Below are 109,041 nucleotides of genomic sequence, written 5' to 3' on the forward strand. Positions count from 1 at the left end.
TTAACTTCCCAAAGTGGGGGATTAAAGGGTACTTTTTGAGTGGGTAAAATCAACTTTGAAAGATAAGTACAGTCAGACATTGGTTGTAAGAGTTTTCATCCCTCTGTATTGGCTTTGAGGGTGAATCAGAGAGCTTGTCGTTTAAATAAAACGTCCTGATGCTTCTCCCAGGTTCCTTCAGGTAGGGCCCATCAGAGTGCCTGGTGACATGTGCCTGGTCCTGTGTTACGCACTGAAGTCATAAAGCCGAAAGGCCTCTGGCCTTGCCTGCAGAGTTTTGACCAACTAGTGAGGGGAGCAGCTGTCAACAGCAGTGTGCGTTGTAATCGCCACCAGACCAGGTGGCCCCATAAGGCCTCGCCGTTTGTTTTCTGATGGTGCTGGGCTGTTTGGCTTGCAAGGAATGGAAATCAGTTGAGTTCTTAGGCGACAGGCATTTACTGCAATCATCACAACAGCAGTATTTGTGTCAGTGGGCATTTGTGCTGAAGAGACTCCACGGGCTGTCCATCCTCTCCCCACCCTTCACCACCTGCTCTGGGCCCCGGCAGGTGGATTTCCGCGTCGTGCATCCGCAGAAATGCCTTGCACTTTGGCTTCCAACTGGATTGGTCTTTGAGTGGCATGGGCTGGAGCTCAGAGGGAAGGAGGAGAGGGCTTGGGGGTCTGTGACCCCTCCGCTTCTTCCCCGTAGGGCCAACTGGCCCAGCCGCACCCTTGTCCGGAGCCCACAGTTCCTGTCCCGCCATCCTCTTGAGAGATTGCTGGGTGTCTTGCCCCTCCCCCACCCCATCAAGCCAGGAATGGTAAAGGCCCCCTGCAGGCACTAGCCCCAGGCTGCTCCACCATCCTTTGTTGGTATCCCCCCCAACCTCCCCCCCAACCCCCCCAACCCACCCCCCCGCCCCCCACCCCACCCCCCCCACCCCCGTCTCACCTACGCCCATTTGTAAATGGTCCCTCACACTCTCAATTAGCCAAATGAGGGTCCAGTCCAGACCCAGACTGCTACCTGGTTAGAGAGTGTTCAACATGGGCCTGTCTGCTTTCTGCCTTTTCTATCCATTAACTCATTCAGTCATCATCACAATCCCATGAGGTACATACCAATATTAGCCCGGTTTACAAAAGAGGAAACTGCGGCACAGAGAGAGCAATTAATTGCCCAAGTGCACCCAGGAGTAAGCGGCAGGGCCAGCATCACGCTCAGGCAGTTTAACTCCTGATGCTCTTCTGTGTTAGGATATGTAAGGGAACAGGAACATATGTGTGTTTTTGCTGAGAGCACAGGCCCAGCCATACACATAGGCTTCTGGAGTCTGGAGTGTCGTTCAGAAACAGAAAGACCCTCCAGGCCACTGTGAGGATCCTTCCCTATCTCATAGCTCCCAGTACTGCCACATCACCGTGACTCAGCCACATTGTCTCTGCCCCTCCTGTCACCAGCACCCTGCCCCTCTCTGCTCTCCTCTTGCCCTCAGCGCTTCTGCCCAGAGCCTTCTCTGCATGCCCTTTAATTTCTAACCTCCACCACCTGCTGCTGACACAACCCCCCCCACCCCCGCCACTGCCCGCCGCAAGAGGGGGCCTGCTTGATTGGGCCAGCCACCAATCAGGTGGTCTGTTCCACTCTGAAAGTCACTGGCCTGGCCCTGGGTCAGGAGCTGCATGGTCACCACAAAGGGATGGGGGTCAGTGGAAAGCCACCATCAGCTGCGCTGCGGGATTATTTCGTGGCTGAGAAAACAGAAACTCACACGAGCCCGTCTGCCAGGGCAGAGATATGGGCATTCCCGTGGGAGATGAAGGATAGACCTTCTTATCACTTCTAACAGTTCTGGAGACACTGGTCATGTGCTGGCTCTCCTTGAGAGCGAGAAGCTGATACTAAATAACTCCCGTACTACCACGAGCTAGGTGAGGCAAGACTTAGTTTCTTAGGAGCATGGCGGCAGACTCGGGCCTCAGGCCTGTCCCAAGTCCATCCCTGTAGATGTCCACCTCAGGCAGAAGCTATGGCCAGAGTGGATAGGCCAGCTGTACAGAAGGACGAAACCAGGCTGGTGACAGACAAGAAGCCACTCAGACCTTCTCTTCTCTGTACCTTCTCTGACCTCTCTGGGTGTTGCAAGCCCCCAGATTCTGAGACACTCTTCTGTGAACATTTCTCATGCGCCCTCCACTCCGGTGTCCCTGAACTTTCCACAGGTTCCAAACATAAAGCATTCATAACGTTCCCTCAGCCTAGAAAGTTTTTCTCCACTTTCCTCCAGCAAATTACTTTCCACTCAAGAAAACCTCCCCAGATACTCCAAACTGGATCACTTGTCCCCTCGCCTGTGCCCCGACTTCTTGGTTTTCTGGAACAATACTCACCATGTCCCACTGCCAGTTTTTAGCTGTCTGTCTCCTCTTAAACCCCAAGCTCCTCACGAACAAGGCTAGTGACTGATTCCTTTTTATATTTTAGGGCCCTTCCCCAGACCAGGAACATAGTAGATGGTCCCCAAGTGCTATTAAAGAAATGAACAGATGAAGAGCTAGGAACATAACCAGAAAGTAGCAGATAGATAGGAGGGTGACTGTTGTTTCCCACAGGGAATAGAGGGGAAGGGGGAACAGGCAAGGAGAGAAAGCCAGCACAAGGGTGTGATATCAGCTGGTCACCGTGGGGATATCTGGGGCCTAATCCCACTGGAGGCTTCTGAGGAGTCATGTAGAAGGACCTGAAAATTACCCACCTGACAGACAGAAGAGGGGGGCCTTCGCCCTTCAGTTCCCATCCCCCATTGACCAAAGTTTGCCCCGCAGCATGGTGAGTCCCTCACATACCCAGAGGGCAACCAGGAGGCAAGCGTGTCCACCCTGCAGGGTCAGGCAGCAAGGGTGTGATTCCCAGCGCGGTTCAAGTGAGAGCTGTTGGGCCGCACGTGCACAGAGCTGTTGGCCACAACAGTGGCTAGAGTGGCAACTGCCAAAAAGGATGCCAAGCTTCCATGCGTGTCTACAGAAGGCGTAGATATTAAGGCTAGAAAAGCAGGGTGAAGGTTATCCTGCGGAGGGTCTGGAAAATCAGCCTACGGTGTAACAAGGTAGGTTTCCCAGAGCCGTTACGAGTTTCTATACAACGCAGTAATGTATACGGCAGCACCAAGGGGTGGCCTGAGTTAGCTGTGGTCTGGTCCCTCCATGAACTAATAAGCCCTCTCCCCAGACCTCTCCAAATGAACAGAATTTAGCAAGAACCAGTGCAACTGCTATACTCCTCTTCCCATCGATCCATAGCCACGCCCAGACAGGCCCCTTGAGTCAGAAATACTAAGCGCCAGTTTGTACGGCCATCTCTCTCTCCCTCTCTCCCTCCTCCCATGACAAAATCCCCATAAACATATTTTTTAAATATTTCGTTCTTTGTGTTGTGCATCTTGAAGATCTAAAGAAAGAGGAGCTTGGGAAGCTTTACGAAAAAAGTCAGTCACGAGAGGCTTCCTTGTTGCAACCCAGCAGGGTCTTTAGCTACTGAGGAAGTAATTCTATTCTAATTTCCAAAAAGGTTTAGAAAAACATGCTAGGTCAAAGAAAAACAAGAAAAAAGAAAACACCTTCCAACTGGTAAAGAATCAAGCAGAATACACCTGGCAAATGCCATGATCCTACTCTTTCAATTTCTTAAGCAATTCTATCAGGACAATGAGAGCTGGCTTTGGGGGGCACGTAACGTTTACACTCTGTGTTCGCTGTGTTTCTCTGTTTTACCTCCTGACTCTGGTGGCACATTCATATGAATCTCCTCCAGAGTTGCTTTCTTTGTTCTTTTGAGATAAATTGGATTCTCTTGAATAGTCCAAGATCAAAGGCAAGAGGAAAGATTAAGATTTTTTTTGAACATGAGTTCTAGCCTGGAGTTCACCAAATGTTTTCAGTGGTGATGACACTATGCAGACAAGATTATAGAGTTCTGGTGTGACGTTTAATCAAAACTTTATATCTGATCAAGGGCACGGTCACCGTTGGTGACAATGGAAGTTACCCATCACCCAGAAAGTCTGCTTCTGGGAATTTATCCTGAGGAACTAATCAAGAATCTGGGGTAAGATTTAGCTGTAAGGATATTCACCAGAGTGCTCTTTAAAAGAAAATTTAGAAGCAACATAGATTCCCAAAAGAAGGGGATTAGCTAAAGATAGTATCACCATACAATGGAATACTATGTTCCATGCTGCTATAAATGTAAACACTGTGTGTTTACATGCACACACACACACGCACACACACACACACACACACACACACGCACATGCCCGGACATAAAGTGAAAACTAAACAATCTGTGGTATTCCTCAGATTTGGGGAGATGGGATTATGAGTAGTTTAGATGTTCTCTTTGGTTCCTTTTCCCATTCTGAGCACAAACTGCTTTTGTACTATAGAAAGAATAATTAAAGAATAGTCCTACTGGGGGGGGGAGTCCCATGGCTCATGTACAAGCTGATCAGCATTTCTCTCTTTTTCCAGGCTCCGCTCATGGAATAGTTTAGTCCAGTAGACATCCAGCTTCCCTAGGACATGCCAAATACAAATTTCTGGGCACACGACAGTGATGGTGCGGTATGGTTCCGGGTCTTGAAGAACTCGTGTCAAGTGGGAACACACATACCTTACCAAGAAGTCATCAAAAATCCAAGGGAAGCCTACGATTTCAAGCACAACTGTCCCTATCCCCCAAGATCAGATACTACAGTAAAGTGTTTGAAAGGCAGCTCTAGGGGCGCCTGGGTGGCTCAGTCGGTTGAGCGTCCGACTTCGGCTCAGGTCACGGTCTCGCGGTCTGTGGGTTCGAGCCCCGCGTCAGGCTCTGTGCTGACAGCTCAGAGCCTGGAGCCTGCTTCGGATTCTGTGTCTCCCTCTCTCTCTGCCCCTCCCCTGCTCATGTTCTCTGTCAAAAATGAATAAACATTAAAAAAAAAAAAAAGAAATACAAAAGGCAGCTCTATACTAACATAGGCTCCCAAATGCCTCCCGTCATAGCCTCCCCTCAGAGGGGCCAGCTCACAGGAAAAGCTAAGTCTTCTCACGAAGGCCAGCCAGCATATAGAGTGTGCAGCATGGGAGAAAATGTCTAGAAGCTTCTTTATGGCAGACACATGTAGGTGGAATCTGAGTAATGCTGCGGTCAGCCTTCTAGCAGCAATACCCTTCTGATACAGTAATATTTCCCTCCTGTAGAATAATACTACAAGACACTCTATTAAAGAAAGATGTTTCACTTTCCTTTATACCAGATGGTTTAGATCTGGTCTGCCTTTCAAGTGTGCCATTTTTTTTTTTTTTTTTTAATTGCAATTACATGTTGCCCCCTCGTGTTCATTGATATTATTGCACCCTGTTGTAACAGGGCAAGGACGAGGTGGAGGGAGGTCTGGGCCCTTGACTTCCCCAGAAGGGGAAAAATGAATGTAGTGGATATGTGATAGGACTTGCCAAGGTACACAAATAACAGCCATTTATATTTAAGCAAAATATAAGCCATGGCTCTATTTTTTTTCCTCTAACAATGTTAAATCTTTTAGTTTTTGACCCGGATAATAACAGGTAATATTTAGTGGGCACTTACCATGTGCCAGGCATGATGCTAAGTGTACTGCATATATTAACTCACTTAATGCTCACAACAATCCTAAGAGGGGAAAACTATTAGCTGCTCTGAGCTTGTGCAGTACCTCGCAATTCAAGGGAGGATATAGGCATGAAATGTTACATCAAAACAAAGCAAACAAAGCCGAAGGGCCCAGGACGTGCAGAGAGAGTACAGGAATGAAGAGCCACATACAGATGGCCAGGGCTGTGTTCCATAATCTCATCACATTCGTTGTCGCTGATGCTACCTGGATGATGTGCTTTCCGTTTACCCACAAAAGTAAGCCATCTGTTTCTTCTTAACAGCTTATTGAGATATGATCCACATATCGTACAATTCACCCACTTCAAGGGCTGCCCATTAGCGGGCACTCGCCATCTCCCCAGCCCCCGCTGATCCTAGACAACCACTAATCCACTTTTTGTCTCTGTAAAATTGCCTATTGTGCATTTTCTAACAGTGGAGTCACATACTACATGGTCTTCTGTGACTGGCTTCTTTCACTCAGCACGTTTTCAAGGTTCATCCACGTCGTAGAATTGCGTAGGTACTTCATTCCTTTTTGCCGGCAAATAATATTTCATTGTATGGATATACCGCACATTGATCACGCATTTACCAGTTTATAAACATTTGGGTTACTGGGACGCCTGGCTGGCTTCGTTGGTTAAGCGTCCGTCCAGCTCTCGATCTCAGCTCAGGTCATGATCTCACAGTTTCTGGGTTCCAGCCCCGTGCCAGGCTCTGCGCTGACAGCAGGGAGCTTGCTTGGGATCCTCTCTCGCCTGCTCTCCCTGCCCCTACCCCACTGGTGTCCTCTCCCTCTTCAAATCAATAAATAAAAACTTTAAATAAAAGCAAACATTTGGATTATTTTCACTTTTCGCCTATTATGAATAATGCTGATACAGACATTCATGCACAAGCTTTCATATGGACATGGTTTCATTTCTCTTAGGCCTATTTCTAGAAGTGGAATTGCTAGGATGCATGGTGACTCTGTGTTTAACATATCGAGGAACTGCCGGACTGTTTTCCAAAGTGACAGCACCATTTTGCTTTCCCACCAGTAGTATAGAAGAGTTCCACCTTCTCCATTCTCCCAACACGTGTTTTTTTGACTGCAGCCATCTCAGCGAGCGTGAAATAGTATCTCATCATGGTTTTGTTTTGCATGTCTCTGATGGCTACTGATGTTGAATGTATAAAACCATCTCTTTTTTTTTTAAGTTTATTTATTATTTTTTGAGAGAGAGAGCACGAGCGTGAGCAAAGGAAGCACAGAGAGAGAGGGAGAGCAAGGATCCCAAGCAGGCTCTGCACTGTCAGCACAGAACCTGATGTGGAGCTCCAAGTGACAAATTGCGAGATCGTAACCTGAGCCGAAATCAAGAGTTGGATGCTTAACCGACTGAGCCACGCAGGTGCCCCTAAAACCATCTGGTTGTGATACTGGTAGCACAGTAGCCACACAGGCCAAATTCACACAATCTAGTCTGATTTTTATGAACAGCCTAAACATACTGATAAAATAGGAGTAAGGAACAATCAGGAGAGATGGAGTCGAAAATTCTAAAGATGACAGGTCATTCATTTACTTATTCATTTATTTGAGCCCGTTGGAGGTAAGAGACCATTTGGGGTGCTGGAAACAAGGTCGGCAGCCACACCCAGAAGAGTTACTGCGCTTTTGGAGCTTAACATTCTATCAGGGGACACTAGCCAAGCAACTATTTACATAATGAAGTAATTATAGTCATGAACGGCTCTGTGAAAGACAAGTAGGGGAGGCTCTGAGACATTACAGAGGGTCCTGACTTCGTCTGAGGGCTCAGGGAAGGCTTCTCAGAGGAAGTGAAGTTTGAGTGGAGATCTGCAGGATGAGTTCATGGTCACAAGAGAGGGTGCTGGCAAAGAAGGTGCTGAAGAGGTGGGGGCCATGTGGGGCAAGGAAGCTGAACAAGTGTGAGGGACTGAGAGCTGGCAGTGTGGCCACAGTATAGACACTGAGGAAGGAGGCCAGAGGCACAAGCCAGATCATACGAGGTATGACAACTTGTGTTCAGGGTTTTGACCTTTCTCCCAGAAAGCAGTAAGAAGCCACTGTTTGAAGGGTGTCAAATTGGGGAGCTGAGTGACAGGATTGGATCTGCACTTTTCAATGATCACTCTGGCTGCCGTTTGAAGAATGCAAAGATAAGAAGGAATGTAAGCAAACCTTTCAGGAAGTGATTTTAACTAATCCAGATCAGAGATAAAGGTAACCCGAGCCCAGAATTGGGGACAGTGGAGATATTTGAGAAGTAACTAGGAGAAATTTTGAAGAAACCTAGTCAATGATTAGATTCGGGGGCCAGGAAGTGGAAGATGTCAAGGATGACTGTGCAGTTGGATAAATAATGGCGCCACAGACTTGATACTGGGATTCTGAGGGAAGGAGCAGGTTGCAGATGGGAGAGCTCATGAGTTTATTCCAGAGAAGCTAAAGTTAGGTGCCCAGGAAGTACCAAGTGGAGAGGTGGAGTGGACAGTCTGGTATACAAGTTTTGAGCTCAGAGGAAAGATCCCAGCTAGATCTCCTCAGGGAGAGACTCACGTGGGACACTCAAGGTACAGATGGAAAAGGTGGAGCCTTGGGTGGAGATGAGCTGATTTAGGGGAAAGGTGTGGAATTAGAAGAGAAGGATCCCACTGATGAGGCAAGAGTCACTGCAATATTCAAAGTCACATGGAAGAGGACTCACCAGCAGAAGAGGCTGAGGAGAGATTAAAGTGGTAGGATGAGAACTGGGAAAGTTGCTTGAGTCATGAAATCAGAGTTTCAAGAGAGAATGATCAACAATATTAGAAACAACACGACGACCTCTGGATTTAGCAACACAGAGGTCACCGGTGACCTTAGCAGGATTTAATATGTTAAGTGGTAGGGGCTGAAGTCAGGCTGGAGTGAGGTGAGGAACCTGAGAGGAGACAAGCAGGCAACTCCTTCAAGAACGAAGGGGGTGAAGGGCAGAAGAGGGGGGACGGCTCAAAGGAGATGTGTGGTCATGGGAGGGTCGCATTTAAGATGGCAAGCTGAGGCATATTGAAATGTGGATGAGAAGGACCCACCCTACCGACAGAGACAGGAGGATGATGGCACAGAGGTGACAAAGCTGAGCGACGAAGAGTTCGGTTTCTGAAGCCAGACCTCTTGAATTCAATTCTGGCTCCTCTATCTGCTGCCTGTGTGGCTTTGAGTGGTATTTTGGCTTCTCTGTGCCTCAGTTTCCTCATTTCTAAAATGTGGGGGGGGGGAACAGAACTACTGTTGGGAGGGTTAAATAAGAGCACTTACGGAGAGGGATGACATTTGGGGAGAGTCACTTTGCCAACGCAGGGTATCGGAACCACACTGACCACCTTCACCAGTCACCTGAGCTTTGCTTAGAGACCCCCATTTGCTCCCTCAGAAATTCCGACAGCAACTACCAGATAATTCCTGATCCAAAGGGGGTGATGGAAACTGTTTCTACAATTAAAAATAAAGCACCAACAGAACGTGAGCGTATGCTCACCAGAAGTCATAAACCAGAACGTTCAGAGAAGCATGATTCATAGTAGCCTCAGATTGGAAACTACTCAAATGCCCATCAACAGAATAACCAATAAATAAGCTGGTATATTCAGACAATGAATACCGTAAGGCAACGAGAATACATAATCTACCACTACACACAGCAGTGAGCATGAAGCCAGATGCAAAAGAATGTACGTTGTATGGTTCTATTTATATAAAGGACAAAAACAGACAAAACTAATCAACACTGTTAGCTACCAGGACAGGGATTTCTGTTGGGGGTGGGTAGTGACCAGAAGTGGGGGAGGTTGAGACAAAAGGGGGTTTCCTGGGGGGATGCTAACATGTACTGTAATCCTAATTTTTAAGAAAACATTAAATAAAGGACCTATTTGGAAAAAATACTGCTGGATATGCTCTATAGGCATCTTTCAAGTTCAAGTTCCTTTATCGGGTTGGTGAAATAAATATGTACATTCTGAAACGCAAAGCAGGAACAGTTTTTGCATTGTTCCCACAACGGCAATGACCCCAGACGCTATGAAAGGTGTTTAAGAGTCGCCACTTTGCAGAGGGAAAATCTCTCATGTTTTCTGAGGATTTGAGGTCTTTCATTTACTCCGGACATTCTGGATGGGTAGCTTTAAAGGAAGCGTCTTCCTGACTCAGCCTCAGGGAGAGTCACAGTGGAAGCCCCGCAGTCTCACCTACTTGTTTGAACCAGCCTCTAACTGCTGACCCTCTCACTATGGCATGCTTGACTGACAGTCACTGCTCGTCTCTCGTGGAAATCCCTGAATGTTTCTGGGACAAAGCTGAGGAGCAGTCATAGCCCCACCTCACCTTCTCCTGCCCGGGTCTCTTGACCTTATTTTTCTCTTCATTCAGAGCTTTTGCCTGGATTTCTGACAGAATGATTGGAGTGACCTAGCTCTGAACCTAATATCAAGATACTTACCAAATTTTCTCTCAAATTGTTCCTTCAGCTTGTTTCCACCATACTGGAACCCCTATGATCTCAGAAAATACGAACTGCACTGCATGGGGGGGGGGGGGGGGCGCGCCTGGGTGGTTCGGTCGGTTAAGTGTCTGATGCTTGATCTGAGCTCAGGTCATGATCTCATGGTTTGTGTGTTTGAGCCCTGCACTGGGCTCTGTGCTGACAGTGCAAAGCCTGTTTGGGATTCTGTATCTTCCTTTCTCTGGCCTTCCACCCCCACCCCCAACCTTCTCTCTCTCTGTCTCTAAATGAATGAATGAATGAACACTAAAAAAAAAAACCAAAAACTGCACTGGCTGAGTCACATGCTGCCTGGGACTTGACTTGAGGGGTGGCCTCCTCCCTGGGTCTTGATTCTGTCTCTCCTGATCCCTCATTTCTTGTACCCTTTATATTTGCTCTCCTTCCCATTTTCCGAGGTGCGTCTTCTCACGTCCTGCTTGGGGCCGACTGTGACACTACAGGGTTAAAAATGTCCCCTCTCTCTTTCCCCTGCGTGCCTGCTAAATGCCACTTGGAACTGGAAAGAAAACAATCCACACTCAGCTAAGCTGCACCTACCTATCAGTCATCAAAAACAAAGCCTGTAAGGGGCGCCTGGGTGGTGCAGTTGGTTAAGCGTCCGACTCTTGATCTCAGCTCAGGTAATGGTCTCACAGTTCGTGAGTTCAAGCCCCACATTGGGCTCTGTGCTGATACTGCAGAGTCTGCTTGGGATTCTGTCTCTACTTCTCTCTGACCCTCCCTTACTTGTGCTTTCTCTCTCTCTTTCTCAAAATAAATAAACTTAAAAATAAAATAAAATAAAAAATAAAGCCTATAAATAGGTTCCTTCCAGTTTTTGGTAATTTCCTCAGGAAACATAATTATTTTCAAATTGATCTGCCTTTGTTTGTTATTTCATTCTATAAATTGGTATGCAGAAATTCAGCTACCTCAAGAAAGGGAGGAAGCAAATAAATCAATCGTGTTCCTTTTTGTCCTGAAGAACCCAGTCCTCTATTCATAAAATTCTCATTAAAATATAGATAAACAGCCATAAAAATAACACACTGCACGTATCTTTGTGAAATAAACAGTGAAATCTGCTTATCAGAGATACTTCAAGTGAAGGGGTTTAAATGGCTTTCCAAGATATTCTATTGGAATTAGCCTGGAGAAAGAAAAAGAGTATTAGGAAACCAAAAGTAAAGTGGTTATGCTCATCTTTGTTAAGGAGTTGAACGAGTCGAAACTACAATTATCTCCAAAGTAATATAACGGTGAAGGATTCCAGAACTTGACAACTGAAAACGTAGGGCTCAATTATATTATTATTGCTATACACACTTGTCTTTGTCAATTCTTACAAACAAAACCAATCCAAGCGTGTTGGCACAGATAGAGCGTTCTCAATGTTTAATTCCTGGACCAGTAACATCAGCATCATCCAGCAAATTGTTAGAAATAAAAATTCTTGGAACCACCTCGGACCCACAGAATCAAAGCTCTAGGGGTAACGTCCAACAATCTAGATTTTGACAAGCTTTCTAGGTAATTCTGATGCATACTCAAGTTTGACTTGAATTCATTTTCCCCTAACACACAGAAACACCAGGTACCCCTACTTTTGTGTGAAGTCATACTGGTATATCTCCTCCTTGTCCCATTAGCCCTACCTGGGTATGAGATGTCATTCTCTGCCTCTCCTAACTAGGGCCATGACAGAAATTGCTAACAGTTCCTCAGGATCCATTCCTTCCTTACCCTCTTACTATTACAATCATCGCCCACCCCATTCCACCACAACTTTTAACCAGCCAAAGGGCTTTCCAACAAGAACTTACATATCTAATCCTCTCTTACCTCTAGATAGGACTAGGCAGATAGTTAGTTTGGATCAAGAACACATGGATGGAAGTGATGCGGTCAACTTCCAGATTCTATTTTTTTAAAAAATCCCCAACTACCTGGTTGCCCTCCTCTTTCTCTTGCCCACCCCCATCCCAATCAGAATGCTAATATGGTTCTTTGGCTCTGAGGGTGAGGACCACATTGCTCTGGTGAAGCAACAAGGTACCCAACACCTGGGTCCTTGAATGCTTCCAGATCAGAGCTGCCTCAAGAACCTTAACTGCCTTCTTTTGGACTATTGTGTGAGAGAGAAAGAAATACACTGTGATTTTATTTGAACTGCTGTATTTCTCTCTGTTACAACCTAGTCTGCACTTCCTCAGTGGGTAGAGCTTCCTTCCCAGAGCTTTAGTCTTATTTCCTTTCCTAAAGCTGAGACTTCATGCACTCAATCCCATAAATCCACCTTCCACATATATATATTCCCACCCAAGACAGCTGACACTTTACACAAAGGACTTCTTCCTCTAGTAATGATGGGCTTGGTAATTTGGACCAACTTGCCCACTGAGGACCTCTACAAAAGCCAGACATGTCCATTTAATTTTTTAAAAGTCTACTTAAAGTCACCAAAGAGGTAACAATAACAAGGCAGTTTAATAACTAAGTTAATGGAGAAGGGGGAAATCCAAAGTAGTACTTTTGGGCTTGCTTTTTCCCTGAGCATTTGCCAATTCTAGGAGAGGTGACTGAGAGGATGAGAAAGATTTCTGACAGCCTTGGGGGCACCTGGGTGGCTCATTCGGTTAAGCATCCGACTTTAGCTCAGAGTTCAGCTCATAGCTCGTGAGTTCGAGCCCCGTGTCGGACTCTGTGCTGACAGCTCAGAGCCTGGAGCCTGCTTCAGATTCTGTCTCCTTCTCTCTCTGCCCCTTCCCTGCTGGCACTCTCTCTTTCTCAGATAATAAATAAACATTAAAAAAAATTTTTTTAAAGATTTCTGATAGCCTTGAATGGACTAAGGAAATTTTAAAAAGTGAGAGAGCCCATCAAGTATGGGAGAGAGGTGCTGGTAACTCCTACACTTGAGACTGGGACGCTGAAGGCTGCATTCCAAGCATAGGATGAAATGGAAGTAGAATAATCCTTGTTGGGGCGCCTGGGTGGCTCAGTCGGTTAAGCGGCCGAATTCGGCTCAGGTCATGATCTCGCGGTCCGTGAGTTCGAGCCCCGCGTCGGGCTCTGTGCTGACAGCTCAGAGCCTGGAGCCTGTTTCAGATTCTGTGTCTCCCTCTCTCTGACCCTCCCCCGTTCATGCTCTGTCTCTCTCTGTCTCAAAAATAAATAAACGTTAAAAAAAAAATTTAAAAAAAAGAATAATCCTTGTTAAAGGGTGCCTCTGTGTCTCAGTCGGTTAAACCTCAACTTCGGCTCAGGGCATGAGTTCATGGTACGTGAGTTCAAGTCCCCCATTGAACTCTCTGCCGTCAGTGCAAGCCTGCTTCAGATCCTCTCTCCCCCTCTCTCTGCCCCTCCTCCTCCTCCTCTCTCTCTCAAAAATAAACATTAAAAAAAAAAAAAAAAGAATCCTCATTAGCGATGCAATCTAGCTTTGAATCACCATAATCACTGAAATTGGATTAAGGTAATCCTGGATTATGAGCATTCCTAGGTTCCCTCTTGGAGCAAATGGAATTCCTCTCCAGAGAAAGATTATATTATATAAAAACCTCACATTACTTCTACAATTTTTTCAAATAACAATGTCTGGCACATGATAAAAAAAATAACCAGGTATTATGGCGACAGATGGTGGCTACATTTGTGGTGAGCATAACATATAGTATATTGAATATATAGTATATTGAATATAGTATATTGAACATATAGTAATATCGTACGCCTAAAACTAATGTAACGTGTATGAACTATGTAAAAAAAGAAAAAAAACCCAGGTACTTAAAGAGACAAGGCTATATGACCGATAACAACAAAATGAGGAGAGAAAGAAACAACAGAAACAAACCTGGAGGGTTCTGAATATTGGAGCTACTGGACATAAGCTTAAAAATAACTATGCTCACAAGGTTAATAGAGACCAGAGGCAGGCTGAATTTCAAGAGGGGATCTGAAAATATAAAAAAAGGACACAGCAGAGTCTGTTTCTTTTTTCCTAGAATTTCTAGAATTCTAGAGTTTCCAAAAAGAATTCGGGATGTCCAAGGATTAGGAAACTGTGGGCTGACTCCTGATCATGGAGAGAGATTTTGAGGTCATCCCCACCGAAATCCCAGGACATGGGTTCTCCTCAAGAAAGACGAGTAGAGACAAGGAATGTCGGGTCACCAATAACAATCATTGCCCACCCGAAAGCTTTATAATGACAGTGACAGAGAGTGGATAGCTAATAAAATTAAATAAGGGGACATGTAAACTTTCAGGAAGTTTCCAAATTACACTCATCCCTAGTAAAGAACTTCAATGACCTATATTTTCCTCTCTGCTTAGCCATGTTTTTTTTCCTACACAGCCCCTGCTTTTTGTTTTCTCAGTTTTTTGGTCTCTGGAAATCCCAGACCCCGTCTGCTCTCAACTGCTGTGCACTCAAAACCTAAGCTCCCACAACTTTCCCACTGAGTCATCCAGTGGAAGGAACTTCTGACTCCGCAAATGGGTTGATGGAACAAGCCCCTGGGCAGTCTCTCCCACCCCAGGCCCAAAGATCTGAGGTTATTTCCTCACCTCTGGAAAGAGCAGAACACATTTCTACTCCTTCCTCCTCCTCTCCTTTCTTCCACTGCTTCTCTCCACCGCCCCACACCCACCAAGGGACACAAGGACTGAAGGGGCGCAGAGAGCTTTCCAAGGCTTCTGTGAGGCCTCTAACATTTAGGCTTATGGAGAGGATCTCCTCCCATCTCCTGAGGGAAGGAAAACCCCATAGGGCTGTGCTTGAGAGGGAAGGGGACTGGGTCCCCCAGGCCACAAGTTGGGGACATAACAGAAGCTCCTCAGCATGATGTGGGTATTTAACTTTAAAAATGACCCAGGTGGTATTGTAAATGTATATTTCTTCCAAAAATATCTATATAGAGGTGAATACAGAGCTAAAGTTTAAAGGGCTTCTTCACTCTCCCCACCCCCAACTCATTCCTACTCCTCAGGGGTATTTGTTTCTAAGATTAAAAAAAAAAAACAAGCCCTCTCCCATATGTATGTGCATACACGTGTTTATCTCCAACCATACCTCGATGTTACCATATCTTATGAGTGTCAAACGTGCGTTTACTTATTTCTTTCCAGAAGTTCCAGCTACTGCACTATTAGGCTACAACAGAAAACCACTTTTAGTTCTATTGCCATACAACAAACCACCGCGAAACTTAGGGACTTCAAAGCAACGACAAACTCACCATTTTAGTTAGTTCCCGGTAGCTCGGCTGTGCGGGGCCAGACGATACACCCCCGTGGGCAGCTGGTGGGTGACCTGAAGTTCTCATTCACATTTGGCCGGTTTGCGGGCTAGCAGGTGCAAGGGCCCTCAGTCGCACCAGCTTGTCCCAGCTCCACGCGGTCTCACGTCCTCCAGCAGGCTAGCCCAGGCTTCATCACAGGGCGATCTCAGAGTTCCCAGCGGCAAAAAGGGCCAAGCTGCCTAACGAGGGCTCTGGGCTTCCTTCCACGCACATCGTGTTTGCTAACGCCCCATTGGCCAAAGCAAGTCACACGACCAAACCCAGATTCTGGAGTGGAGAAATGGGCGCACTGCTTGCTGGGAGGAGCGAAATTACATTGCGAAGGAGTGTATGGACCCGGAGGGAGGGACTTTGCAGCCTATTCAAGCCACCGGACTCCCTGAGGGCACGTGGAGGGTACCTGGGAATTCCTCGAGAGGTCTCTCCTGGAAGCTGGATCATCTGGTCAGAAGCGCAAGCAGCTCCGATGTCGAGGGGAAAAGCACACCCTTCTTGAGATCCTTTGTGCTCTGGAAAATGTCTTTCCTCAAGTGCCAGACTCAGGAGAGAAGGCTGACAGGAGTTCTGGGTCTGAGAGGTGGTGGATCCTGGGACCTGGTCTGGGGCCGTTATGACGGAACGAAGGGGCTAAGAGCTGTATGTTTATGAATTTAAGTAAGGGGCATTTAACAACCAGGGAGTGGATTATCCTCTCTGCAAAGCCCAGGGAGGCAGCCTCTGTCAGGTGAGTTAATTTCAGGGCTTAAGTGATTAACTGGGAAAAGAAAATGTGACCATTTTCACACCAGGTTTGTGCAGTTTATACTAATTATACATATTTTAGTTGACTTTTCATCATTAAAACTTGTCCTAAGGGCACCTGGGTGGCTCAGTCGGTTGAGCATCTGACTTCAGCTCAAGTCGTGATCTCATGGTTTGTGGGTTCCAGCCCCACGTCGGGTTCACTGCTGTCGGCACGGAACATGCCTGGATCCTTTGCCCCCTCTGTCTCTGACTATCCCCATCTCTCAAAACACACACACACACACACACACACACACACACACACACACATTAAAAAAAAAAAAAAAAACTTGTCCTGATGGGTTTACTTTGAGAAATTTGCCAAGGTGTACACTTATCGTTTGTACACATTTCTATGTGTATATTTTAATTACAAGCTTGTATTTTTTAAAAATTGCCCCCAGGTTGAGCATAACAGCGCTAAGGACATTTTTGTGTTTTTGTGAAGATAATATTGCCCTGGGAGCCAGATGACTTGAGTTGTGGCCTTCATGTTGCCACTAACTAGTTCTGGGAGAAGAGAAACCACCAAGCTTCTCGGAGCCAGAGTTGTTCACCTGTAAAGTGAGAGATTATAAATCATACCTGAAACCCATTTAATTTTATGTGATCCACCTCCTTTTATTAAAAACCTATTAGGCCATCAGGACACATCGGAGGATAAGACAGATACGTTTCCTGCCCTAATGGGACTTACAACTTAGTAAGTACAGAGAAGTACACAAGCAGAAACTGCCTGTGATCTGTATCATCTCCTGAAAGGAGTAGCACAGGGGAATGGGGGGGTGGGGGAGCCTTGTGGAAATCATGAAAGATGAGTGAGGTGAGTGAGCTAGGTGAGGCACAGGGGAAGAGCACACGGGTAGTGGGAACAGCATGCTACGGGTCCGAGAAGAGAGAGATGACAGGACGCATCTAAGGAACGCAAAGACGTTGGGTAGAACCTGAATGCGGGAGTGGGTAAAGGTCTTACAAGACACAGCTGGAGAAGCAGGGGCCTGCAGCTCATTAGATCAGCCTGCACCTGAACCCTGGCTGACCCGTTGGCCAGCAAAAGTCCCTCACAGGACAGAGTGAACATGTAAACACCACCCAGAGACCTGAAACACCCTCAAAGGACCTCTTTGATACAAAGAGGCCATATGCCTTACTCGCCCCCCCCATTAAACCCACAGTAGGAAATAAAGCAAGATTTTGAACCCCATGGCAAGCTACTGCTTGCATGTGTAAGGCCTGATGCATTATCAACACTTACTTGAGTCAACGGATGAAATAAAAACGGTAATCCAAAAAATAACGAGAAAACCTGCCCATATCTCCCCTGCTCATAGATGTTGTACCTCCACAATTTTCCTGCATATAACATTCATCTAGGGTCAGCTGACATTTATTAAGTCGCTCATTTGCAAAAAACCACTGGGACAGGAAGGAACTAACGAGTGGATGAGAGTCTGATCCAACAAGCAGTTTATTATCAACCTGCCACTTCCTTCTCAGGCCATAAATATGCTTGAGTATTTATTATCTGTACCTTTAAATCTCTCTTTTCTTGACCTCAATTATTTTTCAGATCACTGACAAGCTTTGAAAGAGGCATCTACATGACTGCCCCCACCCACAAGCTGTTACTGCATTCTAATTGCAAGACTAAAAATGTAAATAGAGGGGCGCAGGGGTGGCTCAGTCAGTTAAACATCTACCTCTTGATTTTGGCTCAGGCCCACATCCCGGCTCTGAGCTGACAGTGCAGAACCTGCTTGAGATTCTCACTCTCTCTCTCTGTCTTTCTCAAAATTAAGTAATAAATTAAAAAAAAAAAACTTTAAAAAATGTAAGGAGATAATGCAATATTTACAATGTGTCAGGAGCTGTTCTAGCTTATTACATAATTAACTCATTGAACCCTCATGACTGGCCTATAAAACAAGTATGAAGCATATTAGTGCCCACTTCATGGGCTTGTCAGGAGGATTAACGATCGCTCCTGTTAATAGTTAATAGTCTCCGTGTGCAGACTGAGGCACGGAGAAGATAGGTGTCTTAGGTCACGCAGCTGGTCAGCTTCAAGGCGATCGTTTAAACCCAAGTAGTCTTGTTCCTCGAATCCATGCCCTTAGCCATTTTACTATTGTGTTTCTCAGTAACACCTCCTGCCAAGTGTTCTGCGGAGCTCCAAAGAGTCCTCTAAGAAGGCCATGCCTAGGTTCCAGGAAAGGAGTCAGGGGGTATTATGAAGGGAAGGCAGACTTAAGCACGGCCATGACAGCCATGAAAATGCCCTGCTCACTCCCTGCTGCTAAGGGAGGGGTGGAGGGTGGCAGACTGATGGCTCCAGCTGCAGCACTGTGAATCCCATACCACATTCACCGTAAGTCGTACCTCCCAGCCAAAGACTGAGTGTAGTAGGGATACCAGGACAGGCCTATTCCTGCAAGATGCAGACTGCCTGACAGTCAACATCGGCTCGGGGACTCCCGTTGGCTTTGCCGAACTTCCAGAGAATTGTACTGCTGGCTAACAGTCTTCCACCTAGCCTGCCTGCCTTCCTTCCCCATCTCCTGCACAGGGTTCACACCTGCAATATAATTGGATGACTCTCCCAGCCTCTTCCGGCTCCTTCTCCCCTTTTCTTCTTAGACCTTTCCCCATCTTGGTGTTTACCTCTTGGAGAATCCAAACGAACACAAAGCTCCTGAAGGATGAGCACACTTCTGCCATGTCCCTGAACCTGCCCTTACAACATCAGTAATCTAGTCACCAAGATCCAGTAGTCTTTTCTCAGGCCTTGGTCACCACCTCTGGCACAACGGCTCATCCGAAATCTTGGCTCCTTTGTTTCCTTCAAGGTAGATGTTGTGGACTGAATATTTGTGCCTTCCCAGATCCCTATGCTGAAGCCCTAATTCCTGATGACATCTGGAGATAAGGCCTCAAAGGAATCAAAGCTAAGTGAGGTAAAAGGGTGGGGCCAGGGTCCAATAGGATTAGTGTCCTTATAAGAGGAGACACCAGGGGCGCCTGGGTGGCTCGGTCGGTTGAGTGTCCGACTTCGGCTCAGGTTGTGATCTCTCGGTCCGTGAGTTCGAGCCCCACGTCGGGCTCTGACAGCTCAGAGCCTAGAGCCCGTTTCGGATTCTGTGTCTCCCTCTCTCTGTGACCCTCCCCCATTCATGCTCTGTCTCTCTCTGTCTCAAAAATAAATAAACGTTAAAAAAAAAATTATAAAAAAAAAAAAAAAATAAGAGGAGACACCAGAGAGCCCAATCCCACTCCACTGTGCTCACGCAGCCAAGAAGAAAAGGCCAAGTGAAGACCGGGGGAGAAGCAGCCATCTGCAAGCCAGGAAGAGGGCTCTCACTTGAAACCAAATTCGCTGACTCCTTGGTCATGACTTCTAGCCTCTACAACTGTGAGAAAATTAATTTCCGTTTTTTCAGCCAACCACTCTGTGGTATTTTATTATAGCAGCTCTAAGTGACTGATATGGTGGGAAAACCTAGTCCTCCAGTAGGTGAGAGGAGAAGGCTTTCCTTTCTCCCAGGGTCAGAAGTCTGAAATGAATCTTCGGGACTAAAGTCTGCCATGTTGGCAGGGCTGGTTCCTTCTAGAGGCTCTAAGGGAGAATTTGGCAAAAATAAAAGAGGATGATGTGATGGAGGCCTGGGGGTGCCACTTGAGGTCAGACACGAACGAGGAGGAACCACACGTGCAGAGAGCTGAGGGCAGGGTGAGAGCAAGAGCCCAGAGGAGGAAACAGCTTCATGTATTGGTTTCCTGTTGCTGCTGTAATAAATTACCACAAACATACTGGCTTAAAAGACTACTGATTTACTGTCGTACAGATGGAATTGCTTATTCATCTGTTTCATTCTTTAACGCCTTCTTGTAACTTCCTTCCAGAATATAAACTTCATGAAGGCAAGGGTCTGGTCGGTCTTACTCCCAGCTGTATCCTCAGAGACTAAAGCACCGAGATCAAGTATTTGTTGGATAATTCTCTAACTGGATGCAAAAAATGAGGGAGTCAACTGAGGTACATCTACTTGATGTAATATAAAAATTAAATGATGAGAATGTTTACGACATCATGTTAAAAGGATGGAAAGCATGATACAAAATTATGTATACTCACAAGATGTAAAACAAATATATGAAAAAAGGTGACCGAAAGAAAATACCTCTAAATGTTAATAGCGTTTGTTTCAGGTTGCTAGAAATATGGATAGGATTTGTTCCCCCTTTTGTTTTTATTTTCTGCATTTCCAGATTTTTCTGTAGCAGCATGTATTATTACTTTTCAAATATCTGGGGCTCTGGGTTAGATATAATCTACCAGGTCATACCGGGTAACGGCTGCCTCTTTCCTGAGTGTCTCCTGATTCCCCTCCCCTTGATCCCTACAGGAGCAATCTGGTCAAGTTCTAGGACATCCTCTGTGCCTGTCTGGCAGTAGACTACTTGTTTCAGCTTCTGGTATAGTTATTTGGGAACTTGTCACATCTCCCCTCTGTCTCTCCTTCCCAAAGGCAGAAGCCTTTCTTACTCGTTTCTGTATTCCCTGCAGTATTTCTTTGGCCCTTGGGCTGTACTTCAAACATACTGCCCATCACCATAACCTTTTATCTCTCCTTTTTTCTCTTCTCCCTGATCTTGCTCTCCCATAATCTGTAGAGTCTAGCAGTCTAGTCTAAATGTAACCACGCCTTGCTCAGAGCCTCCAATGGCTCCCCATCTTCCTCAGAGGAAAAAGACAAAGGCCCTTAACAATTGATCACTTGCTTCCTCCACTCCAGCCACACTGCCCCCCTCCCCTCTCCCCACGCCTGAAACACTCTTCCCCCTCTTTCCAGAGATCCCCCTGATAGCTCCCTCGCTTACCTCAGGCCTCTGCCCTTCTAGAGAGGTCTTCTGTGCCCACCTCCATAAAAAGGCAACTATTCCTGCCCACAACTCTGCACCCCTCCTACACACATTCACTTTATGTTTCTCCATAGCGCTTATGACCTTCAGACATACTATTTATTGTACGGTTCTTCTCAATCTAAGCACCATGAGTGACAGCAGAAACCATCTACACCGCTGCTTCCCCAGGGCCTGAAACAGTGCCTACTCTACAGCATCCCCTCGATACATATTTTTTGAATGAGTGAATTACTGAGTATACTAAATGAGAATGAATGAATGGATGAATGGGGAGTTGCGTAGGAGGCAGGAAGGAAAGGGATGGCCCAGGAGTGGTTAGTTTCACCAAGGAAGGGCGTCTCCTGCCCTGTAACTGCAGGGACAGTCCAGAGACAAGAAACAAGAAATAGAATTAGGCTTACAGATTGAAAGGGATGGAATCAAAAGGGCTATAAAGCCAGGCTTGACCTCAAAAGAACACAGTGAGAAGATATGAAGCCAGAGAGGAGAGGGCAGGAGGATTTAGGGACTTAGGGGTAGAGAAAGTGTTTGCTATGGCACATTTCCCAAAGGCAGTCTCTGCAGCATGCATAGCAATTGGGAAGAGTGTTTGATATAAAATATTAAAGGGAAAGATAAAGTAGACGTCACTGCTAATTAAAAGGCATTAAACATGCTTTCAGAAATCATCTTGTGAAAGGAGCTTGTGGGAAAGGAGGGGGGATCTGACATTTACAAAGATGCCCCTCATAGCTCATTATTATGGTCTGAATGCTGTGTGCTCCCAAAAGATCCTATGTTGACATACTAAATAAAGCCCAATGTGACGGTATTAGGAGGTAGGGCCTTTGGGAGGCGCTTGGGTCCTGAGGGTAGAGCCCTGGTGAATGGGATTTGTGTTCTTATAAAAGAGGCCCCCACAGAGCCCCTTCCCCTTCCAGCACCTGAGGACAGAGAAAAAAAATCAGAGGTCTATAAACCTGGAAGCTGGCTCTCACCAGGCACCAAATCTCTCACTGCCTCAATCATGGACTTGCAAATGTTTAGAACTATGAGAAATAAATTTATGTTGTTTTAAGCCACTCAGTCTGTGGTATTTTGTTATAGCAGCCCAAATAGACAAAGACACTAATCAGCCCTCATCAAGGCTGTGGGTCTTTGCTATTGTTCCTTCACTGTGAATGAGAGCGATGCTTACCAAAAGCATTCTGAAGAGACCCTGTGCTTTCTTTCTGAACTGAGAGCTATCTTTGCATGCAAATATTGTTTGCACTGGGCAAAAATTTTCTCTCTTGCCTTTCTCAATGTGGATGTATTCATGGCAGTCTTCAGAAACACAATGGTAAATAGAAAGAGAAACAATATACCAACTGATGACAACAGAGAACAATTACATAGAACTATATACTTTTGATAGGAGAAAAAAAAGTTTTAAATCAACTTAGCATTGGAAGCACCTAAAACATTTTAGAGATTACATAAAAGTGACAGTATTTTCTAAACAAAACTATGGGGGCCCAAAGGTAAAATACAAGATTCGTCCTTAAAAAGAAAAATATTTTAATGACATGCATGTAATATAATAACAATAGTAATTAAAGTTTATCTCAAAATAGCTCTGTGAATAAGGCAGGTCAGAAATCTCAAATCAGGGGACCAAGGCTGAATAAGCTGAGTCAGCGAGGGGTGGTGCCTAGTTCTCAAATCCTAAGCCCCCAACTCCAGTGAGGAGGGGGGGAAGGGGAAAGGGGGGAGGGGACCAATAACGGCTCAGTGTCATCTTGTCTCTGATTGGCCAAAAGAGGGAATTATGTTTCATTACAGAAAATAAATTGTTCTTTGTAGAGTAAGTGGATCCAAGGGAAGGGATTCCTATGACTTTCAGAATGGCCTTAACAGAGGGTCTACATATGGCTTCCTTAAAAATGAATTCACTGCACAATTGCAAAGATGCTATAGCAGCCACAGAACCAAGCTGGGGTGGGGTGGGGGGGGAGGGGGCGCAGACAACTCATCCTAAGTGCAAGCGTTTTTACCCTTGCTCTCTCCAGCCCCGCAGTCACACCCACATACTGATTTCCATTCTGCTCTCTGAGGACCCTGGGAACAAACAAGCTTGCCTCCTCTAGAACAAATCACTTCCCCATGTACAAGTAGCTGGTGAATTTCATGACCTCTAAGGTCCCTTCCAGCATCAAAATGCTTTTATTGCCCAGAAAGGGTTGGGCTTTTTTTTTCTTTCTTTCTTTCTTTTTTTTTTTTAATACCACTTAACTTATTTGTACCTCGACCTCTCTACCGCACCTCCCTGTGCTGGCCCTCTTTCCCCCCGCCCTGAGCCTGGCTGGAATGCTTTTAAATGCTTTTTCCCTCCTCTCCAAACACCCACACTTTACCCTTCCTTCCAGAGCAGCTCAACTGTCTTCTCCCATCTGTACCAACTGCTCTGCTAGCCTATGAGTTATCTCCTTCTTCCAACAATATTCTGTGCATTTTCTCTCTGACTCTCTAGAGCGCATGGTCGGTTTTGTGTCTTCACGTGACCTGCTCCGCCCCAGCGCCCCACAGCTTGCCAGACTCCTGCTACATGCACAGGTACCCCAAGAGGTAGTGAAGAACCATGCCTCTCCCATTCACTGCCATGGCCTAGCACCAAGCAGAGGGCTAGCTCACAGTGCTCATGAAATATTGGACAGTCATAAAATATTGCTCAGTGATTGCAGACACCTAAATTCTCACTTCCTGCTCCCTTGAGAGCCCTGTGAGTACAAGTCTTCTGGGCCGGAAAGCTCACACATAGAATTCCCTGATGCCATGAACTGACCCAATATTCACAGCTAGATCTCATTATTATTACAAGCTGGTCTGACACAGCCAGGCCATTTGGTTTTCTTGTTGGACAGAAACAGTCTTGAAGAATAACAACCTCAGACAAGATGCTATAGTCTGAATGTGTCCTCTTAAAATTCTTATGCTGAAACCTAATTTCCATTAGGTTTGGTATGGTTTCCATCAGGTGATGGTATTTAGAGGTGGGGCCTTTGGGAGGTGATTAGGTCAGATGGGCAGAGTCCTCATGAATGGGATTTGTGTTCATATAAAAGAGGCCCCAGGGGTTTCCCTTGTTCCTTCTGCCACCTGAAGACAGAGCCCAAAGACAGAGGTGTATGAGGCAGGATGCAGATTCTCACCAGACATCACGTCCGCCCGATCTTGTTCTTCCCAGCCCCTAGAATTTCTGTTGTTTATAAGCCACACTGCCTATGGCTGCTATAGCAGCCCAAACTAAGCAATACACAGGTTACTGGGATACCATGATAAAATGAAACAAAGCCACTTCATAATTTTGTCTAAGCATAAAAATAAGGTCACTGTGCCACGACCGAACACTCCATCGTAGAATTGCCCCCACTTTGACAGCATCCAACTTAGAGCAGAACCCTGCTTGCTTAGACCATCTCCCAAATCATCTAACCAAAGCCTAGACCCTGGAGGTTCTTTCTACCGTTTTCTTACTAAGACACCTTGCTGTAATAGGGGATAACTTATTTAACTACCTGTGTGTTCCTGGTGGTCTTTGGCTGAAATGCACTGACAGTTGTAGGCTGTCATTTCACATTCACGGATACGCACAAGCAAGTTAGGGGCAAAGTTGTACTAGTCCCAATTTACACAGAGGGAAAGCGAAGCTGAAAGACGTCAGGTGATTTAAGAGCTCATACAAGGAGACTTCTAGGCCTCATACTGTTCACTTAACCTAAGAATCAGTCCAGGCCCTTTTTACAACACCCAGATATCTTCAGCCACAGAAAATCTTTGCTTTCTTTACCTTTGCTTTCTTTACCTTAGAAGTCAAACAGCAGCAACACAATCCCTCCCGCCAGGAACATTTCTCAGTCTTGAAAGGCCTTTGAAAGGAAGCTGAACTCTGCACTGAACATGTACATTCCAGCCTGGGTGGTAAGTAAACAGATGTCCATTATACCTTATACTGTATTCCTCTTTGTGTGTGTACAAACATTTCAACAAAAATACAGTGAACTGGAAACAAAGACCCAGAAAGACACAGGTGTTACCTAGGTAGCCAGATGTCTCAGGCCTTGCAACAAGCACGACTGGGTCTAGAGGGAGACACCCATCTCGGGCACAGAATTTAAACGGCATCAAAAATCTCATTAATCAAGATAAATAATGAAGGCAATATCTTAAAAAATCAAATCAGCAAACTCCCACCCGTGCCTGATCTTATTATAAAGTTTTATCGTTAAGTTTGAATAAGCGTGTGTCTACTGAAAAACCAAAGTCCAGCGTCAGCAATACCAACTGGCCTAACAGCGTCCATCTCTGGTAGCCTCTACCCCAAACAAAGAAACAACGCTCCAAAGGAGGGAGGAGGAAAGGGAGATCAGTTCGCCACATGCTGTGAGGGGTCTCCGTGACCCTGGAAAGGAGGTGAGAAAGAAGCTTGCAGAGGTCCTGGCTCCTTAGCGGCTCTCTGCCCCGACGCCCCTGTCCCCACCCCTCCGGTTCTGTGCTGCCGCTTTAAATCCCAGAGGCTTGGCGGCGCGCCGCTGGCCGTTGCCCCGGGAGACGGGAGACGCGCGCACCGTAGGGAGCTGGACACCTGACTGGGACTGGCGGCCGCACCCGCCACTGCGCTAGCGGCGACCCTGCTTCCCCCCAGCCATGGCCAACCCGCACCCGCGTCACGGCTCCAGAAAGCCGGAGAAGGAGGAGGTCCCGGAGGAAGAAGAGGAGGAGGAGGAGGAGGAGGAGGAGGAGGAGGAGGAGGAGGAGGAAGAGGAGTTGTTGGTGGAGGAGAAGGAGGGGGAAGCAGTGGAGGGGAAGACAGGGGACGCGGAGGAGAAGAAGCTGGAGGTCCGAGGGACGTTCAGCGAAGAGTACTTCTGGAAAATGATGGACATCGATGACAGCAGTGACGAAAACTCAAAGGCCTTCCTTCCCCGATTAACCAGCATCACCAGCCCCAGCCTGAGCCCGACCCCCACGCTCAGCGGGACGCTGTGGAGCGAGACACCGATCTCGAGCTCACACTCGAGCGTCTCCTCCCAGAAAAGTACATCCCCTGCCCGCCCCTTACCCTAAGGCTTCCCTGGCCCTCGGACCGCTGGTCCCGCCACTCCAGAGCCTTGGTCTACCTGAGTGTCTGGTTTCTAAACACATGCACCACCCCACACACAACCCAGTCTATCTTGGTCCCTTTATTCAAAGGCACTGAAATCTTGGCTGAGCGTTCTGTTGGCTCACGATTTAGGACATCGGTGTAACGCTTGGTGAGACTGGAAACTTGGGTAGTGCTTCACCGAGTGCATTTGCAATACCTCTATGTGCATTCGGGCCATGATGCTGTTCCCTCCCTCCGTCTCTCTCTCCCCACCCCCTCCCCTCTGTCTAGGCCTCTCTCACACCTCCCTCTCCCTGCGTCTCCCCCTCTGTTCCTGTCTCCCCTTCCCAGTCCCTCTTTCTCTCTTTCTCAGAAACACACACAGGAACATGCCGCTCCCAGAAGAGCAGTCCCTTCAGGGTGTTGTGCTACCAAGACAGTCCCGTAAAAAAAAAAAAAAAAAAAAAAAAAAAAAAAAAAAAAAATTGTGTTTAGGTTCCTATGCTAAAACCACTTCAGTCACTTCCTTAAAAAGAAAGACAGCACTTATTTTGAGTGTTGACATTTCCATCAGGACCATCTTTGTTGAGTAGAAGAAGGTGGGAGGGGGTGTCCCTGGCATTATAGGATGTTTACCAGCATCCCTGGCCTCTAGCCCTGGCTGTGCCGTGAGCCCCCACTCTGATCTGGGACAATCAAAAATGTCTTCAGGGGCGCCTGGGCACCTCAGTGGGTTAAGTGTCTGAATTTGGCTCAGGTCATGACCTTAGGTCATGATCTGAATTCGACTCAGTTCAGTTCAAGCCCCGCATAGGCTCTTTGCTATCAGTGCAGAACCCACTTACAATCTTCTGTCCCCCCCCCCCACCCCTCCCCGCTCACGCTCCCTCTCTCGAAAATAAATAACCATTAAAAAGATAAGAAAAAAAAATATCTTCAGAGTTGCCAAATGTCTTCTGGGGGGCAGAAGTTGTCCTTTTGAGAACCACTGATGTAGAAGGAGTGGCTAAATTCGTCAACGTTTCATTCAACAGGTTTTCCTAAGATATTCCAGACATTTAGGAAAGACATGTCTGAAGCGGATTTAGATAGGTAAGAAAATGTTTTGTTTTCATATAATTTTTTGAAGCTGATGATGTTTACTTTTACCTCGTGGATAAATATGTCTGGAAGTAGAGTAAAAATAATCCAGGGCACTTACAACCAATTTATTAAAAAAGGATTTTTAAAAATCTATTACTGTTAGACACTTTGGGGATAGAGACACAGTCCCTGCCCATCTGCAGCTTATTATCTACCTACAGAGAAGACATGCCCACTTGATATAACATGAAATAATAACACTGTACAATAGCAAGTGCTCTGAACATTTAGGACATTGGTCTCTATTGGCGAAATGAGACCGTGATTAGACACACCTCCTGTGAAGGAAAGTGGAAATTATGGTCTTATTTTTTTCCTCTCTCTTTTTCTTGTTGTTATTGCTATTAGCTGCCAAGCACAGGAAGACACCAGAGAAATACCTTTTGGAACATCTTTATAAATCTTTATAAAGCTGAGTCCACGATCTTGAATTACTGTTCACTTAAGCTTTGCTTTTACAAGCAACTTTTAAAGTCCTAAGCATAAACAGGATTGTTCTGTCCCGCTCTTACGTTTTTATTTATCCTTTTAATTCAACTTCAAAAATAATACATGTACATGGTTAAAATATTAAAGTATACAAAGGTGTAAAATAAAAAAAAAAATTCCATGCCCTTCTTCACCCCCACACTCCCACCCACCAGGGTTAACATATTGTTAACAGCTTATTTTGTTTCTAATTTTATGTTTATTTATTTTAAAGATTTTATTTTTAAGTAATCTCTACACCCAACATGGAGCTCGAACTCACAAGCCCAAGATCAAGAGTTGCATGCTCTACGGATTGAGCCAATGCACTTCTACTTCTATCTTTCCTCTCACCCTTTCTTCTCCCAGTTAACAGCAAATTATATATTTTATAAATATATGAGTATTTATATATTCATATAAAGTCATATAAATTCATATAAAGTCATATTACTTTGCCAAGTTTTATTGTATTTGTATTATATTTTATAATCATAATTAACTCAATACAGGTTAATTCTGAAAATTGAAAAACAATCAACAATACTCACAATTTCATGCTAAGAAGCCAATAATGTGATTGGATTCTGCACAAAACCCCAGATTCCTATGTCCATAAAACTTGACTCCTAAAAGGAGAACTTTTCAACTCTCAGTTTTTAATTGTCTTCAGCTTTCCTGATTGGGGTTAAAGGGCCACACTTTCCTGATTCCCATATTGCTTGCTTTCTTTTATTCCTTTTCTCTTTGCTGGAGAAACTCCACAGGTAATTATTTCATGTAGATCTCATGGGTAGTCAGATTCCTGAGTTCTTGCCTGTCTGGAGATTTCTTCATTTTTACCATCATACTTAATTAATAACATAACCTGGCATTAAAGAATACATTTAAAACCATTTTCCTCAGAGCTCTGAAGACATTGCTTTTTTGCCTTCTAGTATCCGGTATTGGTGATCAGTCTGATTCTGAAACACTTCTGATATTTATTTCCTCCCCTTCATGTGTCTTCTTTAGAACTCCTACTAGATGGCTATCGGCCCTCTTGGATATCAAGATTTTTTTGTATTTATGATAACATGCAGCCCTTGTACAAAAGTTTTTATTTTCGTATTCATATTTGTAATTTCCAAGAACCCAGAATTTCTTTCTGTTCAAATAGTTATTTTTTAATCTCTTTTAAGGGTACTTTTATACTAAGGTTCTTTTTTGTTGTTGTTCTTTGAAGTTCTTTTTTCGGGATTAACTCTATTTATCTTGGTCTTTCTCTTTTATGCTATTGATTGCCCTTAAGTAACTGGCAATCCTTCATTATCAATTTGTATTTACAAATGAATGGCCAGTAGGTAACCAGAATGGAGTCCTTCTGCAGCTGAGTAGCTCTTAACAGGGTGTATCTAGAAGGTTGACTGTGTCCTACGTGGGTGGATGGGGGATGTCAGAGGCGGCAGCTTGTGGAGCGTTGGTAGGAGGCAGGCAAGCTGCATACCCCACTATTACTGGAGTTTGGATAAGGACACTTCACTGTGTGGTTGGAGTTCTTCACGCATTTCACTTCTGGGCGGGATGTCCCCTCCTCCTTTCTCATCCAGGCCTATTGGGCAGCTTCTGTGTAACCTCATACTATGCTCTGCTTCTCTTTCACACCTACAACCTCCTGAGATAGGCTGCCCACTCTTTGTAGGAAGCAGCTTGGGGGGCTTTATCTAGAAATAAAAAGAACAGCTGCCTGGCCAGCTGCTCTGAGATGACTCCCTGAACTCCTCTGATTGCAGTCTCCAGTCCCCTCCTCTCTGCATTTGGTTGAGTCTGAGCTAGGGACTTCCCAGAAGAATTTTACTTACTTCTCTTGCTTTGAGCTGTGGTGTTCTCCACCCTGGTTTTCCATCAAACTAAAGCCATTTATTTTCGTTCTTTTGGGACTTCAATATTACTTGTCTACCAATGACACCTTTCTTATTTTCCAGGGCTATTTGTTTATTTGTTTGTGTTTGTTATTTCAGTAAGATCTGGGAAAGGAAGGGAAGGAGAATTGGGTGCTCAACTGCCATCTTGACCTGGACTTCCTATTAATATGGGAGCCTCTCCTTACTTGATCAATTTCTTAATTTCTCCTCATAAATCTTCCTAAGATGCTTCTTTTATATTTCAAAGCATTCTCTGGTGAATTTGGTGAGATTGTGTTTTGAAGGAAATCTATCCTTAAATGTCATAAAAATCAATCAATATTGGCTCACCTTCTATGTTTTATTGCCCTATTACTATTCTGGTTGAAAATGGGGCCAACTATACATGGCAGATAAATACGGAGAAACACAGGTTTTGAAGCCAAACAGGCCCAGGCCCCATTTGCATCTGGCACAATACCGTTTTTCAGGGGTTCCCTAGAGTCTCAGTTTCCTTGCCTGTAGAGGAGGGAAGATCGATACATGCCTTGATTAGTCTCTGTTAATATCAATGAAATCATGTGAATAAAGCAACTACTACGAATGTACCACTACGCAGTCAGTTCTCAGGAAATGTTCATTTTGTTAGCCTCCGTCATCTCGTCATCTGCCACCCTTCCGCAGAATTTCAGAAACAATCTTTGGTGTCGGTTTAAGGAAGGCAGAGAGACCTAGAGGAGCCACGTAGGTCTGATTTTGTTCACCCCTGAACTGGAAAAAAGACCAAACGTTCAATGTTGTCTAGGGATTGCTCCTTAATATTCTTTTTTACCCTCGGTCCCTGTAGCTTGTTTGGGAAGTTAGACAAACAGGACTCCCCCAGAGACTTGCACAGGTGGCTTTGGCTGAGTCGTTCTTCGCTTATTACAAGACAGAGTCATTTTGGAACTAAAGCACCCCACCGATGCAATGTGCCAAGGAACAAAGCACCGAGAAAGGAAGGTGGAGAAAGAACTAAGAAAGGTGAAAAAGTGACAACCCTAAAATTGATTCAATCATTTGAAAAAATGTGATAATTTTAGAAGATCCAGCAAATCATCACAATTTGCTAATCGTGCAAAATAATTGAAATTCAAAGAGGCAAAGGAACTTGAAGCACTAGTTATTACTTACTTGTTACCAGTAACAGTCATTGTAACTAGTAAAAATCAATACGTTTCTGCCTTCCTATCATGTCAATGACAACTCAAGTAACTGAACTACCTGCAGAAAGAATAAATAATACAAATTGTTTGATTACAGCGCATTTCACTTCAACTCTTAAAAAAAAAAGTTTGGGTTATTTTTAGGCTACTTAATTGGGTCGCCTGGCTGGTTTAGTCGGAGGTACATAGGGCTCTTGAACTCGAGGTTGTGAGCTCAAGCCCCATTTTGGGTGTAGAGATTACTTAAATAAATAAAACTTAAAAATACATAAAAATAAAATGAATAATATGTCTCATTTAAATTCAAGTATATGTTTAAACACACACACCATCACCACCACCATCAACACACATGCACAGACATAGTGGTCGTAATTTATTCTCTGGGGGGAAAAATATGGTATCGGGAGACTCCAGCACTTAGAAAGGAGTACTTTCCCTATAATGCAAACACACTGTGCCTGACTTTACTGAGAGGTAAGAATGGAGGAAAATATTTCAAAGAAAATAGAAAGCCGGATCTTCTACCTACGTGTGTTACTTGATGGCTAAATGTGCTATATTTGGAAGAATGGCTAACAATTATGTAGGCATACTCACAATTAAGATTTTGTCTCAACTTCAGGACTATGTATCACAGTTTGTATCCAGGAATTCCAACGTCAGTACAAACAGAAGAAAGCTGGCTTCAAAAATTTTCTGGCAAAAGGCAGCCAAGTGAGTAGTTTGATTTCTTAGCTTTTGCTCAGAGATGGGATTGCACATCAGAAAGACCCTAGCTGCAGGCACTGGGGGAGAGCCAGGTTTGAATCCCAGCCCAACACAAACTGACACGGAGATGAGGGCCTCATGGAGTCCCAGGTTCTTCCCCTGTCAGTAATAATAGTAATACTTCTGTCACAGAATTTTTATGAAAAGCAAAATGAGATTAAATAGCGAAGCCCTTTGGCATTTCGTCTGTAATAAATGCTAATGTTTATGTTCTCATAAAAAAAAAATCTGCCATTCTATGTTGATGCGTATCTTCGTTTTTTATCAAAGCAGTGACATGCACGCTGTAGTCTAAATGTCAACCATCAAGAGATAGATAATACAAAAATTAAAATTTTAATTTATCCCAGTATAAGGATTTATGAATAGCATTTCCTGGTAACTTTTGTATTTGTTTTATGTCACCTATTCATCAGATGTTTATTGAGCACCTATCATATGCCAAGCACCCATCATAGTCCAAACCCTGTTCTAGGGAAATGGCAATGAAAACAAAAACAAAAACAAAAAAATGAAAATGCCGGTCCTCGTGATCTGGCATGAAAGTGTGGAGGGTGGAGGTGATGGTGAGAGAGATCATAAAAAATAAGGAAAATAAGGAAATATATATAATATATAATTAGGTGATAATATATGTATTATATATACATTATATATATTATATATAATACATTAAGTGCTAAGGAGGAAAAGCAGAGGAAAGGATGGAAAATGTTGGGTGGGAGGGGTAAGTTTACCCAGGGTGCTCAGGGAAATCTTTACTGAGAAGCTAAAATATTTGAGCAAAGACCTCAAGGACATGAGACAGTGAGCCAGGATGATCTTAGGGCAAGATTATTCCAGGCACACGGACTAGCAGGTGCCTCCCCCTAGAACAAGGAGGCAGTTGGTGTGGTTGCGGTAAAGTCATCAGGAGGACAACTGAGGGGGGATAGGGTCAAAAGACTAACTGAGGACCAAATCTTTTTCAATGGGAATGAAGTAGAAAGATCCCTGAGGATTTGTACAGAAGAGTGACAAAATCGAACATAAAAAGGGACCAAATATTAGGCAGATGCTAATAATTCCCAAATTAATCTACACAGTGTAATTCTGATGGGATGTTTCAATGGAATTTGACAAGTCGATTTGTCGCCCTTGCTTCGCAGTGTTAAAAGACAAACTGAGGTATTTTCAGATTTCTAAATTTGAGCAAACATGAATGGAATGGAGCAGTGCCAAACTGGAAATAGGTGGGAGGGCTTCCCAGACAACAGTAAGGAGATTTTTACAGAGAAGACACCAGATCAAAACGAGGACATTTTTTGACTGGCCATGGCTTAAGGGGTTGTATTACTTGGGAAAGCCTGGTTGGCTGTTCGTGGTTGGCTGTTCCTAACCTTGAGGCATTTACAGAAATTGACTCTGGCTCAGGTTTCAGTTTGCTTTCCTAGGCTACACACGAAGGCATTAGGGCCACCTCATCTGATGGCCACTTGATTACTTTAACAGCAGGAACCTAGTGTAGCTCTCCATTTCTTTCAGACCTTCTTTTATAGCCCCCCCCCCCCCATATAGGACTCGTGCAGCTCTTACTAGTTTATAGTCTTGTATTGATGTAACAATTGGAAACTTTTTTCCTGTTATATTTACTAATTGATTATTGTCAACAAGAAGGAAATTATTGATTTCTATGTATTAATCTTGTATCGGACCCCCTTGCTGAAATTTCTTATTCTAATAGTTTCTAAGTTGAAAGTCTAGGAAACAATTATATTTCCTGTAACGGCAACTTTATCTCTTCTCTAATTCTTTTACTTAGCAGTTTATCATGGATATCTTTCCATGTCAGGAAAGATTGATCTAATTCAATGAAACAACTGCATAATATTCCCTTATATACAGTTATTATGGCTTATGTAATAAAACGGATTGCTAGGTATTTCAGAGTTGGTGTGGTTTGGTGTTTTGAGCTCGTCCCTATAACAAATAATGCCTTAATAAACATCTGTGTGCATTAATTTTTTCATACCTATACTGGCATTTCTGTTGGACAACATGCCTAAAACATATTCAAAATTTTTTCAGATACTCCACATAGGAAAGCACATCACTTTCTGAAGCCCACCTCTTTCTCCAGTAGCAGTCCTTGCCGCCCATGGCTCTGGGAGGAAATGGGCCAGCTCCCCCCCCCCCCTTTACCCCTGCCCCACTGTAGGTTGATCTCACTGGTTTTCATCATTCCAATTCTATCAGCTTGAATCTCCTAGACGGTTATTCCAAGTTGCTGATGTCCGCCTTCCCCATTTCTAATACTGGCCTGGAATCTGTGGAGGGAATAATCCTCCTGGTTGAGTTAACAGTCTTGAGTTAGAACCTCTAGCACCCTTCTACCTGAAAAATCTTTTACAAAGTAACAGGTAGAAGGTAGACAACATAGTACTTTTAAAAACCAGAAAAGGGAACACCTCGGTGGCTCAGTCGGTTAAGCATCCGACTCTCGATTTCGGCTCAGGTCATGATCTCACAGTTCGTGATATCCAGCCCCGCATCAGGCTCTGTGCTGCCAGTGTGGAGGCTGCTTGGGATTCTTTCTCTCTTGCCCTCTGCCCCTCCCCAACTTGTACTCGCACACACACACTCTCTCTCAAAATAAATAAGCTGGAAAAAAAAGCAGAAAACATAAGAGTCTGCACCAATGTTTATAGTCAAGTGAAGTATGCATCTCTGTAGTATGTTAGGACTAGAAAGGAACAGGGAAACCTTTTTCGATGTGATAGATCAGTGGTGCCTTCCCTCTGTTCCTTATTGTTGATAAAATGTTATTTGGAAAGAGCAAAAAAGTAAAAGGTCAAACAAACACAAATAAGGGTACTTACTTTTCCAAAAGGCATATTTTCTTTTGTATTAAACTTCTTTTCTACTTTGTCAGAATTGATGACAAGTGTATGCTCGTTTTACAGGGAAGAAAGTACCCTCTATAATTAAGGAACCTGAACATGAAAATCTGGCTTCTAAGTTAAGAGGTAAATAGATAGAGTCCTTCCCTCTGCCGGCAAAGGCAAACCAGCCTTAACTCAGACAGGGCACACCCCCTCTAGATAAGCCCTCCCCTAAGAATATGCTCAAGAAGGTGGTGAAAAGGTTTCAGGGCATTTAAACTCTGTGTGTGTGTGTGTGTGTGTGTGTGTGTGTGTGTGTGTGTGTTTGACACGGGGTAGTGGGTTAGGAGAAAATGGAACACATTGTACTAAGGTTTTAAACTTCCTTTCTAAATTGATGCTTTTCTCTGCAGAAAAATGGGTAATTAATCCAGAAGAGCGAAAACTGAATGTTTTATGTGAGTTGGAGGTAAGAAATGTTTATCGGTCCAATAGTACACAGGGTTCGTTGTAAATACAACTTATTCAAACGTCGATTCTCTCTCTCTTTTTAAAAATGTAGTTTAAAGAAGACTTCATAACACTGTTTGAGCCAGCTCTGAAAACACTGCCCAGCATTGGGCCACCATCCATTCTGAAATTCAAACAAGAGAGTTCCAATATAGGCATTAACTTCAAGGTGATTTTAATTCATATTATTTTTAAATTTGAAAATGTTTTTTATTGATAAATGATGTCATAAGCCACATGATGATTTGCACACAAGACAGTGAACATGCTTTTCAAAAAATACACGAAGAGCTCATTTATTTGGAATAGCACTTAGGGTGGCTGTGTTTGTTTCCTGGGGCTGCTGTATCCAAATACCACAAACTGGGTGGCTTAGAACTGTAGCAACTTGTTGTCTCGTCGTTCTGACAGCTAGAGGTTCAAAATCAGTATGTCAGCGAGGCCAGCCTGTAGGGGAGCATCCCTCCTTGCCTCTTCCTAGTTCCGGTGTGGCCATCAACCCTTGGCTTTCCTTGGCTTGTGGCTTCTCCATTCCGATCTCTGCCTCAGTTGTCCTGGCGTTCTCTGCATCTGTTTCCAAATGTCCCTCTTCTCCAGGCACACCACTTAAATTAGATTATGTAAATTATGTAAATTATGTAAATTAGTTACAACTTCAACCTATCTTTTCAGGGGACAAAATTCAAGGCACCAGAGCAGTGGGGGACCGAATGGTGGTATGATTATTTGCAAACTCGGGTGACCTGGCATGTGGAAAGAACAGCATGCTCCCCAGATTGGCACCCCCTTATTTCTTCTGGGGTCTGCTAATGGTGCAGGCTTATCCACTGGAAATAAGAGCCATCAATTGTGTGAGGCTGCGCCCCACAGATGTGTACGCAGGGTCGATGGGAACGCTGTGTGGACACAATAACGTGCTGCTCATTGCCGCTTTGTGCAGCACATTAAACTATGCAAGTCTCACAAGGAGTTGCACACTAAATGTCATGTAGTATCAGTCAATATTTGCTCTTTATATCTGTCCATGTTTCTAAACTTTATGGCCACCCTATAGACTCTTCAGGCTGAAATTCTTTTATTCAAACCTAGCTCCTTTCTCTTTCTGAACCACAGAAGTTTGTAGTCAAGGAAGTGTCTCGAGTTTTCTTCTGCTGACACCCAGAGATGGTCCTAAACATGAGGAAAGCCTTGTAGCCTTTCTTCCAGGGAGTTGTGCCTGCATTGGCACCAAGGCAGGGCTGGCTTCTCCTGGATCTTGGGCAGATCCTTCAGGTCCGCCTAGATGGGGCTTTGACACTAGTGTAGTTCAGGGGCGGCAGTAGCTGGCTCGCCAGCTCTCCTCTCCAGCTACACTGTCTCCAGGAGCAGATTCCAGCCCCACTCATGGTCTTTGGAAGAATCTCCACCTTGCTTCCCCCACAGGTGAAGGGGTGAAGGGACCATGGGCTGAGGAGCTCATTAGCAAGACCCTCATATGGAAGGGTTATGGATGGCCTGGAATGGCCACACTCTTTTTCTGCCTGCCTCGTCACTTAGGTGACAAACTACATGTGTCACCACCATCTCTCTATGGTGGGGCTTTACTCTCCAAGGGTTCTGCTGTCAGCGATGTGCAGTACTTGCCATTGGGTAGTTTCGGTAACCTCAAGATTCGGGCCATCACTCTGGTGGTGAATGCCTGGCCGCACAGGCCCCCTCGCCACCCTTTGGCCCCACAGTGGCCATTTTGCTAGTCCCAGAGAATGGCAAATTACAGCTGGCTTGGTAGCATTCGTGACCTGCGACTCATACATGATGTGGGTTTTCCTGGAGGCCTGTGCTAAGGCTGCTTGCTTGCCCAAGAGCCCCTGCAGTCACAGTCGTGACCTCAGATCATAAACATGGCCATAGTGCACCAACCCTTGAGCCCCTAACTCCCCTGTGTCCTGTTGCTTCTCCGGGTCTCCCCCACCCCTCCTGAATTACCTTCACAGCACAGTCAGGAGAATCCAGAGCCCCAAGCTAACGCGTTATCCTCTGTCTCGTGCCTCTAGTTACACGCCATAGCGCCCTCCCCCATGAGGAACTCCGCTATCAATAGTAAAGTCATTTGTGCAACTTTCTTCTTGCGATGAGGAGACATCCTAAGGATCCACAAGCTCCTGATGGGCTCAGCTGTGCTCTGGTGAATGGTGCCAAAAAGAGGCCCTCAATACACCACCTCAGCCTCTTCAGTCCTCACCAGCCCTTGAGTAGAAATAATGTCTCATTACTGGAATCTTGCTAGTTTGGTGCCTCTGGTAGAGGATCTTAGCCCCCTGAAAGTTCCCCACCAGCTAGTTCAGGGGGCCCCCAGGGATTCCGGCAGGAGTTCTCAGGCAGGTTGGCACACAGCCCACCAGCCCTGCTCTCCTTCTGGACTTTTGCTGGCCCTGCCCAGAGTCCCAGCAGCATCTACTGCGCCCAGGGGCTCTGGGCCCTCTTGTGGGCACTCATTTATTCTTGTTTTCCTCTCTCTGAAGGAAGAAGAGGAGGAGATATCGCCCACGTGTGAATTTTGTGGAGGCGATCTAAAATCATTTCTTTCCAATATGGATGTTTACTGTGACGATGATAGCTCTAAACCAATGGAAGATGTGAGTTCTAATGCAGGTTCACTGAGGAAATGGTGTTACTTTAAAATTTTTTTTTAATGTTTTATTTATTTTTGAGACAGGGAGAGACAGAGCATGAACAGGGGAGGGTCAGAGAGAGGGAGACACAGAATCTGAAACAGGCTCCAGGCTCTGAGCTGCCAGCACAGAGCCCGACGCGGGGCTCGAACTCACGGACCGCGAGATCATGACCTGAGCCGAAGTCGGCCGCTTAACTGACTGAGCCACCCAGGCGCCCTGGAAATGATGTTATTTTTAAATACACAAAGTGTTTCCTCCCCCGCACTGCAAGTCTTAAAAGAGTTACGTGTTAGCTGTTGGGGAAATGCAAATCATAATCACAATGGGATACCATTCCATACCCACTAGGATGGCTATAATCAAAAAGACAGATAATAACAAGTGTTGGCAAGGATGTAGAGAAACCGGTGCTCTCATATACTGGAAAGGGGGAATGTAATACAGTGTAGCCACTTTGAGAAACTGTCTGGCAATTCCCCCAAAAGTTAGAGACATAGTTACCTATAGCCCAGCAGTTACACTTCTAGATATATACTCAAGAGAACTGACAACATACACCTACACAAAAACTTAACACACAATGTTCATAGCAGCATGAGTCCTAACAGCCAAAAATGAAAACAACCCAAACATCCATCAACTGATGAATGGGTAAGTAAATGTGACGTATCCATACAATGGAGTATTATTTAACCATAAAAAGAAATGAAGGGCTGATACATGCTACAACATAGATGAACCCTGAAAACATTATGCTAAGCAAAAGAAGCCAATCACAAAGTACCACAATTGTATGATTCCACATATATGAGCTGAACAGAACAGGCAAATGTATGCAGACAGAATTTAGCTCAGTGGTTTCCAGAGGCTGAGGGGAGAGATGGGAAGGGTTAACGGATAAGAGTTCGTGTTCTAAAAGTTGGCCGCAGTGATGGTTTTGCACAACTCTGTGAAAACACTAAAAGCCATTGACTAGTACATTTGAAATGGATGAATTGTACGGTATGTGAACTCTATCTCAATCAAGCTGTTACTAGGAAAAAGCTACCATAGATTGTTATCCAAATTTCATTAGCCATTTTTGCCCCCTGTAATTATCTTCCTCTAGGACTAATGAGATGAACATGACCTCTTTGTTTTCCAGGTCTCCTGTTGTAGTTATTTTCAAAATCTGATTGACTACATCTATGAGGAAAAACAAAAAATTCAAAGCTCTAAAGCTGAATTAATCTGTATCGACCCTCATGCAGCCCATGGCAGTGAACTTGATAGACTCAAAGCAAAGGAAAAAGCCCTGCGGAGGTAACATTGAGCCTTTGATATTGAGACTCAGGCCCGCTTAAGCTTTTTGTAAATGAACCTTGTTTTTTCAAAATATTTAATTTTGAAGATGTGTTCTCAGTAATGAAATAAAAATTGGCCAAAGCAAACCTATAAAAATTCCTGGTGGGGGCGCCTGGGTGACTTGGTTGAGCAATCGACTCTTGATTTCAGCTGAAGCCAGGATCCTAGAGTCATGGGATCGAGCCCCACGCTGGGCTCCAAGCTGAGCCTGGAGCCTGTTTGAGATTCTGTCTCTTTCCTTCTGCCCCTTTCCCCAATTTGAGCTTTCTCTCTAAAATTAAGAAAAAAAATTAATTTGTTAAATAAAAATAAAATAAAATTCCTGGTAGATGTTATTGAGATTCAGAAGCTCCCAGAAACTCTGGAAACTCACCAATTCAAAGTAGAAATTTACCAGGGTGCCTGGTTGGCTCAGTCAGCGAAGTGTCTGACTTTTGATTTGGGCTGGGGTCGTGATCTCACGGTTGTGGGATCAAGCCCTGCATCAGGCTCTGTGCTGAGCATGGAGCCTGCTTAGGATTCTCCTCCTCCCTCCCTCTCTCTGCCCCTTCCCTGCTCGTGCTTTCTCTCTCTCTGAAAATAAATAAACATTTTTTAAAAATAAAAATAAAATAAAGTAGAAATTTACCAATTGTGGGGCGCCTGGGTGGCTCAGTCGGTTAAGCGTCTGACTTTGAGTCAGGTCATGATCTCACGGTTCCTGGGTTTGAGCCCCGCGTCGGGCTCTGTGCTGACAGCTCAGAGCCTGGAGCCTGTTTCGGATTCTGTGTCTCCCTCTCTCTCTGACCCTCCCCTGTTCATGTTCTGTCTCTCTCTGTCTCAAACATTAAAAAAATATTAAAAAAAAAAAAAGAAATTTACCAATTGCAAATTCTCAGGGCAATTTGGAATTCCCATATTGGAGAAATTTGTTGAATTTGTTGCCTGAAGAGAGTAGAAACTTATATGTATGGATTAAATGCCTGGATTCACAATAATAGATAAAAATAATAATGGATAGTATGTAAACAGTTAAAATTTGTACTAAAATTCTGTTTTAAGCTTCAAACACATTTTGGATTTATACAGCATATTTTTTAATTTTGTAGAAAACAGGAGCGACAAATGGCCAGACAATTTGCACTAATGACAAATGAACAGACTAATTTAGCTGAAGACGGTGAGTTCCTCAATGCTGGTGTTATGGGTCAGTTGTACATCAGAAAGCTCAGATGTTTGACCAAGAGCTACAATTGGTATTTTAAAAAATATATTTAAAATGTTCATTTCAGTCAATGTAGCAGTTAAAATGGCTCAGAAAGGCTGGTGTTTCAGCTTTCTGGCTTTCGAAGTTTTTAGTCTTCAGCTTACTATTGTTATTGACTGAAATAAATTAGCAACGTCTATAGAACACTTTACAGATAGCTGAAAAGAGCTTACTGAATTCATTGTCTCTTGGTTTATTAAGCACACATTCCCTTCTGTTTTCAAGCTGGGATATGGAAAAATCCGCCAAAAATAAATCACAATTGTTTCTTCATACGTGGACCAGTATGGCTACAGGGTGGGTGAAATGGAAAGAGCACTGATTTTTAGAATCAAGTTCTTGATTTATGTACTTGCTTTTCTCCTTATAGGCTGTCCGATTTGGGGCAAAGTATTTAATCTTTCTGAGCACAGGCTCCTCCTCTACCACTCAGAGCTATTGAAAAGTATTAGAGGGGCGCCTGGGTGGCTCAGTAGGTTAAGTGGCTGACGCTTGATTCCAGCTCAGGCCATGATCTCATGGTTCGTGAGTTTGAGCCCTGCATCGGGCTCCAACTGACAGTGCAGAGCCTGCTTGGGATTCTCTCTCTCTTTCTCTCTCTCTGCCCCGTCCATGCTCTCTCTCAAAATAAATAAACTTAAAAACAAAAAAAAAAAAAATTAAAAAAAAAAAAGATACTTAGGGGGCGCCTGGGTGGCTCAGTCGGTTGGGCGGCCGACTTCGGCTCAGGTCATGATCTCGCGGTCCGTGAGATCGAGCCCCGCGTCGGGCTCTGTGCGGACAGCTCAGAGCCTGGAGCCTGTTTCGGATTCTGTGTCTCCCTCTCTCTGACCCTCACCTGTTCATGCTCTGTCTCTCTGTCTCAAAAATAAATAAACGTTAAAAAAATGTTAACAACAACAACAAAAAAAGATACTTAGGAAAGACGGACATTTGTTTTGGTTTAAACTAAATCCCTGGTACAAAGTTCCTTAATATTCAAGTGTTTCCTACTAAACACAAGGCCAGAAAGTTCCACTTAATGAAAATCATCATTCTTTGCTTAACAAGGGAATGTCTTTTTAACAACGTCTTTGCTTAACAAGGGAATTTTTTAACAAAAGAACACACTCACTTTAATTTAATGAAAAGCCTCATTTTTCTGCCATTAAAAGAAGTCTGATGAATCAATACATTTGTAATGAGGTTTGAAATTTCATTTTAGAAGAGAGGTTTTCGAAAATTTAAAACAAATATGTGATTCTTTTCCCATTAGAGCCAAAGCACTTAAAAACAATTTCTTACCAACTTTCCGTGGATATTCCAGAAAAAGAGCTATTTGATGACAGACTACTTGATTTCCAACTAGAAAACAGAAACATATCCATTGTTTGTTGTGATGCTAGAACAGCATGTGGAAAGGTAATTATCTTGCCTTTTTTTTTTTTTTTTTACTTGCTACTCTTTAAAATCAGTTTTACCTGAAGTTGTAAAAGCTGTCATAATGAATATAACAGGTTGGCTACATGACACATTTAACTCTTTGTCAAGAAGAAATGGTACAGATGTGGCTTTTTAACTTCTACTAGACTTTAAAACAATGCTTTTACATGTTTTATGGTAGTCTATTTTGGCTAAAGCCTTTTTATTTTAAAATGTGATTGTTGTACATTAAAAAATGTCTGGAACGCTTAAAAACTAAAAAGAAGGGGAGAAATATCACCAAAACCTCAAGCACTTTCACAAAATCATTGTTAATATTTCAATATGAACAAACTGGAGAACACCAAAGGAAAAAAAAACCTTAAAAGCAGCACAGAAAAAGAAATTCTGTTTATATTTAAAGGAAAAGAGTTAGAGGGCTGCCTGCGTGGCTCAGTTGGTTAAGCATCCAACTTTGGCTCTAGTCCTGATCTCATGGCTCATGGGTTCGAGCCCTGTGTCAGGCTTTATGCTGACAGCTCAGAGCCTGGAGCCTGCTTCAGAGTCTGTGTCTCCCTCTCTCTCTGCCCCACCGCTCACACTCTGTCTCCCTCTCTGTCTCAAAAATAATAAAACATTAAAAAAAAATAGAGAAACTGTCAGATAACCTCCCAACAGCAACACTGGAAGTCAGAAGACAGTGGAATGTCTTAAAGAAAATAGTGGTCAATCCAGAAGTTGATAACCAGCTAACATATTTTTCAAGAAAATATGGCCCCCCAAAACACTGTCTGGTAAAGTCAAAGATAATTTGTCACTAGTAGCCCTTCATTAAAGGAAATTCTAAAGAATGTACTTTGTGTCACTGGATGGTCTGAGATTCAAGAAAGATGAAAAGAAAGTGGTACATAGTTTTTATGGATAAAACTAAAAGTTGGCTAATAAAACAACAATAATAATAGCTTGTGGCACTTCAAAAAACAGAAAAGAATAAAAATACATTTAAAAATAGTACATGATGGGAAATAGATTAAATGTAATTATGGTACTATAAAGCCCTTGGTTTGGGAGAAGGGCAAATATTAAAGCTTAACTTCAGACTTTGATAAATTAAGTTTGCTTGCTGAAATTTCTAGAGTAGCCAGAAAAAATAACAGAAGCAGAGAGTATAAGTTCCAAATGCATAGAGACAGAACAGAAAATAGGATTATATATTTTAATTACCCCCCCTCCAAAAGACAAAATTGCATAAGGGAAAAAAAATCACATAACAGGGAACATAATATCAAGGAATGTGAGTAATTATATGTAAATAGACTAAATATTCCAGTTAATAGACAAAGAATGTCAGATTAGTTCTTTTTTTAGGGAAAAAATTCCAACTAGATAGTTTATAAGAGACACATCTACAATATAAGGATACAAGAAGATTATAAAAAAAATAGATATATCATGAAAATATTAAAGAGTATTACTAGAGATAAAGAAGATTACTTCATAATGATAAAAGTTTTAATCCACCAGGAAGATACAACATTACAAAATATTTTTCCCAGTTTAAGATAGGCTCAAAATATGTAAAGCAAAATTTCACAAAAGGAAAAACTTTTAAATCCATAATTATAATGGGATATTTTAGCCTACCTGTCTCAAAAATTGCAAGGGCTATTAGATAAAAAAAAGTAGCAATACAATAGAATATTTGTACAATCCATGTAATAAATTTGACCTAATATTTATGGATTGAAAGATTAAATATTTTAAAGATGACATCCTTCCCAAATTGATTTATACATCCAATGCAAGTGCAGTCTGTTGAAGTATAATTTATATACAGTAAGATTCACCTTTTTCGGATGTACAGCTCTATGAATTTTGGCAGTTATGTAACCACTACTACAATCAGTATATTGAATCTTTCCATTGGGCTAGATCTGGTTTGTAATCTCCTGTTTTATTTTTACAGTAAGATGTGAATAAGGTAAAAATTAAAAAAAAAAAATTCAAACAGATATGTAATGTCAGATCCCTGCCTGAAAACTTTTATCAAGTTATCTGCAGGGGTTAGGAATACTCTTTAATGATTCCTAAGGATTATTCCCGGTCACTGTTGCAGGGCCAAACATTTATTTATTTAAAAAATTTTTTTTAATGTTTATTTTATTTTTGAGGGAGAGAGACAGAGTGTGAGTGGGAAAGGGGCATAGAGAGGGAGATACAGACTCTGAAGCAGGCTCCAGGCTCTGAGCTGTCAGCACAGAGACTGACACAGGGCTCAAACCCATGAATCACAAGATCATGACCTGAGCCGAAGTCAGATGCTTACCCAGCTGAGCCACCCAGGTGTCCCCCAAAAATTTAAATTAAGAAATACTTTGTATCACTGTCTAGCAAGCAAAGGATGCTTGTTACTATCATAATTGATGTGTTATATCTGGAACAATTAATGGTTAAGGGTCCTTTCATTTTTCGTGGTCAGATCATGAGGAATGAGCTCTTAGAGAAGCACTACAAACATGGGAGCAAGTTTCTGACTTCATTTCCAGATGGAACAACACAAATATTGTATCCTTTCAACAAGTTATTTTTATTAGTTTTATTTCTTTACAAAAATGATATAGAAAAAATATATAGAAAACTATAAAGAAAAAAATAGTTATACCCCAAATCCCACCACCCAATGAAAAGCTATTAACATCTTATATAACTTTCCTATTTCTTTCTATGAGCATATATATATTTTTTTCTTTTTTATTTATTTATTTTTGAGGGATAGAGTGTGTGCACAAGCAGGGGAGGGACAGAAAGAGAGGGAGACACAGAATATGAAGCAGGCTCCAGGCTCTGAGCTGTCAGCACAGAGCCCAATGTGGGGCTTGAACCCACAAACTGTGAGATTATGACCTGAGCCAAAGCTGGACGCTCAATTGACTGAGCCACCCACGTGCCCCTATATAATTCTTTAAAAGTCAATTCTTCAACTAGCTATTCATATTTTATAACTTTCCCTTTCTGCATAATATGTAATAACGTTATGAGTATATAATATGCAATAAATATAGAGATACATCACCATTTTTATAACCATAAGGTATTTAATAATGGGGATGTATTATAATTCATTTAACCTAACCACAAAGGTTGTTTCACTTTTTTTTTTTTTTTTTTTTGCTACTATATACAACAGCTAAATGAACAGCTTTGTGCAGACTTCTTTGCGTACTTATCACTTATTTCCTTGAATTAAATGCCTAGATGCCTAGGGGTAGAAATTCTGGGTAAGAAATTGCAGATATTTGGGGCACCTGGCTGGCCCAGTCAGTAGAGCATTTGACTCTGTATCTCAGGGATGCGAGTTCAAACCCCACATTGGGTGTAGAGGTTACTTAAACACATACACACACAAACAAAAAACCTAAAGAAATCTGAATAAATTATTAAAAAAAGAAATTACAGGCATTTTAAAACTTTGGTAGACTTTCTCCCCCAGAAAATATGTACCGATTTACACATCTGTGAGCAGCACATTATTTTTTAGTACAAAAATTCAGTATCTGTTTTATGAAACGCTAAGTGATTCATCACTTGAACTTCTGCCTGATGGCCAAGCCATTTGCTATTCTGACATAAAGGCCATTTAATACTTTCAGGAAAGTAAAAAACAAACAAAACTATAAAATGAGGTGGGCTTTTTGGTGACTAAAGGCCCCAATTTTTAGGAGAAAGTCATGTTTAGTCATAGTTTCCTAAAAGTCTAGTCAAATCCCAATAATCAACCAGAAAAATAACTTTCATGTCATAGGAATTATAATGAAGTTTTAGTCTGTAGGCCCTATGAGAAAGAGTGTGTTTTGTTTTAAATAAATACATTTAAATAAATACAGTACCTTTTAAATAAATCCCCCCTTCTTTTATTATTATTATCAGTTAATTCCCTGGCTTTAATTCTTGAAGGCCATGGCTGCTTTTCAAAATGATTCAGAGTCAATCTTGTGTTTACTTCACCTCTGGGCTTCTGATCAGCTTAGATAGGACTGAGTATTAACAGTAAATTATCCTCAGTAGACTTTATTCTTTTTGATGCTATTGTAAATGGAATTATTTTCTTAATTACACTTTCAGAATGTTCACTGCTAGTATATAGAAATACAATTTATTTTTATATGTTGGTCTTGTAGCCTACAACCCTGCTGAACTTGTTTGTTCTAATATATTGTTTTGTGGATTCCTTTGGATTTTCTAAATACAAGAGCATGTCATCTGCAAACAAAGTTTTACATCTTTCATTTGCAATCTGGATGCCATTCATTTCTTTTTCTTGCATAAAATTTCCCTGGTTAGAACATTTAGTGTAATGTTGAATAGAAGTGGGGAGAATGGACATTTTTGTTTAGTTACTGATCTTAGCGGGAAATCAGTCTTTCACCATTAAGTATGATGTTAGTTGTGGGTTTTTGTTAGACACTCTATTAGATTGAGGAGTCTCCCTTTCATTCCTAGTTCACTGAGTTGTTATCATGAAAAGGTGTAAGTTTTTGTCAAATGCTTTTTCTTTTTTTTTTCTTTAAAAAAAATTTTTTTTAATGTTTATTTATTCTTGAGGCAGAGACAGAGCATGAACAGGGGAGGGGCAGGGAGAGAGGGAGACACAGAATCTGAAACACGCTCCAGGCTCTGAGCTGTCAGCATAGAGCCCGACGCAGGGCTCGAACCCACCAACTGTGAGATCATGACATGAGCTGAAGTCGGACGCTTAACTGACTGAGCCACCCAGGTGCCCCTCAAATGCTCTTTCTGTGTATACTGAGATGATTTTGTTTTCCTTTTTATTCTATCAATATAGTATATTTCATTGATGGATTTTTAGATGTTAAGCCAACCTTGCATTCCTGGGATAAATTCCTCTTTATCTAATACTATATAATCCTTTTTATATGTCACTGGATTCCATTTACCAGTATTTTGTTGAGGATTTTTGTGTCTTGTAAATATACTTTGATCCCATAAAAAGCATAAAATCCTTTTTGTAATAACAGTAACTCCCATTCTAGGATGGTTTCAAAGGGCTCTCTCATAAATTTATACCCAGAATAGTCAAGGACCATTAGAACAACTCAAATAACCTTATCTAATCTCAGCTACCCATCTGGAAACCTAGCCATCATCCGAGTGCCCAACAAAATAAATGGCTTCACTTGTATAGTCCAAGAAGACATGCTCACTGACCCTGCAATTTTAGCATTGCTAGATTCTTCTGGCAGAATTTCCTGCTATCATCCCAATGGAAATGTCTGGTAGGCTTCTAAGTTTCTCTTGCTGCCATTTGGCTGGGGGGGGGGGAGGGGGGCGGTGGGGGTGTTGTGAAATTTCATTTTTTCTTTTATTTTTTCCAACTCTATTGAGATATAATTGACATTCAACATTGTGTAAATTAAAGGCATAAAATGTGTTGATTTGATATACTTGATATATTTCAAAATGATTATCCCATTGCATTATCTAACATCTCCATCACATCACATAATTACCATTTCTTTTTTGTGTTGAGAACATTTAAGATACACTCTCTTAGCAACTTTCAAGTATATATACAGTATTACTAGCTATAATCTCTATGTTGTACATTAAATCCCTAGAACTTATTCATTTTATAACTAGAAGCTTTCTTTTTCCTTTTAAATGGCTTTAAGATTTATTTAAGTTAGTCTTTGGCAGTAATATTCAACTCAGAGAAATTTTTTATTTATGTCATTCCATTTGCTTCCCAGTGGAAAAATCCCAGGCAACTATGTAAAACAAAGCTCATCATATTCTTTCTATAAACAGCAAGAAACACGAACTATATGATTTCAATATTAGAAAAAAACTCTCAATAAACTATATGGTCACCCTAAGCATTTGGGATATGAATCTAGTGATCTTCCTAGAGCCTGTGCCCTGATAATGTTATACTGACTCATCTATGGAAATAATTTACAATGGATAGCTGCTACACTGTGTTGTTATAGTTTGTGTTTGTGTGTGTGTGTGTGTTATCATAATTTGAGATATATTTGTAACTGTTCCTATATTCCTATAGCCACAACCAACAATAACATACAAACAAAATCTCTAGAGAAATTAAGATCCTGATCCAATTTTGACCTACTAACTTATATACTCTATGACTTCACATTATTTCATTTAACCTGAAAAAATGAAATTTGGGTCTTAATTTCATTTATTTTTATTTTTTAATATTTATTTATTTGTGAGGGAGGAATAGCGTACGAGCAGGGGAGGGGCACAGACAGGGAGACACAGAATCCCAAGCAGGGTCCAGGCTCTGAGCTGTCAGCACAGAGCCCGATATGGGGCTCAAACCCACAAACTGGGAGAATATGACCTGAGCTGATGTCAGATGCTTAACTGACTGAGCCACCCGGGCTGACCTTCAAATGCAGTTCAAACTCTTTGAGTTTTCAGAAAGAGATATTCTCCCCCCTTTAAATTATTTACAGGAATAGCAATCTCATCTTGAGAAATTCTGTCAGTAATTGACAAAATTTGGACATTCTGCCAGTATTTGAGAAACTTAGGACATTTGTGTTTTTTTTTTTTAATTCTTTTTTTAATGTTTATTTTTGACAGAGACAGAATGTGAGTGGGTTAGGGGCAGAGAGAGAGGGAGACACAGAATCTGAAACAGGCTCCAGGCTCTGAGCTGTCAGCACAGAGCCTGACGCGGGGCTCGAACTCACGAGCTGTGAGATCATGACCTGAGCCGAAGTCGGACGCTCAACCGACTGAGCCACCCAGGTGCCCCTGTGTTTTTTAAGTCCAAAGCAGCACTCAGTCCATTATCCCTATTTGTATTACTGGAGAATTTCTACTCATCCTTCTGGGTTCAATAGCGATGCTTTATTACGTTTGGTGAGGTACTGTATTGTCACCAAATAAATATTCATTGGTTTCTAGGACTTTTCCCTTGTCTGTGAAGTCCCCTGATCCAGCAGCTCAATTCCTGGTGCTCTGATGGAACTTCCACATACTCTCACAGACCCCTTCTAGCTGCCTCTTGTGCAGCAAGCCCATCCCCCTGCTGGACCGATGTTCTTTGCTTTATGTTTTTTAATTTTTTTTTTAACATTTATTCATTTTTGAGAGCCAGAGAAAGAGAGAGAGAGAGCACAAGCAGGGGTGGGGTAGAAAGAGAGGGAGACACAGAATCTGAAGCAGGCTCCAGGCCCTGAGCTGTCAGCACAGAGCCCGACGCGGGGCTCGAACTCATGAACTATGAGATCATGACCTGAGCGGAAGTTGGACGTTTAACTGACTGAGCCGCCCAGGTGCCCTTAGACGGATGTTCTTTGAAGCCACATTCTGAATCCTTACCACTACCAGCATGTGTCTGCACTCACAGAATATTTATCAAATGAACAATCTATGTAAATAATTTTAGCCAAATATTATTTTCATCCACATTTCGAGATGAAACCAAGCCTTCCTCCTCCCAGATACAGTAAGATAATTACCTCAATTTCTCATTTGCGCTTTTGTTATTAGATCACTACCACTAATCAACAGTGGGGAAAGAAGATGTTAGTTATCTTACTCTAGGGGCCGTCATGGCCAACTCGTCTAGTTAAAAAAATAATTTGTTATCAAATTCAGCCAACTCTAAATACCCAGAGCTCAAGAAAGGGGTGGTGATCCAAGTTGGAATTAGGTGAGAGAGCATGAGGTAGAAGGGCAGTCATTAGTGCCACCAGATCCCCACACTTGGTCAGGCTTGATATGTATGTAATGACGTAAAATGTAGTGTCGGCTATGCTGAGAGACTGGAGAGGCCCCATTAGTCTACTTCCACCTTGTGCTCCATCACAGGGCTCTTCAGCAGCGCTCTGAGCCATCTCAGAGATGTTCCCCGAGCCACTCCTGCCCACACCCGGCCCTGCTGAGAGCCCTCCTGGAAGGACTCCGGGCTCCCAGTTGCTGGGTGCTACGAAAACACACCCATCCTGTACTGAGGCCAACTAGGCCTTCCCCCGCTGCTCTGCATTTCGTCCTGGAGAAAATCCAAGCACTGTTCTTCTCCCCTCTTTCAGGGATCGCCTGGTGTCCTGTATGTCTGCTCGTCCAGACTAATCCTTTCCTGCTTCCCCTTCATTCTTCCCAGCGCATAGTTTTCCAGACCCCTTTACCATCCTGGTTGTGCCTTTTGGACCCAGTCTGGACCCACTACTTCAAATTAGCATAAAATTCAGTGGCGGTATCACCATGCCAAAGGTTACCTGCGGTTTTGCACTCTCCATATGCTACTGGCTAGCATGAACTGTAGCTCCCCTTGGCCAGCAAGTGACAGGGCTAATTTCAAGGTTGGATCATAACGTTACCGTTTATAATTTTTAATTTCCTTTCTGCCCAGGGTATACATCAATATCTTGGGAGGTCAATATTCAGATCAAGCTGGCAACAGAGTAAGGGCTTGGAATTGGTCCAGTTCTGCCCCTACTTCACCCTTTGTGTCATTTAAACCTGTCTTTCTGGCTTTGAATCATTACATTGGAGTTCGAATCTTAGAACAAGACAAGATTTCAATCGCCTTTCTGGCAATGGGCCAACAGGCAAGAATCAGTGTCGGGACCAAAGTGAAGGTAGGTACATTTTTGAAAACAGTTCAAAGCACTTAGAATAATAAGACTAAATGGCTTTTGTCGGTGTTATTACTCAGATTATACTTGCGTGTAATCTACGGCCTATTAAGAGTTTTGGAATTCAATGAAAAAAACACATAGTGAAAATTTCAGGTGGAAATGAGGCAGCCTTATTGTTTGTTCTTCAGAAATTCCTTTTAGTTCACACTTAGATCCAACTAACATTGACTGTGTTTACTCTGACACCAAGTAGTGCTGCTTTGGGGGTTTGGTTTTAGGGTTTTGTACTGTGTTTGTTTCTCCACTGTGCTATAGTAGAAAGCCCTGGACTGAGTCAGGAGACCTGGGTTCTCACCATGTGCGAGACCACACATATGTGCCATCTCCTTGGAGACACTTCCCAGACCTCCTAGTCCTTTGCCCAATCACGGCCTTCTCTGGGTCGTGCACGTACTGCCCTTGGTCCCTATGCTCACTGAACCATGTTGCCTTACCTGCCCTTATGTCTGCCTTTCCTACTGGATGGTGAGCTCCGGAAGCACAAAATCTCTGCCTTACTGATTCCTCTATCCCACCCAGGGCACGGCTTAGAGGACATGCTCAGCGACTGGCAATGGTTAATATCCTGGTCTTCGGGTTACGGGGATGTAGTTTCATACCTCAATCTTGCCACTTAGCTTAGTGGGTGAACTTGAACTTCACGGCCCTTCTCTATTAGATGTGGATAATGCTTCCCACCAAATAGATGGCTGTGAGGATTCAAAGGGAATGCAAAGTACTTGGTGTGGTGCTTGGCACCGACAAAGTACTCAGTAAATGATAGCTCTCTCTGTTAGTCAATTATACCTCAATAAAGTTGAAATGTAGATAGATATAAAGAGAGATCTATGGGGGACACTGGGTGGCTCAGTTGGGTAAGTATCCGACTTCAGCTCAGGTCATGATCTTGCAGTTTGTGGGTTTGAGCCCTGCATCAGTGCAGGCCCTGCTTGGGATCTTCCTTCTCCCTCTGTCCCTCTGCCCCTCTCCCACTGGTGCGTGCTCCCAGGCTCTCTCTCCCTCCCAAAAAGAAACATTCAAAAGTATGTATTTAAAAAAAGAGAGATCTATGTAGCATATCTAGTGTGCGGCTCCAAACACGCCCCTTCGCCTCTGAGGCCTTTCATTTCATCAATGATTAAAGGAAGAGATTGCTCCAGACCTCAAAGGTGTTGTCAACCTCTAAAAATTCTACACTTCTCGGTATGTGGAAATAGGACCTCCATATTCAGTACAGGCAGGCCTATCTCATACACACCAAACAGAAGGGAGACTTCAGATCCAGCCAACAGGGACTGAGGATCTACGAAGTGCTCAGCACTATCCCCACCACTTGCCATCAGTCCGGCCACCGCAGTCAGCTGTTCAGGCTCCCAGCTATCCAGCGGCTTCTAATCCTACTCAGAGTAAAAGCCAAGGTCCTAGAAGAGACCTGCAATCCTGTACAGGCTCTGGACTTCCTTAATGTTCCCTCTGTTCTGCTCTCTCCTCCCTCGGCGTGCTCCAGCCACGCTGGCCTTCTCACTGTTCCTCAACGACACCAGGCATATCCCTGCCACAGGGCTTTTGCACCTGCTCTTCCCTCAACCTAAAACACCCCTCCCCCACTTAGCACACAGCTGCTGCGCCACTTCTTTCAGGTTTCTGTTCAGAGTCCTCTCTCCAGGACCCAATCTAAACTAGTAGCGCCTCCTCCCCACCCCCACCCTGCCCTCTCTGTGCCTCTCTGGCCATATGGAGTCCTCTCGTTTTCTTTCCCTTCTAAATAGTTTGTCCTATCTGCTTTGGTTTCTTCAACTCTGTAGTTAATTGCATTTTCAAATAGAGTTTTACAATTTGCCATCCTTCTCTTGTTCATTTCTACATGATCAAGGAATATGGCTTGCACTGTTTTCCCTGCTGTTCGAAATGTACTGATCATTTTTATTGGTGGCCGAGTCCAGAATTTTTGTGACTGTTCCATGTATATTCGACCCCCCAAAAAAGTGCACTGTTGTCACAAGCTTGTGTATGTCTAATGGTCCCATTGACACTTCTCTATCCTTTTCTTTTTATATTATTGGCTTACTTCTGAGCAACCTATGAAAGATGATTGCGAACATGTTCCTTTCTCCCACTATTCCTATCAGGTTTTGCTTTCTGTATCTTTAGAAATATAGGCTAGGAAATTACAGATGCTGACCATCTTCCTGGGGTTTTCCTCGCTTATCCGCTCTTCAGCTGCGCCCATTATGTGAGTCAGTGTATCAGTGAGGGTTTTTCTTTTTGACAACAACAACAAAACTGTAACATTATCAATAGGTGTTATTCCCAATTTCCCTCCTGGTGACCTTTGCCTTAAATGCTATTCTACATGGTGTTAAATTGCCACACCTGCTTTCTTTTTAGTTAGCATTTGCTTGGTACATTTTTTTTTTTCATTCTTTGATTTTCAGTGTTTTATATAGTTTTAGACGCGTCTCTTGCAAACAGTATATAACTGGATTTCGTTGTTTTCCTCAGCCTATTAGACTCAATCTTTTAATACATTGTATTTTAATGGTCACTCTAAAATTGTTAACACATCTTTTTTTTCCTATGTGCATAGAATTAATTTCCAAGTCTTCTAGTTATTTCTTCTCTTTGACAACTGTTCTCTCAAAGTCCTCAGAAAATATTAACCATATATATTCCAAGGCCTTCCTCTGGCTACGAATGCTGTCTCCTTGAGTATTAGTATCCCTCATAAGTAAATCTGTCCTCTCTTTCACGGCCTCCATTTTCCTCAGATATTTGGTGATTCCTGGCCATGTGTTCATTTTGTAATTGAGGATCCTGGCTTTCCCGCATGTTCTGCTTACTGAAGTTAGTTTGTGGGGACTGTGGGAAAGTAGTATGTACTGCAGAGGGGCAGAAGGCTGGCCCCAGTGCCAGACTTCCAGCCCCAGCCTGGGGGTGCCATGGTTCAACGTGGAGGGCGAGGTGAGGGCTGGCTCCCAACTGGTCATCCTAATATTTACCTCAGGGCCCCTCCTGCTTCTCACTTTTATTAACGTTGATCTCAGATTGTGTGTTTCGGGTTAGTGGTTTCATTTGGTCATTTAGCTCTCTGTGGATATGGTCCTGTTTGCTTTATGATTTTCAGGAATTCAATAAGATTATTCCTGCTGATCAAATTCTTTCCTATTTCCTTTTTAAAAATTTTTTTATTTAAAAAAACGTTTTTTAATGTTTGTTTATTTTTGAGAGAGAGAGAGAGAGACAGAACACGAGCAAGGGAGACACAGAATCCGAAGCAGGCTCCAGGCTCTGAGCCGTCAGCACAGAGCCTGATGCGGGGTTCGAACTCATAACCCGCAAGATCACGACCCCAGCTGAAGTCGGACACTTAAACGACTGAGCCACCCAGGCGCCCCAAAAATCTTTCCTATTTCCTATAGCCATTGTCGATTTACTCTCTTAAAAAGTTTTCTGTCATCTTCTGGAATTTGGGATTGAAGGGAAGTTAAAAATGCTGGTCCATTCCTGTTATTCATCCATCTCATATTCCTCTGTCCCTCCCTCCCTCCCTCCTTACCTTCTGATGCAGGGAGGGATGAAAATGCTGTGAGTTCTTGTATCCCTTGCAGGTAAGTGGTCACTCTGCTTGCAGAACGTAGCAGTTCAGCTTGTATTTAGCCCACCCACTGAGGCCGGCCCTGAATCCACGCTCTGGAAACATTCAGACAAGACCGTCCTGCAGAGCCATTTCCCTACCTGCAGCTGCAAGGAGACCATCAGCCTGAATCACCAAAGGCTGTGAGGAGGGGTCATGGAGAGATTAACGTGGAATGGCCTCCTGGTGGGAGGGGCACGTTCTGGAAGGAAAGGAATTTCAGCCATCCCGGTCCTTCTTGAAAACTCCGCTCAGCTGCTACCTTCTCTGAGGAAGGCTGCCCACTCAGTGCCTTTCCTAGCTCCAGTCCAGCACGGACCATGCTCTCCCCACGGGGCATCTCCCGGGGAAGGGACTGTGTTTGCGGCATCTTTGTGCTCCCCTCAGCATATGCTCATAAGTTACTTGCATAAATTGTAAGCCCTTGAAAGTACCCAAATTCTATGTGCTCTGGCCTGCTCTGGTCTCTCATATCTCCACGGCATTTCAGCCCCTTCCTCCTCCGGGTTAGAATAACACGACCACAGCCCCCTTGTGTAGCTAACGAGACTCGAGGGATTCCAACTCCAAATTAGTACCACCCCACACCTCCTCCTGCCTCCCAGTTTCCGCAGATGGACCCTGAGCTTCTCTTCTCTTTCTCTGTGCTGAAAAGCTACCTAACCCTGAGGAGATTCCAGTTCTCCGATACCTGAATGGGGATGACCTTCTTCTGCTGGCCCATTTAATAAAGATTCGACGCCTGTTTCACAAACTTGAAGGATGTGCGAATTTCCCCTCCAGCCAGGTTTGGGAAAAGTTGAAGCTACCTTCCTACCTGTCTTCACTTTCTCTAAAACTAATTGCCCTTTGTCACAATTCCGGTGTAAAGCAAGATACAGTAAGAACAATAGCGGCTATAATAAACGAAAATATTTAATGCCGGCACTCCCATTTGTTTTGTTTTTCGGGGGGAGGGGGTGTGTGCGAGATTTCAAGTAAGTGTAAGGACCAGGAAATACCAAGAAATATGCTCTATTACACATTTAGAATACAGCCCGAGTCATCACTGGCTTACATCTGTAGCTGGAAAACGAAATCCGCTCTTCAGGACGCCAGAGGAGGAGCAAATGAGCATCAGTGTCCATTCTAGGTTAGAGTTCTGTCAGGAAGACAGAGAGCAGGAGGATCCGATGGCTCCCAAACCTGCCGGAAGCCTCAGGAAGTGAAGGTCAAGGAGAACCCCTGCTGGCCTCCGGGCAATCTGGGAGTGAAGGAGTCTCAGGAAGCCATGAAGCCAACAGCACCAAAGTGAGAGGCAGGAGCTCTTCGGGCGGGCTACAGCCTCACCCAGGAGCGCAGGGTCACAAAGTGCCATTTACCCCACGGGCGCCCCGCCTGCCGTCAGCCAGGCTGCTGCTTCTCTCCCACCTAGCAAACCTCAGGTCTCTCCCCAGAAGTCAACAAAGGTGCCTAGACTCATGGCTTGATCAGTGTTAGATGCCTCGCTCTCTCTTTTTTTTTTTTAACTTTTGCCTTTTCCCCTCTCTTTTCACTCGTGAGTGAACTTTCAGTTTCTATCAAGTGAGACAAATATTAAACTAATTGGAATAATATGCATCCATATAGCTCTGGAAAAATAGCACACAACCGTACAACGCCTAACAGTGACAACAAAGCCTTCACTGAATCTGTTTTTGTACGACAGTAAGAACTGTTTTGGGGTGCGGAACCCATAGTGGATACTGAATAAAGCCTTGGTTAATTGGAGACTGGAGAGAGAACGAGATCCCATCTTTTCCCTCGTAGCTTCATGTTTAGTGACAGAATGTTATTTAAAAGTATCTTTACTGTAGGGCCATCTGGGTGGCTCCATCCATTAAGCACCCACCCAAATTTTTTTTTTTTTTTTAATTTTTTTCAACATTTTTTATTTATTTTTGGGACAGAGAGAGAGACAGAGCATGAACGGGGGAGGGGCAGAGAGAGAGGGAGACACAGAATCGGAAACAGGCTCCAGGCTCCGAGCCATCAGCCCAGAGCCTGACGCGCCCACCCAACTTTTGATTTCAGCTCAAGTCACGATCTCAGGGGACCAAGTCCCACGTTGGGCTCCCTGCTGAGTGTGGAGCCTGCTTAAGATTCTCTCTCTTTTGGGGGGCGCCTAGGTGGCTCAGTCGGTCAAGCTTCCAACTTCAGCTCAGGTCATGATCTCACGGTTCGTGAGTTCGAGCCCCGCGTCAGGCTCTCTGCAGACAGCCCGGAGCCTGGAGCTGCTTCAAATTCTGTGTCTCCCTCTCTCTCTCTCTCTCTCTCTGCCCCTCCCCTGCTCATACTCTTTCTCTCTCTCTCAAAAATAAATAATAAACATTAAAAAAAATGAAAAAAGATTCTCTCTCTTTCCTTCTGCCTCTTTTCCCCACTCATGCTCTCTCTCTCTCAAAAAAAAAATTATCGTTACTTTAAAAATGATAATTACATGTAATAAAGAAATTGATGCTGCTTCTTTAAAAATGTATTAAAAATAAAAATGTTTCCAAGTGAAAAATAGTTGTATCTGTATCTACTATTCTATTAGGGTCATATTTCAAGGCAGTTTTATTTAAAGGATTGAGTTGTTAAAAATAATAATAAATCTTATTTTGAGTATCTATATATATTGGGGTATGCCACACATTTTATGTATCGGTGTCAGCTTTTCTATATGTCTATTTTAGGCAATCTCAGTTTTGAATAATCCATTCTGCTAACTCATGGGTGGTTTTTTCTCTTCTCAGTTTTTCACAATAAAAGCCTCTTCAAAAAAATTAAACTCTTGGGGCCACAAGGTTGTCATATACTAGTACTGCATAAATTGAGGGAGAAGAAAACACTTTAAATGTGTAGGTTTCTCCAGATGTAAATGTTAAAGAAACTACTGATGTACTTAGAGCTTAAAGCAGTACTTCAAATCTGTGTCTCTCTTTATTCCTGACCTCAGGATTACTTTTTTATTTTGTTTATGCACAGTTCAGATCTTACACATTTTTTGACAGATAAAATGATCACCTTTTAAGAAGATACATATATGCACTTCAATGAAACTGATAAGTAAAGGGATGAAAACACTCTGCTCCAGGTAAAGTTGGCCGCAAAGTGTGCTCAGCAAAGCCTTGCCGAGATCAAGATGTAAAAAAACATGTCCAGAGTATTAGCCGAAACAAACCTTTTCCACTGTGTGAGCCAAATATTTTAAAGTACATTTTGTTGGTGGCCTTTTATGCTAACACCATAAATGGTTAAAGTAACACCATCTCCTTGTAGAAAATTTGGGAGATTACGGAGAAGTATAAAGATTTTAAAAGTGCTCATAATCCGACCACATGGTGATGGCCATCTCTAATATTGTGCTCTATATATTTCTAGGCCCTTATCTGTATTCATGTATGGGTGTGTTTTTGAAGAAAAAAAAAAATTCAAGCAGAGAAATCAGTCATTGCCAATAAGAATTTTGAAAGATATGGGGCGCCTGGGTGGCTCAGTCGGTTAAGCGGCCGACTTCGGCTCAGGTCGTGATCTCGCGGTCAGTGAGTTCGAGCCCCGCATCGGGCTCTGTGCTGACAGCTCAGAGCCTGGAGCCTGTTTCAGATTCTGTGTCTCCCTCTCTCTGACCCTCCCCCGTTCATGCTCTGTCTCTCTCTGTCTCAAAAATAAATAAACGTTAAAAAAATTGAAAAAAAAAAAAAGAATTTTGAAAGATAGGAAGAAAACTAAATTTCTACTCCCCAAAGAAAGTTATAGAAAATTAAACTCTATTTAACAGAGAGACACCAAATAAGCCAACTAAATTAAATGCACATTATTTGTTAGTAAAGAAACAAGTATCTTCTGGAACTGTTAGTATTTCCATTTTCACTTATAAATTTTCCACCAGCTTATAAAAAAACTAAATGAACAAATAAAGCAAAATCTTTTAGAGTCTAACTTTTCACGGAGGTGCTAAATAAAATTGGTAACATTTGGGATGCCAATCACATATTTACAAGCAAATGTTATACTTAATAATTTTTTAAAAACACAGAACTGCACTGCACTTTTCTCCAACTATGTTAGATAATACACAAAAGAAGATTTAACAATAGATTTTCATTCAAATTAATTTATTATGATTATTCTGTTGCTTCATTTTCCTACAAGACAACAAATATTGTGTGTGTATATTTCATGTTCTACCTTATTCCAGACACAAGGTATGGAATCCTTCAGGAATATATTCAACATAGAAAAATAAAATCATTTTAAAGAACATAAATACGATTGAGGCAATATGGAATGAGTTGAACTGTTTCAAACACACCTTCCCTAATCCCCTTGCTAAAGCTGGCACAAGACAATCTGTAATGAAAAGATAACCCTCTTCAAATTATGCGTTTCCTTAGAGGGAGGGTCTTATCAGACACTACACTTGATCTTAGCCAAAAGGCTGAGAAGCGATGGGGACTGTCTTTTCAGTTTTCCACTACAGCACAGAGTGAAATCCAGAAATTAGGAATACCCGCATTTGAGCCAAACTAGCAAATCAAAAGCGGGTGATAAAGAGACTGTATGTGTGTCCACAGCCAGAAAGAGAACCCCTGAAGTTTCTCTGTCACGCTTCGTGGTGACCCAGCAGTAGACAATGCACACAAGAGTGTGGGCGGAAAACAACACCGCTATTCGCATCCACTCTTGACATACCGCTCTACAGGACTGGCCCTGGGAAACGAAGATGACAGTGCGACGTCTACCCATATTCTTCAGAGATGATGCTCAGTTGAATCACTGTCCAAATAACACAGACGCTTTCTCTGTGTTACACTATGAAGCAAAGTGGCAACACACTGCTTCTTGCTCCCTTGTTCACGTGAAAACATATAAGCACTTAACAAATGTTGACTGAATAAACAAAGTGAAATCTCTGCCGGGGATACGCACGGGGGTGGAGCAGAATTCTGGGCGCCTGGTCACCGCTCTATCCATGCCTGATAGTGCGGGATGAGGACAGACTAACGGTGCCTCATTCAAAGTCTGGTTCTTACCTCAACAGTCTGTGGAAAACCTGGTTTTCTCTGGAGCTGAGCGGCCATGGGTTACAAATTCCTGTCAGACACCCGGCTGGCACCCTGAATGTCTTAATAAACCAGGTTTTCATTCCAGGTCTAGAATTCATTCCATCTACTTATTTGTTCATCTGCTTAATAAACACTTATTAAATGACTACTTTGTGCCAAGCACTAATGATACAAAGCTTAAAAACATATTTCCCTCTCCTCAGGGAAAAAGAGACCATGACAAACAATGAGGTTAAGGGCAGTGACTGGAAGTGGTACAGGGAGAACGCCAAAGAGACCGCCTGTCCCAGCCCAGGAACGAGGTGTCACGAGGGGTGGAGGGCACAAAGGTGAGTGAATCAACTGGTCAGTCTCAGAATAATTATCGTATGTTCTCCCAGAAACAACAAGTAATCCTTTAGTAGGTCAGCTGGATTCAGGAATCACAGCTGATTCAAGTGATGCTCACAAAGTCGCCACTACCCAGATGAGGAGTAAATGCATATATGCTCGGCCCCTTGAGGAGTCTTCCACACCATCAGTTGGCAAGAAAGGGCCAGAGATGACTAAGGCAAACCCCATCCTCTACCAAGCACTTATGGAAGCCACAATGACCTCCAGAAAGACGGAGAAAGAAGGATGATAGTCATCGGTTCCAGGCACTGAGGCTAGAGGGGGATGGTCTGACTTTACTCCAAAGAGAAAGATTCAAGGGCACCTGGGTGGCTCAGTTGGTTGAGAGTCCCAACTCGATTTTGGCTCAGGTCATGATCTCACAGTTCATGCTGAGAGCAGGGAGCCTGCTTGGGATTCTCTCTCTCCTTCTCTCTCTGCCCCTCTCCTGCTAGCGCTATCTCAATCTCTCTCAAAATAAATAAACATTTAAAAAAAAAAAAGAAAAGGAGAAAGATTCAACTGTGGATAGATTCAACGCATGAGATCTTGGGACGTCTCAGAAGGACATAAATAGCACTAGACAGGGTGTCTATATAGGATACTATCAGGGTCCTCTACATTCACCCCAATCTATACACCAGTGGTCAGCAAAATACTGGGACAGTGAATGCGAGAGAAGCGATAGGAAGGGGTAACAAGTTACCAAGTAGAGAAAGCGGCAATTCATTCACTCAGTAAAGATTTGGCACGTGTCAGGCATTGTTTGTGGCTCTCATGCCATTTACATTCTGGTTAGAGAAACAAAGTAAGCAATTTCAAATTGTGATAAATACAATGAAAAAACACACAGAGTAATGTGAATGAGAGCTATGGGGTAATTAGGAAGACAAAGAGGGGGACTCCTTTAAATTGTGTGGTCAGAGGAGGCCTCTCAGAAGGGCTGATTTTTAAAGGCTAAGAAGAAACCAGTCATGCAATGAACTGGGAAGACAGTGTTCCAGGCAGACAAAACGAGTTCTGAGGTGGGAATGAGTTTGCCTGTATGTTCCAGTCATAGAAAAAAGGCCACCCTGAATGAGGGGAGGCCGGGGAGGGTGGCCAGGTAAGAGGAAGCCAGATAAGACAGGGCTGTGTATGCCATGGTAAGGAGTTTGGATTTTATTCCGCAAACACTTGTCCTTTTCTTTAAGGACAGTTTCAAGTCTGCAGAGTTGATCTAACTGCTCATTGCCCTGTACTTTTTCTCTGTCCTACCCAGTAATGATAAGCTGGGGGCAAGGATGAAACACAGTAACACTCAAATACCTTTGGAGAAAATGTAAATTGGTGGCATCATTCTGGACAACAATCTACACTACCTAGTAAAGTTGAGGATATGCGAACCCAACACATGGAAGTTCCAGCCCTACACAGATAAATCCTAGAGAAACACACATTTACACAAGAGGACAAAAAACAAGCTTGTGCTTGCAGCATTGTTTGTAATCACAAAACACAATGTCCACCGACAGAACAGGTAAACTGTGTTGTTATGGACTGAATGTTTGTGTTCCTCCAAAACTCATACGTTGAAATCTAATTCCCAGTGTGGTGGTATTTGGAGGGGGTGGGGGTGGGGGCTTTGGAGATAATTAGGTCATGAAGATAGAGAGCCCTTAAGAATGGGAATAGTTGGGGCGCCTGGGTGGTGCAGTTGGTTAAGCGTCTGACTCTTGATCTTGGCTCAGGTCATGATCTCATGGCTCATGAGATCCAGCCCCACGTTGGGCTCTAAGCTGTCAGCACAGAGCTCGCTTCAGGTCCTCTGTCTCCCTGTCTCTCTGCCCCTCCCCACGCTCTCTGTCAAAAATAAATAAAATAACCATTAAGAACAAAACAATGGGAATAGTACCCTTATCAAAAGAACCCAGAGAGTTAGCTCACGTTCCTTCCTCCATGTAAGGATGAAAGGAGAAATCAGCAGTCTGCAACCCAGAAGACAGCTCTCACCAGAACCCGGCCATACTGACACTGTGATCTCAGACTTCCCAGCTTCCAGAACTGTGAGAAATAAATTCATGTTGGTGATAAGCCATCTAGTCTGTGGTGCTTGTTTTACCAGCTTCAACTAAGACGTGGTGTATTCATATAGTGGAATATCAAACAGCATTGAACGTGAATGAACTAGACTATCTGAATCAACACAAATAACCCTCAAAAATGGTCTCACTTTGAAGGAAAAAATCAAAAGGGCAGAGGAATACTTCAGTATTATTCTATTTATATAAAGTCTCAAAACATGCAAAACAATGCCATATATCCTTTAGGTAGACACACCTATGCAGGAAAGTATAAAGAAAGGCAGGGGAGTGATAGACATCAAGTTTCAGGCTGGTGCTACCACTGAAGCGTATGTGATGGGGACAGGGGGGACAGGAGCTTTGACTAGCTCTCAAGCAAGGTGCTAATAAGTTCATAGGCCTTCGTTAATTATTCTTTATATATATTTTTAATAGCCAAAGTTGATCTTTTTCACTTTTTTACAAGACTAACCAGAAGCAGGTGAGCAAACACAGAAGGCATTTGAAGCAATTTTTTTAGGAGAAGCAACAATTCTTTGAGTCAGCAGAAGCTTTAGCTGGGCTCTTGAAATTAGAGTAGGGAATCAGGCCATGTAAGCTGGAACTTAGAAATTTCTTCTCTCCTCATCAGAATAAGTGATGTCCCTTTAATACAAATGGTATTCTTGTTTTTTCTTTAACTCAACCCTTACACGACTCTCCAGAGACAGAGACCAGATTCAGAGCTTAACGTGAACAATTTAGGCATTCTCTACTCGAGTTCATTCAATTCGTGGACTGTCTGGAATGCACGCAGGTGATATTTTTCTATCTAAAAAGATGTGCTACATTTTCCTGTGCCCATACCACCTGATTCATTTGCCCAATGCCAAGATCAAGCAGGGATGCTACACACACCCATGCGCTTGCAAGCTTTGACAATCCACTCACTGCGCCATTCAACAGAGACGGGGAAAAACAATCTCATTCCCAATTCCACAAAATCAAATGATGTTTTATGAACTCCTCTGTAATCAAAAGATGGTATGATGGTTTTTCACTAATTCTACAACAAAATAAGAACTAGGAAACAGGACAAATGAATCCTCTGTCTTACTCTTGTACTGATTACAGTTTAAATCTCACATGATGCTGCAAATTTTGAACAACACGGCCTGCAAGATGCTAAGTGACTTCCTTAGGTCTCACAGCTAACCAGGCATTGGGACTAGAAAGCGAGCCCTGGTCTTTAGATCCCATCCAATGTTCTTCCTTCTGTTACTCACCTGGATGCTCTTCACCAAGAGCCAGAGCCCAGAGAGGTGTGTGCTGAAGTGGAAATCATCAGTTAGACAATCCAGGGGCAAGTCCCACCTCCCCACAAGTAGCTCTGTGCCCTTGGGCTAGATCCTTAACCTCTCTAAGCCTCACTTCTCTCAGCTATAAACTGAAAAGGATAGAATCAACTTCCCACGGCTGTAGTGACCACTAGAGAGAACGTGGGTACAGCTACCCGGCCTGCTGGTAAGCTGTGCTCAGTGATGGGAAGGAGCCACCGTGATTGTTACAAAGACCCAGAATTAAACGTGCACAGATCCCAGCAGTCCATTCACATGGTCCTTCCCAAACCAGGAAAGGATCTCACCTCTCTTCTGAGGATTAACAGAACTAGAAATAGATCAGTTAGGTGAGATAATTTTATTTTTTTTAAGATTTTTAAAAATGTTTTTATTTATTTTGTGTGTGGGGGGGGGGTGGGAGCAAAGAGAGAGATAGAGAGAGAATCCCGAGCAGGTTCCACGCTGTCAGTGCAGAGCCCAACATGGAGCTTGATCTCACAAACTGTGGGATCATGACCTGAGCCGAAAACAAGAGTCAGATGCTTAACTGACTGAGCCACTCAGGCGCCCCACAAGATAATTTAAAGTACTAACGGGAAGTGAAAGATGCCGTTAGAAGAGAATGATTTGATTATTACTATTAAAATAAGCTATGTTAATACATTTTAACAATAGTAAAAGTAACTTTGTGCCACAAAGACATACGTGTTTCTCCGTTGCCCACAGATTATATATAGAAAGTGCCATGTCCGAAACACCCACACAATTCTGCAAGCACACATTTAAGTTTCTGTAGTGCTTACTGTTCATCAATCATAAAATAGATGAAGTTGTAAAGCACAGGTCCATTTCTGCTTCACTGAACTATAAAGACAAGGTTTGAAATAAATTATATCCTAGTGAATGGCCCTTGGGCCTCCAGAAGGAAGAAAGCAATCCATCCAGATTGGTGATCTTCTAACTCTTCCCTTCTCCTGCCCTTAAAAAAATGTTTTTAATACATGTTCTCCCTTGCACAATTTTCATTTGATATCTATAAGGACTCATAATAAGTTTAAGTGGTTGTGAAGAATGTAATTTATAATGTACTGTAAACCTGGACATTTTGAAGTAAAACATTACTTTCTAAAATGAGACTGATGGACTCTAAATGCTATGGCAATATGATGCCCACCTTTATTCATTTAAAAAAATACATAAACTCACTCTTCTTTTTTTTTTTTTTTTTTTTTTTTTTCAACATTTTTTATTTATTTTTGGGACAGAGAGAGACAGAGCATGAACGGGGGAGGGGCAGAGAGAGAGGGAGACACAGAATCGGAAACAGGCTCCAGGCTCCGAGCCATCAGCCCAGAGCCTGACGCGGGGCTCGAACTCACGGACCGCGAGATCGTGACCTGGCTGAAGTCGGACGCTTAACCGACTGCGCCACCCAGGCGCCCCAAACTCACTCTTCTTTAACATACCACCTGTTTGAAAATCACTATTCTTTCCACTTTGTTATATATTTTAAAAGACGCATGTGATAGAAAAAATAAAATAAATAAACAAACAAACAAACAAAGAGGGCACCTGGGTGGCTCAGTCGGTTAACTGTCCGGCTTCGGCTCAAGTCATGATCTCACAGTTTGTGAGTTCGAGCCCTTCATCGGGCTCTATGCTGACGACTGAGAGCCTGGAGCCTGCTTCAGATTCTGTGTCTCCCTCTCTCTCTCTGCCCCTCCCCTGCCCACACTGTGTCTCTCTCTCTCTCTCTCTCAAAAGTAAATAAAAACACTAAAAAATCCCCACAACATACAAATACCTATACATACATATTTTATATACACATATTTTTTATATTTATACACACACATTCACGCACAAAACCAGAGGGCCTGGTTCCACCACTAGATTCTAAATTTAAATTGGTCTGGTATGTGGATGGGCTTCAGCCTTTTTTTAATGCTTCCCAGCTGATTCTAAAGAACAGCCAAAGTTGATAATGACTGGGTTAGGGCTAAACTAAGCGAGAAAAAAATTTCCTTACAAGCATCATGATCAGCACAGACTTGTGCCTACACTGTGGGTAGTATCAGCAGGACCTATTAGTTCTGTTCTTTCCCTTTGTGCCGGAAAGAAAAATCACCACCTCTACTATGAAGAACTCAGGGACACAGTGGTTGTCTAGGAATTCAGGGACGGAAGAAGCGTTTTTCCTGGTAAAGCATACGGTCTCATGCAGACATCAAACTGACAACCTCAGACTCAAAGAAAATGTGATTTTTTGTTTGTTTAATCAACTTTTAAAAAGAATCAATGCATCCATTTTAAGTGTAGTGCTATTATATTATCTCCTATATTGCAAGGCTACCTCTTCCTTTGTAATCAATGTGTCTTGTTTTCCACTGGCTGTTTTAAAGACTTTTCTCTTTATTACTGGTTTCCACAAGGTAGAAAAGCAGTAGAAAAAAAAAATCAATGAAACCAAAATTTGGTTCTTTGAAAAGACAGACAAAATTGACAAAACTTTAGCTAGACTAGCCAAGGGAAAAGAGAGAAGGCTCAAATTACTTCAAACAGGAAGAGAGGACATTTACCAAACTTACAGAAATAAAAAGGATTATAAGGGAAAACTACGAACAACTGTATACTAACATCAGGTAGTTTAAATGAAATGGAGAAATTGCCAGGAATACACAAAATACTGAAACTGACATAAAAGAGGCGCGCCTGGGTGGTTCAGTCAGTTAAGCGTCTGACTTCGGCTCAGGTCATGATCTTGCAATTCAAGAGTTTGAGTCCCACATCAGGCTCTGTGCTGACAGTATGGAGCCTGGAGCCTGCTTTGGATTCTGTCTCCCTCTCTCTCTGCACCTCCCCCAATTGCACTCTGTCTCTCTCTGTCTCTCAAAAATAAATAAACATTAAACAAAATTCAAAAAAAGGAAATGGAAAATGGGACTTGGTTTATAATAAGTAAAGAGATCAAATCAGTAATTTTTAACTTTCTACAAAGCTCAGGCCCAAAGAAAAGAGAGCAGCACTGGTAAATTTTTACCAAACATGCAGAGAAGAATACGAATTCTTCACAAGTTGTTCCAAAAAACAGAAGAGGAATAGGCACTTCCTAACCCATTTTATGAGGCCAGTATTACCCTGATAGCCAATTGGACAAAAATTGCATAAGAAAAGAAACTAAAGATCTATGTGGCTTGGAAATACAGATGTAAAAATTCTCAACCAATGCTAGCAAACCGAATCCAGCAACATATAAAAAAGATTATACATCGTGACCAAGTGAAATTTATTCGAAGAATATAAGGTTGGCTTAACATCTGAAAATCAATTAATGTAACAGACAATAACATAGAATAAAGAGAAAATATGATCATTTTAATAACCGCAGAAAAAACGGGCACTTCCTCACCTTGATAGAGGACATCTCTAGGTACTTCACAGCTAGTATCAGACTTAAAGGTGAAAGACTAGACGCTTTCCACCAAAATCAGGAATATTCAAGGATGTCTGCTCCAGCCAGTTCTAATTATCATCGTATTGGAGGTTCTCTTGAAGGTGATGAAATTACTCTAAAACCGACTGTGATTGGAGGGGATTTAGGGAGGACAAAAATGATCTAAAATTAGGTTGCAATGATAGTTGCACAAGCCTGTAAATATACTAAATGACATCAACTTGTATAGTTTAAATAAGTGAATTGTGTGGCACGTGAATTGTATTTCAACAAAACACAGACTTTTGGGAACATTTTTCACCATTATTTCTCAAATATTTTCTTCTCTCTGCCCCAAAACTTTGGTTACTCAAAAATTCTCTCTCATAATATTGTCCCACAGGTCACTGATGTTCAGTCTTTTGTCTCTTCCTTCAGTTTAGTTTCTTTTGCTGTGTCAAATTCACTGACCTTTTCATCAGTGTCTAATCTTCTTATAAGCTTCTCAGTGAATTATTCATGTAAGATATTGCATTGTTCCGCTGCTAGAAGTTCTATTTGGTTCCTTTTTTATACATCCAATTTCTCTTGTGATTATATTCATGTTTTTAAATATTTGAACATGTGTGGGAATGGAGGGGAGGCTGCATTGGGGTGTTTGAGTGGCTCAATCGGTTAAGCATTTGACTTCAGCTCAGGTCATGATTTCATGGTTCGTGGGTTCGAGCTCCGCATCTGGCTCTGTGCTGACAGCTCAGGGCCTGGAGCCTGTTTCAGATTCTGTGTCTCCCTCTCTCTCTCTCTGCACCTCCCCTGCTCGTTCTCGGTTTCTGTCTCTCAAAAATAAATAAATGGTAAAAAAAACAAAAACAAAAACAAAAAACTGTATGAAAATCTTTGTCTGCTAATTCCATCATGTTAGTCATTTCTGGGTAGCTTCCATTTATCAGTTTTTTCTCCTGGCTATGACTCACGTTTTCCTGAGTCTTTCCATGCGCAATAATTTTTTTGTTAAATCAGCATCACAAACTCTATATTGGGGATTGTTAAAGTTTATTGTTTCCTTTACAGGGCATTAGGAGCACTCTGTGAGGCAATTAGGTTAATTTTGGATCATGGTGAGCCTTTCAAGGCTTGTTATTAAGCTTATTGGTGTGAGCTGAGGGCAGTCTTTACTCTGGGCTAGTTCAGCCCTACTGCCAAGGGGTAACCTTCTGGAGTCTTGACTGAATGTCCTACATGTATAAATCTCCATTCTAGCAGCTCAACACATGAATGATTCTCAGCCTTTCTGAGCTCTGGGAATCGTGCTCCTACAACCCTCCATTCTTTGTACAGCCTCATGGGGTTTCAGCATTACACTCAAGAGAACTATGGAGACTTCTGGAGGTCTTTCTTCACATAGCTCCCACCTCTGTGGTTTCTTTCCTAAAATTCTAGCCACTTCCTTGAACTCCAATCTGCCTCCTCAGCTTAGTAAAACGACTGCACTCTGCTTGGGATCTCTGCACGTTGGTCTGGAAAGTGCCTCTGTTACCAACTCAATTGTGTTCCCTCCAACATACTGAAGCCCTAATCCTTAATGTGACTACATTTAGAGACAGGGCCTTTGGTAAGGTAATTAAATGAGGTCATAGGAGTGGGGTCCTAATCCTATAGGACTGGTTCCGCACCCCCCCCCCCCCCGGTTAAAGAGAGAGAGAGCGACAGAGGGAGACAGAGAGAGAATCTCAAGCAGGCTCCATGCTCATTACAGTCTGACATGGGGCTTGATACCACAACCCTGAGCTGAAATCAAGAGTTGGATGCTCAACTGACTGAGTCACCCAGGTGCCCAGGCTGGTGTCCTAAGAAGAGACACAGGGTTCTCTTTCTCTCTTTCCATGTGGGCACAGAAGAAAGATCATGTGAGGACACAGTGAGAAGACAGCCATCCACAAGCCAGAAGGGAGGCCTCACCAGGAACCAACCCTGATTGCACTTCGATTTTGGCCTTCTAGTTTCCTAACTGTAAGAACATAAATTTCTGTTTTTTAAGCCACTCAGCCTATGATATTTTGTTATAGCAGACTACGTCAGTACGGCCTCCAAGAGAAAGCCTACGCCATTGTATGTAGTTCCTTGTTATTTCCCTCTTAGGGATCAAGGTCCTGCACTGCCTGCTGTCCAATTTCTGAAAATAGTCATTTCACATATCTCATCTTTCTCTAGTCTATTCAGGAAGGTTCAGTTGCAGTTAATCCCAATTAAATGAATTTCTGAGAAGAGAAAAAGATGGAGAGTCACAACCCCACCATGAGGGACACTTGAGAAATCTTCAGTCACCACCCACTACTCTCCAGGAAAAAAACAAGTACATTATGCCATTTTGATTGGGGTGGGAGTTAGAATCCTAAATGTATCAGGCAGCCCAGCAGAGTCCTAGCAAGATTTCAGACTTCATCAAGATAACACTTCTGGTCCTGTTCATACTTGTATTGACATGGAGTTCTCATTCAGTTCAAGGGAGTAATCAGTTTACTTTCCATCATACAATTTTCGTTGGAATTAATAAGAAAAATTAACCCCCTAAGTGAAGGTCTAGGCTCAGTGTCCTTCCTGAAATCAGTACTCACATGACATGGACTGTAGATGTTAATTAAGATTATACCCTGGGCTGGGCCACAGAGGGCAAGGATGACGTCTCAGAAAAACAAGAAAGAACAATCACACTAAACCACCAGGCACTTTAATTACAGTGAATTTCATGCTCTCAGGGCAAGAAGGGAGGCTCCTTAGGCAATGAGCAGAAAATAGATACCGAGAGGAATGTAAATGATACCCAAGGGTTAAAAGCTGTATTGTAAACATGAAACTTTAGATTTAAAGGAGGAGAATTCTGAGGGAGTCTAGTTTCAGTGTGATACGGAACCCTAAAGTAAAAGAAAACTCGAATACAAAGGGACTGTAACCACAAAAGCTCACACTGGTTTTTTTAATTGAATAAATTACAGTATATATTTCCAAGGTCAAAGAAGTCTAAAGAGATGCTAAGAGAATGCCAGAATAATGATTTTGTTAGAGCCTCTGGATATTTCTTTCCCCTTCCCAGCCTCCCCTCCATTCCCACCCCATATCCTCACTACAGCCAGAATCCCTTTTTTAAAAAAATTTATCTAAATTCAAGTTAGTTAACATACAGTGTAATATTGGTTTTAGGAGTAGAATTTAGTGATTCATCTCTTACATAGAACACCCAGTGCTCATCCCAACTGGTGCCCTCTTGTAATGCCCATCGCCCATTTAACCCATCTCCCCACCTATCTTCCCTCCAGCAACCCTCAGCTTGCTCTCTGTATTTAAGAGTCTCTTATGGTTTGCCTCCCCTCTGTTTTTCTTATTTTTCCTTCCCTTCCCCTATGTTCATCTGTTTTATTTCTTAAATTCCACATGAGTGAAATCATATTGGTCTTTCTCTGACTTATTTCACTTAGCAGACTACACTCTAGTTCCATCCATGTTGTTGTAAATGGCAAGATTTCATTCTTTTTGATCGCTGAGCAATATTCCATTGTGTGTGTGTGTGTGTATATATATATATATATATACACACACACACACACACACATACACACATCAGTATATATCCAGTCCTCTTTATCCAGTCACCATATCCTCTTTATCCAGTCATCAGTCGATAATTTCCATAATTTGGCTATTGTTAATAGTGCTACTACAGATATTGGGGTCCACGTGCCCCTTCAAATCAGAATTTTTGTATCCTTTGGATAAATACCTAGTAGTGAAATTGCTAGGTTGTAGGGTAGTTCTACTTTTTTTTTAATGTTTATTTTTGAGAGAGAGAAAGAGACAGATCATGAGCGGGAGAGGGGCAGAGAGAGAGGGAGACACAGAATCTGAAGCAGGCTCCAGGCTCTGAGCTGTCAGCACAGAACCGATGCGGGCTTTGGTGAGTTCACCAACAGTAAGATCATGATCTGTGCCAAAGTTGGTCATTTAACTGACTGAGCCACCCAGGTGCCCTGGTAGTTCTACTTTTGTTTTCCACAGTGGCTGCGTCAGTTTGTGGAGAAAGAGAAATACTTTTGCACTGTTGGTGGGAATACAGCCACACTCACTTCTTAAAATCCAGATCTGATCTCACTGCTCACCCACACAAAAACCTTCTGTGGCTATCATCCATAGAACACAGCCCAATTCCTCAGCTCTTAATGCCCTCAATCATCTTTCCCCAACCCACCTTTCCAGCCTATTTCCCACTGTATCATCCCTCGTCCCCTGCCCCTCCTCCATATGCTATGCTCTGGACCCCTTCCCCTACAGGAATTAGCCACAAAGACCCTGTGCCTCTGTGCTTTCTGATCTCTAAAACGCTGTTCCTTCTGTGCCACCCCCCCTCATATCCATGTATCGAAAATTCTATCTTCAAGGGCTTAAATCCAATGTCCCATCCTTCTCTGCTCCGGGGGCCCTCTTGTGAGGCTTCTTGTATCAGGATTTGCCATGTTTAACATTTTTGTGTGTCTTCTGTTCTAAGCTCCCTGAATGTAGAAATTGTGTTACACATCTTCGCAACTTTTATCCTTCACGTTACCAAACACACAGAAACCCCTCCAAAAAGAGCTTTTAAGGGACTAAATGGAAGTGTTATTCTGAAGCAGGAAAATTCCAAGAATAGGATTGACTTACAAGTGCGGATTTGCTTGGCTCTCAGTGCAGACTCTAAAGCTACTTCCCCCGCCTCAGTCAGCCTAAGGAAAGGTAGAGGCCCAGATGATTAAAATACATTGTAATTATTGGAAAACATTTCTGGACTCCAGTGGTATGGAATGTTATCACTTCTTACCATCCAACTAATTAATGCAAATACTTCAGGGAGGAGGAGGGGGAAACCTCCCCAAAATCAATCTCCCCGCCCACGGGCACCCCCACCCCCCCACCTCCTTAGGTTATGTATTTCAAAGCTTCGCTTTAGCACACATTCCAAGGAAACAGGAACTTCCATGGGAAACACTGAAGCCTTTCTGTACCCACTTCTGTCCTCCGGGGTGGGCCACTACCAACAGTAAGCAAAGTTCTGTGACATTTTTTCCTATTCAAAAAGAAAAAGGATTTAATAAGGGCAATTTATTCGTTGGCTTGTTACATTTGACAGTCTTTCCCATGAAAATGTTTGTCACCTCCAATTTTAGCCTTTATTTCATTATTGGAATGAAAGGCTTCCTCTGTGAAGGTAATTTTAAATGTAAACACAGAAAACATCTCAAAGAGGCAAAGGGGATGCTCTGAGAGCACACCAGGCCTCGCTGACAGCAATCCCTTTCAGGCTCAGTTAGAAAAGGGCTGTCCTCCCCCACGCCAAGGGGCTGGCTGAGCTAAGGCACTTCCCCTCCCAGGTCCCAGCTGGAGGCTGTGGTTGTGAGGCTCCATTCTGAGTCACTCTGCATGAGCAGATGTCCCCGAGCGTGTCTCCTGACTAGTCTGTTGCTCAGTCTTCTTCTTCGCATTTCCCAGCACCCTTGTCCCACTCTAACTGTAACCCAGAGTTCTCAACACCGGCCCTACTGACATTTTGGACCAGATTCTCTGTTGTGGTGGAAGCTTGCCTTGGACACTGTGGGTTAATCTGCGGCATCTCTGGCTCTGCTCACGGCTGCCGGGCGCAACACACCCTGCCTCCCAGTCGTGTCATCAAAAGTATCTCACCAACGTCCCCTAGAGAATAAAACCCCCACAGTCGAGAGCCACTGCCTTAACAAAACCCATTCATTCATCCACCTACTCATTCACAGGCAGCACTTACTGGGCTACCATTTTTGCCTCCCTCAAGGCTTTCAGAGGCTTTTGTTCCAGCATGTTTGTCATTACGTTACTCTGTACGGTATTTACTTAGCTTTTTGGTATCGTAACACTCTTCAACATTTTATAACTCGGAGTTGTGCTTCTCAGGATCTTTCCACATGCGTCTTCTGGGTACAAATTTCCTGGAACCTACTCCTTCAGTCACTATAGTAATTCTTAAGCATGGCGCTTTACTACAGACTGGACAGAAAGTTTATAGAAGTTTAAAGGAAACGAGCCTCTAACGTAGCTCACTCTGTTTCTTAGGATGATGTGTACACACACGCACGCTCCCCCAAGAGAAATAAGATGCCATGGAGGAGTTACACACAGCCTCAGGAGAAACACAATTTTTTAAGGGGATGAATTTTGCTTGAAGCTTTAGGAAGTTAAAAATAAATATTCTTGTTAACACCAACATCAACAACTTGGAGTGAAACAAAATCTTTCACATGGATTTTAAACTAAAAGAGGTCAACAAAATTGTTTTGCAATGGGTCACATCAAGCCCCGGTCCCAGGCAGACCTGTTCCTCAGCAGAAGCACTGAGAATGGAGAATTCTCGTGGAATGCAGAATCTTTGGTGAATTAAAAATCCAAGAACTTGAAGAGAACATACGATCCAAACTCCAGCTCAGAGGCAGGCGTGGTGTTTTTAAACTCATCTTATGCAGGAGGTAACCTCCTTGCCTAGGACACGTAAATGGAAATCTCTCCATATGCTTTGCAATTATCACATAAGCAGTGAAGAGGGTAAGTGGTCAGAAAAACCGCAATTCATAAATCCACTTTTAGGGAAGGTGGGGAAACAGGCTGAATCAATCTGTGGCTTGCATCTGTTTACGTGAGGGTAAGAATTTGTCATGCAAACTTGCCTTTCCTCCTGGTGTCTCCTGCACTCCCTGGCCTTTTTATTGGTTTGGGTGATTTGGAAAATTCCGGTGCATCCTAGCTGAAGTAAAAGTAAAGAAACAGTTGTGAAGCGAAAGGGAGATTACGTTTTGAAGTTTGCTTTGTTACTGTCTCTTCTCTTCTGACCCGGGGCAATTTGTAACAAAGCCCTCTTTGCTTTTTCTCCTCCTTCCCCAGGCCTCACCAAAGATGGAGCTTGGGGGGCGTTGGGGGGTTGTTCCTTTTCTTTTCGTTGCAGCACTATCTCAAGCTAAAGAACCATGGCCGAGATACTTAACCTCTCTTCATCTTCCTTTGAAGTATTGAGGTAGATCTGAAAATTTTTCACGACACCAAATTTCCATATATCTGTACATTACAGAATTTTACTGGGAGAATCACAATAGGTAGCCTATTGTTTAAACATACATTTTAATACCATTTAGTGTCTCATCTCTAAATTCTGTGAGCTATTAAGAGATGAAATCCTGTAGATTTTCTAACAGTTCGAAAAAGAATGTTTAAGGGAAAATGTCATCAGCACACTCACCTGCAAACAGATGTGCTCTTAGCAACTCAAGAGTAACAATAAACAAAGGAGCAGTAGTTGTTTTTTTCTCTGCTAAGAGTTGCTAGTACACAAAGTAAATGAGCATTGCCAGTGGCCTGAGGGAATAGAGCGAGCAACCTGCTGCTGAGACTCTAATACCTTTATTAACCAAGCCAAGCAACCCAATGCTGGCTCTATCCATTCCAGATTAATTCCCAAACAGCTAAGCACTTAATCTGAGCAGCTTATACCTACAAAGTCATAAACTTGTCTTAAGCAATTATAATCCTGAATAGGAAGGAGGTTGAGTAGAGGGAGAAAAGTCACTGATTAGAGGAAAGAAAGGGTTAATTAACAGAGGACAATATTTTTAGAGTGGCTTCAAAATTCAAAGATAGGAACGTGACCCCAGCTGCACCAGAGCAATCTTCTGAGACTTTATCTGTGCTCTCATTCCTCCCTCGTCCTCCCCAATCCCACAAAATCTTCTCCCCAGTTTTGGTGAAGGCTCATGGAGAAATGAGACCAACTTAGAGAGTTCTGATAATCACATCTGAATCCCTGAGGCCAACTCTACACTGGATTTTTCATTTACATGAACCAGTAAATCCTTTGCTTTGGTGCAGGGGCTTAATTCAGATTGGGTTTCCCTCGTGATTTTAAGAGTTCTATTCTGATTACTACAATAAAACTAAAAGTATGCATTTTCTCTACTCAGAATTGTAAGAATTTAAATAGATTTGTTTTATGTAAAAATCAAGATCAGTAGTCACTATTAAATGTAAGCATAATGCAGGCATATCGCCTCTTTTGCACTAAGAAAATCTGGCAATTAAAATCAATTACAGACCCAAAGATTTAACATTTCCTTTTAAAACATCTATCTAAAAAGTTAAAAAAAAATTCTTAATGTTTATTTATTTTTGAGACAGAACGTGAGCAGAGGAAGGGCAGAGAGAGACACACACAGAATCCGAAGCAGGCACCACACGCTGAGCTGTCACACAGAGCCCAATGAGGGGCTTGAACTCATGAACCGCAAGATCATGATCTGAGCCGAAGTTGGGTGCTTAACCAACTGAGCCACCCAGGCGCCCCTAAAAAGTTTTAAAATACGAACCCAACAAAGGATAACTACACAACTTTGCCACATAGATAAAACAGATTACTTGGGACAACTGAGTCCTCACTGTTTCTTAGAAACATAATCTCCCGCTCCTCGCATTCTGTTTCCTCTTTGAGTTCCCATTTTACTGAATTCTTGAGTCACTCTATAAACATGAAGCAAATGGACATTTTCTTCTGTTCCATGTGGTACACTTTCTTGCAGGTTCAGTCATAAGCCTTCTTTCTGCATTCTGCTCTATGGTGCAGTGCTCCTCAGTGTGGACTACAGACAGACAGCACCAGCATTATCGGGAAGCCTGTCTGAAATGCAAATTATTGGGTCCCATCTCAGATCAACTGAATTCGAATCTCTATGGATGGCATCCAGGACTTTGTCCCAATGATTCTTAGGCACACAAAAAGTTTTGAAACTAATGCTGCAGTATATTTACATAGTTATCATGTTCCTTTTTATTTCGCTCAAGCTCAACACAGGCAACAGAAAACATTCTAAAAAGCTTTGATAGAGAGCAGGCAACTTAACACTCTTCCCACTCTGAGACCAGTTTATATTTTTCTTCAAGATACAGTTCGGAACTAAGTTCATATCTATTCGCTTTTCTGAAGCCTAGGGAAAAAGAGCCCAGGACCATGGAATGGAGAGGCTCACCAGAATTTTTTTAAAATATCTGCACTTTGTTTCCTCTTGTGAGATCATTAAATTGCCTCTATCAGTCAAGAGGGAACGTCCTCATATTATTTTTCTCCAGATTTGGGAATGTCACTTTTACTTTCTCAGAAATTCTGGAGGTTGGGGGTAATGATGGACAATGACGTAAACTGCTGCTCTCTGCTCCAACCCAGCACAGAATCACGCTACAGACCTGTTGTTAGTTCAGCAACACTGAAACACAAAGGGACCATAAGGCTTGAGAAGCAGTTTACAATCCAAGAGCAGGAAGACTTGAGTACCAGACCGAGAGGGAGGAGAAGTGTTAGCACTGGCTGGGTTAAAAAAGCATTAGAAAGAGAACATGCTATTTGATACCAACAATTTTTACAAAAAAAAATTTCCTAAATACAATTGTTATGTGAAGTGTCCTAGCATAGATTTAATTCCACAGAAGAGGGGTTCCTTTCACATCAGCTCAACGTAAGTTTATTTTCACAATGCTATCGTAGTAAGCCACTAAACTTTACAATCCCTCATGTTTCTCTCAAGAGATTTTTTTTTAAAGCCTTAGTATTGAATATCACCAAATCATGCTTTAGAAATCTGCAGGCTAGTTTTAAAATCTGAATTATTTAAAATTATGACAGTGATAAAATACCAACCAATCAAGGTCCCAAACTAATAACATTCAAAATAAGAAAGAATCATCATTGGACTCCTGTTGGATTTTGGTAATGGTAAAGTCTGACCAACTGCTGTCATTAATGTTAATGCCATAAAAAATGTATTTATATTCTGAAGTATATGTTTTGTATATCTTGATACTGAGGTATAAAGCCATATTTTGCCAACAGATTTTTTTTTTTTATTAATCTAACAAGTAATTTCGTCCACAAGAGCAACTGTGGTAAACACACCAATAACATTAGGCAAGCTGCTGTAATGTTCTATGGTCTTCTAATTAACATAGTACATAAACATTTATAAACAACACAGCCATACCAGTTTGTAAGCAACTAATAAATTCTGAAATGTTAGAAATATAATAAACTAATTCTAAATACTTTCTTTTTAACTTTCCCCCTTTCCATATTGTTTTCAATATTCATGCTTCCCACTAATTTTTTCACTAGACTATTAAATCCTAGATTTAAATATGGTCAAAGATAAAACAATATTGAGATGAGTGTCAACAAAATAAGACACTGAGTTTTATCAGCATCTAAGCCACTTAAAGCTATTCTCCAAAAGACAAGTTATTCACCCAAGACAAACATGAAAAAAAGTTAAAATTTAATCACAGGTTCTTCAAGGTTAACCTGTCAGATACATGGGAATACCCAAGGCTTGAGTTTGGAAGGTCTAAATGCCAAAAGGTTAACTTGTCACTAGTGGAATGGCCATCAGCTGAGGAAAGACCCTAAACACACTGAGCACTGTGTTCACTTTACAGGAGACAGGAAGTCTGGGCTAGTACTAATTAAGTTAACAAGGTTTTAAGCCCTAGGCAAAGATAAAATATTACACCTGAATAATAACCTCTTAGTAACTTCCAGCTTAAATTGTATTGACTCTTGCCATTATAGGAACTTAGGTTAACAGTTCTGCAGTCTTAATTAAAAGGACAAGCCATTAAATCAATTTCCTGAAGTGAATTATCAGACTAACTTCCTGTTAGCTAGAGATCACAGTATATTCCACCGTGAGGCTGTAAAATCATGATGATTACCAGACATCAGTTCAACAAATATCCAGTGATAAATGAAGTATAAGGTCGTGCTAAGTGTTCGGTAGACCAAATGTTGAATTAGCTCATAATTTTTCCTCAAATCACTTTATTTCTAGTAACAAATCTAGACCTATCATTCCTATTCCCATATGGAAGCTAAAATATGTTAAGACTGTTGCTATAGGACTATTTTCCTACATTATGATCCTATTTCCACTAAATTACTTACAGTCCATCAGTTTACGTTTTTTATTAAAAAAAAACTATCTTTTTAGAACTCTGGAAAGATATGAAATTCACTGAATAAAAAACTTTTCAGTTTTGTTCCTTAAATATAATAAAATTCTGATATATGATGGTAAACAAGTTAAATTATTAGGCAAGTAGTCTCCATTCACCTAAAATTAATGTTGTAAAGAGATTCAACTGAACTTTGAAATGAGTTTCAGTTATCCTAAAAATGGTAAATGACTTATTACTGTGTGTGAATCTAAAGTGTGTTCCTTATGAAATAACAAAAATTGAGGAAGACAATTTTAAATATAAGGTTAATAGGTACGCTGGGCAATAAATTCAAACTTTTTATTTAACTTACATCCGCTTAGTTTTTTATTGAGTTAGGTATAAAGGCCCAGTTAATCAACTCATTAGATTGGTCAAGGCAAGACACTTGAACTACATAACAGTATTTAAAAAGCAGTTGGTCTTTTAGTAATTCTCTGGTAATCACACACGCACACACGCACATACACACACAAATTGGTAGAGTACTCTAGATATAGGATTTCCCCCCATTATCTCATATAATGCACTGTTCACAATCTGCAGTGTTTTGAAAACTATATAAATTGGACATGACCAAATTAAAGATGCCTGATAAACTCTTATAAAGTTTTTGGGAACTTCAGCTGTATTCCCAAAAAGATCAATTTTAAACTATAAAAAAGGAAAATTCATATAAAATCACAACAGATTTAACAGACATCTTTGAAAAAAAGTCAAATTGTAACTCAATTTTCTACTTTTCCAAGTATGACTAAGGAAAAAAAAGGTACAAGTAGTAATGTCTACATTTTTTAAAAACTATTAACTGAGTGAATTTGGGGAAGAAAAAAAAGCTATACAGTATTATTGCACTCCACGAATGTGCAGAATTCCAAAATGTGCCAGCACTGAAAAACTGTCTTGCATTGAGGTTTTCCAAGAGGTACAACGAGCCTGCCAAGAAAGCATCTGGTCTGTACTAACAGCTTGCTGTCTTCAGTACAGGCCTTCATAATGTCAGTCACGCTGCTCTTGCAAAAAATCCCTTAATGTCTGAAAGACATAGACAAAAAAGAGTATTTTATTTCAAACTTCACTCTTATAAAATCAACTTATTAATAAGAAGAGAACAGAGAACATCTCTGCTAAGCAAAAGTTAACTCATATTCACCTCTCTGTGTTCACACACATTTGCTTATAACTTTTCTATCTTGACCATGTTAAAAGAATCTGCACACTCTTAGCAACTAGTTAGTTGCAGGTAAAGGGAAGATATGTATATAAATATTCTAGCGTAATATACCAATTCTGACCATTAGTAGGAGTTCAGAGTCCAAAAAATGACGTTACAGGCCCAGCTTTTAAGCCTTGAAGATAAAATTATTAGCACAACCTTACCTTGTTTTGGCAGGTCCAAAATGCTCTTGATCACTTAATCAATTTTAATAAAGAAAACATCCATCTATTAAATCTTAAGTTGGGAACTCAAGTGATAATAGACACTAGAATATCTAGTACCTTGCTGATATAAATAGTTATTGTATTTTTAAACTACTTACAAAAGAGTTTTCAGTGCTGATAGGTTGGGCTATGATCGGTGATGTGGGATTGAATCCATATGCACATTGAGCTTCATTTCATTGTCAAGAATTTGAACAAGCTGTTGCATGGATGGGAGGTGACCAGATTCCAGCTTGGACCACACAGGCACATCTATAAAAATAAACAGTACCACCCCCTAAAATTAAAGATGGGTCTATAATAAGTGTTCATTCTACAAATATTTATTGTCTATACATACAGCTGAGGATACAGAAGTGAACCAAAGAATTATACTTCTGTAATTACACCGTTGTATAGTTTACATTCCAGTAGGGGAAATACAGAAAGTACTATACAAAATAGCTACAAATCACAACTGTGTATTAAGAATTAAAAGCAGAAGATGCTGAGGGACACAGGGGAGGCTACAAAGGAGCCTTTGCAATTATTATTAAAAGTGAGAGGTATTATTAAAATTGAAAGGTATTAAAAGTAAGAGCTGAAATACAGGAGAAGAGTGGTACAAGAGAGGCTGGATAGGTGAATGGGGACTAGATCAGAGTCAACAAACTATAAAGAGCCAGGAAGCAAGCATTTTCAGCTTGCAAAGACATATAGTCTATCACAGCTACTCAACTCTAATTGTAGTCTGAAAGAAGCAACAGGCAAAACAAGGGCATGGTTGTGTTCCAATAAAATCTTATTTAAAAAACAGGCAGCAGGACAGAGAGTACACATGGCCATGGTTTGCTAATCCCTAGTCTACATCATGCAGGACCTTTTGGCTATGTTAAATGTTCTGGTCTTTATCTTGAGGACAAAGTAAAGCCACTTAATGAACTTGAGGCAGTAAAGCAATGAGACGAAAATGATGTGCATTAAAAAAAAGAAAAAAATCACCCCACTGTTTGGAGCAGGTATCAGCAGATTTTTTTGTAAGAAGCCAGATAATAAATGTTTTAGGCTTTACAGATCGAGACAAAATCCAAGAAATCACAAAGGTAACCAGAGAACTAAATTTCCACAAATTTTTTGACGGAACTCAAAACTTTAGGTAATAAACACTAAATTTTGAATTTCATTTAATTTCCTTGTGCCCTAAAATATTCTTTTGATGTTTTGGAACCATTAAAAAAGTGTAAAAACTACTGTTAGCTCATAGGTCATATATGACAACCTCTGGTTTAGAGAATGTATTAGAGGGTAACAAAATAATTATGGCATGGACTAGAGTGGTGGTAATAAAGATAAAGAGAAGTAGATTTTTGAGAAATGTAGAAGGCAGAATTAAGAATCAGACTTAGTAATCCATCAGATATGGAGAGTAAGGGAGAAACTGAGGTTATCCTAGGATTCTGACATCGGTAACTGGGTAGAATGATAATGATGCCATTATAAATAAACAAGAAATGCCATGGAAGGAGCAAATTGGAGTGCACAAGAATTGCAGGAAGCAGAGGCAATCAATAGATTGGGAGTAGGAGTTTAAGATTCCCAAGCATAGCACCTAGAAGAAAGATCTAGAACTCTGTTGAGTACATTCAGGAGTCATCATATGGATATAATTCTCAAGCCAGGGGAGATGAGGACAATAGAAAGTGATAATTTTGCATATTATGGAAAACAGAAAAGCCTAAAGGTCATTATAAATCATTTAAAATGTGTTACAAAATTCGGGGCGCCTGAGTGGCTCAGTTGGTTAAGCGTCCGACTTTGGCTCAGGTCATGATCTCACGGTTCGTGAGTTCGAGACCTGCATTGGGCTCTGGGCTGACAGCTCAGAGCCTGGAGCCCACTTCAGATTCTGTGTCTCCCTCTGTCTGCCCCTCTGCTGCTTGCACTCTGTCTCTCGCATTGTCTCAAAAATAAATAAACATTAAAAAAAATAAAAAAAATAAAAAATGTGTTATAAAACGCAAATTATTCAGAACCCACCATTCAAAGTTATCTCAAATGCACCTGTTGACATACACTGGTTCTCAATCATGTTGCTCAAGAAGAAAACCATCATACATGCATAGACCTAAAAGAAAATATAATTAAGTACAACAGGCAAAGTTATTTTAAAGACAAAACAATATTACAACTGAAGACACAGTAATCTTTTAAATATACAGACTCATTTTTATTTGGTAATGATTGTTTTTAAATCTACTTTAAAAGTTTCTATACAGACTATTATTGCTCTTCTATATGTTCAGATAACATATACAGAATAAGAAAAACGCAACATTCATTCACAGCTGTATACACACTGAAGAATATATATTCATAATGCAGAGACAGAATTTCTCGAGATCTTGTAATAGCCTTAATAAGTTACACAAATGAATACTAGCAAAAGAAGGGTTTATTTCACCATTTTTATAATGTAAGGTATGAATTCACAAGAGACTAGTGATGCAATAAAGAGCAACTCCATGTATTCAATACAACCTGTCCACGTTCCAAACAAATCATTTTGAGTCAAATAAAAAAATTGGTAAGAGAAAGCACTTGCATATTGAATTACATTCACTTCCCTTTTGAATGCATACCTATACCCTTTCCAAAGAGAAGTTCCTTGGTGGACAGAAAAGTTTTAATAAAATCACCTGACTAAAAAGCAGGATGTAGTGAAGATATCAATTCACAGCAAGTTGTTTCAAAAAAAGTTAATAAAAATGCTCATAGCAAAAGAGAAAGAGCTCTCCTCCCAGTCCCACTTGAACTAGGTAGGCTTTAATTTCTTAAAGGTTACTCTCACATTTGGAAATATGTCTATTTTCATGCAAACAATACACAAGGAAGTTGCATGAAAACTACAGCTTTCAAGTATATTCCTCTTCCATAGATCAATAATGTTATATGTCTTCAGAAGTAAAATGCACTAAAGATGGAATCAACAGAATTAATAAATGTAACACAAAACGTCATGAGTACTTAACTTCTAATTCTTAATCTTATGCATAGCAATCTTACTAATAACAGGGTAGAGACACAGTTCAGTGAGAGGTAGCACCTGATGATGTTTATTTTAAGAAGCCTTGCCTGTTACTGGAAATAAGTTTTTTCCTAAGAAAAAAAAGAAAAAGCATAGCTATGTAGGAGTCCACTAAAAGTAGTATCAGCCTAGAACTAAAGAACAAGACCAGAAACCAGAATACTTCTCAGAAGGAAACCTAAGAAGCAATCTCATCCAAGAGAGAAATAAAACTATTTCTCATAGCAGAAAGAGCCTCCAGAAAAAGATGATTTTAAGTGAAACAAATGAAAGATACCTAAAAAGAATGTATGCTACAGCAAGACCCTACAAAGGAGAAGGGACAGCACAAGATGTGTATGTCTATTTATACTGATTGAACAGAAGAGTCAAAGGACAAGTAATAAAAACAGAAAATTTTAATAAGAACAAATCAGCAGAAACCCCATTTTTAATGTGAATAAACCCATTAATACCCATATTGTTTGGTATAAAAGCCTTGCATTCTATGTATATTATGTTCTTTGTATATGATTTGACCTAATCTATATAATCAATATCCGGTATTAAATTATTTTGTGCCCAGGTTCTACTAAAGTCACACCTCACTATCCTTCAAATAGTAAAAAGATGTGGCGCCTGGGTAGCTCAGCCTGTTAAGCGTCCGACTCTTGATTTCAGCTGAGGTCATGATCTCACAGTTCTTGAGTTAGAACCCTGTGTGGGGCTCTGTGCTGACAGTGCGGAGCCTGCTTGGGATTTTCTCTGTCCCTCTCTTTGTCCCTGACCCTTCCCCTCTCCCGCCATCAAAATAAATAAACTTTAAAAAAAAAATAGTAAAAAGATAAGAGCTAATCATTCTTAATACATAAACATAAAAACGAAGGCCAAGAAAAGAAAAACAAATACAAACAAAAAACTAAGTCCAAAAACGGTTAAGTGTCTTGCCCAAAGATTAAAAAATGATTGAAGCTGAAATAATACACGTGGACAGGTGAATCAGCAACAAGTACACAACAATCCAGTAAAATATTTCCATTGACAACCTAAAAACCTACAGCTACCAAACTATTAAGTTACATACCTTATTTTCTTGGCCCCACTGCCAGATGCTAGGAGCTTGCATGCCAAAGAAAGCAAAAGGATCCTTGCCAACAATTATTAAGCCTATTAATACTAGTTTGAAGACTGACAGGAAAGATGCTATGTGTCTATCAAAAGAAAAAAATATATATAAATTCATCAGAAGCCACAATTTCTCACCTAATTCAAAAACTTCCTAACTCAAGTATATGTATACAGACATTTTCTAGACACCAAATCTGGAACTTACTAATTACAACTAGTGAAAAAGATAGTAACTAAAGTTCATTGTGGAGTTTTAAAACAAAACTAAATATCCTTTAAATGAATAAAAAATTAACTTGTAAAATTATACAGCATTAGCCTTTAAAAATCCTATTAACAGCACGGAATTTTACACCATTGACTTTGTATAAAAATTTGGGTGTTCTTCATTTATTTCCAAAATAAAAATTATATAAGAAAACACATCTTTAAAAGATTGCCACCTCTGAAAAAATCCTCCTCTTTTCCTTCTTTCAGTAAAATTCTTCTAAATTTGGATCAAATAAACTTGCTACTTGTAAAAGAGTTTCTCTGTACATTATAACCAACTAAGAAGTTATAATAACCAATTAATTGAACCAATTCACAGAAGTTTACTCACCGAAGTGAAAAAAAAATTCATTAAAAAATTTACTTTTAAGTTACTGAAATTTACTTACCTATATATGGGTTGAGGGAGGTAATTTTCTCCTTCAATGCGGATGTCTGGGTACCGCTGGCTTATAACCCGCATGTACTCCTCAAACACCCGCCTATAACCTCAGGAAACACTGTAGAAAAATAAAAGTGCTTCCATTAAGTGCTTCAGAATATGCCTACACTTATTTTGCATTTAGACAAAGTCTAAAAATTGCCAGGATTAAAAGTGTTTCTAATGAACAGTGACAAAGTAATAATGATTGATGTTGGAGGATGGCAACATGGAGGTTTTTTCACAAATTTCACATATTTAAGTTACCTTCCCCCATGTATACCCATCTATTAGAACATTAAACATTACAGACTTGGGTTACTGTTGGGCAGCAGCATGTATCTATTCACATATGTTAGCATATTTTGAGCTCTCAAGATCACCTTGCTTTTTGGGGAGCTATCATTAAGTATAAACACTGAAATGAAAACAACTCTTACACATCTAAAATAGAGACTTGCAAAACTGGGGCACAGAAAGCTTACAAAATACCAAGACATGAGACATGAAACTTTGGCTCTTATTCCTACTCTGCCCCTAACTGGGCAAACATGCCTGCTCAATCACAATAAAAGTAACTTAAAGAACTCTTAAATCCCTTCTTACTCTACAGTTGCTTCTACTTTACAAAGAAAAACAAAGATTGGGAAGATAATTTTCAACAATATGACAGCAATCCATGTCATTACTCTAGCAATTAAGTCAACAGCATCCAATATCGCCATTAAAATTTCTGAACACTAAACTGTGGATATATGACAGGCTTCCCCAGCAAAAAAAGGGAAAAAGGCCACCAGAGTGCATATACAGGCAAAAGGAAAACTTTATGACATTGATGAAAAAAATTAAAGACACAATAAAAGACATCTCATTTTCAGGGTTCAAAATTCATATTGTTGGGGCACCTGGGTAGCTCAGTCGGTTAAGCGGCCGACTTCAGCTCAGGTCATGATCTCGCGGTCCATGAGTTCGAGCCCCGCGTCGGGCTCTGTGCTGACAGCTCAGAGCCTGGAGCTTGTTTCAGATTCTGTGTCTCCCTCTCTCTGACCCTCCCCCGTTCATGCTCTGTCTCTCTCTGTCTCAAAAATAAATAAACGTTAAAAAAAAATTTTTTTAAAAATTCATATTGTTAAAATGTCCATATACCAAAAGCAATCTACAGATCCAATGCAACTGTATAAAAATTCCAGAAACAGAACAATCCTAAAATTTGTATGGAATCACAAAAAAAAAAAAAAGCAAAAAAACAGAATAGCCAAAGCAATCTTGAGAAGAAAGAACAAAGCTGGAGGCACCATGTTTCCTTATTTCAAACTGTATTACAAAGCTATAGTAATCAACTATGTATAGTAGTAGCACAAAAACAGACACATAGACCAATGGGACAAAATCAAGAGCCCGGAAATAAACCCACACAAAAATGGTCAATTAATTTACAATCAAGGAGCCAACACTGAAAAAAGGATAGTCTCTTCAACAAATGGTATTAGGAAAACTGTCAGCAACATGAAAAGAATGAAACCACTATCTTCCATCATACATGAAAATCAACTCAAAATGGATTAAGGACTTGAACATAAGACCTGAAACCACAGACCTCCTAGAAGAAAACATAGTTGGTAAGCACCTTGACATTGGTCTTGGCAAGGATTTTCTGGATTTGACCCTAAAAGCAAAGGTATAAAAAGCAAAAAATAAGTAAGTGGGGGCCTATATCAAACTAAAAAGCTTCTGCACAGCAAAGGAAACTATCAACAAAATGAATAAGCAACCTACAGAACGGGAGAAAATATTTGCAAATCAGGTATCTGAAAAAGGAGGTTAATATCCAAAATATACAAGGAACTCATACAACTCAATAGCCAAAAGTCAATAATCTGATTAAAAATGGGGAACCAAAGACAACATAAAAATGGCCAACAGAGGGGCACCTGAGTAGCTCAGTCAGTTAGGTGTTGGACTCTTGATTTCGGCTCAGGTCATCTCACAGTTTGTGAGATCGAGCCCCATGAAAGGGCTTGGTATTCTCCCTCTCCTCTCTCTGCCCCTCCCGCACTCAAGTGCACCTTCTCTATCTCTCTAAAAATAAAAAAATAAAAACACATTTTTTTTTAATGGCCAACAGATAAATTAAAAAGTGCTCCACATCACTAATCAACAGGGAAATGCAAATGAAAACCATAAGGAGATATAACCCCACACTTGTTAGGATGCCTGTTATTTAGGATGCCTATTATCAAAAAGATAAAAGATAATAAGTGTTGGCAAGGAGGTGGACAAAAGGGAATCCTTGTGCACCGTTGATGGGAATGTAAATGGTGCTGCCACTATGGAAAACAGTATGGAAGTTCTTCAAAAAATTAAACACAGAACTACCATATGGCCTAGCAATTCCACTTCTAGGCATATATCCAAAGGCACTACTATCTTTAAGAGGTATCTGCACCCCCATGTTCATTTTAGCATTACTTACAATAGTCAAGACATGGGGGCGCCTGGGTGGCTCAGTCGGTTAAAACATCCGACTCTTGATTTCAGCCTGGGTCACGATCTCACAGTTCATGAGTGAGATTGAGCCCCACGCCAGACTCTGTGCTGACAGTGCAGAGCCTGCTTGGAATTCTCTCTCTCTCTCTCTCTCTCTCTCTCTCTCTCTCTCTCTCTCTCTCACACACACACACACACACACACACACGCATACACACACACTAAATAAACTTAAAAAAAAATAGTCAAGACATGAAAACAACTTAAGTGTCCATGGACAGATGAATGGATAAGAAAATGTGGTATAAATACACAGGGGAATACTATTCAGAAAAAACAAAAAAACAAAAAAAAAAACTTCTACCATTCGCAACAACATGGATGAAACTTGAGGGCATTATGCTAAGTGAAGTAAGTCAGAAAGAGAAACACAAATTGTATAATCTCATTTTTACACGGAATCTAAAAAAGCCAAGCTCAGAGACATGGAGGCTGGTGGTTGCCAGGGGCTGTGGAATAGGCAAAATGGGGAGATGTTGGTCGGAGGATACAAACTTCCAGTTGCAAAACAAATAAATTCTAAGGATCTAATTTACAGCAATGTGACTATAGTTAACAAGACTGTATTGTATACTTGTAAGCTGCTAAGGGAATAAATATATGTTCTCACCTAATAAAGGTAATTATATGAAGTGATGGATGTGTTAACTAACCTTATTGTGGTAATCATTTCACAATATACATGTATATGAAATTATCACTTTAATTATACATAATTTCTATTTGTCAATCATAGTTCAATAAAGCTGAGAGAAAAACAGGAGGCAGTACCGCCAAATCAACAGAAGAGCTTACAAACTCAGGTAGGATTGTTAAGCATTTAGGTACATTAAATTCTAAGTTAAGGAACACACAAATATAAAGCAATGAAAGTACAGAGGAAGCAGAATCAGTAATTAAGTGACAGTAAAGTAAAATGTAAGGTGCCAGCTTTGTCAATCACACTGTTATCAAGGAAAAACATACCAACCACCACCACAGGCGTCAGGTTGATATGTGACAGGGCATAACAGTCCAAACACTAGATCTCAATTTAAGAAAATTCATTTTTCAGGAAAAACAAACAAACAGAAATTCACCTGTTTGCTTTACAATTAATACTTCCTCTACCTTCAGAATAAAAATTTCACAAGAAATTAAGTCCCTAAAAAGTATGAAATTTTTGCAAAGGGAGACAAATTTCCACAGCTATACTTAAAAGAACTTAGTAAACATACTTTATGTTTACTAAACAATTACCTTATCTAATATTTTATTATTACTGTTGTTAAATTCACCAAATAGTAGTATTTTGTTACAACTGCTTTCTCTACAAGAAATTTTTAATGGTGCTTTTGTTTTGAGAATATTACAAAAATAATCTAGCTCACCTATATGCCTAACTACCTTGAAACCAAGATATGCCCCCTGATGTCAATGGCTCTCAAGTTTGCATCAGTATTTACAATGGAGTTAATTATCTAAAATGATATTCTCTTAACTTTTAATGAAATATTTTGAAAGCTAGAGACGAAGTTAATTGAGTTCAAACTTCTTTTTTAATAGACGAAGGGGAAAATAGGAAGCTCAGAGAGATGAAGTGACTTTTCCACAGTTTTACATCCATATACTTATTAATCCACTCACTCAAATACTTACTGAATGCCTACTACAAGTCACGCACTATATTAGGCACTGGGTATGTAGTGATGAGTGACACAGATACGGTCCCTGCTCTTAGGGCTGAGAGACTAGAACACAGACTTTGTGATTTAAGATCCTAGCCCCTTCCTCTAGACCCCAATAGAACATTTAGGTGATGCAAGAGCTATCTTTCCCTAAGTCCAGGAAATAATTCCCTTTGGTGACAATGCCACTAGCAAATACCCATACAGTCGAACTCCTGGTGACAGAGATCTCTGAGGTTCTTCCATGAGGAAGACCTATAGATTCTCCCTCTGGGAGAGCTAAAAACCTGTGGGCCCCAAGAAGTCCCTCGTGTTTGCTCTGGAGTTCCAATCCTTTGCCAAGGGAAGCCCAAAGAGGCCTAGCTAGAGAGGTGTATTTACATGCAGGCAACACCTCTGGTCAGATTCCTCCTAGTCACCTACTTTTCTGGCTACTGTGCTCAGAAGCCTAATTCTATCCTTGGTTCCTCCAGTCTCAAGTCTTCGGCATAGTCTCAGACCTCCAGATCAAAATCCAGATAGAATCAGCTCATATTCTTGAAACCCAAAACAGACTTTAAAATTGTACCTTTCTTCAAATTTCCAGTTATAAAATGCTGAAGTCATGAGGATGTGATGTACAGCATAGTGACTATAGTTAGTATTAGTGTATGGAATATTTGAAAGTAGCTAGGAGAGAGGATCGTATAAGTTGTCATCACAAGAAAAAAAATTATAACTACATATGGTGACTGCTTTAACTAGACTTACTGCGGTAATCATTCTGCAATACATACAAATAAGGAATCTTTATGTTGAACAACTGAAACTAACACATTATGTCAATTATACCTCAACAACAACAAAAAAACCTGTACCTATTTTATTTCTGAAAAATAAAGCAGTTTACAAAATTGACACAACATATTTTTTAGATGAGTTTCCTTACATCTAAGTAAACTTTCCTCCCTATATTTGTGTCCAGAATTGTGAAGAAAAACTAAAGAAACTTTTCCCTGTATAACTGTTTTCCCCCAAAGAGTTTTTCTGTTTTGAAATAGCTATCTCCACTGCTGACAGATGTTTTCCAAAACAAAATATAACTAGTGTTTATCGAGGTGGGCAAAATGTTAAATTAAAGGCATACATGGTAAGGAGCCAGTTCTCATTCCACTTCTACTACCACACCCAGCTCTTTCAACTTATTCCATTCTTTCTGCATCCATGAGTAAAACTTTGACTTTCAGTAAACCTCTAATACATAAATATGTGAACATGCTAAATATATGCTGCAGCCGACGTCTCTTCCTCCTGCCCCAGGACCAAAAGTCCCTAAGAAGTAGACTTAAACTTTGAAATCTTAACGTTAATTCCTAATCACTTGGCAAATCTCTAGTAATTACTATACAGAGTCGACTTGTGCAATTGCCTAATTTAAAATATGTTTTCACGGTACTTTTCTAAAACAAAAAACTTGCATACAAATGAGATGATCTACATGTAATGGACAGAAAGGATATTTAGGAAATAAAGGAAAATGCCTTGTCTGTGCTACTTCAAATAGATTCTGTGCTTTACTAGGTCTATCATGCTTACAGTGTCCTGACTCATGATGGCAACCACCCCACTTTTCCCCTTTCTATATTATGTCTGCCCCTAACTGTAGTCAAATGCTTGCTTATATCAAACTTGAGTCCATCACTTGATTTCAGCTCAGGTCATGATCCCATGGTTTGTGGGTGTGAGCTCTGTGTCGGGCTCTGCACTGACAGCATGAAGCCTGCTTGGGATTCTTGTTCTCTCCTTCTCTCTCTGCCCCTTTCCCGCTTGCTTGTGCATACACTCTCTCTCAAAATTAAATGAACTTTAAAAATAGTTTAAAAATGAAACAGGGCAAAATCTCAGATATTTATGAAATAAATACTGATGATTTCTTTCTATTTTTAGCATCTCTTGAATAAACCTTCCCCTTTTATTTACAATAATCTCCTCGGGACACCTGGGTGGCTCAGTCGGTTGGGGGTCTGACTTGGGCTCAGGTCATGATCTCATGGCTTGTGAGTTCGAACCCGCATTGGGCTCTGTGCTGACAGCTCAGAGCCTGGAAGCTGCTTTGGATTCTGTGTCTCCCTTGCTCTCTGCTCCTCCCCCACTTATGCTCTGTTTCTCTCTCAAAAAGAAATAAACATTAAATAAAAAAAAAAAAAATAACCTCCTCTCCAACAGTCTTCTCACCCATACATAGGACTGGATCCTGTTTACATAATGAAACCAACGCCTGCCATTGTTGACAGTCCAGAAAAATGCAAACCTGTCAGAGGAAGGCTTGAATTCCCTGACTAAAAACAAAGAAATGGGATTTAAAAAGTGACTATCTCCACAAAGGTGAACATTTAACACATTTAATCTTTCCAAAGGACTGATAAGTCAGTCTTCAGAGAACCAGAGAAAAATAAAGTACCTTTTCTTGAGAAAAAAGGACACGTGAGCCAGGGAAGATTGAATGACATCTCAGACTTTCCAGTTTTCTATTCTAGCCTGTCTTGAGGCCCTGCTGCATCCTTGCCTTTAGGTTCACGGACTATTCTTCTAACAATTTTAAAATGCATTTTCAAACATATTGTTCAAACCAGTTCAAAAAGGTTTCTGCTACTTGCATCCCAAGAATTTCAACTAAATTTCTCCCACAGTGCACCAATAAAATCAGGAAGATATTTTGTAAATACTGTGCTCTCTGATTTGTCTATAGCATTGCTCAGTCCAACAGCTCACTGATCATTGAAAGCTGTGTTTTTAGATGTATGTAATCTTTATTTCTCCTTGTTCTATTTAGTAGATGAAGTGCTATAATATAAACACGTGTCTGGTGCATCACCTGCTCTAAGTGCTTTAAGGAATGAAATCTGCAAGGTGTTCTAGGAACTACACAAGAAACAAGGTATTCAGGGAGTGAAAAACAGACTAAAGTCATAAATGTTTTTAAAAAAATGCAAACAGGTGTGCTTATACACTCTGAAGACCAAAATGTGGCCCAGAACTTGTTCAGTTTTTTAAGATGAGGCAGAAGCAGCACCAAAGAAGTATCAGATTAAGGATCAGTATTGTACGAAATCAAGTGATTTCCCTTCTGGCTACCTTACTCTTAGAACACTACAGTGGTCACCACAGTAAAAACGCACACACAAAATATGACTAACGTGACTTCTAAGATTCCTGACTTCTTTACTGAGTTTATTCCAAAGATTTGACAAACCTAAAATGTGATTAATTATCTTTTTCTGTTCTCTTCCTTCTTTTGTCTTATTCTTGAGGTCATTAGCTTCTAGTTTCTCTATACCATTGACGTAACATTTCAGGAATTCTGCTGCTGCAGACTATTCCACCAAGAATTTATAAACTGCTTAGTTCCTCAGCTCTTCCTGGGGAAGGAATTTTCTGTTTACTCTGGAAAACACTTTTTATAAACAGATTTATACAGTATGTAGTCAATAAAAAGCACTCAATAAATAAATAGAAATTCTTTGTCGCATCTTAAAATACTTTATATATATCAAACTTTTATTCTTTTCAATACATTTTTTAATTAGAGATATGATTCACATGCCACAAAATACACCCTCAGTTTATTTTTTATCAGTTGTCAGAGAGACTGGCAAAAAAATATATCGTGTTCTGTGCTAGTTCAATGGCCAAACTAAAGAAGTCTCTGGGCTGCTTTATTGCTTTCCTATTTGACCTGTGCATTAACCTGGTTGTAGACTGATTTCACATCACAGTAGAATAAACTCAATAAAAAAGCCAGGAATCATAGAAAGAAAACCACCAACAGGACAATAAGTTGTAATAATCAAAAAGGGTGTGTTGGATATCAGAGCAGCAGAAAGAAGATTTGCAGTAGTATAATGAATTCTGGAAGTTTAGCCCCACCAGTAGAGGCATAGAGGCCAGACCAAGAACATTACTGATAAGGGTACGTTCAAAACTGAAGTTTTACATATATTACATTCTATGCCCAACAGCTACCAAGCTGGAACAGAGGCTAACCAGGTAAAAACCTACTAGAAATGAACACTATTAGGTGATATCAATCTACATTCCAGTTAGGAATATAAAGGCAGGGAGAGGGGGAGAGGGGCAGTCAGGTTATCTCAGGGCCAACCACAGTGGACTGACTATAAAAGGTTTTACTCACTTTTTCAATAAATATTAACTGAAGACACACAATAAGAGAGAACCCAAGGCAGACAAAAATTATGCCTTTTTTGGCTGGCAACATTCTAATAAAGAAGAAAAAGTGAACTCGTTAATAGTCTACTGGAGAAGATACACTTCAACAACTGGTAATATCTGAAGCTGTTTCTCTTTTGAGAAACAGGGAGGACAAACAGAAAAAACAAAACAAAACAAAAACACCTAAGGGACTACGAGAATAGTGTCATAAAACAAAAAAGCAGAAATAGCAAATAGAAAAGATTCAAAATAAGAGCCTATATCCAAAAATATTCTTCTGCAAGAAGCAGAAGGATGAGAAGAGGTAAGGAAGCACTATAAGAAATCCCAAAACCAAAAAGCAGAATTAAATATTTTGAGGCCCTAAAAAAAAAAATATATATATATATATATATATATATATATATATATATATATATATATATAATGGGTAGAAAACTGAATAAGTGATAGAAGATAAATAATCAACAAAAATTACAGAAGATCTGAATATTATCATTAACAGATTTCACAGCTACATCAGGTTTCATTTTCAATAGTAAAAAAATCCCTTGATAGCCCAAAGAACATTTGCAACCAATGACCATGTTAGGTCACAAAGAATGCCTAGGAAGTAGAAATAGCAAATGTCATATTCTCTGATTAAAGTGCAATAAACTAGGGGCACCTGAGTAGTTCAGTCGGGTCAACATCCAACTTCGGCTCAGGTCATGATCTCACAGTTCGTGGGTTTGAGCCTCGCATCCAGCTCTGCTGACAGCTCAGAGCCTGGAGCTGTTTAGGATTCTGTGTCTCCCTCTCTCTCTGCCCCTCCCCTGCTCACACTGTGTCTTTCTCTCTCTCTCTCAAAAATAAATAAACATTAAAAAAAATTAAAGTGCAATAAGCTAGAAATTTTAAAAAACCCAATCTACTTGGGGCACCTGGGTGGCTCAGTCGGTTAAGTGTCTGACTTTGGCTCAGGTCATGATCTCACGGTCTGTGAGTTCAAGCCCCGCGTCGGGCTCTGTGCTGACAGCTCAGAGCCTGGAGCCTGTTTCAGATTCTGTGTCTCCCTCTCTCTCTGATCCTCCCCCATTCATGCTCTGTCTCTCTCTGTCTCAAAAGTAAATAAACGTTAAAAAAAAAAATTAAAAAAAAAACAACTCAATCTACTTGCTGGAATGGGGGGATTGCGGGGTGACTTAAATGGGTGACAGGCATTAAGGAGGGCACTTTTCAGGAGGAGCACTGGGTGTCATCTGTAAGAGATGAATCACTGGGTTCTACTCCTGAAGCCAAAACTACACTGTATGTTAACTAAATTGAATAAAAAAAAAAAAAAATCCAACCTACTACTTCAAGCTCTTCTAGCAGGAATATTAGCTAGTTTAACTATGTCAAAATTTAAATGTGATACCCTTTAACATAATCATAATACTTTATTTCTGTGGATTTAGTTTATAGAAATCACTGGACCAGTACACAATACATTCAAGGATATTCATCTTAGCAAAGTAATTTTGTGAAAAACTGGGATCAACCTACGTGTTAACCAATAAGGCACTAGTTAGATAATTTAAAGAACACTCATCTTATGTAATACTGTGCCTGCTGATGCATCTCCCTATTTACTGACAGTAAATGATAAGTGATGAAGGAGAAGGCAAATTAAGAAAAAAAAAAAAAAGCCTATGACTATGAACTCATTTTTTGTAGAATTACATAATATAGTATTGTGTGCAGAGTCGTCTTGAGTCTCTTCAAATATTAATAGAGAGCTACAAGTATTTTTTGCTTTCTTATATGTACTTCTGAGGGGAGAGCAAATTATGTGATCCCAAAATATGCCACTTTGGCATGTGGCTTATTTTGAGCTGAAGGTAATCTAGACCAGGCAGACTCAAAACAAAACAAAACAAAACAAAACACAAACAAAAAAAACCCCCAACTTACTGCTCCCTTAACTACCTGAAAGAATTTAGATAAGGTGCCTGAACCAGATAGAAAGCTGTTATCAGAGGTAACTTATTATCTGTGGCAAGGCAAACATCTAATTACCAAACATCTGCTCTTCTTATTGTCCTGTGTCTCTCCCCGCCTTTGAAGCCCCAGGCTTAGCTGAGGATACTGTATAAGCCTCAATTGCCCCACTTGTTCTTGCATCTCATATTTTTTATGGGGCTCTCATAAGCATGTAATTAAATGTTTTTCTCCTGTTCATCTTTTAAGTCATTTTGATGAAGAGACCAGCCAAAAGAACCTAGAAGGGTAGAGGAAGAATTCTTCCTCCCCTACACTTCTTATTATTTTTACAAGAAACATGTATTATGTTTATAGCCAGAAAGTTAATTTCATTTTGTAAAAGATCAAAGTCTTAAAGTTTTCAAAGATTTACTTACCAAAGTTCTCATCACAATAAAAGACGATGAAAATAATATATTACAATAATAAAACTTGATAAATGGTAGCATTTACACTGTACTAAGACTTTTTAATTGATTATCTGCCTCCTTTATTTCCTGCCCCTCTCCCCGCTTTGTGCTGACTCAGGCTCCATTTACATACGATCTTCCTTACTTCTATAAAGCTCTTTCTCTACATCTCCTGGTGGTTTCCCCATACCCCTCTAGATTTCATATCCTCCTCTCAAAGCCTTCCAGCTCTCCTTGAATAGATAATCTTTCTTTCCACTAGGTTTTTAAAGCCCTCTATTATGACCTCTTTTAGAACACTGAACAGAAAGCTCTACTGTAATACTGTTTAACATGTCTGTCTCTCCCACCAGACTATAGGTTTTCAAACATTATTGTAAAAAACTAATTCTTATCTCCCTAAATACTGGACAAAAGGGGAAAACGATGGCATGAAAAAAAGGGGCATAAAAAACAAGGAGCTGATTATGAGCAGTTCTTGCAAAACCCACATGGCAAGATTTCTTCCTCACCAATCCCAGGCTGCACCCCCATCAAGGTAAGTCATGTGAAAACAGGATTTGATTTCCCTTTTTGGAAAGCAGAAAAGGGGACAATCAGATGAACCAGGAAGTTCCACCTACACTCTTCAGTGACAAAGGCAGAAATGAAACACATACGTATGCTTTCATTTTTTGCCATGAAGCTTCCTAACATACAAAACAGAGTAACAGAATTTTAAACGTTACTTGGAATGCAACCAATAACCTCATGTTAGAGATGAAAAAATTGAGAGCTAAAGAGATTCAGTAATTTCCAGAAAGTCATTCAGAAGATAAGAGGCAGATCAACTTAGAACCTGGGCCTCCAAAGCATTAGTCCAATAAATGCAGTTTCCCAGTAACTATACTATTCAAAATTTATAAGGTTATCTTGGTGTTTCCAAATGACACATTCAATTTGATTTCCACCACTTACCTTAATGGCAAATGGTAAAGAAACAATGTTTCAATTTTCTGTAAGAGGAGATAAAACCTTTAAAACCACTCATATTTTACCTACTTCTAAAAGCTTTGGACTGAAGTACTTTGTTCATTATTATTATTATCTTAAACAGGCTCCACATCCAATGTGGAGTTTGAACTCACCACCCTGAGATCAAGAGTCACATGCTCTACTGACTGAGCCAGCCAAGTGCCCCTTTCTTTGCTCATTATTAAGTAGAGACAACTATTATGTGTACATTATTCATTTAGATACTGCAGTTGTTTGTTGTTTAAATAGTAAAACAAAAACAAAAACAAAAACAAAATGGTGACTAAGTTCTACATAATTATGGAAAACTTTAAAAATCTATTATAGTGGTAGGTGTGGCAGCCAGCATTTCATTTTTCTCTAATCACACTCCATTAGTTCTCTACTATCTGGATCAACTTACTCATTTATTTCATTGATTCCAAGAAGTACACTTCTCCTATTTAGCATCTTTTTAAAAATCAGGATTTATCTTATAATCATTACTGTGTCCCAGTTTAAATGGCAGTATTTTTTTTTTCCTTCTGAGTGGTATATAAAATAATGTGTAACTTATAATCCATCACATCTTAGGTTTGGTGAAATACAGTAACTGGTATTTAAGTTTTTAGTTTCAGTTACTATGGCTATTTTGGGGAGATGAAATTTCTTTGTAGGATATTCCCATTATTGTATTTTAAAAATTCAGGCTTCCTCCCTTTCCTTCTCTCTCTCTCTCTCTCTCACACACACACACACACCCATAAAATTGGTCTCCTTTAACGTTCTAGTGAATGGCACAGTACCACGCCAGAACTCAGGAGCCATCTTTGACACCTCTCACTCCATGCATCCTCTCCTTCCCCCCAAATATGTAACTTATCATGAAAAACTGCATCTCGTAAAGATCTTAACCTGTCCCTTTACATTCTATTTCTACCACCACCATTGTATCCCAAGCTCCATCATCTCTCACCTGGGCAACTCCCAACAGTCCCCTTAAATGGTTTCCCCATACTTATTCTTTGTCCCCTATAATGTCTTTTCCACAATGATCCTGAGCTTTTCTTAACATGGCCTGCCAGACCTTCCTGGGTTTGTGCCACCTTCTTTTTGGTCTTTGAGGTCAGCAGCCTTGGCTTCAAGCAATTATGTTCTCTTTACTACAAAGCCAGTGAACCTGTTATTCCCATTTCTTGAAAGCTCTCTGGCAATAAATCTTACCCTTTAGATCTCAGTTCAAAGTAGGTTTCCTCATGAAAACCTTCCCTGATCCTCTGACTAGTTCTCTCACACAACTATTCCTTTATAGCAGTTAGCACAATTAGAATTTTATGTGTTGTCCATGGATTAATGACTGCCTTCCATTCTTGCCTAAGATGTCTATGAGAAAACCGAATTCCCAGCAACAAAGTGCCTGCACAGAGGAGGTGCTCAAATATTTGTTGAATATGCAAATATTAGGTCCACGGTAACTCACGATCTGTAGGACTCACAATTTCTCCGATTTCTTCAATTCAGCCTTTTACTAATCTTAGTAAGTATCAACATCCAAATCAGTCTTAGGGCTTTATTTTCTTGCCTCCATACCATGAAAGCAAAGGCTGAGTTGGTATAAATTTAAATACAAATCTGTTCTTGTAGTAGTTGTTTCATTTACCTCTAAAAAATACTTTGTGTTGGTTGTCCTAAAATTATAGCAGTGGATTCTTAAATTAACCAAAATTAGAAAATTCTGCTGCACTCTGCTTACATTTTGAAATCTCAGCTTTATTTAATCTACTATTCTTAGCGAATCAGTTGTCAAATACTCAGATAAGTATTAACTGTAAAGAGTTGTAGCCAGTAAGCTCTTTAAATTACAAGTGATTAAATGCTGTAGGTCTGACTACATGTTAAATCTCAAATATGAAAAAAATAAAGCATGCATATAAAAACATCATGCCAAACGGTACCTGTCAGAATACATTCACATACAGAATGCATTTATTCATAAAAGTCACAAGAAAGGAAAATGTTACAAGGGAACTTTATTTTAAGCTCTGATTAGAGAACTTTCTTTTTTTACGTTCAATGTTTAAACATCCAAATAAGCAAGATAAGTTTTCTCCCAAAATAAGAAATCAGTTGTCATCAGACTTATCTAATTCTGTCACTCCGTCAATTAACATAAACTGAAGACTTAGGTATATAAAGTAATACTGCGCATTTCTGGAAGTTTCATGAGGGATCACATCTATATTGTTCACCATGGTATCTTTAGCCCTGGTACAAACAAGTCTTGAATGAATATTTATTGAAAAAATACATGAATGTAGAATAGTAAACTTTGTTTTAAGCTATTCCGCACACTGATCTCTCTCCCTTTGATTTCAACTTATGTGTTGTGCTGTTTTGTTCTTTAGCAATTATAAAAGTGGTACAATTAATGGATGATATACTGAGCTACAGTTAAAGAGGGAGTACTCATAATAAATATAAAGGAGGACAAAAGCAATTGAAAGTAAGGTAAAAATAGTTCTCTCCTTTGCTAATAGTGGTAATTAGTGAAAAATTGCCTTTTACAGCACTTAAATTTCAAGGAGAATTCAAAGAATTTTCACAGATTTAGCCTCAATCGTTTTAGCTTCCTCTCCTCTCCCAAAACTGCAAATGAATGTCCAAGAGATTCTGCCAAAACAAGAAACCCAATATTCAATTTACTATACACAGATTAACCTCTTGGGGAAAAAGTAACAAACAACAAGCTAATTTACCTGTATATGGAGGGCATACTAATAAAATTGTTTCCCATGTATGATTAAAACCAAACAAAACTGATTTCCATACATAACATGCTCTGGGTTACTGAAAAAGAAAACTCTTATTAGACTTTTGGGACAAGTTTGTACTTTAAAAGAAAGAAAAAGAATGAAAAAAATTATGCATCACAAATTCAAATGAAGTACCTAAAATTTTTAAAAAGTTTAGAGGAAGAACTGGATGCCCTTCCTAGAACATTTTGAAAACTTTGCTATGAACATCCTCAGTGGAAGGTGCACTTGTTAAATTATTGTGACAAGTATCCCAACAGAAGCAATTGTAAAAGAAGAGTATTTTGGAAAAGTACAAGTGAAACCAAGAGATGCAAAAGTAGGAAAGAAAAAAATTACATAACTTGGAAACTGCACTCTTTTTTAAACTACTTACATCCAAAGTTTCACACTTAATCCTTAACAATAATTACAGATAGTAAAAATGACTGCCACTCTCTAATTTTTAAAAATTATGGAAAAAGTTGGAATGGTCAAGCCCTAACTTCCATTTACAGTTTTTACAGTACGTTACAGAAAATGATATATGCTGGCCACACAGTAAACAGTTCAAGGAGTTTGTTGTTGTTTTTAATCAAGAAACTGCTAGGTTTTTATAGTTTTCACTCCAAAATAAAGTCTCAACATCTCACTTTCGGACTCTATGGGTCACTTAAACTGAATTTTAAAATTTTAAGTATTTGCGTACTCTTTAAAGATTAAGCAAAAAAAAAGAAAAGAAAAACGGCTGGGTAAGCAGAAAATCTAACCTTTAATACACTTATATTAATAAAGTTTTAAAAAGCCAACTTCAACTGCATTATGGCCAACACCAACACTCCAAAGTACCATGACTCTGAAAATTTACTTACCTAACCATCCTATCCTGAAGAAAATACAATCTTTTGTGATACAGGATTCTAATTTCTACAATTTTACTATTTTAGTTTAGCCTTTCAGTCTCCCCCAACCCAGTTACCTTATTACATGCATTATTGCTCAAGTTCTAACTTAACTAGGTAACAACAAAATCACAGAAAGAACAACGTCGACAAATGCCAGGTTTTTTTTCTGGTTCAGGGTTTTGTTTTTGCTTTTGTTTTTTTGTTTTGTTTTGTTCTTCTATTTATCTGAATGCATAAGATAGAAAGGTAGAAAGACATGCCAGGTCAGGCAACTCCAGGGAGTGGGGTGTAGAGAAATGGGGGAGAAAGATAAGAGTTGTTTGGGAGTGACCGTTGTCAGAAGAGCAACGTGCTCCTTTTCAAAGCACCTTTTGGAAATTGCAAACTGAGAATCAGCCTCCCAGGACCTCTCCTCGCCCTCCAGCTGTCAGAATCCCCACTCCCTCACTCAACAGTCGACCGGGGAAGGTCCAGCAGAAAAGGCGTCTATCCCTCGTGGGTCTCCTCCAACGACCCGAATTAACCTTCGCCCAGCGGCGCAGCGACGGCGCCCGGCAGAACCCCGAGAAAGGGGAGAGGAAAAGGGAACCGGGTGGCAAACGCTGGAGCTCCTCCACCGACGCTGCGCCAACTCGTGCCCACCTCCGCAAGCAGCCAGGGTGGCCATGGCGTGACGCCGCCAACCGGTCCTCCGTGCCGACAACTGTCCCCACCTCTTCGCCTTTCAGTATTTAACCTTCCCTTGCCCTCCTTCCCCACTCCCACCATTCTAGGAGGCAAAAAAGAACTGAGCGAAGTGAGCGGTTATACTTGGAGAAAAGAAGGGCAGCCTGACAGTCCCAGGAAGGCCCTCTGAGAAGGCAAGCTGCGGAAGGCTGCTGGCGCCGTTCTTCCGGGCCAAGAGGGAGGTTCAGCCCGCTAGGCCGCAGAGCCCGGGCCTCGCCTGGCGACAGAGGCCGAGCAGAGGCGCGGCGGCACTGCCGGGGCCCGGCGCACATACTCACCAAATCTGGAACTTGAGCAGCGGCCCCGTGGCGTACTGCATCTTTAATCTTTTGCTAGGCACGCCGCCCAGGTTGGCCGAGGCATCGCTCCGGATCACCGCCGACGCCGCCACCAGGAGAACTAGCAGAAACCTCATCTTAATCGAGCCAGCCACTTCGGCCGCCCTCAAACTGAGACTGCAGCCAGCCCAAGGCCGAGCGGGAGCCGTGAGCAGCTCCCCACCGCGCAGGCGCGATCCGCCAAGGTCGGGGAGGGAAGCAGAAATGCGCCTGCGCAGTGCGGCGCCAACTCACGCTCTGGGAGGCATCGCTGACCTGTTTCACTGTCATGACCCACCATCTTGGATGTGTGCTGAGACTCGGGATGGAGTTCGATGAGTAGGGAGGGAACGAAGTAGCTGATGGGATGATGTCAAAGGCGCCTGTTAATCATAGCTCCCTGCACGTGTGGGTTCTACATACAATTTCACTTAATTCAGACATTAATCTGCCTGAGACTCTTAGGAGCACCTATTTAGCAGCCTCAATTCTGGTGTGGAGGATAAAAGAGAAAGCCCGAGCTTTCTGAACACTTAATGCTTCACCCTTGGGGTGCCATGCCATGGCTTTTTCTTTGATCTTACAATATTGCACACTCCTAAAAAAATTTATTTTTTTTTAAGACTTTTGTAAAATTTCCATCATGTAGAGGAGTAGAATAATTACCTTACTCATTAACAACCTTTAACAATTGGTGACATTTTGACAGTCTCGATTGTCTATAGCTCTAACCTCTTCTTCCCCCAGGGATGCAAATATCGGACATAATATTTATTTCATTTGTAGGTATTTAAGCATGTATCTCTAGGAAAAAAACAACAACTAGTCTTTGGGGGAAAAAAGAAAAACACTGACCACAATAACGTTATTTAACCTTTAAAAAAAAAAAAAGCAATTCCTTAATACCAAATATCCAGTGTTCAAATTTCTTCTGTCTTAATAGATATTAATTTTCCTAAAATCAGGACCAAAATATAATCCATTGCCATTGGTTAATACATCTTTTAGTTTCTGTCAGAACGTTTAAAACCAAGAATATACCAGGAATTGAGAAGTTTCATTTACCATTTATTGCAGCAAAAGGGAACACACACCACGGGGAGCTAAGGGGAGTCTCAGAAAAATGGTCTTAGAAAGACTCTATTATAGTATATGTTCTTTGATTGGATGATTTGGGGAAAATTGTTGGGGTAGCAATGGAAAATTTGGTCATACTTTTTATTTTATTTATTTAGTTTTTAATATGAAATTTATTGTCAAAATGGTTTCCGTACAACACCCAGTGCTCTTCCCAACAGGTGACATCCTCAGTGCCCACCCCCCCCACCTCCTCTGCCTCCCACCTCCCATCAACCCTCAGTTTATTCTCAGTTTTTAAGAGTCTTTTATGGTTTTGCTCTCTCCCTCTCTGTTTTTTTTCCTTCCTGCCCCTCCCCCATGGTCTTCTATTAAGTTTCTCAGGCTCCACATAAGAGTGAAAACATATGGTATCTGTCTTTCTCTGCATGACTTATTTCACTTAGCATAACAGTCTCCTGGTCATACTTTTTAAAGTCTCAGTATTCATAAATATGGGTCATTCTGGATCATTTATCCCAGACATTTCATTAATGAAATACATTAAATATGAGTTTGAGAAACAGTGAAATAGGAAATTCTCAATAAATGTGTGCCCATAGTTTCTTATATCCAATAGCTCAAATGTAGCACATGATCAAAAAATTTTTTTAATCTAAGGATGCAATGAAAGTCTTAAAACATTTCACAGCTGTCAATTTCAGCTTACTCAGGCTTTAAGTGACAATTGTGAATTTTATATATCTTAGGACAAAAGGAACTGCAAAAACAAAATCATAAACTTTTTTCAGTAATCACATTGATGGTGATACTATTTTGTTCATATTATGATTCCAAGACTGTTGCATGTAATGTGGAAAAAGCAAGTGAGTGATTATATTGGTATCAATGAGAATGGAAATTTTGCAATAGGAGAAATAGATTTAAATTCATGTGTTAAGAAATAAATCGTGAGAAAGTGGAGACAATTTCAGAGTTCAAAATTTTTTTTTTAATTAAGAAATCTATTGGAATCCTTTGCAATGATGGATTAGAGAAGATACATCATATAATCATTTCAATAGAATTTGATAAAAATTCAATTCACTTATAAAAATTCTCAGTGACTTAGAAGGAAATTTCCTTGGGGCAACTGAGTGGCTCAGTGGGTTAAGCATCTGACTCTTGGTTTGGGGTCAGGTCATGATCTCATGGTTTGTGAGATCCAGCCCTGCATTGGGTTCTGTGCTGACAGCGCAAAGCCTGCTTGGGATTCTCTCTCTCTCTCAAGCTATAAATTTCAAAAAACCAAATAAATAATAAATAATGGGAGCAATTAAAGATTGCTGGCATTATCAAAAAATTATCTTCAGAAGACTGATGTAATAACTGTATGTGAATAGATTGAGGTAACAAATGTCTAAAAGGGAGGGAGTCATCTACAACAATGAGAAAGTTACCACAGAACAGTTACTGTAAACCACCAGGAATAGTGCAAAACCAGGGCACAAGGAATAATTAGACTTGGTGGGTTCTTGGTCATAATGAAGATCATTATTGGGTAAGAAAATATTTCAAATGGGATCAATAAGATGTTCAAAAGTAGAGGCACCTGGCTGGCTCAGTCAGAAGAGCATGTGACTCTCGATCTCGGGGTCGTGAGTTTGTGCCCCACATTGGGTATAGAGATCTACTTAAATAAAAATAAAACTTAAAAAAATATATGCAAATTAGGTAAGTGGGGACTCTCATTAAGCCTAGAAGGTTTCCAGCTCAGATATGTGGGTGTGGTGGGCAGACAGATGTATACCTGGGTGGAGGTTGGGGGAACATGGAATGAATGCTCCTGGAAAACATGCATTTTAAGATAAGAGGCCAAAGAACAAGAGCCCAGTCCGCAACAGAGCAGTGGTCTCTGGAGGAAAGATGATCCCAACTCGAGCATAGTGACTGGCACTCATGTTGCCTCCTCATCCCAACTCAGCTAGACTCAAAAAATTGACAGGCGGAAGAGTCTTAAAATGAAGCGCACCATTGGAACCCCAGAAGTTCTCCAACAAAAGAATGTAATGCACAGAAGAGAGGCATTCTCCATCTTATCCAGGGACACAGACTAAAGGCACATTAAGGGCTTTAGCACATCAGGGGTGGGCAATGCTGAATGTGCCCAGATATTGACAAACTCGGGTCCAGTGGAGTAGCCTAGGTGTGCCAGCAGGGGGCGTGGTGTCCAGCAGAGCAGAGCAGAGGCCATGTTCATTAGAAGACTTGTGGTGTGAGTGAGGGAAATGGCAACACCTGATAAGAGTGAATTCCTTTACCAAACATAAGTCAGACATCACTTGGGGCCTAGGCTGTACTTGAAGTGGGAGGCAGGCATTATATGGATCTGCATGTAGGACCAATGAGTCCGTAATATATGAGTTGATATTAATAATGTACTCCATTTATTCTCAGAGGCTGGTAGTTCAGGTTATGAATTTTTCTTAATCTTCTATTTCAAACAAGTAGCCTACATCCATAAAAAGTTCAGTATAGCTGGCCTGAGGGAGTTTGCTTGGAGAATACAATTAATACAATTAGCAGTATGAGGAAGGGTCTGAAGATTGATGCCCTTGAAAGCCACACTGAAAACCAGAGAGCAAATTCAGCAGCCGCCGGTAATGTAGATTCTTCAGCAGAGTAGGAAAGTGCTGCAGGTTTCTGAGGAACATCATTTGGGGGATTTAGTACAAGATGGACTGGAAAAAAGAAAGGATGGAGAAAGTAGAGCATAAAGGTGATGGCCGTCGCTGGTTTTGGAGCCTGATCCTCCTTCTCTCTTGCTAACTGTATTGTGTGTTTCCCTACAGTTTTAATAAGGATTAGAGCAAATACAACGATATATGTAAAATCTGTAGCCTGGTTCCTCAGGTAGTGATAGTTATTATTGTTTCTCTAAAGTAGTAAGGGCTTTGAATAGGGGATGATAAATGTCAAGAAAAAGGAAGAGATTTTTTCCAAAGGAAATATTGGCTTATTTGGTGATTGACTGCCAACGTGTGGTCTAGAGTAAATATTATGGACCAAATGTTCAGTGTTCCTCCTAAAATTTGTATATGGAAGTCCTAACCCCCAAAGTAATGGTATTTGAAGGTGGAGCCTTTGCAAGGTAACCAGGTTTAGGTTGGGTCATGACAGTGGGACCCCCCCCCCCCACACACACACACATGCACACACAAAAAGGGGTCATGTGAGCACTTAGTAAGATGGCTGTGGTCTGCTAGCCCAGAAGAGGGTCCTCATCAAGAACCAAGTCTGCTGGCACCTTGATCTTAGACTTCCCAGCCTCCAGAACTCTGAGAAATAAATATCAGCTGTTTACTCCAGTCTACGGCATGTTGTTATAGCAGCCCAAGCTAAGACGGTGAAGATTCAATAATTACATCTCTAGCTCAGGTTCTTTTCTTTCTTTCTTTTTTTAATGTTTATTTATTTATTTTGAGAGAAAGAGAGAGAGAGAGCGCAAGCAGGGGAGGAGCAGACAGAGGCAGAGAGAGACAATCCCAAGCAGGCTCTGCACTGTCAGTACAGTGGCTGGATCTCACAAACTGTGAGATCATGACCTGAGGCCAAATCAAGGATCGGATGTTTAACCAATTGAGCCACCCAGATGCCCCTCAGGTGCTCTTCTGATTTAGTTGGTCTAGGATGGGGCCTGAGCGTCCGTATATTTAAGTTTCTTCAGGGAAGAATCCACCATGAATCCACCATGCAGCCAAGTCTAGTGCATTAGACTTGAGGTCTCTTAAGAGTTCAAAGTGAGGTCTTACATGTCTTCAATTCCTCAGAGAGCCCAGAAAATTGCTCTGAGCATGGAAGTTACTTGAGCTTTTATTGCAATGAATAGTAATGGGGAAATTGGCAAGCAGTAAAAGAATTTGGTTGTCAACATGTTAAATTTCAACTTTTGGCTGGATGTCCAAGTAAAATCATGCTGGAGGTAACTGGTAGCACGGGACTGGAGAGAATGTGCACATATGTATTTGGGAATCATTTAAATGCATGTGGCAGCCAAATGTATGGTTAATATATCAAATTCTTGAGGCCTCAATTAAAAGCATTAGATGCAAGGTAAGTTAATATAACCAGCTAAAATTGAATTTAAAAACATTAGCTGCAGGGGGTGCCTGGGTGGCTCAGTTGTTTAAGCATCCAAACCTTGGTTTCAGCTCAGGTCATTATCTGTTTAGTGAGTTTGTGCCTTGCATTGGACTCTGTGCTGACAGCACGGAGCCTGCTTGGGATTCTCTATCTCCCCCCTCTCCCCCACTCCCAAATCGCACTGTCTCTGTGTCTCTCAAAATAAATGAATAAACTTAAAAAAAAAAAATTAGCTAGAGAACATAGCTTGTATGGAGAAACAGTATTTGGACCAAATGTATCCATTTCAAGGTCAAAGGTAAGTAAGAAATAAAGTACCCTGTACAAAATTTACTTGATCAGCAAGTTATCTTGCGGGGGGGGGGGGGGCTTCTTCATAATATTAATAAAGTGGATATATTGTTGAAATGCTCCCCAACATTGACTCCACTTCTTCTGGTAAAAGTACTTGTTTCTCTTCAGGGGACTAGCTTGACCCCACTGTATACAGTCTTGTCAATTAAGATGCCCCAAAGCTTTCCCAGCCAGAGCTGTGCCAATATCCAAAGCCCAAAACTACTGAAGTTGATTAATTCTGATAACAGAACCCTGAGAACAGTTCTAGACCCCAAACTATTCAGGTTTCTCTCACCTCCAGGGCCTCGTTCTATGTTTTTTTCACTTGAATCTGTGAGTTATTACATACTTTGCTACTATTTACTTCCCCCTAAGTTAGAGTCCATTCCTCTTGTCGCAAGTCAAGAACTCTGAGAGCCATGTATCTTCTTTCTCTCCTTAAGCCTGGCTCAGATTTTCTAATCTCAAGTCTTAAACATAGAAATATAGACAGGGCTGCCTGGGTGGCTGAGTCAGTTAAGCATCCACCTCAGCTTTGGCTCAGGCCATGATCTCATGGTTCGTTAGTTTGAGCCCCGCTTTGGGCTCTGGCACTGGTGGCAGAGAGCCTGCTTGAGATTCTCTCCCCATCTGCCCTTCCCCTACTCGCGTGAACACGCTCAATAAATAAAACATTAAAAAATACAGACATTAAGTAAATGAACATTAAAAAAAAAAGAAGTATTCACAGACATTACATGGAAGTTCAGATAATAGACTATCAGTGTCTGGGAGTCCATTAGATGGTTGGAATAATCCTGGCTAGCAAGCTGTTCAGGCCAGCAAGTTGGGAATCAAGGCCAGTCCTCAGTACCAGGGAGGGGTGATAGCAAGAGGCCTAGGATAAAACTTAGGTCCACACAAAACCTGCATGCTAATGTTTATAGCAAATTTATTCACAGTTGCTAAAACTTGGGAGATAACCAAGATGTTCTCCAGTAGGTGAATGGATAAATAAACTGTGGTACATCCAGAGAGTTGAATATTATTCAGCAGTAACTATCAAGCCATGAAAAACATGGAGGAACCTTCAATGCATATTACTGAGGGAATTAAGCCAATCTAAAAAGGCTGTATACTGTATGATTCCAATATATGGCATTCTGGAAAAGTCAAAAGTATGGAGACAGTAGGATCTCCAATTGTCAGGTGCGTGAGTGGGGAGATGCATAGGCAGAGCACAGAAGACTTTTAGAACAGTGAAATTCTGTATGAGACTATAATGATGGATCATGTCATTATACATTTGTCCAAACCCATAGAATGCACAACACCAAGAGTGAAACCTCACGTAAACTGTGGACTTTGGGTGATCATGTGTTAACGTATTAATCAGTTGTAACAAGTATACTACTCTGGTGGGGGATGTTAAGAGTGGGGGCGGCTATGGATGTGTGGGGGGAGGGTGTATGCGGGAAATCTCTGTACCTTCAGCACAATTTTGATGTGAACCTAAAACTGTTCTAAAAAATGTTTCCAAAAAAATCTTCCTTTCTTCAACAGCTGTCAATCCAAATACCATAGCACTCTTGCTAGGGTCAGACATTACCTCTTCCTCCTTCAGGGAGCAGGAGGATATTTGTGAACATAGTAGACTTTTCAGATCAGACAGAGTTGGAATTCCAGTAGCTTCTATGCAAGGCTGGCTTCATGGGTGAGTCCATTTCACAGGACTCAGTGCTTACAAGGGCCTGTACATGGGGCACCTGGCTGGCTCAGTCGGTAGAGCATGTGTCTCTTGATCTTAGGGTTGTTAAGTTCATCCCACGCTGGGGGAAGAACTTTACTTAAAAAACCAGGGGGACTGCACTTGGCTTAACACTTTACCGTCACGGTCTTGTAATTCTTATTTTTGAATGAAGAAAACATTTTTATTTTGCACTGGGCCCATTACTTCTATGCCCTGGGAGTATCACTTCTTCACCATCACCAATATTACCAAACTCTATCTAAATTCCTTGAGAAAGTCTTTCATTGCCAGTATTTAAAATCCAAACATATTATCTCAAAAATAATATATATGTGTGGATTGTCTCCATTATACGAGTAGGGGATTGGGAGAGGAAGCACAAGCTAGAAACTTCAGGTCCTTTAAGTGGGTGCCAGATGTCTAATGGGGTGAGGGAAGGATGCAAAAACAAAACAGGCTGGGCACCATAAAAGATTCTCTCTGGTGATGTCACAATTCTAGGATTTGACCTGTTTAGCTTCAAATGAACATAGAAAAATAAAACTCGGGAAGTCATCAAAATCCTTGAGGAGAAAGTAGGCAAAAACCTCTTTGACGTTGTCCACAGCAACTTCTTACTCAACACGTCTCTGGAGGCAAGGGAAACAAAAGCAAAAATGAACTATTGGGACCTCATCAAAATAAAAAGCTTCTGCATGGCGAAGGAAATAATCAGCAAAACTGAAAGGTGACCTAAAGAATGGGAGAAGATATTTGCGAATGACATATCAGATAAAAGGTTAGTATCCAAAATTTATAAAGAACTTATCAAACTCAACACCCAAAAAACAAATAACCTAATGAAGAAATGGGCAAAAGACATGAATAGACACTTCTCCAAAGAAGACATCCAGATGGCCAACCAACACATGAAAAAGTGCTCAACATCACTCATCATCTGGGAAATACAAGTCAAAACCACAATGAGATACCACCTCACACCGGTCAGAATGGCTAACATTAACAACTCAGGCAATGACAGGTGTTGGCAAGGATGCAGAGAAAGAGGATCTCTTTTGCACTGCTGGTGGGAATGCAAACTGGTGCAGCCACTCTGGAAAACAGTATGGAGGTTCCTCAAAAAATTAAAAATAGAACTACCCTAGGACCCAGCAATTGCACTACCAGGTATTCATCCAAGGGATACAGGTGTGCTGTTTCAAAGGGCCACATGCACCCCAATGTCTAGAGCAGCACTATCAACAATAGCCAAAGTATGGAAAGAGCTCAAATGACCACCAATCAATGAATGGATAAAGAAGATGTGGTATAGAGGCACGTGGGTGGCTCAGTGGGTTAAGCATCTGGCTTTGGCTCAGGTTGTGATCTCGCAGTTTGTGGGTTCAAGCCCCGCGTCAGGCTCTGTGCTGATGACTCAGAGCCTGAAGCCTGCTTCGAATTCTGTCATCTCTCTCTGCTCCTC

At 41.3% G+C, this 109,041-nt stretch overlaps 2 protein-coding genes, 1 long non-coding RNA gene and 1 pseudogene across 11 annotated transcripts; 2 read left to right on the forward strand and 2 right to left on the reverse strand.

Annotated features, from left to right (window-relative positions):
- The first annotated feature begins 25,797 nt into the window (after positions 1 to 25,797).
- On the forward strand, positions 25,798 to 61,273 carry ERICH6 (glutamate rich 6). 7 transcript variants are annotated; one of them, XR_006207557.1, is made up of 15 exons: positions 26,024 to 26,268; positions 27,351 to 27,408; positions 31,641 to 31,732; positions 34,729 to 34,791; positions 35,061 to 35,116; positions 35,210 to 35,326; positions 37,659 to 37,772; positions 38,956 to 39,113; positions 40,244 to 40,314; positions 41,657 to 41,802; positions 44,282 to 44,367; positions 46,941 to 47,096; positions 50,210 to 50,438; positions 59,384 to 59,509; positions 60,814 to 61,273. XR_006207557.1 is itself a non-coding variant. In XM_042956486.1 (15 exons), the coding sequence occupies exons 1-14, from the start codon at positions 26,106 to 26,108 to the stop codon at positions 54,064 to 54,066; spliced, it is 1,530 nt and encodes a 509-aa protein (XP_042812420.1). In that variant the 5' UTR covers positions 26,024 to 26,105; the 3' UTR covers positions 54,067 to 54,085; positions 54,767 to 54,851. The 7 variants fall into 7 exon arrangements, 5 of the variants coding, with proteins under 5 accessions (XP_042812418.1, XP_015394820.2, XP_042812420.1 ...); XR_006207556.1 differs by lacking the exons at positions 59,384 to 59,509; positions 60,814 to 61,273 and adding exons at positions 54,086 to 54,254; positions 54,767 to 54,855; XM_042956486.1 differs by lacking the exons at positions 59,384 to 59,509; positions 60,814 to 61,273 and adding exons at positions 54,046 to 54,085; positions 54,767 to 54,851.
- LOC122230911 lies at positions 58,392 to 58,564 on the reverse strand (annotated as a pseudogene).
- An 11,468-nt stretch (positions 61,274 to 72,741) lies between the features above and the next one.
- On the forward strand, positions 72,742 to 95,639 carry LOC122230756. Its single transcript, XR_006207828.1, has 3 exons — positions 72,742 to 72,961; positions 87,029 to 87,095; positions 95,000 to 95,639. It is a non-coding gene; the product is annotated as an uncharacterized LOC122230756 (long non-coding RNA).
- Positions 72,988 to 100,512, reverse strand: SELENOT (selenoprotein T). 3 transcript variants are annotated; one of them, XM_042957199.1, is made up of 6 exons: positions 100,277 to 100,512; positions 83,714 to 83,824; positions 83,011 to 83,137; positions 80,900 to 80,987; positions 78,982 to 79,135; positions 72,988 to 73,156 (listed from the first exon to the last, which is right to left on the reverse strand). In XM_042957199.1, the coding sequence occupies exons 1-5, from the start codon at positions 100,411 to 100,413 to the stop codon at positions 79,011 to 79,013; spliced, it is 588 nt and encodes a 195-aa protein (XP_042813133.1). In that variant the 5' UTR covers positions 100,414 to 100,512; the 3' UTR covers positions 72,988 to 73,156; positions 78,982 to 79,010. The 3 variants fall into 3 exon arrangements, with proteins under 3 accessions (XP_042813133.1, XP_042813132.1, XP_007086370.2); XM_042957198.1 differs by having other exon boundaries at positions 72,988 to 73,160; XM_007086308.3 differs by lacking the exon at positions 72,988 to 73,156 and adding an exon at positions 77,727 to 78,475 and having other exon boundaries at positions 100,277 to 100,511.
- Positions 100,513 to 109,041: the final 8,529 nt, after the last annotated feature.

This window comes from Panthera tigris, chromosome C2 (genome assembly GCF_018350195.1).
Source record: "Panthera tigris isolate Pti1 chromosome C2, P.tigris_Pti1_mat1.1, whole genome shotgun sequence".
NCBI lineage: Eukaryota > Metazoa > Chordata > Mammalia > Carnivora > Felidae > Panthera > Panthera tigris.

Bases quoted from the DNA above. Each gene is read 5' to 3' on its own strand.
- ERICH6 (XM_015539334.2), top strand. From the start codon at position 26,106: ATGATGGACATCGATGACAGCAGTGACGAAAACTCAAAGGCCTTCCTT. The intron at 27,409-31,640 runs GTAAGAAAATGT...TCTCAACTTCAG, and splicing joins TCTGAAGCGGATTTAGATAG to GACTATGTATCACAGTTTGT. The intron at 40,315-41,656 runs GTGAGTTCCTCA...TTTTCCCATTAG, and splicing joins GACTAATTTAGCTGAAGACG to AGCCAAAGCACTTAAAAACA.